Here is a 126868-nt window from a genome sequence, read left to right as displayed (position 1 = left end):
TACAAGATAGAAGAAAGCTAAGAGGAAATAACTGAAACAGGAAGGTGGCATGACTTGCCCAGGTCATAAAACTCCAATTTTCTCAGCTCCATCCAGAGGTCTTGTGGGCGTTACCTGCCATGGACTGCGCTGAGCTGCACTTTGAACCTTTAATGCATGTTCCAGGCATTTGATCTGATTTTTTTTTTTTGTTCCAAGCAACACCCACAGCCTGTGCTGACTGTTACCGTAACTGCATGTGAAAAATCTTTCTTGTGATGATGGTCATTATACACATAGTTTGCCATTTTTCTCTCCCAAAGTAATAATTTCACACACACTTCCATTTTAACGTTTGCCCCACTGTTTTATAGAATCACCCCCCCTGTTAGCAGCCCACGGGCCTGAAAACTCTGTATAGAAATTCAAAGAAACAGCCTTCACTTTGTAAATGTGCTTTTTTTTTTTTTTTAATCTCTGCGTTAGATGGATCACACTATTCATTCCCCATCCCCTTATTGCCTCCTGCTAATTTTATAATTCTCACAAATGGAACCCTCGTTTAGAAGAAAAGAAAAGAAAAGCACATCTGTTGCCAAGGACTGTCTGATCAAGCCACGCTGCAGGCTGATGAGGGGCAGGGGATCTCCCTCTGCAAGTCCCCTCTTCTAATTTCTTTTACTATGACAGCGGCAGCAGCGCACAGGCTGAACGATGCTCTCGGTTGGAGTTCCCCAGCGGCTCCACTGCAGCGAGCAGACGTCCCGCCGTGTGCTGCAAACACGCTGCCCCATTAAGAAAATCGCTTGGGTGGAAGCAGCCTGCAATGTTGGAACCAGCCTTCCCTTCCCTCTCCATCTGCACTTCCCAAGCTGCATTCTGCTTTCTTATGCCTGCAAGCAAAAATAATAAAAAAAATAAAAAGGAACAAGAAAAAAGAAATTATTGCTGGTACCTGCTGGTACCAAGATGTGCCCACTTACTACCCCCTGCAGAGTGGCACGCTCCACCTTTGGGCACCCCCCTGATTTTACTAGTCCCAAATGAAAGAAAGCAAATAAACCTTGGTTTGAGAATAAGGCAGAAATCCCCTGAAACTATCCGGAGCCATTTGGAGGCACACAAGTGGCCTACCTCCACTGCAGTCAGCAGCCTGCAGCTGCTGGGGAACATGGCTGGTGGTGGCAACCATTCAGTAGGACTGAATGACAAGGAGGACTGCTCCTCTGTAACCCAGCTGGCCAGCTTTGCCTCCATGGACATCCTTCCTGTTTCATACCGAGCTGGCAGCAAGCTCTTTCAAAGTTAGGTCCTCTTTGGGATACCAATCATATCTTCTTAAGTGGAGAAACGTGCTAGAGCTTTTCCAGGAAGACTCACAGTAAATTTATAGATTGTGAAAGAAACTCAGTGCCTGCATTGCTAAACAGAAATTCTTGCGGGCCAGTGGACATGCCATGACCTTATGGTGGGTAGTATAGTATGCACTTCATGAACGCCCCTGAAGTACAGGTAAGAGGTATCAATACCATTTTCTCCAGAGAGTGTCAAAATGAAATACTAAAACTCACACAGTAGTGACTTGCCTTGCAGTTGGTTTAGGAGAGAAGTAGGCAGCTGGGTCAGAAGTAGTGTCTGTGGTCAGACGCCTAGAGGTGCTGATGACACCAACCACAGCAAGCAACACGTTTGGGTTTGAAAACCTCTGAAGGCCACAGCTTGGTGGGGCAGGCAGCTACACTGATTTCTGAAGCCTTGGATCCTCTCCCCAATTTGAGGTCTGGATTATGTGGAAAGATTCACCCACGCACCTTCAGATGTGCCTGGTCACTTTGAAACTGAGCTAATGCAAGGGACAGCTCACCTTTGAGAAATAATTCCGTGGTTCTGTATGTTCAATGCGGTAAGCATAAATTGACCAAGCAAATAAGAAAGTACTTAGCAAGTACTTAGAAACTTCTCATGACAGATTTCCAGTGCTGCTCATGTTCTTTTTTTCCATGAGGAAAGATATGAAAAAGAAGAAAGACTGATGAGAAAAAGCCTTTTGAATTATTATAACTTACTCTAAAAGAACTGGTAATGGCATTTTAGTGTGTATTGTATAGACCAGGGCAATGGGGACAAAAAGCCCCACGTCTCCATTAGCTTTCTCACCAGCAGGCACACTGCAGAAAACTCCACGGAGATCCCTAGGACTCGTCCTGGTAAATTTCAAGTTGAACGTGGTGATACAATAAGTCTTAAAAAGGTGAATATTAAAGAAAATTTTTCAATTAATGTTTGCTTAAAGTGATGTCTTTCAGAAAATTGCAGGATAACTTACGTTGCAAGGCAAGATGAAGAAACAAAATGAGCTAAGCATTTTAATTTCATTCCAGTTTCAACCAACCAGTATTTTTTCTGATTTACTGGATTGCTTCTCTGTGAAGGGGAGAATCCTTAAAAGCATAGTCAGGCCAGCACTACTTTATTGGCCCCGTTACAAGGTTGAAAAGAGGCACGTGACCTATGCAAAGCCCACAGCAGCAGGAACAGATGTAGATTTTCAGCAGCCCTTTGGAGCCCAAGCCATGGATGAAAACTGTATTAGGTTGGTTGTCTTACAAACAGCTGGTTCCTAATCTAAAGTATGAGTGGAAACTCTGCTGGAGGAGAGTTTTGTACAAGACCGTCTTGTAACTTAAGGCTCGGAAGAAGAATCAAAGGAAACAAACAATGGTAAAGAGCTGTTGCAGGAAGAAATGCTTCAACTCCATAAAACAAGAGCAGACCGCTTTGGGTGATCACAGAATAATCTAAAGAGAGGTTGGATCTAATCTGCCTCCATGGGAGGTGGTAAATTAGAAACATCCATTTATCATATTTATCATAATGCAGCTTTACAACAGACATTAGAAAACAAAGGAAGGACTTTGCCCCAGAGCAACTTTCTCCTGGCATTGAGCTTACTGCTGGCTTCCTTCAGTTTAACATCTGAAACGGAGAGCAAGATTTTAGCCCAAACAGCCTGACCACCTTGCCAGGCGCTCTTAACACACTGAAACTCATGGGAATTACGATACGAAGATTCTTTGCTTTCAGCTCCAAGTATAAGATTCTGCTGGGTTTTTTTGTGTTGGTCTGTTTCTTTCTTTCAAGCAACAGCAGGACTGCAGCATTTCCATTCCTTTGCAGTGTCAGGTACATCCATGCATGGGGTGAGGAGGAGGCAGCAGGCTGTTGCATTCCCAGACCGAAGAAAGGCTGAGAGAAAGGTAAAACGAGGACTCTGGCTGAGGAAGCAAGCAAGGTAGGACACCTTCCGGGGTGGCCCTCGTAACAGCAGGCAATTGCTTTATGCCAGACCTGAAAAGTGCCAGACCCTGCAGAAAACACTATTTCCCTCTCAGCATGGTGCCTGAGAAAAAACGGGGCTGGATGGGAGGCCACCCCTCCCTGGGGGTCGCTGCGGAGGGGGCCAAGCGACCGTGACAGTGTGCTCCTCCAGCACTAAATTTATTACTTACACTTCGGTGAACGCCAGAGCCTCAAGAGCTGGTCCAGTGATTATACTAAACATAATTGCTGCAGTGTTTTTATCATGATTCGCCAGGAAATAAGACTCATGCCGTTTCTGTCTCCCCACTAACAACTTCTGAACTTTTATTATTTGAAACAAAAGCAAATGTTACCTGCGGTTAATGAGCTGAATTCGGTGTTTTTGATTAAAATGGCCTCCAGTACATCAGAACTAGTGGAGGTCCACCTCTCTCCTTGCATTTTGATTCATATATGGACAGAGGAAAAGCAGGCTTTCCTGCTGTTCTTCTTCAGCTGTGAATCAGCTAGTCACTGAACTGGATGAAACACAAAAAGGTATTATGCACAAAGGGCTGCGGCTGTCAAAACTGCTTTATTGTTTCACTAGGCCCTGTAGGAATAGTATTAACATGTGCACCCAAAACAGTGCTTCGGGTTAAGAACTGTTTCTTAGATACGCGTCTTAGTACAATAGGGCTTTCATTTTTGATTAATTTTCTTAATAGTCTTTCTGTTAAAAAGGAAGGGGAGTAAAATGGGTTCTGAGACTAGATCAACTGATTTTCCTTCCCTGGAATGTACATTAAAATCTATTGCGTTGCTATTTTTGGGCACACTGAAGCATTCACTTGTTCGGAAACTAGAACTGAAAATAAAGACGAACCAAGACTTGAATTGCTCCCCACGTAGTGATGGCCTCATGCCAGTGTGAAAAAGGTGTGAAACAATGTTTTGAATGTTTTTTACACTGTTTTCCTCATTTAAAGCACTTTAAGTCAGTGGTGAGTCTATCTTTGAGGGCACTGAATTGCAAGGAGGGAGGAAAAGGGCTTGATGTGACTGCTGGCAGCAATGCTGGTGTACCCTCATAAAAACCACCACGGCCACTTGGTACCCAATAAATCAATGGCCTTGCGGCAGGATATGATCTTTTTCGTTCCAGCTGTCACTTGACAGGTTCAGTCCCATGGATGAGCTTGGAGCCTGAGTCCTTTAAGGACGCATCCTGCACTGGACAGCCCGTGTCTGTGCTGGTTCCCTCTGCCTTGCTGCATGCAGCCTAGAGTTCAATTACTGGATATTTCTGCAGAGAGAAAAAAACAAAAAAAAGAAGAAGCGTGGCCCTGAGCATCTATCTCCTTGATCAGCCACAGCATCTGGATGTGGAAACATGAGTTGTCCGAGCAAAGCTGGCTGCTGCCTTCCTGAGAAGACCATGAATGCACAATACAGTCTCTGTATCTAGTCAATATTGACATTGTACAGACTTAGAAAACTGAATACTAGCCGTATTCAGTTACTTTAAACGACTTACACAGCACGTATTCTTACAAAGGCTATTATCTGCACATTCGCCAGAACTGGTTTGGAAACACCTCTGCAGACAGGAGAAAATCATACCCAAGCTAATCTGTTAGCCAGCTTTTGTTCTTCTCTGAAGTAACCTTTCAGTTTGAGATTTCGTGTCCCTTTTCTGTCCCACTTAGGATTCTCATAACCATATGTTTCGTACACTCCATATTGCTGCCATGCTTGACCCTCCCGTGGCTGCCACCCTATCATGCCCTCATATTTTAGGCAAACTCCTGAGTCTGTCATTGTCAGATCATTTTCCCTTGGGGCAGGCTCCTACACCCTCCAGTTCCCAGCTCATGCCAAGGTGTCAAAAGCATCACAGAAGCCTTCACCTGTAGGCCCTGGGTCAAGGTCTTGGCCAGGTCATAGCGCTGTTACAAAAATGTAAGTGGCTTCAGAGGAAACTGCATGCAGACAGCTCATGCAGAAATAACTGCAGAAAACACTGTTTCAGTACCAAAAAAATCATTGGAGTTCATGGTAATTAGGGCTGAAAGAAAATATCCCTCCTTTATTCCAGGAAAGTGGCCTTACATCAGAGGGAGGGCAGTGCAAAGAGCATTACTGGCCATCCACTGCCACCTCAGTGGAAGCATGGGTCTGGAGACTGAAGGTCAGCACCAAGCTCCCATCTCAGCAAAGCTTTGACGTGAATGTGGAGGTGCAAGTTACATGGACGCACATGGGCAGCTACCGCCAGAGAGTTCTCACCTTGACGATGTGATGGCCAGTGATGCAGTTCACTCACAGCGTTCCCTAAAAAGAAAAACACGTGAGCTGTGGGAACAACAAAACAGGGCACCTAAGCCCAGCAGGGCCTTATGTTTTGTTAATGGAGTCCCACAGCAGGCCATTGCCCCGTGCAAAGAAGTTCTCTGGCAGTACAGTGATACCTCAGGGCAGCACCGAGTTTGCTCCATCTCTGGGACCCAAAATGGCCCTTTCCAGGCAAAGAGTGACTTTCTCTGTACCATCAGAAGGGACCGTTTCGAGAGGAACGTGTACGGTGGCAGCCACACTTTCTGAGCAGCTCCACACTTGAAGGAGCTGGATTGGAGCCTGGATTTCGTTTTAAGTAGCTGAGGATTGCCTTTACTTCTACTGAGTCACTGCTTCAAAACGTGCTGGCTCCTGCGGTAGAAGCAGAGACCACTTAATTCCTGCCCTGCTGTGAATTTCATTCTCCTATTCAGCCTTTCTATCAAGCATGTTAAGTTTCAAAGTGACCCAGTGCAGTTAAATTTGGCCTTCCATTTAGGTTAACTACTGTGAATTTCCTTTTCTTTTTTTCTTTTTTTCTTTTTTTCTTTTTTTCTTTTTAAAATATATAGGAAATCTTTAAGATACAGTGCATACCTATATAGGTGGGATATACCTATATACTACACTCAAGTATAGCAGAGTCAAGTGAGTTTGTGAGAGCTGCTGAAAAGAAAGGCATAACCCATTACATGAAAACAAAGTTAAGGATATTGCTGAGGAGTTACCTATCAAGATGATGAAGGCCAAGTTCTTCAAATCAGATCAGTTTACCAGTCCCTGATGTTGGTCCTATTACTCCAAAGTGGCCATTGCAATAAGCTTTGACCTATGTCTAAAAGTAGGGAGTAAGTGAATTTTCTTAGCTATCACGTACGATGTCTTGGCCCAGAGCCACGCAGTCCAGAAGTCACTTCACATTTTAAAGCCGCGTTTTGAAAAGCCCTGCAGCAAGAAGCAGAAAGAAGAAAGGCAATGTGAGGAGATAAACTGGAGAGGAACAGGTTGACCAGAAGGAAAAAGAGCAGAGAAAGGGAGCTTTTTCACCTAGTGGAAAAGCAAGCTCACCTGAGAAAAAGGGTCTGCTACTGTCTTTTTCAGTAAATGGAGAGGGAGCAGGAGGCAAGAAGAGATGATCAAATATGAGCTTTAACCTACAGGAAAAGATGTGCCAGCCTACTCTGGTAGAGAGATTGGTCTGCAAGTTGCAGTTTGGAGGACAGGGAGTAAAATCAATAAGCTTTATAAGGCTGACTACACTTTGCTGGGTGATATGGTTGGGGGCAACGTTACAAGTGAAGGAATACTTGCCACCTGGATGTCTCCCTTCTTTATAAAAGGCTCTGAGAGCCAGTCACGGCTTTTGACTCCAATGGCAAATTGCTGCTAGCGCCAAGGGGCACTGCTGTTACCTTGGCTGTCCTCGGTCGGCACATAGCTGCTGGCGGATGGTGGTGCACGTGGCGGAGGGCTGCGCCGGGAAGAGCGCAAGGCTTTCCAAAGCCATTTCATAGCAAGGATTGGCCGCTGTCCTCTCAATGGGCTCAAGACCTTCTAATCCTGTTTTTGTGCTGCACGCGGGCTTGCCCTCATCACCTACGGAAACTCAGCCGCTCTACGTGCACCCTAGGCACAGCTGTCTACTGCAAAGAGCTGTTCAAACATAAAAGCCTCGCTGTCTGAACCCACAGCCTCTGGCTGGGAAAGTCAGGTGTGCTGGAGCAACATGCAGGTCCTCACAAATGCCCAGCTGATGGCACTGTGTCTTTGCAAGTCTGCTTCCCAGGAGGGGAGCGACGGGTTACCTGTTTGTGATGGCAGTTTAATAGGAATGCTGCAGCTCCAAAACACGGTGTATGACCTACCTGACCTTTTCAACTCAGCCAGAAGAGCTAGTTTCACTCAACTGTGCCATCTGAAGGCTTTGTGCAGGAGGATGCTCTTGCACAGGTGGAGACCGCAGCCCGGGCATGGTTTGAGCTGTCAGCTGTGTCCTGGAAGGCAACACTAGCCCCTCGGCTGGGGGCTGCAGATGGCCTGAAAGCCCAAGGGGACGCTGCTGCAGCCACCCTCTGCCCCATGACTTGTTTTCCCAGGAGTTGCAGCCACTCTCTGCCCAAGCGGCTGCTGTGGGGAAAGGGGCAGGACTGACACACTGGGACCCACTATTTTTTGCTCTAGGAAACAGGGTTAAGAAGGTGGGAAGAGGCATGCTCGAAGGATGCTGGTGCACGTACCAGGCTTCTGCAGCCGCTGCTGCCGTCAGGACCTGGTCCTTTTGTTGATTTTAAATCAGGACCTCTGTGCAGATCAGTGAAGCTCCACCGGTTTATCCTGAGCTGAATAAGCTCTTTTCTGACAAGTGCTCTTCTAGCAGAGCACAACGGTTGCCAGAGACCTGCAGCAGAAAGGAAGCTGTTGTGGTGCTTGAGAAAATGTTAGTGTGTTGTGCACTCCTTTGTCCAGGGAAACAGCTGCTTGCTGCTAATGCAATTTGGATGTGCCTGGCTGGAAGAGCCCGCCCCGTTCCCTGGCCAGCTGGCTAAAAGCTTCGCTCACTGATGACTGACAGAGGCATTTGTAATGGTGGCATCTACCTGATCTCCTTAAGGGCATGTCCCCCTGTAAAGTGTCTGCAATTTTGGTCAGGCCAACTGAGTTTACCAGAGTTACTGGGGATGTTTGGAGAACTTCGTAAGAAGTTTTAAGGGCGAAGAGAAGATTGAGAGTGATGCGGGGGGTGAAAACTTGTGGGCACTTTCAATGGCTTTGCAGCAACCTGCATAATCCCAGATTTTTTGCTGCATCCCCATGCTCCTCCCTGGACCTCCCTGTCCGCTCTTGCAGGGGGTTCCTGCTGCCTGCCCCTGCCCCAGCCTCCCTCCATCCCCACTCCTGCAGGTACTGCTCCAGCCCCGTGTCCCTGGGTCTGTGTGCCTGGGGTCCTGCCGCCCTTGACCATGGTCTTCCAGAGGACATGTCGGTAAAAATGAACACGCGAGCTCTAGGCACTCTGCAAGTGACACTGTGCTCTGCTAATGTCATTAACTAAACGAAGGCTTAATTACAGAATGCCAACTACTGAGGACACAAAGTCACATTTGGGCGCACTCGCATTTCAATCTAAAGGCGCAGTGAAATCCTACAGAAATCGATGTGAATCTCTCTGCATAAGCTGAACTGGAACCAGTGTGGAGTACACAACTTTCTAATATCTTCTCAAAGGGAGCCCTTTAAGTAAATTATTGTATTCAAGTTATAAGTGCACCTAAAGCAGAACACACACCAGAAACAAACCTTTGGGGTTGTTTAGATCTGAGTATGGGCTCTGTTGCTGAATGAAACGTAAACAGATTGCTGCCTGTATTTATGCTTATGTTATTGTGTGTATGCTGCTGTGCCAGCCATGGACCCTGCACCTGCCACTTTCATTTAAACGCTACTTGAAAAATGAAATTGACCATCTCCATGTGTGAGGCCTTGGGGTCCTTGTTCAAATTATTTAACGGTGAGATTTTCAGAAGCGCTTAAAAGTGCATTTCTATTCCCTGCTCCACTTGTAGCACAACCAAAGTGGGGGCAGAGCCAAGTGCATTTGAAATTCCACTGGTAATAGTCTGAATTGCTGTGCTGTGAGAGCCGTGCGTCCTCAAGAACATGCAGGGAAGCAGCAGCGTAGCCGTCTTCTCTCTTATTGGCTTTTAACTATGAAGCAAGGAGCTTATAGCATGATAGAGCACCAGAACTGCACGGTCATCAGCTGATCTTGTAAAAGGCACAGCACCGATTGGAAGCTGCCATCCACTTGCCTATCTTCACTTAAGTTATTGGGGTAAGGCAGAGTTACAGAGTGGAGACAGCTCTAATTTTTTTTGCCCAGGATACCTTTAAACTCTTAAGACGGACAAATTTGATATCCATACCGGCAAAGGACAGAGATAGGGGAAGAGGGGGAAGAGAAGAGGAGCATTGCTCCAGAAAGCGGGAGCAGAAGGAGATGTGGTGAGCAGCCGTGGCGGGGTCCGACCCCAGGAGCTGCGTTAGGTATTGGGAAGGCCATGGCTACGGGCAGAGAGGTGGGACCCGACGTGTTTACAAGGCTGGGGCCAAGGACTTAGTGTGGGAAAAGCACAGGAGACAGTGAAGAGTCAGAGAGGTGATTGGGAGGCACATCTGGGGCAACGCTTGGGCTAGCATGCAGAGGAGAGCTGGGGTAAAAAGCAGCTAGAAAGAAGGAGAATGTGGCTGACAATATGCAGATCAAAAGTACAGGCTGTTTTACCTGTGGCATGAAGATCGTGTGTCTGTTTAAAAAATAAATAAAAGGATTGCAGATGAGAAAAGGTGATTCTGGGGATATGAGCTTCAGCGACGAGAAGGATTTAGAAAGGGCTGAAAGTTGCACTTCTGCACCTCTCTGGAGGTTGTTGCATACATTTTGTGTGGCCTCATAGGAGAGCAGCAATGGATGGATCTAACCCCTTAATCTCCCACGTTTTGCGGGAACGTGTGACAGAACAGCAAAACAAGGCTGCCAGCAGGAGAAGCTGCAACACGGTTGGACCTGGTGAGCTATAGCTTTCCTTAAGCACAAGGAGCTGAGGAGCGTGAAATGGATTTTCTGACCGTGTCCTATATTTACTGTAACTGATACATAAAGGGAACGGATAACCTTTGCCCTGAAGGCTAATTTTATGCTACCTCTTGGAGCACAATAACCTCTGGTGCAATACCTTGGGCCACGCTGCGATAAGCTAGTTAGAGGACAGGAGCAAGGAGAGGTCAGGTACCCAGCGAAGGGACCCCTGTGCACCATCTCCTGATCTTAGGCTAAGCCAGTCAACAGGCAGACTTCTTATCTGTTCATGCTCCTCGTGGTGCTCATAGGCTGGCATGGAAATCACATCAGGCGTCTGGACCGCAGGCTGAAGGGGAACAAATATTGACAGAAGTCAGACCCCTTTGGAGTAGGATAGAGATGGCGGGGGGGAATCAGTTAACAGCGGTCGAGGACATTGAGTTGGCAGCCTTTCTTTTGCTAAGACAGCAGCAAAGTGCACGCTAATCCTGGCATCCAGCTGGTTCTGCTATGAGCCTTCCCTTACCGGGTCAGAGCAGGCTACGCAGAGAGGGCACCAAGATAACAGCCCCAGGAAGTCTGAAGCCCCACTGTCCAGCTGGGGCACCGAGCTCCTCTCAGCAACAGGGCTTTCCTGAACACGCACAGGAGCTGGTCGAGCAGGTGTGCGGGAACACTGGGGACTTCACTGCACCAGCACAGTTTTGGTGGTGAAGGATTTCATGCCATGGGCTTACAGGAGACAGCCTGCCCTTTGGCGTGAATTTTTTTTTTTTTACTGGCGTTGAACAGATACAAAAGGCAGCAAGCACTTTGTTTTTCAAAATACCTAGAGGAGAAGAAGAAATATCTTGCACATCTCCCTGCAGGGAGATGCATTGATTCTGGGACCAGTCCACGATCACAGCAGCAGAAGTCCCACTGCTGGCAGGTGCCAAGCCAGGCAGCACCATGCACACATATGTGCTGCATTGCCAGGGCATTGCCAGGGCATGAGATTAGATGCCCTTAACACCTCCCCAAGGCTGCCTGGAGGCTGCGAGCTCCTCGGAGAGCTGTGCTCGGAGGCCCCCGCTCAGCAAGGTCACCTTCGTTCCTGCAGCCAGGGCAGGGGGTTGTGACGCGGAGGGTGAGAGCTGCCATGTGGGCATTAGTGCCTCAGCATCACATTAAGCCCTCAGACTGTCCAAGCTTTGCTCCCAGCTGCATCTGGGCCAGGGAGGCATTTCTGGAAGCACCAGTTCACCTCTTGTCCTGGCCAGGGATGAACTCGGTGGTCCTCCTGTCTCTCCTGCCAAGCCACCGTGTAGCTTTTTGGCATGAAGGCAACCTGCAAGAAGCTGTGACCATCAGCAGGGTAGATGTGGGGTCTGTCCCCACCACGCACAAGGTGGGCAGCCAGCAGGATGGCCCCAAGCAATGCCAGTCCCCTGCTGAGAGGCATGGGGGGGGGAGCAGTGGGCAGCCTAAAGCCTTTGCAGCTAGCCCTTGTGAGGGTGCCTGGCTGTTGCAGGAGGTCCTGGCGGCGCTTGGAGGAAAGGTACAAAAGTGAGAAGACATGCTCATTGGCACAGCGTTCTGCACAGCAGTTCCTCCTGATGGCAGTCCCGGAGGAAAATGGCTTCCTGGCTTCTTTGAAGCATTGCTTTATTGAATGCACAGTGAGTTTTTAGGGAATACGAATTTCCTGGGATGCTATTTTGGTGTCAAATTTCCTGTATCAGCAGCCTTTTAAAAATGGGGTTATGATGAAGCACCAGTCTCACTAGCTAATTGCCCTTTCTTGTCAATGGCTATTTATTTCACAGCCAAATTACAAGGGGCGGCTGAGGAGCTCTGCAGTCAGAATACTTTTAATTCCCCCTGGATTTCAGTAGTATTGTGACTGCAAAGGAAGGAAAGCAGATGAAGCTATTACTGTTAAAACTCATAATGCTGCTTATGCTTTGTATTGAGCTGAGCCCTCAGGCTGCGCAAGTCAGTAGGGCTCATCTGGAAGGGCGAAGACAAGTAGTTTTCTGGGTTGATTTTAACAGAGAAAGTTAACTCTGGCTCAGGAGCAGGGAATGCTTTTTTTTTTTCTAAAGAACAGCCTACTTCAGTGTGAAGTACTTGTCACTTATAATAGTGTTTCTGCCACATAATCTGAACAAAGACCATGCAGAAACCTGCGTTTATGTGACACGTTTAGTACTGCTCACCTGCTATGTTACTGCTATTACAGCAAGGTGGTGTGTGACCTGGCCTGCAAAAGGGGGGGGAATTTCTCACCAGTCCTCCTGACGGTTCTTCCAGGACAGGCAGGAAGGACAGCTTTGCCCCTCCCACAAAAGTAAGACCGTAAGGGGGTGTGTCTCCAGAAGCTCCTTCTGCCTCAAATCCAGTGATCCTCAGACTTCAGGGGCTCATCTGTCTTCATGCAGTTCTGCCAGTCACCTCCATGTGAACGCTTAATTCAAGACAAAGATGACCTAATTCCTTTTAATTGCTGGCAGCAGTTGTGCTCTTCCAGGGTAGCTGTAACTGGCAGTGGTAAGTGCAAATACTCGCTCTGAAAGAAATACATTGCTGCCATCACTTCAAATAGCAGGGCCTGGGCATTGCTCTGGGATCCTCCCTGAGCTTTCCTGCAGCCCACTTCAAAGGAGGCTGTCTGTGTTCTGGCCATGTTCACATCTCATTTTACTTCTTATTGCCATTTCCATATCCCATACTTACTGCCCTCATAGTATCATGGCTGAGGCCCTCCGGACCCTGGGGAAAGCTTGGGGTCTTTGACTGCGCTTTGTGGTTCACTTACTTTGAACAACAGCTGCCTAGCCCACAGGGCTTGGAAACTTGATTTGTTCTTTTCACTTGTCTTGTTATGAGCTGTTCCTAAAATAAACCCACCTAATGATTACGGCAAGGTTGGGGACCCTGGCCCATGAACACAATGCTATGAACATAAACATCAGGTTTGTGTATAGTTCTCTTTCCATCCTCCACTCGCATTTTTGCTCTTTATTATTTCTGTCTGAAGCTTAGTAGTTTTTCAAGCTGTGTATCTTCTGGGAAACCCAGACTTATACTCTCCTGTGCTGTGTTTAGCTTTTTTTGAGAAAAAAGGTATTTTGACAAAGCTCTCAAGCTTTTTCTTCATCACAGAGTACATGAACCTCAGATCTGTTCTTCTGGCAGCCAGATCTTCTGTTGTGCTGTGGCACAGTCCCCTCTGAGGTTTCTTTCTTGTCCTCATGTTATATCACAAAGAATGAGTGCAACACCAGAGAGCTTATAAAAAAACAAGCTCCGGTGCTTCTTGTCCAGAGGCAGAAGGACGCCCGTGCTTGTAAGAGCACAGCAATCCTCCACAGTCCTCCTACCAGGCTTTGTAAAACATATGCAGCAAACTCCTGTCTTGCAGTCCCTTTAGTTGCGCTAGCAAGGTTCCTGCTCCAGGTTAGAGGAGAAGCAAGAAACTCCAAAGTGAAGTCAAGTTTTGCTACTGTCATTAGGGTTTGTGCTATGCTGAGAGGTTTAGAAGGGACACAGCATTGGGTTCTCACAAATGAATTTTTCCTTTTGCAGAAAATAGGCTCTTGCAGTGGAGCTGCTGGCCTAGGGGTTGGGGTCTTGCAGGCCTGTACTCACAGGAGAGCCCTCAGGAGCAGCAGGGAAGACAGGATTTGTTTGTCAGACAGGCTTGGAAAACCAGGAGCAAAGAAATACCATGGTATTTGGCCCAAGAGCTCTGGGGAACAGGAGAGCAGCAGCACAGAGCACACTATGGAAATCATCTGTAACAGGCTTCAGTGAGGAGCAGTGGGTAGGCCCAAAGCGGACACCAGGCTGCAATGACCAGGAGCTGTGATCAGCTGCAGTTTCTGGTTAATACAGAACTACTGCTGACAGCAGCCATTCACAGCAGGCAATGGCGCCACATAGGAAAGCAGCCTGCTCCTGCTGAAGGCATCAGTGAGGGAGCATGCAGAGCTAACTTATGTATCCTGAGAGCCCCAAACCCCTGCTGATTCCTCCTGCTGATGGAGGTTGTCCCAGAGAGCTAACCCCACAGCAGCAAAGCAAACACATACACAAGAGCAAACAGCAGCAATGATCTGAGTGTCTGGGCTTGAGCCCCACTGTGCAGCTGTGCACACTGTTTTTGACTCAAGATTTCCTCATCCTGGGATAAATGGGAGGTCTTGCTCTGTCCTGGCACCATGAACAGCAGGCTGAGGATGAGCTCTGTACCTGACCTTGACAAGGAGGAAGACCTGGTGCATCATGAGAAGTGCTCCATTTCCACACAATCTTCCATATCACATGACTAGGTACCAACCAAAAGGAAAACAGGAGCTTATATGGCAAAACAGATCTGCCCTCTCTGCCAAAAAAAACGGCAGGGCTCATGGTTTATCTAGGAATGAAGCAGCCAGGCACTATTGTTACATGCAAAGGAGAATGACAAACAGCTTCACGTACAGGGAAGCTTACAGGGGACAACTCAGCTGCAGATCTCTGCTACAGTGCAGCCTCACTCTGTGCCATCAACAACCAGTGTCAGGACAAGGGCTCTCATTTTTGATCCCTCAAAATTCCCTTTTCAGAAGCATGTCCAAGTTCTGCAGCCTCAGCCTAATTCAATGCCCTTTGCAGTTGCCAAGAGCCCTTTTTTCACCCCAGCTTAACACATAGCCTTCCCTGCCCCTGTTTAATTTATTTGTCCCTACTCCTGTCAGAGCCTATTAATCTTTGGTGTACTCACATTCACAGCATCCCTGTCAGCAGGGAAAGGGAGGCACAAAGACAGCAAGTGGCAAGCCCCAGGTTACAGAGGAGGTGGTGGAGCTGCAGCATGATGACCTCAGGAAAGCCCCCAAACCTTTGAGCCATCCTTCTTGAACCTGGAAGCCCCTGGGGCAAAGACATGGGGCATGGCAGGCCCTGCAATCTGGAGAGTGATGGCAAGATTACCCTGCTCCATCTGACATTGCAAATACCTAGCAGCTACTTTTTGCCCAGGGTTTGTATTCCTTCAGGACTTAGTATTTAAAACTGGAATGTAGCTGTCTAAGGGTTCTCGGAAAAATAATTTAGACCAAGGGACATTTCATCATTATTTCTGAGACTGTGGCAGAGTCCCAGGGTTGAGTTTGTTTTGGCAGGGGGCAGGGTTCACGTTTGTGATTTCTTCTCCAGAGCATTCTAGTGTGAAATACCTGCTCACCCATTTATTTGTCTCACGCCTGATTGCTGCCAGCTCAGGTGGCTGGGCAAAACAATTTGGTAGCTTCTATCATAGGCTTTTTTCCCAGCCTAGACTGCTCTCTAGCAAAGGTCTCAGAAAATCTGCCCTGGCATTGGACTTTCTTCCACTTTAAATTTAGTGTTTCTAAGGTAAACAAGGACTGAGAATTAGATGGAGAATATGACATTATGTGTCAGAAAAAGAGAAAACACCTTTTTTAGGTGCCCTGTTTATGGGAGTACAAGCTTCATCCATTTCACACATTCATAATTTAAATGGTAATTAGAAACTCTAAATATTAATCTCTCCCTAGGCACTAGCTAATCTTCATTAAACATCTCAATAGCAGTGACTAAAACTGGGTCAGCTCCTCAGTGGCCCCCAGTAGGAGGAAGGAGCTGTGCCAGAATTCAGCACCTGAGGATCTTGCTTTGTCAGCCCGGAAAAGGAGCTTGTTTGCTACACCCTGAGGACTGCATGCGGAGGGCCCCGTTCCCCAGGTGGGTGAGCTCCTTTGGCAGCTGAAGAGCTGTGCTGTCCTGTAAGCAGGAAGACTGCAATTACTAATGTCAGGGAGTTGGTCCTAAGGCTGTCTTTCAGATGCATGTGTTCATCGTGTGCAGAGTGTCCAGTCAGTGGGGACTGCTGTGTTGCAGAAGGAGAAGTCCTGCTTTCTCAGTCCTAGTCCTCTCTGTCACCTTCTGTCTCTACATCCTTGCTGTCCCTCCTGCTAGTAGCTTCCTGCTTTTTCTTGCTGACTCTGCTCCCCTGCTGATCTCAGGTTTTATTCCAGTCTCCCACTTGAAGTCCCATGTCCCATTTGGTTCTTACATGTGCTTCTCTCACCAGCTCTCCTCAGGCCCATCTTCAGCACCTTCATGTTCTTCTCTTTCACTGGAAGCCACAAAGCTCTTTTGTTTCAGAGCTGGAGAAATCAGTGTTTCAGGCTGTCTTTGCTGGAGAGGGTGAGGACAGCCAAAGAGCTCATGGCTCCTGACTCTGTCCTGCACTTCTGACACAAGCAAAACTCAGGGGGAACGAGCTAGAATTTGCATAACCCGTGTGGTTTGCCTCCTGCCTCCAGCACCTTTACTGTTGGAGAAGGGCATCCCTTGAGCCTCTCTTGTTTCAGGCAGGTAAACCAATCTAGCCAAGTAGCTTCATCCTTAATAAATCATGAAAAAGGCACTCTTGACTTTGCAGTGAGGAGTAATACCAGCAGGAAACACTACTCCACTTGTCTTAAGTCCGTTGAGAAACTGTCAATAAAGAAAGTGGAAATTCGTTGTGCTTTTGGAAGGACAGGAGAAAGGAAGAAATCTCTCTGATCACACATACCTCTGCTAGTAAGACTGTACAGATGCTATTAGTTGCTTCTATTTCTATTTCTATTGCTATCTTTAGCTTTCCAAGTTCTTTAGAACGCTCCGCAGAACTGGGCCCTGCATCAGGAGCAGGGGGCATGTACAGCACCCGGCAGAATTAGGGGCTGGTCTCTCAAGAGGTGCTGCGTTGAGAACCACATTTTGCACGTCTCTCATAATTGAGGAAAGAGTGCCTTCACCCTTCCCTCCTCTGCATTCCTACCAGACTGTCTCTCTACGAGGCAAAGCCTATGTTATTGGCTAGTCTGGTCCAGACAGCCCTAACAGTCCTGAATCCTGGGTACGAGCAGGGGAATGGATGCATGTGTGTGATGGCTAACTCCACTTCTATCGTAAGGGCTTAGCAACCTAGTCTGCGTGGGACTGACCTTCCAACACACCCTGTGTCCTGGAAGTGTATCCTCGAAGCGTACAGCAAGGAACCTGCCATGCTAGAGCCTATGGCATAGGTGGCACAAAGTTAGAGGGGCAGTTCATAACCCCATGAGAGGACTTGAAGAGCAGGATGTATGTTAGAAAGAGGAGAGACAGCAAAACACACCCTAGCCCTACAAAACCCTTGCCCCCCCAAACCCTCTAGCTTAGCAAAGTGTTAGCACCACAGTGCTTTTCTTGGCACCAGGACAGTGAAAGAGCCAAATGGTGATGCCCAGTGCTACTGTAGCCTCTCAGCTACAGGCAGGTTGGCACAGAGCAAAGCAAAGCTCAAGCAAAGATCTGGACTCTTGCTTTGCTCTCAGGGGAATGAGATACTATTCATAAGAGGAAGGGCAGGGCTTAGCAGTCCATACAGAAGAGACAAATATCTTTCTTACTAAAAAAACCCACAACTTTATTTTGATACATTAAAAAATTTATACATTTCTTAGACTAAAATACAGTTTTGCATCAGTATTCTGGCACAATGTCAGTTTACACAGAAAATCTAAGATTAGATCAGCACTGCTAACTTCCCTTCTCTTCCCGCATTCACAGCTTGCAGTATAAAACATTTCAAGTTCTCAGACAACAATAAACAGTGTCACATTCACTTTTCCCATTCCAAAAGGAGGTGGCATTCTACTGGAAAAAGGAGCGCTTGTTAATTGATCTTGATTCAGTGTAAATCACTAACCCAGTCCAGGGGGTAGACTGTAGGAGTGTATGAAAGAAGATGAAAAACTTGTTTCCACATGAAGCTTTGATGGACTACAACAATGCACGTATTATTTGAGGTACTGCCAAGCCTTTAAAATCTATTCAGAAGATTTTTCTTCCTCCCTAGGGTAGTTACTGTAATCAGCAACATAGTGTAAAAATAATTCCTTTCTACAGGTAGAGGATTATACCTTCTTCTTGCCTCGAAACTGCAGAGCAAAATAAAAGGAGGACACAGCAGATGTTGCTGTCAGATGTCAGTGAAATGGAACATGAATTTTCTTAACTGCTGTGAAGATTTTGTGTAATATTTTATACCTGTGAAACCATGTTCTGCATGGTTCCAGCCAGCCTCTAGCAGTTCCTTTCTGGCTTACATAAGAAACAAAACAACCTTTTTGCTTTCTCCTCCCTCTCTGCCCCAAGGTCCAGCCGCTTTCCTTGGGCAGAAGAGGGGACCAAGGCAGGCCTGCCGCACTGCTGAGAACATGCTGGCAACAGATGGCAGTGCAGCATAGCTTTATTAAATGCCTGGGAGCAGGAGAGAGACAGAGGGTCCCTTTCACACTGTGTGATACAAAAGGCAGCAGACTAGGGCAGTGGTTGGTGTTAGGAGCTACCATTCAACAGCTCCTCAAGTGTAGAATCAGGCAGTCTTGGGCCTTTTGCAAAGAATGCATACGGCTGCATGGCAGCTTCCTCTTTATCTTTCTACCTTTTGCCTTCCTGCCTGCTCTCTCAGGGCTATATCCCGAGCTGCTGCACACAGTTCTAGTTCTGAAACAGGTAAGAGACGCATTATTTTTCACCAGTGCATCATCCAAGTCCCTAGCCCTCAAATACAGCTACATCTCTGACTGCCAAGACTGCAGGGGGATTAAAATTAACTTTTCAGCCAGAAGTAGAGTAACGGCAAGTATCTTATAAAAACATATTTTGAAATGGTAGACAGGAATTTTTACAGTCACTTTAAACCAGCAGTCTTGGTTTTGTGAGACCCAAGTTGTAAAACAAACAATGTGGACTAGAATTGAAGACCTCTCCTCCTCTCCTTTCCCATGGTCTCACATCTCCGATGACATTAGTGAGTCTGCTCATGTCAAATTTCATACTACAGCTCCCACTGACCAGTAGGAACGCGCTTAACCTTTCTGAGCAGGAGGAATGTGGCGGAAGTGAGAACTGCCTGATCCCCAGAGAACAGTGCTAACCCCTGCTGTTTCTCTTTCAAGGGGTATTCAGGAAAACACTCTATGGCTTACATGAGTGCCTGGAGAAAAGTTGAGCTCTGCACGTGCCAGTGATGGGAAACAGTCTTTTGCACTCACCTGCTTTTACTGTTGCAAGTGGTAGTCTGAGCACGACAAGGGGGACTGCCGACTATCTTATTGTCTGCTGCACTTTTTCTCTAATGGAGGAACCTTTTTGACTCTGAGCAGGGACCTATGCAATACCAACACTGGAGCACATGCAGTTTTTATTTCACGGTTAAAAAGTAAGACTTTCATAGGAACTCAAATTCAGCTCCCAACTTCTGCTAGAGTTTAGGAGTATTCAGCATCCTAATTTCATAAAACCTTTCTGAAATACTTACCTGCCCACATTTTACTCAAGCCAGAGGGGAAAGGAGCAGCACTTGAGGAATGGCAGCCATTTACATTGCCAGTGTGCTCTATCCCATACGTGGAAAGGCTGAAGTCATCTTTAAACATACTGAAATTAGTCTAGTTCTGCTAAAGTTAATCGGTGGTTTTGCTCTGAAACCTGGCACCTTGGTTCTAAGTCCCATGTTTCCACAAAAAGATACCAAATATTTAAAATACCAAAGTCTGCTCAGCCCATTCACACATCACTCAACTGCTGCAGTAAGACAAGTGAGGAGGATCTGATGGTGTCTGCTAGTTTTCTCCTATTCTAAGTAATCTCTGCCAAATGAATGCCAGGTGTCTTTGTCTCTAAATAGATATTTTCAGAAGGATTCATGTGACTTATTGTTCCTAGAAATATTTTCATAATTCTAGTACCACTGAAGAGCTTTGGCTTGATTGCCTCAGCTTGCAAACACTGCAAGACGCATCACAGCTCTGTTCTAGAACAGAAATTCTGCTTCCCATACATGACATCCACATCACAAGAGACAAGTTTCATCTCTTCTCTCATCTCTCTAAACATAAAAGAAAAAAAATCTCAAGATCAGTACTTTCTACAGAGCATAAGAAATACAAATGTACTGGTCTCCATGATTTCTCTTGTTCTATTGTACGATGGAAATAACAGCAGAGGTGAAATAGTTGAAATAGCATTTAAAAATTAAATACTTAGAGTAAACTCCTGTCTCCCCCAAGAACCAAGCTGAGTGCAAGCAACGCTTCAAACAGGTCTTTTGGGTTTTGTTCTGGGGAACGGTTTTTTCTTTTTTTCCCCCCGCATAGACAAAGTAGGATTTCTGCAGTGATAACACAACACAAGCAAATTGTTCAGTAAGAAACAGACTTGAGATGTTTAGATTTTACTGTTTAGAAAACAGTATCTGCACAAGCAAAGCCATAATTTTAAAAACAAGGACGCTTACTGTTAGGTGCCTACTTTTAAACCTTAGTAAGAGTAATTCTTAAGTGACTGTACCACATTCTATACAACATGTAATATGTATTAAGAAACAAATGAACAGTGCTTCATGATTTTGAGTATATATGTCTGCTATATGCATTTTATTCTGACTTCATAACGTACATTCACAGAATACATTGTAACCATTCAGAGCAAACTAAAGTGCATGCCAATGAGGGCATATTAAATGCGTCTCAAACACTGGCTTATTCTAGCAGGGCTTGTATCTGCTTTGCATCCCCATTTTCTGCTGAAAAAAGAGTAAGAGTCAGCATACTCTGCTTGCTCCTTCAAAGGGAGCACTGGAGCAGGCTAATTGCTTGCTGTAGGAAAAGCCCTTTCAGAAAGGAGTAACCACCCTGAGAAGGTACTGTAAGGAAATGCGGGGAACGATTCTTGGATTAAGCTGCTGTGTAACTGGGCCTGTTACTGGGCTTTCCACTTTAAAGTTCTCCCTTCCGGGTCATGTTTCCTAATGCAAAAAGTCCTCGAGTTACCATGCCAAGTTAAGGCCACACGTAAAACTCAGTCCTGTTTTTGGCAGCTGGGCGTGCTTGGTCTAGCTGTGGAGCAGTGCTGAAATTGTAGAAAAGAGGCTCTGCACTCCTACGCGTAGCAAGCACAATGATGGGGTGGTGTCATAGCAAAAAAACCCAACAACCACCACCACCACAAGCCCTCAGAACCTGAGCTCAGCACCTTCTCCCCCTCCCATTCAGTCCAGGTAATATCCTGACTCATTGCCTTGGGAAGGTGATGAGGCATGTGCTAAGATCATCGTGAAAAAGGAGAGATGATACTCTGCCACTTGGCACTCCTTTGCTGAAAAAGCAATATAGAAATGAGAGCTATGAGAGGGACAAAGATTCTCTAGGGCTGGAAGAAGCAATAAAGTCCTCACACTCTTCAGCTTACAAAGAAAGTAGAGGACAAAACAGTGCAAAAAATAAGATCTGAGAATTTAAAAAATGGTAGATTTGTTTTCCTTTGAAGCTTAACTGACTGGAGGCTATAATCCAGACTCTCTACAGGAACTGGTAATCACCTGGGCTCATTTTTCTGAACCCAAATTATCCAGCCTGAACCATTAGCTCTCAAGCACTGCATGGGTCAGCAGACCTTGCAAGGAGCCGATTTCTCTACCGCAGCTGTCTCATCTACTCCTCTGCAGTGTTATTCCCAATGCAGAATCAGCGTTACTCTCCAGTCAGAACTTCCCACAAGGCAGTCCATATGTTTGCCTTTAAAAACTAGCTGGTATGTATGAATATTTAGTTCATCACCACAGCCCCCAGCACCCGTACTGCCAACCAGAGATTTACATTCAAAGATTTCTCCTCTTCCACTGTCCTCACTAGTGAAGGAAAAGGAAGCATTGTCTAAATTTGTTCTGAAAAGCTGTCTCTTTGGACTTCAGTTTTCTACTTATCTCCTTGCACAAGATAGGGCTGGAAGAGGGCAGCTTGTAGTTTTGTTGGAAATAAAGCTTTTGGATGCTCCTTAAAGCTTAAAGGGAAGCTTTAAAGGGCCATAAAAAGTCTTGCTTTGTGGATGGAATGCATTTTGGCGTGGCCACTTTGTAACTGACAAGCTCTACGTGCCAGGTGTATGCTCAAGAACAGTGCACAGGATTTTATTAAAAACTTCATAATGATATAGATATATTACTCCAACATTACAGCTACCCATACAAAAGTGTTGCCTGTATCTTTTAAACACCGTGTAAATAAAACAAAATTTATTTGTAAAACAGGATAAACTGTTATAAAACTGGTGCACAGTCAAGTCATACAAAAATACAAAATTTGTCTCCAATTTGTTACGAATTAAGAGAAAAGACACCACCCAGGACTTCCGGGGGCAGAGAGCACAAGCCTGTAGAACACGTCATGGCAGAAATATGTCAACAATGAGCAGAATCCAAAGCTTCAACCGAAGCACCTCCAATAACTTCCAAATAAGACGGAAACTACAGTTTCTCTGGAGCGACTGGGTATGTGATAAGTCTCTTAGCCTTGAAATCCTATTCCTAGGATTCCTCTGAGCCAGTTTTTAATTTCTGTTGCCAAACCCAACCAATCTACACAAATATCAGCGTTCAGTGCCGCTGCACAGCAGAAATGCCTTCTCTCCGCACACTAAAGGCTGCTCCAGCGCTTCTGCTAGGTAGCCTGACAGCTAATTTGCATTGAGAGGCCTCATCAGGACTCCAGGTTAAATCCTAGGTTGACGTTCTAGTCCAGTTAACGCTTAAAACAGATATCTAACTTAGATATAACTTGCATATGCTCCAGACAGCTCTCTCCATGTCAGCTGAACTACAGACATTGTTCAGCTAACAAGTGTCTTAAGTACTTCAAGGATTAGATAAGGTCTTAAGTCTTCTTGCCTCCCCCCTTAGCTACCATTTATACATGCATTTTTATTTTCATTACTTTTCATACAGTTTGGTTTTTGTGATATGAAAAGAGTAAATCCTTTTAGCTGACTTACTGAAAGAAACTTAAACAAGTTTAAGTATGAAATTACTTACAGAAGCAAAAGTGAAATATTTCACTATCCCCAAAAGTTAACAGCACTGATTAGTTACATAATAAAAAGCCTTTTGGCAGCACTTTAAAAGTCTGGTCCTCTGAAAGGAAGCACATAAAGAACCACATATTAAACCTTGATGACATGAGTGGTAAATTTCTCTACCTAGCCATACTTCTCCACTTCATTTGCAAAGCTTCTGTAAAAGGCTTCTCCCTTTAAAAAGATTTTCTTGAATGGTGCGATCAAACCATTGAGGCATTATGTATTTGTACAGAGCTTATATATAGTGCAATACGTTTAAAAATTCTGCTCTGAAATATTAACTTTACATTAACAAAAATAGTTTTCTTAAAAAAATTGTAACAAAAGGAGTATATAGGATAGACAGATCATGACCTCTTAGCAAATACACTTTTAAGCATTTACCATTACAATACACTGAACAATTGAATATTAGCATTCATATCTGGTGAGCTTCCAGAGTGAAAATAAAAGTAAATATTTAAAAATAAAAAGAGTATGTTCCCCTGTGGTTATCTGATAACTTTAGGTAAATATTCTGGCAGTGACACTTTCAAAGAAATGTTTCTCTGCCCTTTCCTGTTTTACCCAACTGCTACAGGATATACAAATATGGATGAAAAAACAGGCAAGGAATGGCCCCTTCCACCTCCCAAAGCTTTCCAGCATTAGATGAAATAAAGCACACAGTACTTTTTTGTACAGCAATAACAGTTCATTTCTCTTCCCATCCCCAGCATCCTTACATCTAGTCACAAATTAATCATGAGTGTGGCCAAGACTGAGCTTTAATATTCTGTTAGTTAAGCTGCTCATATGGAAAATCCATACCCTTCAAAGGAGCACTGCTGAGGTGAAAGGCTACTGAACTCAAGGTGGGAGGGAAAATGGGAAAGTAAGGTAAAACAGGAAATAATTGCATATAAAACTCATCCTTCCCCATTTTCTAGTTTCTGTTTAACAGGAGATCCAAGGGCTCCCACACACCTGAATACCTGAGGAGTTGGTTACTGTGATATCTGATAGTGAAACAAAACTACGTCTCCCACTGTGCCCGACCAGGGCTGTAAGTGAAAACGTTTGCTTACAAATCAGTTAGAACTGAATTAACTATCACTGAAATTACCATTTAAAAACCTGACTTTTTTTTTTTTTTTTTTGGTACTTTGGAGGTTTTACTCACAACTGTCCTGAATTTAATTTAAACAAATCAAACAAGTAAAATTCTCAGCACATTTGCAGTTTTATGGGAAATTTGAGATTTTGATTCCCTAAACTCAATCATCATTTCAGATCATCTTTACCATGATACCTCCTCCAGACTGTAAAATATCAAGCAGGTAAGAATCAACATTTCCATGACCACAATGAATAATTAAAAAAAAACGGAACAATGATAAAGCTGCTTGTAAAAGCCACCCGTATGAAAAGAGTACATGTTTCACAAAAATAATTGTTAAAAAAAGTATTAAATCCCTGGTCCTTTTCTCTGATTTTGGCTGTTTATATTTCTATATATATTTATATATATATATATATATATGTGTGTGTGTGTGTGTGTGTGTGTGTGTGTGTGTGTATATGTATATATATACTGTTTTGGAATGTCAATGGTTCCATAATGGCTGGCTAGTTTCAAGATGAACTTGCTCCAGAGGCCTAGAAAACAAAGTCATACAGTACAGTCTTAGACAAATGCCAAAGGATAAGGAGAAATTGAGTCAAAAGGGGTCACTGGAAATTGTAAAGAAAGAAGTGTGAAAAGATTTTTTTCTTGGGCCTTGATAGTCTCTTTGGAGCCAGAAGATCCTAAATTTCCTCACCTCTGCTATTAATACCTATTTAAAAACAGAACTGTATTTAGGGCTTTTCACTTTTAGAACAAATTGTCATACCTAAGAAATATACATGCTTAGAGAAACTGAGGCAAAACAGTACAGACTGTTTTAAAAAGTTTCGTTTAATCTGCAACACCAAATTATGAGATCATAGGTACTACTATTACAGAATATCCTTATCAATGATCCTGTTTTGGAGGTAATAGAGGCCTTTATCAATGCTTCAGGAAAAGGTATCAGAAGTTCCACAGAGGGAATTACTGCTACCTATGTTGCATTCAGTCCTTGTCGGGAAGTGAGGTTTCAAAATTTCAGACCCTATGTAGTGGAAGCTGAACAGCCCAAAACTGAAGACCACTTGAGAAAATAAGGCCCATCGGTTCCAAACAGGACTATCAAACGAGCAGCAGAACTGGGAGTATGTCAGCATATGAACATTCAGGCCGAGAGTCCCAAGGACTCAGCATCCCCCAACAGCCCTAGGAGAACTTTCAGTCATTGCCAGGCTTGAGTGCCTAAAGTCAAGTTTCTAAAAGAACAAAAAGAACCCTGACTTGCAATTGTTTGGTTTGTCTTCTTGCAAGTAGGGTGGATAAATGTTTTAATATACAAGCTCCAGGCAGTCAAGTACAAAAGTTTGTGTAGCAGTCTGTACTAGCTCTGAGAAGAGCATGAGTGGGAAAGCACTTAAGGTAAACCAACAAAATTAGAGGTTTGGGTAACAAAATTTTGGGATGAGATTTTCTGAACCTATGACTGGAGGGTGGGCAAACCCAATTCTCAAAAGTCTAATGGCGGCTTTAACATCTATAGCGCTTAAACCGCTTTGAAAATCCCAACATTAGTGTCTCTGTTTAACTAGAATTACTCCCTGAAGGAAACAGTAAATGAGCACAGAACTAGTTTTTTAAATTTAAAATCACGGCAACATTTAGACATAAGCAAATCTACAGACTGGTATGTTATAATGAATAGCAAAACACGCAAAGCTACACATCTATTGAGTCTAGAGCAGAAACTCATTCCAGCTAGGTCAAAAAGTGCTCATGCAACATGGCTTCACATACATCATTTAAAAAAATAAAATAAAATCTACTACTAGTATACATTTGGATTCCATGAGTTAAAAAAATTGTCCACTTGGTAAGGAACTGAGTCAAGTCCCAAATATTCTCAGAAATTAATGATGGAATACTATCTTATTTTACAAAGTCATATTGCACAATGACAAATCGTACCTTGCCCAGCCTGGCTTCTCATCATATGCTCTCAGTTCTCCACCTTCCAAACTCATTCTCCTATACTGATAACTGTATTATCTGTACAGCTGTTCCTTATTCCAGGCTACTCAGACATGCAATGCCTTCCTAATAGGCACACCATAAGTAAAACAGGCTGCAGAAGCATAAATGATGCATTGCTCACTGTCTCTGCATCTGACAGTGTGAGATGGAAAGAGCACACAAGAGACAAGCAACAGAAGTAGTTGGCAATAAAAACAAACAACTGGGAGAAATGTCATTTAAGCAGGTTGAAAGGAATCACTGTATCCAGTCCCTTGGCACTGTATAAAATAATTTGGTGAGAGCTTAAATGCCTGGCCCTACTTTGCAACAATGGATGCGCTCAGTAGTGTTCTGCAGGCTCTTACACTGAATGTAAGATCAGCAAGAATTGTTTAGTTCAGCACTGTAAAGACGATTAAAGTCAGAACAGATTAATAAATTCCAGAGTCATCTTATTTTGAGAGTGCTCAGCAGTGGGGGCTGTCTGTGTATATCACCTAGCGCACACACTACTAATCCTAATGAAATGATACTGCATTTGTTTCATATGACACAGTTCCTTTCATCTTACTTTTACAGGAGATGGTCTCAGCTGTGACAAAAACTCTGCCATCCAGGTGATAGGCAAGCTCACAAACAGAAAAAGCAGAACATCTTGAGTGATACAGAGAACAAAAACTTCTCCTGAAGAAGTGCAGTCAGTAAAGACAAAGAGGGAGAGGAAGTAAAAGTGAAACTCTTGGAGGACCTCCACCTCCTCATCTGCACCTACCATTGGTTTTAGCTCTCTGCTCTCAGCTCCACCTCCACGGCCAGCTTCTTTCATAGACTTTCTACTATTCTCCACGAACTCCTGAAAAAACAATTATAAAGTGACATGCACACATCTGCTCTAGATACAATACTTCACCAAGATACAACCTGTGAACACAAACGTCAACATAACATGTTTCTCATGCTTCTTTTGGTCAGACTTCTCCACAAAATATCAAGAGCCAGCCACAAGGGTCTTCCTCACCCAGTTCCGAAGAGCTGGAAGCCTGACAGATTTTTGTGTTAAATGCTGTTAGTACTTTCACATTTACCACATAATGCTCTCCTTTATGGAAAAGGGAGGTAGGAGCGTGACTGTCACAAAAACATGAAGATCCCAGTTACTACACCCATCCCGTGAACAGCGTGGAATGCTAAACTCCATTAAACAGAAGAACTTGGAGTTAACCACTTGCAAAACTTTGTTGATTCTGTAACATGAGGGGGTACATTTTACAGGGGTATCTTCTGTGGCTGCCATTCAAAATAGAAGGAAAAAAAAAGATCAAGAAAATGACCTACTTGGCTACAAATCGTCAGCCTAATTATAGCTTTAGGAGCAGAATTTGACATCTTGGTCTTTAACTAGAGTGAACAGGGGATAAAATGGAAGCAAGAAATAAGAAATGAATTCTGCAAAGGGCTTTTACCTAACTCTAGGATGAAAAATAAAAGTCTCTTGTTTCAAAGTATGATAGACTGAGAAGCATGTTTGGGTTTCTGTCTGTTTAAAAGAAGAAAAATTCTAATGTGATTGCTATTTACATGTATTTGTGTGGGGGGAGAATAAACTGCTGTTTGCTCTACTCCTCTTCCCGAGAGGAGATCCTTTTTAGGAAAGTGGAAAAAAACCCAAACCCTTTCCTCTTGCTTTGATTCTTTCTTTTTTGCAAAAAATCATTTACAATAAATGATATGTACGGTAATGATTCTGTAAGAAGACACTTTATCTCACAGCCAGCGAACAGAAGCCAATAATAGTGATGACAAAAGGGGGAGGCATTACTGCTTACCTGATACTCAGGCTACTCCATTTGCTTATATCAAGTCATTAACAGACAGAAAGGTAACCCAGCTAAGGCAAATGACAGTCTTCTAGAAAGCTCATCCTGCTGCTCTCAAAACATGCAGCTTAAGGAACCATATCCTTAGATTTCAGGGAGTGCTGGGAAACTTACCATGAGAACTTTATCCATGTAGAATTCCCTCCCAGGGCTTCCATCATTGTATTTTGTATCAATAGCAAAACATAAGAAGAGGACATCAACAACCATTTCATAGATGGAAAGGAAGCAGTGAGCAACCAGGAATGCAAAGAGGCAGACAATGATGAGTGGCAGCACCCAGATAGTGTAATCTCGTTGGTAATTCAGCAACATAATCCCTGCCAAACCTGTACTGCACACAATCAGGACCTAAAGGAGAAAACAGCAAACAATCCTAATGAAGAATTCTAATGTTAGAAGCCCTTTGATTATTTTTTCTAACCTACGCACTTCTTGCTCAGCCAGGGTTAGACTCGGGGTTGCAGATGCTGTGGCAACAACATCTTTATTTCCTCAACCCCCTGCATCTTTTTGTGTAAATGGCGCTTTCTTGATAGTCCAGCACTTGAGTAGCAGGTTGCTTTCAAATACATCTTCAATGTAAGAGGCGTCTTTCAGAGCTCCTGAAAACTAGTTATGTTTCTAGCATGCTGTCATCCTTCCTGTGTTATAGTGCCTGCTATAAAACCCCTAGAACGAGATGCCACTAACCAACTACTGTGTGGTTGTTTGTGTTCTTGGTTTTTTTTGTAGGAGGGAGAGGGTATTTTTTTATTTGCTGGAGGAAATAACTTAGCCAAAACAGCTTCTTTTGCTCTATAAAGCAAAAATGGATCAAAATTAACATAAGGAACTTACATTACACATTGGTGTGTTTCCCTAGAAACCTACAGGATGTCTGTCGCCCTGGCAGATGTTTCATTAGGTACCATTTTGGTCTTCGAGAATGACAAAGAAATTAAAACAATTGCCATGACCTCTCAACATTCTGAACATTTTCTGATCCTTTTACTACAAACAGAAACTAAACCCAAAGTGTAAAATGTGCCAGTTTTACTATATAATGAAAATGCTGGATTGGACTAGTAGAAGAACCTGGCTGGCAGCCTACTACTGTTTTGCTGATACTATTTTTGGTATGCTACACTCCTCATTTCAACAAGTCTGTCCCCCTTGCATTTCTCTAATAATTTGAAAGCCATCTTTTCAGGGATATGTTTCTGCGCGATGCGTTTCATGATCTCCTAGGCACCTTTATCTTCATTATGTGTTTCTTTCTCCTCACGCTTTCTAATTACTTTTAATTACTAGATTAGAAGTTCAGCCCCTAGTAGCCTAACTTAACAGAAATACACCAATATAGGAAGGAAGATTGTTCAGTCCGAGTAGCGTCGAAATACTGGAAGATAGGTGAATCAGTAGATTGGTATTCTGTATTTCAGTAAATCTTCCTTCAGGACAAAATCATTCACGGGGTAAGAATAATTCATTGGGTTCGTTTTCTTAAAACATATCTCCATCACTTCTGGAGACAGAAAAAACTGACCAGCCACAACAATTACGCTAGTCACTTTTTGATTCTCAAAGTAAAGGTAACTTTGTTAGCTGAGCTGACAGTTCCTCGGAGCAGGATCCTGTACTATCTTCGAGTCCAATTTTGTCATAAGTAGTGATCAATAATGTTCCAATTCTCTTTGAAACTCTGGAGGTTCCTTACTAACTAGAATTTTGAGGAAATGCCTCCTTTCTGTAAAATTTTAGGTTTTTAACCACAGATCCAATCAAAAAGTCAAACTTCTGGACACTTTTCTCTTGACTCTCTAAAAATAAATACATGCAAAAAATAATTTTGCTTTTTTCTAAAAAATGCCAGCATCTAAAGCTCTTCTTTTCTGATCAGTCTTACTTAACCTAGGCAGATCACCTCTTTATCCTCCCTTTTCCTGGATGGCCCCTTCCTGATAGAACGCAACTAGATGTGACAAGAATGCATGCTAGGAGACAAGAATTTGAAGGCATTTTTTTATCTGAGATGCAAGCCATTACTGAGGAAAGTTTGCTGCTTGCAAAAAAACAACAGCAATAACAACAACAAAAAACTTTGACATACCGAGGTCCCTAGCAGAATATAGTAGACATACCTTTCCTAGGAAAAGCATGAAATCTCCCACTGTGTTTATGGCAGCCACTCGCAAAGCATTCTCCACTAGAATAATGAAGGCATCCTTTGCTGAGGTGCAGAAGTTGGTACTGTTGATAGCTGTGGCTGTATATGCATTCTGGAACAAGCAAAATGAAGACTTAATTACAGAGTTGATCGGATATTTCAGACTTCACACCCTAGAATTCTGTTCAGTATCCATCAGGAGGGGACTTAGGAGAGCTACTTACCCCTTCCTCAACAGGAAGGGCTGTGTTCTAGAGCACTAGATTTAATAACAGACTTGGCTACTTGAGAAAGATCAGCATGACCAGATGATGCCATTAATTTCTACATTATATACTCTTCCTCAGAGATAAAAAAAGGTGATCAATGTGAGGGGGGGAAGGCAGAAGAGGAGGGGCGGAGATGTGGGAGTGGAGGTAGGAGGGTGGGGGGGATAGAGGAATAGATATGGTCTTTGGAATAAGTCAGAGTAAGTCATATGACTTGCATATGACACAGGAAGCCATGCTACTTAGGGCAGATTCCCTTGAAAGCTGCTAAATCAAGGAGTATGAGCCAGCTGACAGAATACTATATGTGGCAGAGTTACCATTCTTCTTGCTTGCTCTTCATTTACATATTAACATGTTCATTTCAAAAACTAATTAAAACAGAATTTGCAACTTCTCTGCAGGAGTAGGAGGTGAGCAGTGGCATTATTACAACAATAAGTAGTTAGAAAAAATAATCCAGATATATAAAGCACTTTGATAGTCATACAAGTCAGCAAAGATAATCTCCAGATACTTCCACAGACTACATTTCTAATTCTATCTGCAATCATTGAACAGGAATGTCAAGGTAAGCCAGGACAATATTCAAGGATTACAAACTTTTTTTCAGTGCTTTCTCTCGATTTCTAGCTGAGATACCAAGCCCCAGTCCCGTCTCCAACAGAACACCAATATTTCTGTCTTTGCTTCCACTCAGTAAACTGGAGCGTTGATAAGATTCAGTGAGGTTTACAAGGGAGTTTAAATGCAGAAACCCGTCATATACAATCAACAGCAAGATTTACAACTCTTCACCTTCTTTGGGCAAAGTCACTTCCAAAAAACTTAGGGTTTTATAAACAGTGGCTGTCACCTGACCAGAAGAAAAGTGTTCTCGTTAACAAAGGTAGCTGGACAAACAAACATTTATGTTTATAACATTATATATTAGAGAACAAAATATTTATTTCTAGTCTCAAAAGCAAAAAAAGGAGCAACAGAAAAAGGAGTTACAGGAAATATATTGTGGAAACACAGGCCAGGGAGCCTGACCAGTCACTGTGTCAATTAATATTGTAACTATTAAATCTACAAAAGGCTCCCTCTCCTGTCCCAGTAAATGTGTTTTCAGAAGCAGATATACCCTGCAGACTGCCCACAAGGGAGAACATCTCTGACCACTTAACAAATCTGTTATAACACTGAGATGCACTGTGCACAGAAATGAACACTGGCAATTTTTCCACCTTTGTACTGTAAACGAGCACTACTGTAGTGACTTGCAGTGTAATTTCAGGAATGGAGACAAGACCAAAGTATCTTGATTCAGATCAGTCAAGTTCCAAAGTACAATATATTATGTGTCAGCCTCAGACTGCATTCTGGGAATCACACGTATCAGCCTTTTACATAAAGCTTACAATATTGAAAGTCTTACCTGATTTAAGTAGGTCAGGCACTTTTCTAGACACCAAAGGCAGCAGATGCAGGCTTTCAGCATACAGCGAGCACAAGCATTTTCCTAGGGCAGCCACAAAATGCAGGAGAATAAAGATACACAGTCAAAATAGAAGATTTTAAGGAAACAGTACTCCTTTCTGTTTTTGTAACTGATAACTCAACTTGACAACCCATGCAGTCCCTGTCTGTCCTACGGTCCTTTAAGGACCAAGTATTCCAAAATGAGACTTCAAGTCTCCCACACAAATGAAATAAGGTAAAACTGTAAACATGTCAAGTTTACAGTTGAAGATGAGTAAGAAGATGAGATCTATTTCTCTTACTTTTCCTTTGAGTTGAGTATGAATATACATAAGAATCATTCGTGGTATCTTCACTAGTGTGATAATGAAAGACCCCTTTGCCACTGTTCCTAGATGGTAACAAATAAGGCGATTAACAGATGCCAGAATGGGAGTAAATGGCAGATTCCTTTTCTCCCTGTGGAAAAGAGAAAAAGACTAAAAGTAGAACGATCAATACAGATTTAATGTCATCAGATGAAACTGATACAAATCCTCACTGAACTAACCGGCAAAAGAAATTTCCTATTCTCATTCTAGCTTTTGGTGAATATTATTAATGCTATACAAAACATCAACCACCTGTGCAAGTCATAGTTTTAGTTCTAATGCAATCACAGGAAAAGGATAAGGAATTAGTAGATCTTAAGAGTACTCCTACTAGAAATTACTGCATTACAGCTATAGTCAACCACTGGTTCCTTTAAAACTACCAACTTCAGTTGGTATGTAATTCAAACACTTAAAAAAAAAAAAAAAAGTGAGAAACAATGCAAACACTTTTCAGCCAGCCTTCTGATAAACTTGCCCTCCTCCTCCTCCTCCCTCACATTCTGCTTGAGGTCTTAGTGAAGACTGTCTTGGAGAAGATACAAAAAAAACACCCTTTTATTACGCGAATTCTTCTCCCTCCAATGATTTGTATTTCTGATTTAGCTATTATATCCTCAAGGAACCAAGAATTAAGTCTTAAAACAAGCTATTATGTTGTGACACAGCTAGATCATTTTTAAGCATGTCATATAAATACTCAATTCCACACAGTTTTGAAGCAAGTCCCTCTTACAGTTCATATAAAGCAAGCTACCTCTATTTCTCTCACAAAAATCAGTTCATTTCAACATTTAAAGGATGGCTGTTCCTTATAATAAATATAAACATCACAATAACCATACGAAAGAAAAAAGTGCTAACATTCTGACATTCTGAGCATAAAATATCTCCTCAGCTTGGGAAAAAAATATTTTCATGCAAGTTTCATTCGAAAAAGATCAAAGGCAGGGTCTTAATTCCATGAAACTAACCTCTGCACAACCTAATCATGAGTCATTAATGATTAAAATGTTTTTTTTTTTAATAGGCTTTCTTTCCATTAGAAGTTAGAGCCCAAGTGGAGGAAGCCAAATTCTATTCCTTCTTGGGTACAATCACATAAAAGTCTAAGTTTTGAGCTTTCCACCTGGACAACCCAACAACTTCCTCCTTTTCAAGTGAATGTAGCTGAGGGCAAACTTTATACTGCAGAACCCTGAGATCTGTTACTGCCTGAGCGGCTGGGAGCCTATCCTGCTGAGGTGAATAGATAGTGAGTGTATATAAAACATCCTGCCATAGATAACCTGATCATATCTGATGTGAAAAGCTGCTGATGGGCAAAACAATGGGAAGCTCCAAATTAATGCCCTCTTCCTCTCTTATCGAGTCAATTTTCAAAGTAGAATTGTTCTTTAAAACACAAGAAAGAATAGCAATGGAGAAAAATGGATATTTACTAACTTAAAATACAATTCTCATTAACGAACGATAGACAGGGAAGAGTTAAAAGCAAAATCATTTACCTTCAGGTAGTGGAAAACACATAAATTTACAGAAGAAGTATAAGATAAAAAACTTGCTAAGCCACGTATTTCAGTGCAAGATTATCCTTTCTACTCCATATTTGTCTAGTTCTTCGCTCAGTCTGGTTTTACTATTTAGAAGATGACATCCCTGTAATGTCTTCTAATAGCTTCACTAATGCATTTAGTTGTTATTCTGGAGGACTTCATCATTAATGTAATAGAATTTGCCTGTGCAGTAAATTATTTCTGTGCTGCTGAGATATATATATGTGTGTGTGTATAAATATTCTTAGTTTATATACATACATATATTTTATAGATATACATTTTTTTTTCTAAAGAGATTAGGGCAGATAAGCAATCAGATATAATCCGCATAGCCTCAGCTACAAAGACAAAACAATTAAACATTTGTGATGTGAATAAATCATCTGAAAAAAATACATGCACACAATATTTAAAAAATCAGTATTTTTAAACAGACTAAAAAGCACATGAGAAGAATTAAGTATGGTTGCTGAATATCTTCATTTAAAAAAAGACTTGTATCTTGTCAACATCCTCTACTCATGTGGCTCTTTATCCAGAGGAGTTGTATCTACATTGTTTTTAAAATACCTTGACAACACTGGAAATAAAATTGTAATTAATTTTCTTGCTGAATAATGACTTTTTTTTTTTTTTTTAAAGGAAACGTATCATGAACGACTAACATCTAGAACTATAGCTAGAAAAGCTTCATTAAAAATATACTTTTACAAAAAGGTAAGAGGACAACAGTGTATTTGATTCTTTTTCTCACCAAACATATTGCCAATTATTCTAGTACACATACCAGAATGTTGTACTACAGATCACTGAGGTATTTTATTCTCAGGAAATATTAACAAAGCATATGACACCATTTTTTTCCTCCAAACCCCAGGTCCTAAAGCACTAACACAAGAATTCAGTTTTCACTTGAAGATAAATTTTGAGCTATATTAATGAAAAACCAGAAAATACAATATTTGTGCATTCTAGAGTTTAAAAACCAAAAGCTGCTATTCATTCATTTTCAAAAGCTTATGATTCTGAAATTAGCCTCATGCCTCTGTGAAGCCAGAATCCTTGTACCCGAACATTGGTAAAACCATTGTTTAATTACATTAGCATTATTAGCATAGCCTTCTCAAATAGCTAACAGATACATGTAGAATGACCAGGGAACTGTATACCATGATAACTCAACTTGGGACACAAATCGAGCGATAAAATATGGAGCTTTAATGCATACATATTTTGTATCACTTGCATATCTGTATATGATCCTGTCAGAATCTATATGAAAATAATGAATCTAATTAGATCTTAAGCAATCTTGTGTAAGAAAGATTAATGAAGCACTGTGAATAATTTAAATGACACGATTTTCACAGAATCACAGAAACACAGAATCGTTTAGGTTGGAAGGGACCTCTGGAGATCATCCAACCCCCCTGCTCAAGCAGGGTCACCTAGAGCACATTGCCCAGGATCACGTCCAGGCGGGTTTTGAATATCTCCAGGGAAGGAGACTCCACCACCTCTCTGGGCAACCTCTTCCAATGCTCAGTCACCCTCACAGTGAAGAAGTTTTTTCTCAGGTTTAGGTGGAACTGCCTGTGCTTCAGTTCAATTTTGCAATTAAAATCATCATACTCAATTGCTGTCAATTACTTTTTAATCTCTACAGAGCTTATCAGAAAGATGAGCTTATTAGAAAAGATGACCCTCCAGGTGCTTTCCACTTCCATAAACAATCATCCATGTCTTTATGGTGTGCACCGCTTACAAGGCAAACAAGACTGCAAGTCCATAATACCAGTAATACAGTCTACAACCAGTAAAACAGATTTTAGGACTCAATATGATTTTAAAAGGGTTAATATAATTCCGTTACTTTCTAGCTTCCAGGGAAAAGCTATGAATTTTCCCCAAAAGCTCCGTCCCTCATTATTTCTTCTGATTCCATTTCCAGGCTGCTCACTATAGAGCTAAGTCCTTACCTTGTAAAATAGTATGTCACAACAGCCCCTGCTACCGTCATCTGCTGACAGGCTAGGATAAACTCGCTGATCCAGATCAGCCCCACCACATGGTACCACCACATGTATTTCAAAGGGCCTACCATCCGAAATTCAATAAATCCTTCTTCATTTGAGACAGGATTACCTAAGAATAAATTAGGGTAAAAAAGGAAATAGTCCTTATTCAGCACTTACTCCTTCATCAGTTCAGAAAGAAGGTCACGTATGGAGTTAGTAGTATACAATCATTTACAGAGGAATGACCCCAGCTTCTACTAACACGCACGCTCTTCTTACAAAGATTATTCATAGGTAAGATACTGCTTTTGGAACAAACAGTAATGGCATCTGAAATAAAATATTAAAAATCTTTGAGGATACTCAAAATTCGGCAATTTTTCTTTTAATTTTTAGCCTTATGGTTAAAATTTCCAAGAATAACCAACAGCAACAAATAGCAAGAATTCTTACAACTAAACATAATAAATTACTCTGTTGACAATACTTACATAGTGTGAATAAACATTAAATTCAGATTTAGACATCAACATTAGCAATCCCTTTTGTTTCCCAGTGTTGTAAGTACCCATGCATATATTTCAACGTTTGTGGCTTAAGAGCTATTTACAGACATAAGAAGTTGCTATAGAGATTATAAAAGTAGGTTTTCATACATTCATTAGTCCAGTGACTCTTTGTATAATCTGAATAGCATTATCACGTATGACGACTGACAGTACATGTCAGAACCCTCCTAGGCAAAGCTCTATTTCAATACATTAACACACCTCGAAAAATTTCATCTTACCTAATATAGTGATGCAAACAGCTGACGAGATTCAGAAAAATACAGGGAGTGAGAATGTATTAGATGCATACAATAGGTTTAACTTGAAAACCATTGTTTTGACTTAGCATTGCAGTACGTACCTCTTCTACCTACTTAGATATACTTTCACACTTAAAATAACGTAATAACATACATACAAATTGAACTGTCAGAATAATTTTGTTTTAGTCAACAAGCTGATTTTCTCTTCAGAAAGTACAGGCTTCTTTTCATTATATTTTTAGATAATGCATACATTTTTGATTCTCCTGGTTTGCACTGAAAAAGATCTGGCCCTATTTGTTCAAAGTTTATGTCTAAATGACATCAGTAAAGCCACTAGGTGCATATAAAGTTAAAAGTAAAAGTTAGTCTTAGCAGAATCAAGGCCAGTTTAAGAGTTCTGTTATTAAAATATACTTGTCAGTCTAAATTCTGTAAATAACTTCATCTCTGTGCAGCTGTCTTAACTCAAATTGACGTGTGGGACTGGGACCTCAGTCACTTGCAAAGGCAAACATTCTTTTGTAACTTGCTGTTCCTTAGATAACTCATACAGTATATCATGCAATGAAAACTAAAATTTCAACATTAGAGTAATGAGAACAAGAACATATGAATTCTATTACCTCTGCCCCTAGCTAAAAATTCAGATCAGGAATTCCAGAAGATTTATCTTGTACTACCATGAAATAGCTCTGTGATCCAAAATACTGCTACTTTTGGACTAATAGTTAACAATGAATTTCAAATTTCTAAGGTTTTAGTAATGAATGATGATGTCCACCAACCACAGCTTGCTGCAAAATAACACACATTTCCTATTTTAGAAAGCAGTTGCTAGATTTCCCTGCTGAAATAACAAAGATTTCAACCAACAGGACTGACTAATTCTAGAAGCTCTTGTCAGGCCCCTAGCCCAAGCAGAGCCCTCTCAACTTTTAGGCTCTCTGTAGTGGAGACAAACTCAGAGAATGGTGGCTTTTCTCACAATACAGTGTACAAACTAATGGGGGGGGGGGGGGGAAATCAAAGAACATCTCGATAATAAACCTGAAAAATACTGGAATAATATTGGACATGCAAATTATGAAGAACTGAAAATTGCTTCCAATATACTTACATTTTGAGAGATAATCAATGCATGCAACTGTCCTTTTATTGCTATGTCTTTATCTATGTGAGAAATTGCTAAAATACACTACCTTCTATCTTTAGCCGATACTAGCTGTTTTTAACCTGTTTATCTAAAAACCAGAGAGAATTATTCGCAAAACTTACAGAAGTCTTAATATTAATGGAACTCCTGTTTTGCAGCATGTCAGCTTGTACCAAATCAAAAAGTTGGCATAAGACACAAAGTAACATACAAGGGATGCAGACTTACAAATGCACAATAACTTTCCAGATAAACATTTTAAAGCCACTGAGGCAGACAAGAATAAGAGCACAGAAGTTTTTTTGCGTTTGCAGAGGTTCCCTCATGCTTTTTAACTAAATCTATCTGAAACTGTACAAAAATGAAGTGAAATTTAAAATAAATCTGGTAGCTGCTTACCTGTAGTACCAAGAAAAAGCAGGACGGTGATCCAGTATGTCCAGAACAGGATAAGCACAAAGAACGTCCAAAACGGCTGGAAGACTAGCAGCGGCAGGTGAATGAAGACCTTGCCGGCCACATGGAACAAGGCAATGGTGAGAGCTACTCGTTTGCGCATAATTAACATTATCAAGAACAAGATAACCTAGAGGGAGAAGTTTCCAAATGACATTTTAGAAAAGTGAAAAATAAGTAAGATATTTCGTGCATCTAGGATCTTCAAATACAGCAAATTAAAACATGTTAGCCTCACCTCCATCCCTGGAAAGGTGATGCAATAGCTCATCCTGAACGTCATCTCTAAGCACGTGGAGGACAAGAAGGTGATCGGGAGTAGTCAGCATGGATTCACCAAAGGGGAAATCAAGCTTAACCAACCCGATAGCCTTCTCTGATGGGACAACTGGCAGGATAGATGAGGGGAGAGCAGTGGATGTTGTCTCCCTTGACTTCAGCAACGCTTTGGACACTGTCTCCCATAACATCCTCACAGGCCAGCTCAGGAAGTATGCGCTGGATGAGTGGAAAGTGAGGGGCACTGAGAACTGGCTGACTGGCAGAGCTCAGAGGGCTGTGATCAGTGGCACAGAGTCTAGTCGGAGGCCTGTAGCTAGCGGTGTCCACCAGGAGTCAATACTCTACAATTGTTTAACTTACTCATCCATGACTTGGATGAAGAGTCTCCTCAGCAAGCTTACTGGTGATACAAAACCAGGAGGAGTGGCTGATATACCAGAGGGCTGTGCTGCCATTCAGAAGGAACTCGACAGGCTGGAGAGATGGCCAGAAAGGAACCTCATGAAGTTCAACAAAGGCAAGCGCAGGCTCCTGCACGTGGGGAGGAATAACCCCATGCATGAGGACAGGTTGGGGGCTGAGCTGCTGGGGAGTAGCTCTGCAGAGAAAGACCTGGGGGTCCCGGTGGACAACTAGTTGACCATGAGCCAGCAATGTGCCCTTGGGGCCAAGAAGGCCAATGGTATCCTGGGGTGCATGAGGCAGAGCGTTGCCAGCAGGTCGAGGGAGGTGATCCTCCGCCTCTACTCAGCCCTGGGGAGGCCTCACCTGGAGTGCTGGGTCCAGTTGTGGGCTCCCCAGGACAAGAGAGACATGGAGCTCCTGGACCGAGTCCAGCAAAGGCCACTAAGATGATTAGGGGACTGGAGCATCTTTCCTATGAGGAAAGGCTGAGAGTCCTGGGACTCTTCAGTCTGGAGAAGGGAAGGCTGAGGGGGGATGTGATCAATGTGTATACGTTATCTGAAGGGAGGGTGTCAAGAGAATGGGGCCAGACTCTTCTCTGTGGTGCCCAGTGACAGGACAAGAGGCAACGGGCACAAACTGAAACACAAGAAGATCCATCTGAGCATGAGAAAAAGCTTCCTTACTGCGAGGGTGACTGAGCACTGGAACAGGCTGCCCAGAGAGGCTGCGGAGTCTCCTTCCCTTGGAGATATTCAAAAGCCATCTGGACACAATTCTGGGTAACGTGCTCTAGGTGACCCTGCTTGAACAGGGGGGTTGGACTAGCTGATCTCCAGAGGTCCCTTCCAACCTCTGGAGAGGCTGGACATTCTGCGATTCTGTGATATGTTCCCGGTGGGTGATATAGCTCTGAGCTTAGATCATCAAAATTGAAATTTTCTATCAGCTTCTTTAACAAGAAATTATTCTCTAAATTCTACTTCGGGGAATTGCAGTCTCATATTTATTTGGAAGTGATCTCAGATCGAAGAGACTAGGACAGATTCCACCCTTATGTTGTACAGACCACTGAAATCAAGAGGACTGCAAAGATTTAATGAAGAATATAGTTTAACATTTAATCTTGGACAAGGTATAGTGGACTTGTCCGGTAAATCAGTTAAATATTGTCAGTATTTAATGAGGTCAGTGATTCTGAAACAAAGAACAGCAAGGCCAAAAGAAGTTGAATTGTTTTGGTATTGTTAGTATTTAAGTTCACAGTGATCCCTATGTTGTTAGGTGGAACAAGTCTGGGAATAACTGCTTTCAGATGTATGAAAGGTCTAAGGACTGTTAAATAAATTGAAATGATGAAGCACCTCTGAACTGCAAGTCTAACAAAACTCTTGTGAGTGAAAGTGGATTAGGGGTCCAATACTGCACCTATTCATGGATGTCCCTGTGGACGCTTTAGAGTACAACAGAGCAGCTGCAGGATCAGGAATTCTCTCCTGACACTAGAAGAATGTTCTAAGGTGTTTCAGAACAATGCCTGGAAGTAAAACAATCAAAGCAACTCAGCTCATAACAAAAACAGAAACTCTTCAAAACCACGCATGTGCAATACAAACCTTTCACCTGAATTAAAACAAACAAAAAAAACCGGAGAGCATCAGAAAGAGAACAAGAAAACGATACACTCACTAGCAAAACATACCGTGAAGACTGTAGCTGAAATGGCATAGATCAGAAGAGCCTGAAGATTGTCTTTGGCTATTTGAGTCTCAACAGCATGGGCAGATACTCGTTGCTTAGCATAGAGCCACCACAGAACTCCTGTACCACCTTTGTTTTAGAGTAAAAAAGAAAAAAAAAAAAAGATTTTTTCCTCTATGAGAGGCATCATACTACGTAGCACCAAAAAAAAGCAAACAAAAAAACCCACACACCAGACAATTTTTTTTCTTTTAAGTCTAGTCTGGTATAGAATACTCAAGGATACTGACGGCTAACCCAAAAGGAACTTCTGAGGATGGAGAAGCGCTTAGGTCTTCTCTCTTGCTCTCTTCCCAGGTGGACACTTTTCACAGCCTCACCCCCCTATGTCCACTTAAAAGACCTGTAGCTCTTTGCCTCTATGTTTTTGGGTGAAGCGCATGAAAGGATTAGTCCGCAGGAAGTCCTAGAAAAGGTTACAACTCCCACGAGACAGGCAACTGATGATCTAAAAAAGGAAAGAAAGGGTGAGGGAGAGAAGAATGAAGAATGTTCTGGACTGTGCTACAAGAGCTGTAAGAATACCCTGTATTGCACACAAGGAACTCCAGCGATTAGGCTGACAGGAAGTTGCCTGCCCAGCAGGAGGCTCAGCAAGTCTCTAAGGGAGCAACACAATCTGTCAGAGGACTGCAATTACAAAGGTGTTATTTTCAACAAATGTCTTGAAATGGTTCAAAGGAAAGTAAAAGGGAAGGCACGGTCCTTAGATTTGTGCAGGATGTAGCTGACCTGTGGACTTAAAAGACAAAGATTAGAACTGGGTTCTCAAAAACTGGGAGAACAAGACTTACCGAGTGATCCCAGAATGACAAGAATTGTTAAAATCCAGACAAGTACTCTTGAAATGTACCTGATTATAACCATCAAAATCATAGACAGCACTGCAGAAAAAAAGATAAATAAAATAAGCAGAGCAATTATTTCAAGGAGAAACAAACTCCCCAGTTCTCTCACTACAGTAGATAATTGTCTTTCAATGGTATTTTAGGCAGAGAGGTATTTATTTTCCATGATTTATGAACTCACTGCTCAGATAGTCAAGGAAATTAGGCATTTTTACAACTCCTGCTTTGCTACTGCCAATTAAAACAAAAAGCATAAACACATTCACACGGCACATTACATACAAGACACAATGCATCCATACAGACCGAGATGTATTTAGACAATGACAGAACAAACAGCAAGACATGACAGAACTGCAAGTCTAGTAACACGAGGGCACCTGAGGAACAGAGTGGAATTCACACTCAAATACGTCTGCCAAACGCGTGCAGACACAATGTGAGGTCTACGTATTCCAAAATGACACGTTGGTGAAAAGTAAAAAATCAAAACTTTGCTCTTTATTTTCAGTATCCACAGTGGGTTCTTTAATAAGCTTTGTTGATCTAGTTCTACTGTCCTTCAGGAATAGCATATTAAAAAGCCCTCTTCAAAGTTAGCCAACTAGTAAGTAGTATGTCTGTGCAATGTGTGTGTGTGCGTGCATGCGCGCGTGCACATTTTTCACACATTTGTGTACAGCAGTTACACTTCCAAATGAAGGCAAGTGGACCAGGCTCTGTGAATCACATTATCTAACAGTTAGTTTAAAAACAAAGATATCCTGCTTAACTATGGGAGTATACACAAAAAAAAGGCGAAAACTATCATACTTTTTCCTCCTCCAAATTAAAATTTATGGCATGTAGCTTCTACCACTAACCCAACAGTAGCACTGCTAATTCAGCCACTAGCTTTCACATTCTTAATATTTTAACCATCATATCAAATAACTAGAGCTGTCAGTACAGAAGATTAAACAACTCGCTAGTTACAGTTGAAAAGATAAATGGTCTGATCTTTTTTCAAACTGGTATCTACCATCCTCTTTTTTACCACAAAGGCAGACTGAAAACAAGCGGACTTCTTTTCCTGGAGTAGCTTTGTAGTGTGTTCCCCCCCAAACTGCAGATTGTTCGTATACATGGTTAGTATCTGAACATCTACATTTTAAGATTAAAGATTTTATACTTAGAAAGAGTAAAAACTTTCCTTATTAGGAAAGTAATTAAAGTAGTTGAATGGCATTTCACCTTAATTTATAAGACTTTATTAAAATAGCACTTCCGCCTGGTGCAATGTGAGTGATATGAGTTATCACTCTATAGGCCAGAAATAGGCATTGCCCAACTGTAATCATCGTGCAGCACCTCTGTGCTGCTGGAAATTTCCTGCTTCAGACAAAGCCAAGATTTTCAGAAGTCTGCATTTTTGGTCTTCCACTTTGTGGAGATGGGACAAACATGACAAACGGGGACCTAACTTTCTCTGTTTTCCTTTTAAAGTTCTGAAATCCCTGTAACAAACAGTTCAGTCAAAAAACCAAGCAGCCCACATTTTAGAAAAGTGTGTTACTGCGCGCTCTTGCTCAGTCTTTTCTATTTGGAAAGGGGTTAGTTAGGACAGGCAGAAGATGAATGAATACTGTAAAAGGGCCAGGCGAGTATCATAACAACATGAGGAGAATAGGGATGCTTTTGTTAACTATGCCAAAAGTAATAATGGCTGTTCATCTGGCCCACAACCTCTATCTCAGATCAGGGAAGAGGAGGAAAAGCAGGAAGGCACATGTATACTACTGAAAAAGTTATCCAGCTGTCAATAAAAAAGCATTCTGAACAGGTTTCTAAGGGCTTATTGCTATTATACATGTTGTCTGCTCATATTGTGCTTAGATAGTGTTAACAGCCTCCTACTGCAGTACTACGAAATTGCTAGTAATGAGAAAAACAATTACCTAGTGATAACAAGCAAAGTCCCATTATAATCTCTTTGCTGGTCATAACTCCACTAATCAGCCTGTGTAAGACACTACTGTCACTGACAAAGGTGATCAGGGCCTCTGCAAACTTGGCATAGCAGGAAATGTTCACAGGAGCACAGCGATGGAAGAATGGAATAGGTGCACTGGTGACACAAGAAAAAAAAAATCAGAAAAAAAATTACTCCTACTTAATATAAATGCCACATCAACACACAAATGAAAGGTGAATAGATGCAACCACTCCACCCTCATAACATCATAACAAGGAACTGTGTGTTGAATGCACAGGTGCTGCTGAAATGAGGATGACCATAATGGGATGTGATGCAGTTCTTACAAGTAACTCGGTGAGGGTGGAGTGCACATTCCAGTATATCACCCTCCCACCTTTAAGAAAACACCAAGGCTTATAAAATAAATGTTCCTGTTTCAGCTTAAGCATCTCTCATTCAAGTGATGAAACAGTAGCTGAAACAATGCCTCTCGCTCATGTTGGAATACTGGTCCACATCTGTAGTGACAGAAATCCAAGAAGGGCAGCTCACTACTTGGAGGGATACATTTTACGCTAAAAGAAATCAGCCATTGTCAAACAAAAACAATGCATTTCTTCTTAGTCGTCCCCCATACTAAGCTTGCTCTGTAACCAGAATATTACAGCAACAGTGATTACTTCCATTACTTTTGCTAAAATTATGCACCACATTCTTTGCAAAATATGCAAAGATGCCTGTAACTGCTTCACTGTTCTTAAACTGTCTTGGAAGCATCCTCTCAAAAATACTGACGTTACGCATTAAACTTCTCATAATGCTCAGCAGAACTTGCTATGAAGCCCAACAGAAGACGACACAGGAAAGTACAAATTTCACTTTCTTTTCCAAATGTTTCCCAGTAAGAAGCTGCCTTTCTTGCTCATAAACTGTGTAAGATCTCAAAGTGACCCATTTCAACTTTTGATCAATCTTCTCAGCTGCACTTAAGACTTGTTCCATGAATATGTTCTTTGCTGCAATCGGATCCAATGAATAGCATCTTTTGTATTAAGTTAAATAATCTTTCAAAAAATTTTTTCTTTCAACCTGCATGTTTGTTTTCTCCACCTCAAGCTTATTTAAAAGATTCCAGTGGACTGCAGCAGCAATGCATATAATCTTCTGCAGTTTCCTCCTTTCAGCAATGACCTCCAAAACCAATGATTTCCTACACCAGTAGCTCTTTGTTAATCCAAAATCCTTCCAAAATTCTAACCCTTGTTTAAAACATGTAATGAGGAAATCAGCTGCAATAGGCACGTCCTTTTTACATGTTACTTTTCGGGGGGGGGGGGGGGGGGGGGAGATGCCATGCTGAAAATAATGAGTGTATAGTTATTCTGCACAGAAACGGGGAGACATTATGATCACCTGCCATACACAGATAACTAATAGGTCCTAGGTTTTTGTGTAAAATGACAGACAACTCAATTACATATGGTTTTAAACTCACTGTGCTAAGCAGGTAAATGCAGTGGCAGATGCCCATATTGATGCACTGCTTTTGGTTAACGATGAAGACAGCAGTTAAACACAGCAAGTAATTGTGCATTTGTCAATGTTGTTAAAAACCAAATTAAACCCGTAACGACTGCGTATTTAAAGAGCAGCCCACATACCCTCTCAGCTATTTACAACATACCCAATTTTGGCATATGCAGCATACTGCAGTTACTTCTATGAAGTGAGATTGAGAAATTTTTTAACTATTTCAAATTTGTAGAAAGCCTAGAACATTTAACAAGTTTTCACCATCAGTGACAACGCTAAAATTTTGAGTTTCAGGTAAGCAAAGAACTCTCATTCCTGTGTCTGGATAAGCAAATAGCCATTTTGAAAATGGAAACTAATGGAATTAAAAGCATGCTGTTACTAAATAAATGCTAAAAGAGGAACAAATGCTTTTTGTGCAGACTTCTGTATTATCACTCTGAACTCCCTTATTCTGTTGTAATTTCACTACATATTTTAAGCTACCTACTCTTTTGTAATTAACAAAAAATAATGGTAGTGGTTACTATGAACTTGCTTGAATAAATAGGAGTCCTGAGAATCTACCATTTGGGATCTGCTATTTCAGTGGTTCTGACTCAATGAGTAGATCAGATAAGATGCCTTGATTAAAAAAAAAAAAAAAGAAATAGATCCATTCCCAGTGACTTCTGCTATTTTATATGGCCTATTCATTATACTTTGGGATACTAGATACCGAAGTGGAACGATAAGTTTTTGAAAATCATCTGACACTTAATCACGACTAAGAGCAGCAAATTTCAAGCCAGAAGATGGTGACAAAAACTGCATTTTTAAAGCAATGTTCAAATGAATACGAGTCCCATCTAGTTGTTCAAGCACTAGCATTCACAGAAGAGCTGTTTTCTCTCAGAATCACATCCAGGCACACAAAGAAACGTGAGTGTGGGGAACCTGGATGGAATGCCACTGTTGTCTGATCTCTATAAGCTGTGTAAAACAGCTCCTTGGCATAGCTCTGCGGAGTTGGTTGATAGACAAATGCTGCACGGAAAAGCTGGACAGGTTTTCTCCTAGAGTTCTCTAAACCAAAACTAGATTAGATCTCTAATCCAAAACTGGACAGTGAAATCACGCTCTACTGACGGTGAGAGTTTCTAGGTAAAGTTACTGGAAGAAATACAAACTACAGGCTCATTGCTAGGGAGTCACAGTTGGACACAGTGCTTTGAAGCTGAAGGATTAGAGTCTCTTGAGATGTGGAGCCTCAACTGTAGGGCGTGAAGAAGCCTTGTTATCAAATAAAAACATCAAGGGACAGTCCTCATGACATAAGGCATCGCCATTCCATTGCCTTAACGGGAGTCAGGTCATAGTTCGCATCTCTGGCAGATCAAATCTGAGAAAGGAAGTGTTAAGAGTTCTCTCAGAATGCACCAGCCCTAATAATTTAATTAGAAAAAGCTCAAAACCAGAGTGGTTTACAGATAAAATATTGGCCTTTTTTTCCTTTCCTTTCAGCATTAAAGTAAGACTTTTCAGTCTTAGAAAATTTTCAAATGCCTTGTACATTTTATTCAGACTAAATAAAAAAGGGGAAACACTCCACTGACATAAGTTTTTGCAGAAATAACTCATGAGGTAGTTTTTATGCAGAATTTACACAGTATGATTAAAGCTATGACACAGTGCTCTATCTGCCTGCTTTCTTATTAAGCTACATTTATTCAGACAGAATGACATGAGAACACACAAGAAGAAAAATTAATATAATTCTGGCAAAAATTAAGACTGACAAGCCTTTTCAGTATGCAAGCCGACAATGAAGTTTTCGTTTGTTTTGGTATTACAGCTGTAACTGCTAACTTTAGCTGCATGCAACATTGACCTGCTGTGGGGCACTGTTAATATTCCAGCTGCTATTTATTGTTAGTACAATTGAAAAAAAAAGAAAAAGTCACTGGATAGGCTACCACACAAACAAGATACACTTAAAATCAGAATTTCTACAACTGATAGGATTATAAGACTTAATACAGCTGTAACAGAAAATGGTGCAATTGTGCAAACAGAAAAAAGGGGCAATAATCTATAATTCAGCCTATCACTGAATGTCTGAGAAGCCAAAATATGAAAAAACGCAATGTGATTCTTACTGAGTGAGCGGTATTATTGAGTGGCATTTTTTTTGAGCTACACTTCTTTCTGTCTATTCAAAAAGAAAAACAGTCTAGGCTAGTATTTGAAATAATAAAATTTGGCCAATATATTTATAAAATATAGCTCTTTTTTTATGAGGCTGGTATTTGAACAGGCACATATTGGTCATTCGGCAACTGAAAGAATCAAAAAAACGAAATAATTTGCTAAATCTTACTGTTTGAGACAAGGTGCAAGGGACGAACATGGCAGAGAATGTTGTTTGAATATGCCATTTTTCACTCCCAGAGAGCCAAAAGGCTTCAAAAATTGTCCCTAAACTGCAGCCCTGATGGGCAGCTGGTGGTAGGGTGAAAGGCAGCAAACCAGCTGATACTCAGCACAATTTCAGTTATACGAGATAAAATGACTTGAAGATGACAGAAGTAAGCTTAATACTCTTAGTAAACAAGTGTGGATAGTTTGGGTTTTTCATTGAGTTGCTTTGATGATGTCTATATACACTTTTGGCAATAAAACACTAAAACATCCAACTATGAGAGAGAACATATCTGTGCTTCATATTTTCTAAAGAACTGTCACGAACAAAAATCTTTGCTCCTTCCACTCCCACCTCCAATTAGATGAGAAGTTAGAATTACCTTTCTGGAACAGGGTGCTTAGGACACAGCTTGGCAGCCCTTGGGTCTGTAGTGTATTCTGAAGGCTGAAGTTCATAGCTGCACAGATTGGATCCTGTTGAGAGGAAAAAAAAAATGGAAAAATTAAATATTTCTACTCTTTGTAAATAATATTAAAAATAATATTGGTCCTGATTCTCTAGTTCCTCATGTTACTACTGTTCTTTTGATTTTGCAGATGTATACTATAGTTAGTTCTGTAATGGAAAACTGAATCAAGTCCAATACAGGTTCTACTGTAACAGAATGACACTTTGCATCTAGCTTTGGGTCTTTATCCTCCAACATTTGACTATTCAGGTGGAAAAGGCTAATTCTCAATCCAGTTTGAAAAAGGAGGACAGTTCTGGGCACTACACACTTTGAAGTCGCCCTTCCCTCCTACTCTGCCAAGTTTTTTCTTGACTATTTTTAGCACTTCAGAATTTAATAAGACAATATTCTTCATTTTAAAAAATCCACTTTTTTAATACTATATAACCACAGCTTATTCAATTCAGAAAGAGAATGAAACTGCTGCTCTGAAGAATAATAAACACATTTATGTATATTCTCAATGTCCAGCTTTTTTGACAAAACAATTTATGCTACTGCAAAATTATGTAATGCGGACATCTTACTGTAGACACCCAAACTTCTGGATGAAATGTGGATATAAACAACTGCAGAATTTTATGGAGGGGCAGCAGTAGAAGAAAAAAGTTATGTATTTATCATCACTTACAAATATAAGGAGAAAGAAAGATTGTAAGTATTTACTTTATTTTGCTTTCAATATTAGCAAAAAACATAAGTTTTAAAGATGATTAGAATAAGAATTTCTACAGTAATGAGTGCAGAGGGGAGACTGTGCATGGACAACTGTATACAGATTCACGACACGGAATTTTTTGTGCAAGCTTTGTCATTTTGTCATTCAACATTATAAGGGTTTAACTGCACTATCGTATGCAGAGGCCCATTCAACCAACAAGCCAAAGAGAAAGGGCTGATCTGCAAAAGGCTGTGCTTTTCTGTGACTTCTAGGAGTTCTGGCAGGAGAGAAAAAAGGAGTGAGGCTTGTTATGCTCCGCACTCTTCGCGCAGATGTTTATCTGAAGGGCTTCTGTTTGTATCTCAGCCCACAAAGGTAAGTCACGCTGAGCTGAATGTCAGATCTGGGTCTGCCCAGAGCTCAAGAGCCATTCAAGTAGGATTTACAGATTAGTGCAGCCCAACAAACCCCGGGCTGTGGAGCGAATCTGAAGACTTGCCAGGTCACTTCGGAACCCAGCTACATACTCCCTCCCGCCACACAACAGAGCAACGCAAACCTCTAACTGCCACTATCATCTTTTGCCTATGAACAGCTCTTGAGATACCTCTGGATCTCTTCCCTTCAGCCGTCCAAATGACAGAGCATGCTTCTTTTGACTCCCAAGAATTACAAAAACATTTTTAAGAAGCTTCTTGCACAAGGGACATTAACCACCGTGCATCAGAAAGAACGACCAGTCCAGTAACCGAAATAAAGCCATAAGCTTTGTATGCCCTTTTGTCCTCCATAGTTAGGCTAAAGACATTTCTACCTGTTCCATAAATACTTAACTCTTTATATTTTGAAAAACTTCTGATTCCAGTGGCAGAGAGTTTTACAACCTAACTCAAACCTAACAACATGTTTGAGTAATGAATATATCATTTTACATCAACCTTAAACTAAGTTTCTTAACAAAACAGCCCCTATGTGTTAACAAACAAAAGAGTGAGTTTTTTTTAAGGTGAGAGTCAGGCATTGCTCTGCCAAACCTTCCATCCCGTACTAGTTATACTCTGGGTTAGTAGATACTTTCTTAGCACAGCCAGTCTTATTTTGGCTGCTTGAGTTTACAAGCCAGCAAGAGCTTGAAAAAGAACTCCAATTACCTACTTTGCTGAGATAATTAATTTACCAGAGACACTACTATTATTCCTAAATTATCATCATTCCCAAATGTTTCAAAAATATTATGGGTAGAATCCAGAGAACCGACTGAAAAGTCATTAAACTCATACATTCATTGCCTTCTACACATGTGCACATATTTCTTCCAGTGAAATCATTAGGCAACGACAAACTGTCCTCGAGAGAAGGGATCCGAGATCCCAACATGTTATAGCCTTGAGGAAAAATACTTCTAACTATGTGGAGCAACAGTTGGCAGGCCAGTAATGGGCACAGAGAGTTTAACTGGTCGGTCACACGGTGCTATACTTGGTGCCTTCAGCTGCTAAACTGTAGTCTGGACATACAACCTAGCTTCTGTCCTACAGTTACTTTTCCATGGATACAGTTGCTTCAGTTAGAAGAGTATTTTGGAGGCATGACTGGGGCAAAGCATCTCAAAGGATACTCCTTCCTTTCAGTCATAAGCTAGACAACCACCATTTTCCCTTAAAAGTCTTCTTTCTATTTTGGTTAAGTTTTGATTGGCAGAGAGCTGAACAGTTATTATTTCTAGCTTTCTTAAAAATACAGCTACAATTAATATAAATTACATAAAGCTGCTAGAGAAATATCAGGACAAAGTGAAGGGAAGAACTCTTACGTGAGAGCTTCAAGTGGTTATGTCTTGTCTTTCTGTATGCTGTGGTCTCTGACTGCACAAGATCTCCAGTAACTTGCTTTTTAATTTAAGCAGCAGCTCCGTAACAGTAAACAGAATATTCCACGCTAAGCTGAGGTAAATTAACTTCAAGTATTCTGAGCATGTTAAGCTCCAGTACAGCACTCCTTCTTGTATTTACTTTGTTACAAACACACACACATCCTACTACATCATGATCACTACCAATATCACAGTTTACAGATTCAGAAATGATAGACCTCATTAAGTTATCTGCTCAGAAGACCAGCCCACAGAGGAAAACAGAAGCATAATACTGCCTGAGTCATAGTGGTAAAAAGCACACCTGGAGACTCGGATTCCATTCTGAGCTGCACAGCCATGCGCATCCACCTCTCTACGTTCTTAGCATGAACTGCAAAAGGGACCTCTGATCTAAAAACATGGACTTTCATAATTTGAGTTAAGGATTTAAGCTGAAAAAAACAAAACCATATAGAGATATATGGGCTAGCTGAGGTACTAGAAACAGAACACTTATTTTTAGCAGTGCGCTCTGCTTAAATTAGGCATGGTTCCAAGCAGCTCAGCATATCGTTTCTCAGAGGCACACAGCACAGCGCACCCTGAGACACTTAGAAGCCACGGCTTTATTAAAGTCATGTGACCTTCTGTGTGTGGTCTCACCTTTAGGAATCTGATCTCAAATAAGCGTGTATTGTGAAAATATGTGATACAGCCAATTTCCTTTAAAAGACAGTAAAATAAAGTAGAGATTATAGCTGGGAAAAAAACAGTATCTTATTCCACCTTAAGCAATCTCTCTTTCACAAGCAACATCCTATTAGTCCATTGATAAATTAAAACCTCTATCATAGTTTTCAAACTCTAGGTAACAAGGGATACGCAGTGCGCAGAAGTACTAGCGTTAAGTGAAACTGTTTCAAGTGCAACTACTGCCCTCTGTATTTGCAGACCAGGGCTGATTCCCCCTGCATTCTGGGTATTTTATTAGCAAGTTTCACCAATTAAAATATAGCTAACATTGTGAATGCATGACTCACATAATTAAATATAGCTAACACTGTGAATGCATGACTCAGATAATTGTGCTTAGTTGTGCTTAATTAGCCTACATAATACAGCTAGAAGTACTGATAGCTGGATATTGACAGAGTTAGAGTTCACTGATATTCAGGAAGGACAGAGCTCTCAACTCTTTCTAAGTTTGAAATTCTTCTCACCTGTGACTTTCCTCACTCCAGTACTTGTCTCGTACCTATTTGTGGAACTACGTCTGCTCTAAACTGCTAACACAACCTACATTTCAAGTCCAGAGCCCCAAACTATGAGACAACTTGGCATACTACTGTTAGCATATCATACAGTTTATCAGTATATTATAGATGAGCAACATGCATAGGAAAAAGAAAGCTTAAGACACTGGCTCACATTATTTGCAGGGAATATTCTGTTGCAAATTCCACAGCCAAAAAACCAGAGAACAGGTAGAATGCCAGTAGTGCTTCCACAGGAGAAGAATCGACTACCATTCTTTGCTGACTTCTGCCAGTAATAAAAAGCAGAGGAGAACAGTGTTGCATGACCTTAGCAAAAGCGTGTCTCTCGGAACTAATAGGATCTTTCCTTCACGCACTCATGAAAGTGCAAAATGGCTCAGATCATCGTAAAAGGAAATGTACTGGTGTTGACCAGACTTTATTCATTCCTTGTCTGCTAGATCTGACAATTGTAACAATATACTGTCAACAACTATGGGAAATAATTCTACTCAGAACACAAGCACTAAGAATACATAAAATTTAAGCTTATCTTATCACACGTTCCTATTTGCCTATGGGTTTTTAGAACAATGAAAATCCTACAGAAACAGACAATTGATGTTTGATGCTTTGTTTAGAAACAAAGTAGCATTTAGGTGTGCAGAAATTAGAGAACAATAAATGAGTAAGAAAACAAGAATTCCACTTCTCTGCCACAGATACGAATACACTCTGCAGCTAACGTGGAAGCACCAGAGGACTGTACAAACATATATACGTATCACAGCTACTCCTTTTACAAGTCATGCGTTTACTGATAAACAGGAACAGAGGCAGAAGGTCAAACAAGGATGGAACTGTAATCTAACACACGGCCCCTACCGGAAATCGGGAAAACAGTGATGTCTTGAGACAAGCAAGATGGCATAGGAGAGACCAACTTGTGGTCAGGACTTCTCAGGTTAGCATGACAGATTTGCTCCCTCAGTAAATAAAGCAACCATCATTCTCCATGGCTATCACTGGTGCCTTTCAGAAACAGTGTGTTTGAAAGGGAGGAACGTGGGGATTTCCTAAACTCCTAGCTGTTGCAGAAGGACATACTATCACTACTTTAAAAGCGTGAGAAGCAGACTCTAAAAGAAATTAAAACTTGTTTTCCTGTACAAACATGGGACTAATACTAAAGGAGGTATCCTCCAGAGCCTGCACAAATGTTCCAAGGGAGGAAAAAAAAAAAAAAAAAAAAAAGGATCAAGACAGCTCCCTCCCAAAAACTATTTATGGACCTGAAGATATTTAAGACCACAAAAGAAAACTACTAAGATAGCGGTGGAGATGATAACTACGGTAGGGTAACTGGATTAAAAAAGATCTTAAAGGCAGAGTTCATGTAGTTGTACCATCAGTTGTAACTTAAAAATGAGGGAGAGAGAGGAGGATACTTTGAACTTTTTTTAATCAACAGCACAGAAACTTGAAAATAAACATTAATTTACTCAGTATTCCTCCAACCATATTTCTCACTGTGCTAAATAAAATCAGCTATTCTGGAATCAAATTAAGAGTCTTCTAGCCCAGTAGCACATGTTTCCTCTTCTAGCTCTTCATCTTTCTGCTACCCATAGCTCAAGGATATCTTGAACTAAAAAGTATTACCATCATATTAAAAATCCAAATGCTTTTATTTTAGGATTTTATCTTTAGGAATCTTATCTCCTTATCTAAAATATATCCTCATGGCAATGAGTTTTGCAAGTTAACTGTTAAACTTGTGTGGAAAAAATCTGCCCCTTTGGTGCCCAATAGTTTCATTTTTGCCCTCTAGTTAAGAGATGAGGGAACAGTACTTTTTTTCCTTTTTCTTTTAAACCTTGTCTAGACTATTCCTGATTTCAGACTGTACTATCCCTGGTAGTTTTCTGTTCTTCCAGGCAAAAGAATCATTAGTCTCTTCTTGTGAACAACCTTGTCTGCCTTCTCAGTATACGTATTTTTAAACACTGTGATGCAGGAACCAGGGTGTAGTCTTGATGTTGTCAGCATAACATGAGTTCACACAAAAATAATACAGTGCCTGTTTTGTCCTCTGTTCTTCACAATTATACCCATTAAACTTTGGACAATGCTGAGCATTGACTTGATCCTTCCACTACTGTCAGCAGCTTCATGATCTTTTTCCCAAGTGGGAGTAACCAGTTTACAGCCAAAGTACTGTATTCATAACAGGTTGTTTTCCTTCCCTTCATTCTGCAGGCATCTTTGCATTTGACATTTTAATTATACCATCACCGAAATCAGATTTTTTTTTTCCCCAGCAGCAGCAGCAAGATTTATTTTCTAACTATTCCTCCCCTTTTCCAAATAGTTTATTAATGTATTCAGTAACACAATATTAGTATAGACTACTGAAGGGACTCCAAGGGCAGTCACTCTCTGTTGTGAAAACTGAATATTTATTTCATTCTGACTAAAGGGTCTTTTTTTAACGCAATACAACACTGAAAGGCAGTTCTAGTAACAAGGCAAAGTGACAATGGATCCCCCATGACTCAAAACTAGGTATAATAAATATACCCTTATTCAAGACATTCAAAAATTGACACTCTAAAATACTATACCCAGATTCCCAAAGATCCAGTGCTGCAGAATCACCTGCTCCATAATACGCCTCTCACTAATCTGGAACAGCTAGCTTCAGGAAAATCATAGGCAAAGATTTAACTTTTAACTGGCACACTTCCACAAAAAATGGTAAGAGTAGAACCAAAAAAGAAGTCAGAAATGGGCAGCAACTGGTCCAACTATTATTTCTAAGAATAGTATCAACAGTACACAAAGGCAGACTTTGATTACGACACCTCGAGATTACACTGTTCTTCATACAAAACAATCCTTTGTCTTCCCACAGCACAGAGACTTAGCCAGCTTGATTTCCTTTATTGATTTCTTTCAGGTCAGCCTCAGCAGCAGACTTAAGGTAAATTTAACCGCAGGCTTAAGTCCACCTGGACCTCTGCTAACTCTCTGGTACAGAACTCTGACAGCTGAGGTGCCGGCCAACACATTTTAAAACAGGAAATGGATTTTAGGTTCCTAAAGCAGCAGCTAGTCATCTACAGAACAGATAGATAGGAATGTTAGTTCTTGTAAAGAGCTGTCTAGCATAGGTGCTATGGAGTTCAACATATCTCAGAAGGTATGGCCATCTGTTTAGTGTTTCTTTTTAATAATGACACTTTATTATTTATTTGGCACTGTCATATATGAATTCTTTCTTTAAATGATGTTTAAAAATGCTTTGGCAAGGCTCTGAAATGGGCATGGCAATGTTTCCTGGCCATTAAGTTTTGAAGCATTAATTAGCTCTCTGGCAAAAACAGCTTTCAATCACATGATTCAATATGCACCATTCTTTAACTGCCAAGACAAACAAAAACATCGAATCCTAAGTCCTGCTTGTTTTAAGCATCCTACTGGGTGACAGCACCCTGGGGAGAACAGCAGCAGCCAGTTCACAGTATACAACATTCTCAGTTGGGTCCAATCCATAGCTCTACAAAATCAAATAATAATACGGTATAGTTGTGTGCAAATAGCATTAGAAAATGGTCTCAGTCAGTGCCGCACATGCCTGCATCAGCTCCAGGAGTTGCTCCAGAGCATGCTTATGCTTTTCAACTTGTACCTTTGTATATGCTGAAGATCTCAGGCCTAAATCTTTCCTTTCCATTTCTATTCCTCTGCAAGAAGTTCAAGCCAGTTCCCAGTCTTCTGCGTGTCAATCATTCTGAACATATTCAAGTTACACACGTCCTTTTCTTCAGAACAGCCAGGCTTTATGAGGGACAGAGCTCTCTTACTTTTAGGGGGAACAGTACTGCAAACGAAGGACCTGACTGTGAGGGAGTGACAGGGAAGTGAGGTTACTGTTCTGAAATGCTGCAGCATTAATCACCAAATCAGCTCCCTTTCCCAAAAGGTAACAGAATAGGAAGTATCATCTCTTCACTGATCCAGAAAGCTAAAAGGCTGCTTTGCCATGAGATATTCTTCATGCCTCAAGCAGTCATTTTCTCTGCCCTGACTGCTTATTTATGAGCAGACAACTTGCAGACAAACACTAGCTGGACTCCAAAACAAGTAAGAGCTCTGCCACAATTGCTCTGAACCCTAGGGCTTAGTAGCTCTGCCATGTTGTGCATAGGCAATCAAGTGTCTATCTCACTTTGGGAAAGATACCATAAATGCTAAGCTGGCTGAAAGACTGTACTTGGCATTAATTGAATCATTGATCAAAATAGTGATGTTGCATTATGTTTTAATCTTTTGACAAAGACATTTGCATAAAATGCTTTATTTGAACTCTCATGATTCCACACCCTGACAGGCTGAAGCAGCACAGATTTCTTTGGGATGGAAGGCTTCTTAAATAGTAATTTAGGAAGGAACTCCAAGGTGTATAAAGTAGTAAGGTGATTTCACGGATGGGATCTGAGCCTGATGAACATAGCTAACTATTCAAGCACGCAGGCAACAACCTGAGCAGATTCATCTCCAGCACAATTGCTGTTTTCAGGCATAAGAAGGGCTAAAAATTTTCAGAAAAAGCTCAGCAGGGCAAAATTTAAGTTGCCTGAATATAAACCTATGCTTTAAAAAAAAAAAAAAAATTAGAAGTTGTAAATCTGGAAAATCCAGCATTGATTATATAAAAATAGTTACCACAAAAAACTAAACACACATCCATTGTCTTCCCTTAAACAATTCTAAAATTCTAATTAGATAACGTCATAGAAATGGGCTTGTAACTGTTTTGCGTACAGTTGTGTTCAAAGTTCTCAGATTTCCTTATTATTATTCTTACAGTAGGGTTTTAGCATTCTAAGATCACTTGAAATAGACTGTCCAACAGAAAAATACTATATATTAACATGTAATTTTAATTAATTTAAACTTAAAACCATTAAGTTACCTTGTAACTCTCAGAATAGCCATTCTGTTTACTGAGTACTACAGTTTTGATATGACTTTACTGTTCTTGCTCTACACTAAGATTGAATCACGCTTTAATTTTTAGTATATGCCTGCAACCTGTGATGCCATAACATTCAGAGTGCTTCATATATAAGCTGTTCATTTACTACAAGCTATCACTTTCTGGAACCTATACAGGTTGGTGAGCATTTAAACAGAAGCATAACCAAAAGGATGACAGCGTGGTTCAGAATTGTGTGGTTCCAGTACTGCACAGTGTTCATCCGCAATAGGAAGGCTTAGTTTAGTACAGATTTTGATGAGCCTAAGGTAATATAATGAAAATGAGGCCTACAACTCATGCATGATTCTACTCAATGATTCTACTCATACCTACTATAACAACAGGCTTCATACCTTAGACCATGCTGTAAGCTAACAACTATTAGCCTTAACAGTAATTACAAAAAAGATTTATTGTAAAACGTTATGGGAGATATAGTTAGAATGGAGGATCATGACAAGATGTACCACGTTTTAGGAAAAGCCCAGCTTTTGGTGTACTTTATAAGACAGTTACGCTGAACATATTTCAGGCCCAGCTAATAAGAGACTTCATTTATAAATACAGAAATTATATTTGTGGAAAAACAAGGCTTATACGGTTGCATTTCATTATTTCAAGAGGTGCTCAAGAAACTCCACTACTGACTACCCTAATTTTGCAGCTACACGTAATTGGACTGCATTAGATAAGAAAAGTACAGCAAATATGGTTGGAGGATAAAGTACAACACCATATTCCACTACTGACTAGTTTCATTTGTAGGCTTGTATTTGATAAGTGCCTAATCACATGAGGGAGCTACTATCCCCAGTAAACCCACTGTAGTGTGTTGGCACAACTGTTTGAGCAGCTACAATTCACAAGCAAATAATTTGCTTTAATTCCTCATTATGTTGCAGCCGGTTCAGTTCCCTGACTCAGTCTGTCACACATCCAGATGCGCTACCACATTATAAGGGCAGAAACACTTCAATGAGTTTTGCTATCATGAGAAGCGCTCACACATTCAGTACCTGAACAGAAATCAACATCTCACTGGCTTCTACAAAAAGCAGTTCACTGCTTGGAACTTGGTCACTCAAACCGACACTCCATTAGCCGGCATGTTGCAAAGAAATCTTACCACAGCATTCAAAGAAATTAGGTAGGAGAGCTTCAGAGAAATCCCCTCCCATTTGAATAGCTGAATGACATAAAAATTTAAAAAGATTTGAAGAAATTTGTATTTACCTTCTTTTGCAAGGACCAAAAATTCATCATCTCTCACGCATTTTATTCCATATAGTATTCAAATATGGATTGAGATTATAATACCAGTATCATTACTAGAGAGAAACAATAGACCTCATCACCAGGAGCAAAAGTGTTTCATTTGGTACTGCAGTTTCCTTTACATTTCTAAAGAAAAGTGCAAGAACACATACACACAAAAAGAGACTGCACTGCAGCACTGAATGAAAACAGAACCATTTCTTATACTCATGAATAGGCTCCATAGAAGCTCAATAGCAGCACTGCTCTCACTAGACGAGCATGTGTGAGGATGTTTCAGAAGCATTACTGTTGAGCAGCAAACCTCAGAATATTTCCATAAGAGTTGGGAACAGATGCTATAACTGCACATTCCGGTAGTGAAATTCTCCTTACACTTTGCTCCCCTGTTTTAAGGATAAGCTTTCAAAACTGGCCAAGATGTAACAGAATACAAACACATTAATACTATAACAGTCTTGCGAAAATTTTTGTTTAATAAAAACATCAGTTTCACTTATATTTCTTTATATTTCTTTTTTTGTTCAGCTAAATGACAAGTTTTCTTTAATCCTACAAAAATATTTGCTACTGGAGCAAAAAAACCCATGTTTTTTCCATACCATTAGTTTCTGCAAATTTCTGAACATCAGCCAAAGTTTTCAGTTCTTTCGTTGGGCAAGCTGACACACACAGAGCAAGAGATTTGATCCTCTGATGTACTAAATCAACATTACATGGATCCAAGAAGAACACATACCTAGAGAATAAAAATAGGTGAGTTTTTATTTTAATGAACAGTCAAAAGAATTCACATATTCAACATATGCACTACAAAGGTACTGATATTTACAGACATCTGGATCACAGTACGGATACTTAACTTTACCAGTCTCCTGGTAACTTTTCAAGTCTACTCAAATGGTATTGTTTACGAAACAGCAGCACTTCTTCATAGATGCAGGTCATAACATTCACAAATAAAGCTTCACTCCAACCTTAAACTTAACTTCGAGATCTCCAGCTTTTTCCAAAAAAGATACAACAAAACACCCTGCAAGGTTACATTTATGTTATAAAAAGGAATAAGTCTGTGGATATTTCAAATCTATATAAATTCAAGCAACTCAGAAAAGCCTTTAAGATTGATTTTTCCATCTCACTGGCCCATATTATTGAATAGATCATTCTGGTATTTATTCTGAAATGAAAGTTGGCTATTTCAGGTAGGCCCATCTACTCTGATGGTGTAGTGCGTTAAAGAGATTCTATTTGATACATATCCACGATGTTCACTGTCATTTAAAAATACAAGTTATGAAGAATGCATTATAACCTCTTAGGAAACGACTCCTAAGTATAAACATCTCACCGCAAACGCTAACTACAGTATTGTCCATTCACGGTATAATACAGATGGGGAACCTTTTCTTTCCTGAAAGTTAAATAAGTCTTTCATAGTCCTTTTTTGGTGATAGGCTGTGCATTAAAATATTCTTTTCATATTATCTGACATCATGATAGGAAAACAAAACAAAATAGTTGTTTACTCATGGATCATACAAAATGGTATTTTATGTTTATTTTAGTAATCCTTATGGTGGAAATTTATTCTGTAATCAATAAATATCCCTTTAGATACCAGAAAAAATTATTTACTTGTTACAATGTGTTTATTGGTGTTCTAACAAAGAAAAACATAGCATCCAAAGAGATTAATGCTTTATTTAGTTGCTTGGAACATTTAAGAACAATCTTCTGCTACGACAGAAAGTGTTACAAGGAAAAAAGACAAAATCATAAATCTATTTTTAAACAACAATAACAACAAACCTCGTTCAAAAATCACAGCACAGACACTAGGAAAAGACTGCACATATTACATAACTTGGCCATGTGCGTAATTGGTTAGTATTTGCTTCCTGTCTGTACATTTTCAGCTTACATGGTAATTACAGTCTAACCTTCCCCTGTAGAAAGACTGCTGTATTATCCAATCTCTGTGTACAAGAATTATGAACATTTAACAGGGTTACTCAGTTCTTAGCCTCCAAGCTGTCTTACTTTGTGAAATTCCAAACCCCATGCCATCTACATTAACTACAATAGAGTAACAGACTTAAATAGCATTCGTAGAATATTTGCTACGAATTTTGCTAGAATATTTGCTAGAATATTGTCAAGATCTCTGTGAAGATTATCCTGTACTTTCTTTTTTTTTTTTTTTTTTTTTTTTTTAAATAACTTGATAAATAATACTGAACACCTGAGAACTCTGAAGGCAATAAAAGTCCCGGAAGTAAGCACAAAAATAAAGATTACCACCCTTTGTGTCCATAGTCAAAATAACTATGTTAGTAATTATAATTCCACACTTTACTTCAAAGAAAATACCTTTGGGCTGATCCTATTATATACAACACCAGGGACAACCAGGCACTCTTGCTACAGCTTTCTCTCCATGAAAGCAAATTCATACAGATGCTACTTCATACTACTGATGGAAGTCTACGGAAATCAATATTGGAATTTGACATTAACAAGCTAGATTCCAAAACATCTTTGACAACCAAACAAGCTAGAAGAAACATGGCATGATGAAAGTTACTTGAGGTAAAAACAACTGCATGCAATTTTGAATATGTCAGTTTTCTCTAGCCATAATAAATACCTGAAATGCTAATCTTCTGTTTAATTTCAAGCTGATTCTTATGTGCTTAGGGAGAGGGAAGAAGAGTTTAACTTTTCACAAGTCAGGGCATCAGAGTATAACGGTAGCACTGCTAGCAAGTTATCCCTCCTGAGGTATGTAATTCAAAATAGACTTTGGGATAACTTTTCAAAACGCATCACAGGAAAATTCTCTTTTACAGATGCATAGGATAACCTTGCTTACACTTATTGTTTCAAGTTTGCATTTCAAAATGTTACTTATTTTTAAACTTCCAAAAGAAAAATTCACATTGCTAGGGAAGTAATTCAGAATAAAATTTCAATACAACTAGTGATCAAAAAAGAACAACAGTTACCGCTCTTGACTAATAGCTTATTGAATAAGTGTCCAATTACTTATTCATGCCCATGAGAAACACAGCGACTTCCTCTACCCCTGCAAGAACAGGAAGACATAGTACTGTTTCGTACTCCACATACCTTTGATTCTAGAAGCACGAACAGTAAGTTTAAGCAACTGTGGCAACTTATTATATGTACAAGTCTATCTTGCCTTTAATTATTTTGTATATTCTTCTATTTGCCAAAGTCATTGATTTTCTGACAGCCCTCAAGGCATCTCTTCACAGTGAAATGAGCACTCTGCAGAACACTGATCTATAGCCATCTTATTGCAATAATGGAGAAGTGAATTTAATGATTATCCAGTCTATATCAATTGTGTGTAGGGCATACACAGCTTGACTTAGCTATCTAACTTCTCCGCATGCATGCTGTAAACTCCTTCCGAGTTTTCCTACTGCCTGGAATCAAACCTTCTCTTGAGTGATCAAAAGCATTTATTAGGGTTGAATGCCGCACTAACTCTTCTTTGTAGTGGCACGTGCACATCTTTTTGTACTTGAAGGAAGGACTAATCCAGACTGAATTCTGTCCAAGTAACAAAATATTGCTGATAAAAAACCAGACTGAACCGGCATTCATGAACTTGTGTTTGGCTGCTGCGGTCATCATTTTATTTGTAAAGTACTCCATCATGTCAAAGGCCATTTTTAACCCCCTTGTGGCATCAAAATTTGACAAACAGATTAAAGTGGATAGGTTCAAGAAGAATGTGTTACTAGGGCTAGACTACATTTCTGATTCATATTCCAGATCACAGCCTATTAGAGCTATACAGTGTTTTCTTAGCATCATAAAGACACAGCTGATTCACTTTTTGTTGATGAGATCAAGTTGTAAAAAAATCTCCTCCACAACATTTAGCCTCACTAGCGTCAGCATAGCTGATGTACACTTACTAAATCATGTCACTGTGAGAACTCTGGCTCTTCAACCCTTACCCACCCAGATTTTCCACAGCCACAAAGATCACGTCAATTTCACTGTCTCGTGACAGTCCCTATGGCTTGCTGTCTTGTAAAAGAAAGAAAATTTTATAGATCATTTAGCTTTTCTGCCTTGGGAAATTAATCACCCTAAAAGCAGAACCAAATTAACATAAATTCAGGTTTCTAGAACTGTATTTGTAGAGCTTCAAGGCATCCTTTTCTCTATAAGACCTCAAATAATGGCAATAAGAACACTTTATTTTTTCGGGCTGTTTATAAAAGCATTCCTATAAAATAGCATGAACTAGTCCCATGAACAGCACCTCAGACCGCAGGAACTTCACCTGCTAGAGACAGAAGCTAGCTGTTAGAATTTCTTCTGAAAAAAGTAAAAAAAAAAAAAAAATCCAAACAAATTTAAAATCACAGGGTGGGTAAGAGTGGGGAGGATCACTTGCTTACATAAGAAGCGTGCTCTATCAAAGCTGGTTACCCTGGACTGTACCAGACACTTCACTATGAACGCTTACAGAATAAACTGCCTTGGCCGAACGCTTCCTCTTGCCCTCAGCCAAATAGACGAGCATATCCATTTATTTACTCAAGTCATATCTCAAAGCAAGATGTCTTTATCAGAAAAATATAATCCTCTGAAACCTTTTAAGATTTTGTCTAAACAGCATCTTCTGGCAACAAGTTCTACATTAACTGTGGAAAACATTCTCAACTTTCATTTGCTATTTTTCAATCGCACCTTTACCAAGTGAAAATACTTAGCAATGCTAAGTGCATCCTCACGATAGCCTGATTTTGGTCACATGGGTATTGTGGAGTTTACGGGACCAACTGTTACACTATTATTTGGTATGTCTGAATGAGGTGCCTTGAGTTTCTCAGTCACTTTTAGAATCCTTAGCCTCCACACACAAAATCAGGCAACATTTATTTCTAAAGGCAAGGTGGTTTAAAATGATAACTTTAAAACTTGCATTTCCTCTCATAACACAAGAACAACAACATTGTACTGAATATAGTTGATTTTTAAAGGAATTAAAATATTAGTGTAGAAAAATAGGCATGTTATCCTGCATAAGCCTTCAAGCCTTTTGATCCTCATGGAAGCTATGATCAGATAAAGAATTCTTTTCACGTAAGAAATCTGTAACAGTTTCTGGCTATTTTATTGAATTCAAATTCTTCTGATACACCAGTAACCTAGTCACATTAAATCTTAGATCAGATTCTTAGGAAAACTCTACAATGGCAGCTCAAACTAAACAGATTTTAGACAAAAAATCTGCACATATTAAGAATGTCCTGCTGGTATGAAAAGTAAAGTGTGAAGTAAAAGAACATCACTCTCAGGAGCTAAAGACTTAATTGCTTTACAGTTAAAATAACAGAGAGGTGAAAGAAATATCCTTTCTTGTGTAAATTAATACCTCTATGCTTTTCTAAGGTTACAGATTAAATAGTTCACTTTCCAAAGCCATTCAAATTGAACAGATGTATTTTGAGCATTGACGGGCAGGTAGAACTTCAGATCGTCACTAGGTTTTCAATCTTGCAATCCACAATTCTCGTTATTCAGCTCCAACGCTAACTACTAGGCCTAGGTGAGTATGTCATTTTTTCCACATCACAGACGGGGAATAACTGTGCTGGTTTCGATCTATAAGGGTTAGTCTTACAGGACACTGCTTAAAGTTGTATCCATTTTCTCCAGAAGCCACTTTTTTATATAGCCACCAACACATTTATAGTTCATGTTTTAAAAGTCTCATCTTAATGCGTTGGATATATCCCAGAAGAAAAATTTCTTCCACTCAGTGGAAGAAAATAAGCATACAACTTCAGAAATCAAACCATTTCTACGCAGATAGAGGCCTACAAAGGTCAGCTCCCAAGTTTGAGAATATTTGTCATACCCCAAATCCTAATTAACAAAGTTCTTTAGTGTAAGAAACTATATCAGACCATGAAAGTAGATACGGTATCAAGAAAGGGAAAAATTCCTCAATGACCTAGCTGTCCTTGGATCACACGTTTATTAACACACCTTCTACAAGTACCCCTGCTGTTACCTAGGTGAGAAGAGGGGACAAGGACAAACAGGGAAGGTTAACATATTCCTTTTCTCATTTTATTGTAAACCTCTCCCAAAGGAGGAAAGACTTTGCCTCTCTCAGCCTACAGAATGATGCACTAGAAGCACATACTCACTTCTTCTGTGTGAGATCCAAACCACTGTTGACTATTCCCTCCACCTTGACATTTTTCTGTCCACAGATATTTCCATAGCTGTCATATCCTGAAAGCAGCCTCGCAGCTGCTCCTGTAGCTATTGAAAAGCCACAGATAAATCCCTGGGGGAGAAAAAACACAGTTTAGTAATTTTTTGTTTGCTATTAAGGAAAAGCCAGCTTAATTCATTTGTTCCTAAGCATAGCTTCTTCAAAAAAAATCTTTCAGGTTAGGAAGGAAAGACGAGGACAATCCACCGAGAACTACTGTACAATTATGAATTTAAATACAAGGCAAACCAAGGATTCAGATCTCTAGTCTTACATATTATCCAAGCAGAGCTAAGAATCTTCTAGGTGCTTTTTTGAGAGTCATCATATCCTAACAAAGTGGTGCATTAAGCAGCAGAAAGGCCAAGGACAGGCAGTGAAGGAGAACTACAGGCAGAGCTTGAGTTGTCAGGGATCAGTACGCATCTCAAAAGATTCCAGACAGTCTGGATGTTCTTGCTTTAGGATTTTTCTTCATTCAAAATACGTGCTTTCAATGTTGAGCTGGAATGAAGATGTAAATCTATCTGAGGTAAATGCCTTTTAAGGAAATCCGCTAAAGCGAAAGAAGGAAGTGGCCAGGTCCAGGCCACCGAAGGTCCAACTGCTGGAGTTTAAATGCAAGAAAGGAAAGAAATAAGGAGCAGGAGAATGGAAAAGGCCTTAGACAGAGCAATGTGGGAAACGCCCCATGTCTGGTACATCTCACTGTGAACTTTCAAAGATCTTACACTAGCCAAACCAGGTTCAAGGCAGAGACGAGATGACCAGAGATGAACGCGCCCCCCCAAAAATCATTAGCTCTCTAGCAATCCCACTGACAGGGAGAAGTGAATTGTAGGCTTGCTCCAGTGCCCTCAGTGAACTGCTTCTACAGATGAGCTGCAAGCTAAGACTTGAGAACGGGAAGCAGAGTAAATGGTTGAGACAAATGTGTGGAGCAACAGATGGCAGCAACAGCATTGTGCAAGGTGATGACATGAGGCAATGAGATCAGCATGGAACAGGTAAAATGTGGGTGGTTTTAAAGGTCTGAAAATACAAGAGGGTGATCTTCTAGGATGGAAGCACCCAAGATTAGGTCATTCTAGAGACATTCCAAATACTAAGCTGGTTATTACCTTTTTCTTGACAACGTTCTAATGTACTTACAGACTTAATACTCAAAGTTAAAGCAAGGGCAGAGGGAGCAACATGTACCAGTAATAATTAAAGCTGATTTACAGCACTCACTTTCAATTTCTTGGTTCCCTGTAAATGACATACAAGTATGCATTTTTACATACAGTGGTATTCAGGTTCTCAGCTTGTTCGTGAATTTTTTTCCTTATAAACAGGGTAGAAAGAAATCACATGATTCTGTCTTCACCCTTCTAATCTATTCTGCAGTGCTACCACGGCCTCCTGACCCATGGTGCTATCTGACCCTTCAAGTGAAATAATTCAGGACATTGTATTTGGCTGAGCAGTATGATTGCTCTGCATATTATATTGCTTAAAGACAGGGAAAACCTGGGACACTAACTCACAGTAGACAAATTTATCATTGTGGGCAGCAGATAGGTATTGACTGAGTTACCAGAGAACATCAGCAACAGTGGCAGGAAAAAGTAATCACAAAGACTGCATGTTTCAGGAAATACTGTGCATTTTATGACTTTAAGATATTCACATGTTATAGTGAGAGCATAAGTTGTAAGATTTAAACACAACATTAGCATCTCTACACTGAAAGCATAGCCAGTGACAAACACTTTGGGGAAATGCAAAAGGAAAACCAATTGATCAATAGAATAAGAATTTCAAAAAACAGAGGCAAAGGGACTAGAAAAAGAAAGCTGATATCATACAAATTCCAAATTCTTTAGGCCTACTACTTGCAACATAGCAGTACAAGACAGTGACAAAGCAGTACAAGACAGTGACAGACATTCTACATTTAGGAAGAACAGCACACATAGGTCAATTAAACAATACAAGACAAAAAAAAACTATGACTGTCTATTGCTAGTTTCCATTAAGCTGCAGGTTTTGGGGCTTGCTTGTTTTTTTACTATAAAGGGCATAGTGCTGTGAAATTATACTGAGAAAGGTGAGAGTTTCAATATACAAGGCAAAGCAGCAATATCTCAGATGGAATAGGAAGAACCTTACCGTTGGGAATAAGGTTGATTATAGTAGGTGCTTCTACTGAGCATCCAAGCAGAACACGGTCAACAGTTTGATGTTTAAAATCTTTGCTTCTGTGCTACAAGTCTATTGCTGTTAATACAACTGTTTACCAGGCTCAAAGCTATCATTTTCAGGACATCTGCAGTCCCATAAGGAGCATAAGCCAAGTGGTACCTTATATCACTAGAGATCACTTCAAGATTAAACTCATGTTTCAGAAGAAAGGGAACTGGAGGCAGACGTGGTGCAAACGACAAATTCTGAATCCCTACCAAAGGTCTTTGATCTGTACACACTACTAAAATAAAATCCATTGCTGCTTCACAGCAGACGGTTCCTAGGCTATTATACCCGGACCTTGTCTGAGTTACCAAATGCACAATGTTAAAACCTTTTTCTAACGAACGCAAACTCTCCGACTACGTAACGTTCACAGGATTTTTCGCATTTTACTCACCATTCCTATGCAGAAGAGGATGAATAGGAGCAGCCACGGCACATCTGTGCAGCTGTGATCCTCCAGTGGTTTCCACTCTCGCTTGGAGCTCTTAGATGAGAAGAGACAGAGATGGGGTTAACAACGTTTATTCCAATTCACTGTCTTCTACTTACAAAAGAAAAAAAATGCAGAAAATAGTTCTCCAGGGCATTAACATACAACTGGTGTTATCTTTAAACTCAGATATACCTGAAAAAAGTTCATCTAAAACATGTCATGAAAGACATTAAGCGCATCCACTGGAAGCTAATCAACAAAATTATTTATCCAGAAAACAGACAGGAACAGTGAAGGTTCATTTCCCTTATTTTTCTAGTTTTAGCAGAAAAGGGAAGCTAAAGACATTGAATCAACAACAGCTGTTGCTGCCCTCTTCTATAGCTACCTTCCAGTAATCTGCTTTCCAAGAAGGATAAAAGTTTAAGCTTTGCAAAAGCTCTTAAGTTTCAAGACATTATTAGCAATATTACCAAGTATAGTGCATGTAGAAAGAATGAAAAAAAATTGCTGTTGAAGTAACAGTTCTCTATCTGCCAAGAAGAGGCAGTTGAGTTCAACACTTAAGCAATACTGAGTCAGGACTTCTTTGCCGAGGTGCCAGAAAGGAAAGCCTTGTACTTGTAAGGTTAAAACATTGTAAGCCTTGTAAAGTTAAAACATTGAAGGAGGGAGACTCTATTGCTAAGTATAAAGAGGTGGATATACTTTGTCTCATGAATTAAAACTGTAGTCGCAGACTGAAGTTTCACTACATTGGCTATTTCTTTTTTTTTTTTCTTCAAGTTTTTCCTATATTAGTCCAACTTGCACATATACGTACTCTGACCAGTGAAGTATGACAGAAAAAAGAAAAGCTCTCTGGGAACCAGAGCTTTTGTGAAAGGTGTTGACCGGCTGACCCTATTCCGCTACAATCTGAGCAACAAAAGAATTTAAATTGCAGACAAGCTATGGCACTCCCAAGCTACGAAAAAAAACTATAGCATCTTAAAAGATACACAGGAAGAATGTTCACATACATACTGATCTTATTAGGCAGAGACTACCCACACCAGTTCCAGCCACTGAAAGGCATCCTTACATGCAGGAGGAAATAGGAGGAATAGATAACGTTCTGAAGTCAAGGTGCAAACAGCATCTCTTCAGTTTGAAAGGCTTCTAGTGCAAGAAGTTGTTCTGGTTGCAGCTGTGACAATGTAAAAATCAAAAAGCACAGTTTTCTAAGCACTAGGACTTTGCATTAGGGAATTCCATGTCATTTTTGCAGCCTTATATTAAGGATGTTCCATTTAATACTTTTAATTCCGGTTGCACAAATTCATTCTGGGCTCTGAACAGTCAAGCTTCTTTTTATTTTACTCGTTAATCACCGGGGAGAGGTGTTAAAAGGTCACATTATGCACTCTGCTACACTCATTCAACAAAACTGGCTTCTGATCCTGAAAGTCTGCACCTAGAACTAACACACTGTTTAAACTTAACATTTACACCTAGATTGTGGCATTTATACTGTTACAATTAGCATAATCAGAACTGCACAAAGTGTGTAAAGCTTCATGCTCAGGATTCCTCAATTCACTCCAAGGATCCTGGATTCATTTCAGATTTGCTTTTATTTACACACAGCATAGAGAAATTTCAGCTCTAAATGCACCTTAAGAGTAAGCTGCCCTTGACAGAAGACACAGTAATAAGACGCATAGGGTGGGGGAAGTGGGTGAGGGGAGGGGGTGGGTATGCGGAGTTATCCTCTTTGTACCATTTTGCAAATAAAATCTTTTAATTGGATTTTTAAAAGCCACTGGACATCCTCTGGAACAGCTCTCACAAGGACTTATTAGGATGTCTGACTACTCACAGTTACCGTAAGTAACCCATTTCATTCACCAAGTTGACTGCAATTTATATTCCAAAAAGAAACTTGAAAAGACATGGTGTAACAAGCAGTTAGAAGGTTACACAGAGAAATTCAGTCTGTGTCCATAGCCTTTACTTGGCGCCAAAACATAGTTTTTTATTTCCAGAAAAACAAAAGCACTAAGGAAGATATTCTAAACAATGAGTTCTCTTTGAGGCAACTCAAAAGTAGCTTCACTGGATACTTACCAGCCCATATTTTAACTACCCAGCATAACAACACCATAGAAAGCGAAAGATCTTTATTGCCATGTCCCGTTCATTCCAGTAGGCTCACCACTTCTCTCCAGACCTTGCTACAACCTGAGCTAGCTGGCAGTAACTATTTGATGTTTTCTTCTCACTAGTTTCCTTGTACTCTGGATTCCCAATGAAGCTTCTTCCCCGAGCTTCTAACCTCTTTACCATCACTGGATCTTTGATGCTGGTGCCTGTCTCTCTCCAGTGGCCTAGTGCTACTCCCAGCCTGCTCTATCCCCCGAGATCTTTACTCAGACCTTAATATTCATGCTCAGGCATCACAAATCATTAAGCCGTGGTCAATATAAGGTCTAAAAAAATGACGTTTGTTCTGCAGTTTGGAAACTATGCTTTATCTCCTTTGTAAACTGAAGTAGTATCAAAATTTTAGCTGACGTGTTTGGCCTACAATCCTCAATCAGCAGCTCTACGGATTTTGGCCCTTCCTCTAGACAGATTAAGACCCTTTCAATATTTGCTGGCGAAAGCAGCTTATGGTTAAAATAGAGAATTTTTTTTTTTTTAATTTTTAGATTCCATGTAAGTTATCTCTTAAAATAGAGCTTTTGTAGTATATTCTATGCTACTTGTGGATACTGCTGCAACTAACAAAACACAGGGTCTATGTGTGCACAGTCATGGCAGCACAGAGGATCAAGAGCACTATCAGTCAAAATGGAGAGTAGGCAACAGAACACTTTTCAAGGACTTAGAGTCTGGACACTTTTGCTGTTCATAATAGCTCCAGGGTGCTGTTTTTAAGGGTTAGGAATTATTTACTCAAGAATCTAAATGAATGTGTTCAGAAATACACTCCACATGTTCAGTTGGCTACCTATATAACCCAGTTTTCAGAATAGTCTGCAGATTCAGTGCTTCTCAAAGACAAATCAGAATTGCTAGGCGCCACGTAATTTTACAATTCCACCTTAGTTCATTATCTAGAAAGTTTGGTGTCTAAACTTAAGCTTTAGAATTGAAATCTAAGGTATGAGTTTAAGAGGACACAGGTCCTTAAAGAAAGTTAATTTTTTGCAGAAGATAAAAGTGTGAAGAATGCCAGTAGATTAGCTGTTAGCTTTTTTAGCTTCATTCAGAGGTAAACGATCTCAAGTGAGAGCGTCCCTATATCGAAACATAAAATAAAAAGGGACTTTGTTCTTGGTATTCATTGCATCCAATCACTTAAAAATCTAGAAAAATCCTCAGATTTTTGTCTCTTCCCCCTTTCAAAAAATATCTTAGCAGCACCACGTAGCGGGCCTGAATTTAGATCTCTCCCACATACTTTAAAATACCATGCTTTAATCACTTCTTTACACAGTTATTAGCATAGCACAAAACCAATAGCTTTTTTAGGTACTCAGCTATTGTCAGCTATAATAATAGCACAGAAGACAATCATACAAGCACTCACCTACCCCAGCTAGAGTAAAACCCAGAAGTGAGTTCACAAAAAAAGTACAAAGATATGCCAAGGAAACAAAAGACTACAGATGCCGATCACATTTCTGAGCCAAAAATAAGTCTCAGAAAAGACCAAGGATGGAAGGGTTCCACAGAAATCCTGCAGGAAGATTCAGTAGTCATGAGGAAGAGCAGTCTTCCAAACTACTAATCTAATTCCAGGACCACCAAACACAGTGTGAAGAAAACCATGGGAAGGCAAAATGTAAAAGCACTATCCACTTTCAGCAAAGTTAAGCTGAGTTAAACTTAATGAGATATCAAATATTCGAGCTACACCACTCCAGTTCAAGAGAAGGCTTTCAAATGAAAACGTTCAGAATTCCTGGAAGGTCCAAAACCAGGACAAACTGCTCACTGCTTCAAGTTAATAATGCTATATAAGACATTATATGCAGATGAAACAGTGACCCAATATTCTACTTCACCGTTTACTTTAATACTATGTCAAGCCAAAAATATCAGAAAAGACAGAAAAGTTGAAAGACAGATACACATAAACCATTTTGATATTCCCTCTTAAAAAGCAATCAATCCTTTTATTTGCAATAGCTTCCTTTTTCTTTCAACCTGACTCTAGTACAGCAGGAAGATGTTGCAAAACATCCAGTTTGCCCATTCTCAATGGCTGCAAATGGGTATCATTTTATACACTTCGAAATGACCACTTTTTTGTATTCAATGTTAAATACAGAAAAGGTATTTTGTCTCATCTCTCTAAAAAGACTCAGGTCCAGATTTCAATTTTTTTTTTTTTTAGAACCTAGCATAATAAGACATTTAAGCACTTGCTCCATTCCCCCGTAGCAGCTGATTCCAGGCTGTAATGATGCAAGTTTTCAGACCACTCCTCTTCTGAACTGTCTCATGGACAATTCTTGGGTTTCAATAGTCAGGCACATTATCTGGTGTATGGGAACTTCACCAACTGCTTTTACCGTGTCTTTAGTTCAAATTCAGTAATTGCTCGACCTTTTCTTAAAGACTGCATAAGTTCACAAAATAAACTCTCCCACTAGTCTGCCCTCATCAACACATGGCGCATGCCTCATCTTCTAGCTCGTATACTCCCTTCTATATTAAATCCACCTTGCAAGCTTCAAGTATCTCCATCACTGCAGCAAAGGTAAGCCCTTACAAGGATCTGTCCTAAAAGCATTAAGTCAATTAGAAAATTTAAGAAAGCTTAAGATTCAGCTTCCTTCCACAGAAGCCTTGCTTCTCTCCTGTTATGACGTCAGTTACAAACACTGGGACAACATGAATAGCCGAATTCCAGTTTACACAGAAACCATTTTGTTGAACAAGATCTATAAACCTTTATATGAGAAGTCACCTTGAATTCCCTGGATGACAGAGATTTGTTTCAGGTATTCTAAATCACATTTACACAAGAGCTCTGATAGTCTTTAATGAAGTCGGTCACTTTGGCAATAGCTTCTGGATCTACTCCTTTCAGTAGCTATAAATTCATTTTGTTTTTCTAAGCACAAAATCTAGCAAGAACTAGCTCTGGAAGCCAAGGAACTACCAAAGTTCAGTTTTCTTTGGAATTCCTACACGCCGCACTTAGATTCTCACTTCTAACAAAGTGAAAGTTACGATCATGAGTTCTTGATGCAGTGGATCAATTCCTGGTGGTTTTTGTTCCTTAGGTTCTGTGATGTCTAAGAATAATTCAGCTTTTGCTACAGCCCCTTTCTGGAGCTAAATCTGACCATTTACTTCATTAAACTCATAGGAATGTAATAGCTTTGAATTAACTATCACTGTCAAATTGGCTGAAGTTAGCTAAATCAGTTTAAAAGTTATTTGGAGAAGGACAAATAGTTTCCTAAAGAAAAGAAGTGTGTGTATTCTGTTATCCGTTCTAACCAGTTTTGGTAATGCTAAGAATAATGAAAATTTTGGGTAGCAAGTATTTTTTTTCTTTTCTTTTCTTTTTTTTTTTTTAAATTGAAGGATAGTTTTTATTGTGCTTTTAAAGTCCTCAAGGACCATGTTACTGATGTGGCAGTTTCGGATCACATAAAACACATTCCAGAGAACCACATTCATCTAAATATGTCCCCTTTAAATTCCCTGTTGTTATATGACCTTGATCTAGCGCTTGGATTCAGAGTGTGTGCGATCATAGCTGAAAGTAGGAGAGTAAATAGGAATGACTCCCGTTGGAAGCTACACTTGTATTTGGAACTCAAGGAATTCAGGAACGACTGTGTAGCTATTTATCTATGTAGGAGACAATGCAAACAACCACAGTGTACACATGGCATCAATTTACAATGCTTGGAGGCAGAAAAGGATACTCATTCTGACTATGATCTTTTGCAGGAAACAGCCGTACCCTTCCTTGGAAGGAGGCTGTTTCTGATGACTTTCCAAAGCACTAGTTATTCAACTGATAGCATTCAGTTTATTCTAGAAGAACAACTAGTACACAGACTCATTCTGCATCTACAAGGTAGGTCTGAGGCTTTCCAGAATTGCTGGTTTTGTTCCTATATTGCTCGTTGCACAAGTGACATCTAAGAGACATGGTCCATTTCTGAGTTTTCCTCAGGAAACAAAGCAGCCGGGTTAAAGAGGTTGCTGCCAAAAAATCATGCAGTCCACCATCAGTCCTAGATACTCAGTTTAAAAACTACAGCTTTACATGCAATTGAAACATCTCCTTCCTGCCAAAAAAAGTTTTTGAAACATTTGTCAGCATTTCCTAATGACTCCATAAGGCGCTGATTCCTCAGTCATTTTACGTATCTCATGAAAGGATACGTTGCTGAAGAACAACTCCATTCATGTGCTGACCTTTACCATGAAGCAAGCACACCACCTTTGAAAAAAAGGGTGTGACTAGTTTATGACTAGTTCATGACTAGTCTACCAAGAAGGGTTTCCTCAAGTGGAATTTTGCGCTGCGGATTCCCACAGAAGTTGCTCAGAGCAGAATTCTCCCTTTTACCAGAGAGCATGGCATTTCACTGTTTGAGATACCGCACATCTTTCTACACTATTCTGCGGCTTAAAAAAAGAACTAGTAGCAATTGTATATTGTCCTTATAAAACTCCTTTGACTTCTCTGAAACAGATTCGAACTGAAGGACGTGAACAAAAAGAAGAGATGAGTCCGGACTCTAGGCATTAATAGTTCTTGGTCAGAATAAACTAGAAAAAGCCTAAAATCATGGAAGTCCCCTACTCCACAAGCAACTGCATCCATTTTGACGTCATCATATGAAGTAACCAGGGAATTCTCTCCTTGCACTATGAACATTAAACTGCAGGGAACAACATAACCAGTCTGCTACATCTGGAATTACGTTCACACCACAAAACAGTTTAAAAAAAAAAAAAAAAGAAAGAAAGAAAGAAAGAAAAAAGGCAGTATCACTTGCAAGTTTAGAATAAATGTGTCATTCTATAAATACCACGACCCAGTAATTACTTCATGAAAAACAGAGTATTTGTCTATATGCACAGATGATTTACTAGGTAATGACTGATCAAGCGTATAAAACACCAGAATATAAAATCAAGATCTAGCCAATTCTTTCGTGTTTGCAAATAAACACATTATGTAACTTTTAGCCTGTTAGAGAAACAGCACAGAAAAATTCATGCTGAGGGGGAGAGAAGAGACATGGGCATTTAAAGCCTTCATTAATAATAAACAGGGTGGAATCCCTGACAGTGCCAATATCATGCTTGTTACTTCTAAGGAGAATAAAATCTATAATTATTCTAGTATCTTCTACGACTGACAAATGGATGACTCAGTTCCAAAAAAAAAAAAAAGAAAAAAAAAAAAGAAACCTCATCTCCCCATACACCCTGTGTGAGAAAAAAGAAACATCTCAAGTAAACCAGCTCCACATATAAAATTCATGCTGTGAATGCAGTGTGTGTAAGCGTCCAAAACAAAGTCCCACAGCTTTGAGACTATCTGCAGTACGTGAATTCAAACCTCAATGATCTTATCACTTGTTAGGGAAACCCTTCAGTTTACTGCATCACGAATTCTAGGAACACTGTGCAAACCTGCCCCAGTTAAAACACAGTATTAACTACAGACTTCCTATCCATTACTCATTGTTAGTTTTTTTTTTTTTTTCCTGTCTAAACAAACAGCATCTTGCTACAGTCCACATAACATGGATTCCAATTCTCACATTCACATTACAGCTGATTTATTATAAAACAATTTATTGGCATTCCTCCATTATTAGGGCAGGAACATGCATCAGCAAGCCCAGACTTCTACTGTACTATACCTATTCACTTATTTCATCTACACTGAATCTTCTGTTTGTACATCAAGCTGCTTAACAGCTACTCAGATTCTGTTCTTACTATGATATATTGCAAGTCCCAAATTATACAGTATTTTCAAACCTTATACTAGTAAAACATTGTCCGATTATAACATGCACTTAACTTCCAAATATACATTAGCTTTGTCACAACATGACATTAGCAGAGGAAAAATAGCACAATAGAACCCTCAAATTAGAGGTTTCCACAGAAGATGAAGGACATTCCACAGAAAATGCTGCCCCTGCTTCTGTGAACTCCCTTCATGTGTGATGAGTAATTTTCTCCAGACAAAGAATTTTTTCATCCTTTTAAAGTTTCTAAAGTTAGAATTGAAAAATAACATCACAGTTCTTGTAAGACCTTGTGGCCACCACAATACTGCTGTGAAAAATAATGATCTTCCCATTTACTGTAGACATCTATAGTATTTTGCTAGGTAGTCTTTCAAAGAGCATCCTTCAAACAGGTTTGTCAATGGAAGTGAGCATTAATGAAAAGAAATAAGTAAAAAGAAAAAAGAAATCCCATCTAGACTCATAAGTTTCCTATAAAAACATCCTGAGAATTTTTTGAGAACTGTCAGTTGTGTTTCCATTTTAAAACTGTCAGTTTTATTGTTTCCACTGTAGGTTTCCGTAATTTCTTTATTCTCTCTCTTGCTTAGCTGATGTTGGTTCAAGAGTCACAGAATGACTAATATCCAGTATCAGAAACAAACACACATCCCTCAAGGATGGTGCACTAATCAGTGCTAAAGACTAAGAAGAAAAATCTACCAAAAAAAACACACAAAAACAATAGAAAAATATGAAATCATGCACTCATCTGGCATTTACAGTCTTTGCAGAAGGGCCTTCCACCTTTCAAAGGCAAAAGTCTTCTACTTGGCTGAGAGTTCTGTGAAGTTAGAAGCTCCTACTAGCATGTGTCAACACAAACATGGTCCTGGAGAAAACCTGTATATGCAGGACACCGGGAAGCAACTCTCGCATGCATTGGCCATATGCGTTCTTCCATATCACTGCATGTGGAAGCTGAAAGCCAGAGTTATGCTGAAACTGAGAAACCAATAACCATATTTAACCATGTTTAAGGGATATCAACAGCACTATTAAAACTACCCAGAACCTCTTCTGTTTCCTCCAGTGAAGATAAAGACAACTTTGGTCTTACCTTTAAAAAAAAAAAAAATTAAAAAAAAACTTTAGATGCCTTTTTAAATAAAAAATTCTGACTTACAGGTCTAAATTTCTGGTGTGACAAGAATAAAACCTGCTCAGAATTATTATAAGAGCGCAGTGCCTGAGGATAGTGAAAGAGTATTAAATCAGTAAGAACCCACTCTAGGAAGGCCATCTCCTTTATGGGAGAAACAGTGGGAGGAGAATAGAAAGGGAAATAATGTTAACAAACCCTTAGCTTATTACGTAAACATAATTCTTTAGAAGCAGGCAATCATTTTACACTTCTTCCTAATAAAATAAGGGGGGTCTGGCAGAGGACCTTGAACAAAATATTTGACAAGATTATCATGACCTTGAACAAAATATTTTAGTAGGTCTCTTGATTTGCTTCTACAGATCTGAAAGTGATATTCAGAGTTCTCTTCCTCAGTAAAACAATGTTATCTGGAAAGCAGTAAGAGCAATAATTTCAATTGAAAAAGTAAACTCAGGGCCTAAATTCTTACTTGTGGTAAACATAGGCCTGCTCAAGTACAACACATTTATGAAGACAAGTCATCAGACATCACTAACTTCATTCTATCTGCCTTGACATCCCTAGCAATATGATCTTTAAAGCTGAACTTCAAAATGAAAGATTTTGATTTTTTTCTCTTTTTTTTTTCCTTCTTCAGCATGTATACAAGCGCTCTTAAGGCTGTCTCCATACTTCTGTACACTTCTACTCTACATTAAAAACTTGGAAGATGCAGAAGGGTGGAAGACTGAAGATAAGCCATCAGATGTAATGATTATTGTTTACTCCTTAAATCTATGAAAGTTTAAAGTCACTGTAAGACCTAGAAGAACTCTCATATATTCACCAACACAACTGTTCCATAAACGTACACACGAAAGAGCTCTGTGTACTGTTTCATCAAACAGAGGTATCAACTAGCAATCAGTTTAGCCAGTGGGTAGAGTTCACTTTGCAACACTCTGCATAACTTGACTTTAGCCCTAAAGCATAAGAAGTACAAAGGATTTCCTACCAGCTTCTTCAAGTGAGAAAGATTCAAACACAAAATAACAAAGATACAGTTTCTATTGAGTTGGTTTGCAAGTTCTAAGGGTCACAAAAGAGACAACTGAAGCAACTCCGAGGGGAAAAAAAAAAATCACAATTAGTCTAAAGGAGAAAAACACATGTACAGCAGCAGTTTGTATAAAGCTCACCTTTAGAATAAACAACAACATGAAGAGCTTCACTACATCACAAAAAAGTATCATTTCTTCATCATGAAAAAGTGGTCAGTTTCATGATACTTGCTCTATGACTGACAACATTTTAGATACCAGTTAGATTACAATAGCATAAACTTTTAATCCAACATGCACTCTTAATGATGTAAGATGATTTAGATTTTTTTTTTTTAATATTCTCACTTTACAAAAAAATCTTCTGGTAAGAAAAAGCATGGAGTACTATATCCTTAACCCACACTTTTGTTTCTGAAGTGCTAAAAAAGTCACTTTTTGAATTATCTAAGAAAGAAAAGAAAATACTGTTACTTCGAGCTTTTAAGACCCGATACATAACTGAAAGATAGTCTACACTTCAGAAGTAGCTAGAGCTCAATGGGGAAAATTGCAATGAATTTGAAAAAAAAAAAAAAGGAAAAAAAATACAAGTAAAAGTTAAAATACAAGTTAAAATACCTCTTAAAAAGTTTAAAATACCTCTTAAAAATACCTCTTAAAAAGTTTAATACAAGTTAAAATACCTCTTCTGCCCTAAGATCAAAAGGAATTATTTGCACAGGTTGTGCAGTTGCTTGTAACAGCATTTTTAAAAAGCATACTTGGCACTTAGCAGGAAGAGAATGGAGCTCACAGACCACAAGCACCAAAAAAAATTGTAGAGTAACTCAGTGAGACGCTTGACTCATTAATACTGTTCTTGGAGCCTGCTTGTATGCTTCATCCTTTATACTAGGATTACTTGCCAGAGACTAGAATGGAAGCTTCATCTACTGTTAAAGCACTGAAAGGGAAATTAAGCTTTCTAGCTCTTGCAAGCAGAGTTCACAACTAATTCTGTTTCTGCTTATCAACACTACTAGTCAACCAGCCATCTGCCTTGAACATACCATGCCCACAGTGAAATGGGTATGGTTTGAGACCTTGTATTCAGACATTTGACTGCAAGAACATGTGACAATTGAAGCTAAAGCTGAAGTTAGTAATGAGATATACTGTCACAAGAGACTTGAATTTCATCAGAAGCATGAACATTTTTAGAAGGTTAGGAAAGGCAGATTTATTGCCCTTCTTTAACAGCAGGTGTTTGCGGTAAAGTTTTTGCACAGTTTGTTTTCATCTCCTTTTATAATAGGAGATTCTTTTAGTGTTGTAAACCACTAAAACCGTCAAGAATAAGATTTGTGGCATCTCATTCATAGATCAAATTTCGAAGAAGATTTCTAGCTCCTATCATAAATATTTTAGATAACAAGGTATATCACAAGCTTTCTCATTTCCAGCACAAACAATAAGAACTCAATAATTTGCTTTGCTTTCTATAACATCAACAGCTCTGAGAGTTCTGTCACAGGATTCAACTATGGAAGAGCAGGAAGGGAGGGAGGAAGGAATCCACACTAACCTACTACAAGAGAAAGTATTTTAAGGTCTACTTCTCAACAGGTAAAATGACAGTAGAAAAATAGCAAAGAATGAGTACACTTGAAAGTAAGACAGCCTGGTATGGTTGTACTGAGTTTAAATTAACATAACTAATACAGTCCAAGAAGAATTTGGCAGAATAGGAAAAAAATTACAAAGTTAATGAAAGAAAAAACACCCTAAAAGTACAAGCACAGACAGCAGTAGAGAAGAAACAATAATCAGAAAACAGAAGGCAATGAAGAATAACGAGAGGACAGCATTACAGAAACCCAGTGAGAATAAGATATCAAGATGCAGAGGATTACTGACAGCACCAAAAGCAACAGAGGTCAAGAAGGGTAAGAAAGGAGTGGAAACCTTGCAAGTTGGCCAAAAAAAGCCTGTAGAGAGCTTAACACAGGCCATTTCAGCAAAGTACAGGAAGAGAACGGGAGGGAATACGGAAAAAGAAGAGAAAATGTATGACAACAGAGGTAAATTTCCTGTTGCACAAGCCTGGAAAAGGAGGAAAGCAGACTAGGGCTGACTGTCAGTTTTAAGGATTTAAGTCAGAATAAAACTGGGAAAGGAAAAAGATGGCAGCAAGAAGCTAAAAAGGCATACAGGGAGTAAAAAATATATATATAACGAATGGGACTTTAGGCACAGGCCGAGCAGTTAAAGGCAGCAAACAGCAAAATCTCCCACTGTAAATAGTAGGCAAGAGTGCTGAGAAAAGGTAAATATGCTGACTTTAGTCAGTTCTGTCCCTGAAAACCTTCAGATTCTGCAGGGAAAGAAATAGCGAGAGAGCTTAAGACAAAACCGTAGACAGCCTGCAAAACAAAGGAACCGAGAAATGCCTTGGGGGGCAGGGAGAAAAAGAAAAGGACAACTGAGTATGAAATAAGAGTTTGGAGGCAGACATGAGAGAAATTTACCTGATTCAATAACTAGTCACAGGTAGGTCCATTATCATAAATAAGATGAGGTGGCAGTAATGAGAAATGGACTTGGAAATGCAGTGAACACATATGGAGATGGCTAGCAAAGTCAACGCAGAAGCAACCACAGCTCTCAGAAACAGAAATGGGGTTTAGCAGATGAGTAGCAAGCAGGCAAGAGAGTTGAATAATAAACTAAATGAGAAATCACCTTGGAAAACAGAATTATAAGGAATGAGTGTGAGGAGTCATGATACGAGGAGAGACTGTGTGTCAAAGCCTGGCATTCATCAAGCTTTTTGTGCTTGCGCTCTCTTAACTCCTCCATCTTGAAGTTTGAACTTGTCAGCCAAATTAGGATAAATAAGCAGCAGCAAGTGAGGCAACATAGAAGGTCTGATGAAACACTGCTCAAGTAAAGCTTAAGAGGGAATGATGCAGGGTGATAGTATAAGGCAAAGGTAATGAGTGAGCCAACATCTACTGTTCATGATAAAGTGAGGAGAAGAGAAACATTAGGCTCTAACGTAATGCTGTACTGTTTGGTCACAAGGTTCTTCCAGTCAATACACTAGACAAAATTGTTGCTGACAAAATATTTGGCAGCTAGTCTTTGATTTGAATTTTCTCAAGAGATACACAATTGCTTGTGGTTAAGGAATTAGGTAACAAACCATTCTTTATACTTCACTTATATATAGGGGATACTAAGCTCAATTACTATCCCATATCCTGCCACACATAAGGAAGCCAGATCAAAGATTCAGCAGTATGCTATTAACATCACAAGCAATGACAGGGGAACGTAAGTAACACTGAAAAACAGAATCAGTTAGTTGAAACCTGTGAACAAGTCAAATATTGAAAATATCTAATCCTCTATTTCTTCTGCTGTCGGTCTAACACTATCCAGAGATGAGGCTGTTTTTTATTTAAAAAAAAAAACAGGGAACAGTAATGCAAGTTTATAAAAAACAGCTACAAAGTGGCTATTACAAAAAGCAATTTGCACAGTTACAGAAAATAAGGCTGAAAAAGACCTAAAAATACCACCAACTTAACTCTCAGTGCTGCAAGTCTGTATCAGTTCTATTTAAGCCATTCTTGACAGATGTTAGTCCAACATGTGCCTTAGCAAATCTCAAGCAATACAGACTCCACAGTCTCTCCCCGGCAGTCTACTGCAGTGCTTCACCAACCTAAGAATTTTGTAATTCTTCCCTAACATTTGGCACAGATCTCTTTCTGAAATTCAAAACCATTTCTGCATATCATATACAGATCATTCCCTTCCCCTTTGCAGCAAAATTTGCCATATGCAAAGGATATTCCCTGTTGTGACTGGACAGCTCTCTGCAGTGTTTTGCACTGGAAGGACAGAACCCTTTTAATAATAAGGGGAAAAAAAAAAAATCCTGCCAGAACGATAAGCTACACAAACTCATCTCTGTGATGAGTCATCTGGGACAGCAGAGATGGACTTTCCTGCATAAGCACTCTGCTGGAAACCGGATTCAGCCACCATACAGCCAAAGGAAACTAACATTTACAAGCAAGCAAGGAACAGCCATAGCGTTAGTCATGACCGTTCCACCGAGTGCTTCCAGAAAGGAGCTAAGCAAAGAACAATACCATCCTAGTTGTGTTGTTCAAAAGGAAAGTTAAAATGGGAAGCAGAGCTGCAAACTGGAGCACTGGGTGGAGCTCCTGATTGTGCCTTTTCGGCAGCACCACTCTAGGAGAAACAAACAAACAAAAAAAAGAGTTGGTAAGGGCAAAGGAGAGCAAAGGGGGGAAGAGGAAGAAACAAAAACTAAGCTACGAAATAAGAAAGCAGAGATGTGCATGAGGGCAACAACACTCAGTGAAAAGGGTGCAAGGAAGCATCTGGGCTCTTGGCCATGGAGGGTAGGTGGGGGAAGGGGACCAGTATTAGGACCACGTCCTTTTTCCAGAGGCAGCGGACCTGGGAGAGGACCCGCATATGGCAAGTTTTCTCCCAACAGACGGCTATTCTTCCCGGGGAGGGAGCAGGGAGATGTTGCAGAAGGCGCCCCGGAGGAGAAACTACAAGGAAGCGCATGGAAGTGGGGGTACAGAGCTAAAACGGGGTGCAGTGAGGCAGGGTTGGGGGCGGGAAGAGGGAGAACAGAGCCATGGGAGAGGTGTGCAAGGCACAGCAGATACGGTAAGGGAGAGCCAGAGTTGCGCAGCCATGGCGGGGGAGCAGGGCATGGCATGGCAGAGGGTGTAAAGCTACGGCACGGGGAGGGAGGAAGAAAGGGGCAGCTGGTGCAGAGCCATAGGGAAAACAAGAGCCCAGTAACGGGTGAACAGCGACGAAAGGGCACAGCGGGAGGGAAAGCAGGGCACGGCAAGGAGGAAGCGTGGGGTAGGGGTGCAGAGCCGCACAGAACAGGGCTATGGAGGGGGGAGTAGAGCTATATAGGATAGTAAGGGGATGGACAGTTACAGGAGAGTAGGGCTATGGGGGGCAGGGGGAGTGTGGGGAGCACAACGCCGACAGAGCAGGGCTAAGGGGGGGGGGGCCGGCTCCGGCCGAGCGGGGCTACGGAAGTGGGGGGGGGGGGGGGGCAGGGCCACAGCGGAGAGCCATCCCGGGGAGGCGGCGGGGAAGAGCCGGGCCGTGGCGAGGAAGAGGCCAGGCATCGTGCCCCGGGGTCCCAGGCGTTTGGGGGGGGGGGGGACGGGCCGCTCACCTGCGCGGCGGAGCTGCAGCAGCCCATGGCGTCGGCGGGTCCCTGCCCCGGCCGTGCCCGCTAGGCGCCCGGCATCCACTCGCCGCGACGGCCCGCCCCGAGGCGGCGGCGGCGGAGGAGAAGGAGGAGAAGGAGGAGAAGAAGGAGGAGGAGGAGAAGGAGGAGGAGGCGGCGGGCGGAACCGTTAGGGAACCGTTGGGGAACCGTCGGGCCTGTCAGGCGCGCGCGGCCGCAGCGCCCACCCGGCCGCGCCGCCCCCTCATCTTCTCCCCGCGGCGGCGGCGGCGGCGGCGGCGGCGGCGGAGGGGGCGGGGCCGGCGGCGGAGGGGGCGGGGCCGGCGGCACTGCAGCGCTGGGGTGGCCGCGTCCCTCCACTTCCGCTCTGCCCCCCGCGAGCCGCTTCCGGTTTTGCCGCGTTGCCAAGGCAACGGCAGAGCCGCCGGCGAGGGAGAGGCCCGGTCCTGGGGGTGGCCGCGGGCCGGGGCCGGGGTCGGCGGCCTTGCTGGGGCCGGTGGCGGTCGGCCGTCGCCTTTCTCCCCATGCCGCGGGGGTGGCTCCCCTGGCATCGCCTCGCGGGAGAGCGGCGCGGCGGCCGCCGCAGGGGCAGGGCCGAGGGGCCCGTGGAGACCTGCTGGGCCTCCGCGGCGCCCCGGGCCGCCCGTTCACACCGCTTTTACTGCGGCGCGTCCCGGCCGCCGCAGGCGTGCGGAGCACCCAGGCCTCTGAAACGGTGGTCAGCTGCCCCACGCCTTTGTTCGGGCAGGTTGGGGGAAGGCCGGGGCCGGTCGCCGGAGGTGCGCGGCCCGGTGGTTGCTTGTCACGAGCTACCTAAGGAAGAGGCGTGCGGAGCGGGTGACTGGTTGAAGTTCAGTCTCGAAGCGTAGGCCGGATGGACCGTGTTCCCAAGTCCTGGCCGTTAGCAAGGAGCGCTTCCAAGCTTCTGAGTCAGTGGGGTAGCTGTATGGCTGAGCCTTTCCGGCTGTATTTGTGAATGGCAGCAAAGGCAAAAGCCCTTCCCGGCGTGACGAAGGATGCTTTTTTTGGAAACTGTTAGCCCCTGTTAAGGTAGGTTTATCGTTGCAGTAGTTTTGTCTGAACGCAGCCCAAACATATTAGGTGGCACTTTAATGAAAAAAAAAAAAAAAAGGTGTTAGTTTTACCAGTTCTTAATACCAAGGCAGGTTTAATTCGGTCACCGTAATAAGAATATCTCTGATTAGAAATAACACCACAGTGACTGAAGTCTAAAGTGATCCTTTGGCAGGCAGAATGAGGCAAAGGAGGTCTTGTGACTAGAGAAGTTTAACAGACTTCCTAAGCAGAAATAAAACTGGCATGTGTATGAATCACGAATCATATATTTTTTCGCTATCCTCAGTGTAATGACAAATGACAACTCACAAATCGCAGTTCATATTTTCTGGTGCCTGGTTAAAATATCTTTTTACCACTTGTATATACATAGTCATTATTTCCAATTTTCCACTTCATTCAGTTGAAATATTTCAAATGGTCATAATCAAAAATGTGACCATCAAAGCACTGGTTTTTGCCAGCAGATCTCTCAAAGAGGCATGCATCTTTTGTGGTTGACAAAGGAGCGGATAACAAGAAATTAACTCAGTTCTTGTGTAACTTTGAATGTGTCACTTACCTTCCTCTGTGCCTCAGTTTTGCAATTCATAAAATAAGACTGACCATATTTGTCCTAGCATTTGTCTCTTTTATTTGCTTCGGTAGTAACATGGTGATTTTTCTGCCATAAATGTGATTCAGTCTGACTGTTAAATATATCAAATTGAATTTTTTGAAGTAGTCCTCATGTTTCTTTTAGTACATCTTAACTGTTGTCATAATAATTAAATACTGCCTCCTGCTTTCCGTACGCTTGTAGACAACACGTGCTCAGCATGATAATCAGAAAACAGTAATTGAGTAAAAGACAAAGTCCCTGCCTTCAGGATTTGTGAATGCTTAAAAAACCATTTTAGCCAATAATCAAAAGCCTGTGCAGCTATGTAAGGGGAATGGTGGATTTAAAGTATCCTAGTTCTTCAGTGGCTAGAGGAACCTTTATGGAAAAGCTTGTATAGGCATACCAACTGTAGCACTGGGGTACAGTGTAAACTGGAGTTTAGTGCAAGTTTTTCACAACTGGGTAAAGTATTCAAACAAATCCCAGCATCAGAAATAATCACCAGAATAATTGCCTATTTTGTGCTTCTGCCTGAGAAGATTAGTTGGCTTTTGGCAGGGATGCAGTGCTAGCAGCAGCAGTAGATATCTGGCTTTCATTAATATAATTGTGCTTTGTTTGGACAATCACGCAAAGGTAGAATAAAAGTTAAAAGGTTCTCTCATACTCATTTTTTCACTTGCTCTTGTATTCATTCAGGTTAGTATTTCTGGAAGAAAATGGAAAGGATTGAAACGGGAAGTGCCGAATCCTAATTCAGTAATAAATAAGTTGAATTTAAAGCATATGCTTAAGCACGTTTTTTTGAATTGTGCTTTAGGATTGCATTGTGAACCTGATTATAGTCTGCTCTAAAGCTCCTTTGCAGCACAAGCTGTTATACGGTGAATCTGACTGTCCTGATGTAGTGTTAGTAAGAAGCTCGCTTTTTCCTGTAACAGATTTCAGTCTGCTCTTCTCCCCTCAGCCAGGAAGGATGAGTTTTATCTATTTTTTCATATCATTGCTACGCTCAAAACGACAGGTTAAAATTTTTCAAGCACCATCTGGTACTGAGAAAGGGAGGTAGCAACAGAGAGAAGACCCTAAAATGAAAAAATGCCTTTAGTGCTCAAGTTAAATAAAGAGTAAGCTTAGATCAAGACTGTATCCACTCCAGTAAGTGTAGGAGGACAAGAAATAAGATAAGGAAACATGTCCAGAAAGCATGACTGACATGACAATATTTACCTTTCCTCACAGATACAGGATCCTGACCTTAGGCACCAGTATTTAAACACCTACAAATTTTCCAAAGGTGCAGAACAATATGTAGCTTCTGTTTCAAACTGATGGGAGAAGTGCCTTTAAAATAGCAGTAAACTGAATTCAGACCTTTTCGATATGTTCCTAAGTGTGTATTTTCGGGTAGGATTTTCAAGCAAGCTCAGCACTGGGCTAACTGCTCACTCAAAAGCAGGTCCAGGTCCATCCTTGCTGTTCCTGGAAGGGAGGAGTTGGGTCATGCAGACTGAAAATTCGCACCAGCAAGGTAGGTTAAGTGTTGCAATCCGTGTGTTCTCCTCCCTCTTCTCATAGAGGAGTTCAGCTTATTAAGAGTCTGCTGACTTCTTCCGCCTGCCTATAAAGTTGCACCCAGGAATGGCTGGCAGCGCGGCGTGTTTTTAAAGATCTCATCCTATGTGCCTAGCCTCGGTGTTTCTGATTTTTCTTTATGTGTTTAAATATACAATCACACATTTTTTCTTTACAACTCTAGAGTGCAAATTTTTGTCAGCCTAAGCCAGAATCACACCATCAATTTGCAGCTGAAAGATTCCGTATCCCATATCCAACCCCCTACAAAATCCAGTCCTCAGAAAACAGTCTGGGAAACTCCTGATGCATGATCGGGGATTCCAGTTGATATCATGGTCCCAACCAGGAAAATGTAATTTGTTTCAGTAAGAAATAAATTGTTTTGCTCAAGTGCAAATCCTTCCTGCAGAGACAGTATCATCATAATACATGATTAGCCATTATGATCTCCTGTCATTTCACTCTGAGAGAATTATGGCTCTGACACTGGGGATGTAAGACTACAGACGGAGCACTGCTTGCTACAAATCTCTTGTAAAGCTGCTGCAGTACATCTCTCAGGGAAGAGTCATTGCATAAAAAAAACTATGCTAAAGGGACCTGTTGTTTGTTTTCTTCGGGAAGATGGGAAGAGGAACTGTGAGAGGACATGCTGTTCCACTCTTCACTCCTTAACATCATGCAAGGAAGCATTCATCAGAGAAGATTCCGCTTATTCTCAGAGTAAGGTGAAAAAGGAAACGTGGCAATATTCAATGTGTTGTATGACTAACTTTCTGTATAGCACTTTATATGTGAGGGAAAGAGTAGAGACATCATTCTACAGAGGGTGACTCAAGCTGTGATGGATTTTACAGATTAGTAGTAGTAATGGCCAAAAAGAGATTGGTAGACTGGCACAGGTCCAGGCTGTTAGTTGATGAGAACATCTCCAGTGGATGCAAAATTGGCATTCGGCTCAGGTGCAGGCTTAAGATGGAACATAGTGCTTTATCAATACAAATCCTCATTCACATACTGTAGGTGAATAGTAAATGGTGAGGCTCAAAACAGTGATGGGCATCTTATACGTGACCCCTTTAAAATACTGGTTTGGGACTTTGAGGGTGAGTTATGTCGGCAAGGTAGATAGAAAGATGAGACTTGTCAAAGAGCTCAACGTAATTCATTTCATACTTCAGTTAGCAATACATATATATAGCCAGTGCACTTGACAGTGACAGCTGATGGGAATAGGTAGGAGGGCTTTTGCACGGGATTTCACTGGACTTTTTTCCTATATGATGGATTTTAAAGGTCCCAGTCTCACTGTTGGTTACAACTGGTTATCTGAAAAAACTTGCGTGTGGTCGTTCTCTGTGTCACTCATATTCACCTTTAAAGTGAGGATATAAACATTTGAAACGCAGTTTATTTTTACACAATGCCTGCCATCCCATATCTGAAAAAATTAAGCACCAATACATATAAACAGACATCAAGTTTTATTTGAAATTGAGGATCCCAGTTTGCATGTTTCCTACACATGTAGCCATAGACTATTAAATAGAGACTTACAGAAGTGCCATGCATCCATCAACTCCTGTTAATTTTGATTTCCTTTTTGAAAGAAGTCACATTGCTTACTTAAGAAAAGAGTAGTATCTTGGGAAGAGACAGAACGTATATGGCCTAGCTAGTCCAGTTGGAGGACTTGCATCCTAGCTGGTCCTTTACAGCTGTGTGTTAACAGTGGACAATGTATATGTCTCTGGCAGATGTAGGTTGCGTCAGCTCAGCAGCATCAGATACCAGGCTGCCCATGTCGCTAAAAAAAACCTTGTGCCTGCCGATTTCAGAGAGAAAGTGCTCATTTCATTATTTAATCCACTTCCACTGCAGCTCTATAGAAGACAGTGATAATGTTATGAATCTCATGGGTGAGAATCTTTTTTTCAGAAGAGAATTTAGCTGTATGTCCCTGTGCCTAAGGGAACAATGGATTTAATGTGTTCTGGCACAGCACATATCAAAGAAACAGCGTATATAGTTTCCTCTAGGATTCCTGGAGTAATGAGGAGTGATATTTCAGTGATTACTCTAGCAAAATAGCACTTGTTTTTCTAGAACATACTTGCTAACAGGAAGTCATTCCATGCAGAACTGAGGCCTCAGTTTAGCAAGACACGTTTCACTGTAGTGGCTCCACAAAAGTCCATGATATTCTCTCCATGCTTACTTTTAAGCTCATGTCTAAGTGCTTTGCTTAATGCAGGCCTAAAAATGATCATACGAATTGTTTGAAAATCTGATCTGGTGTTGCATTTATTTTTCTGCCTACCATCATTTTCAAGTTGATTAGCAAAATCTTAAATTTTGCCTAGATAAAGCTCTTCTAAAGTTCAGGATCCAAATACTCCCATTGCTCTGTTCCAGCGGGATCAGATTTCTCCTTAAGACCTATTGGTTTTGAACTGGAGAGTGGCTTGCAAAAGGCTATGATCAGGGCAGTAACCTGCTACAGTGACACAAACAAAATACTTCTCCCAACATCTACTGCACACTGCATTGGGATAGACATCTATTCCATTGAGTAATTCCTGTAATAACTCCTACAACAACTTTTCTCAACGGAATAACATGGAAAAGCTTGTAGCTGTTGTAGGCTGCATACAAATCATGCCAGAACCATGGACTGCAGTGGCAATTCTGGCCCCTTTTCACTATGTGCTGGATAAACTGAGATGAGCTGAGCTTTGACAAAAGGCAAGATGACCACAACTGCATTATAGGTTGTGTACCACCAACTCCCTGCAAAAAAATCTGCTGTGAAAAAGAGTGAAGGGGATGATAAGTAATGGTACCAAACCACGTAAAGTCCAACAGTGTGGTCATATTGATTCCCTCAATGTGAGCTAGGAAAAGAATAGCACTGTGTGTGATGTCGTAGATCTTTGTCTAGTGGTCAGGGGAGCTCAGTCTGTTTCCAGATCTGCTGATGGCTTACGTTGCTAGCTTGTATCACCTCTGCAAGTGCCTCTGTTATGCCTTTAGCAAAATGAAATAGGATAGCAACGTTACTAAATGCTTTTAGGCAGTGCTTTGGGATCTTCGGGAGAAGAGAGTTGTAAATCTGTGAACTGGTAGGACCAGATTCTCAGCTGGCCCACTTATCATCCCTTGTTCTAGCTGAGGCAGCCTTATACTAACAGCTATAGAGTCTAGGGCCACAAAGAACTTTGACAAAAAATAAATCCGTGCTCATCTGTAATATTCACTGAGGTATAAACGCCAAAAAAACCCCCCGTTGACTAATGGCAGAAAGGTGATCTTGAGAAGAGCGGGTCCCATTGCTTTGAACATTTCTCTTGTCAGCATTTTGTCAGTCTTTTTACGTGGAGGCTATGGCAGGCCTGCAGAATTTACAGGGATACAATTGCTTCTAACTGTTTATTCAAACTCAGCAATATTTCACAGGAACACGATCAGTCAAACATTTTTGTTTGGTTTTGTTTTATTTTGTTCTGGCTGCATCTGTTTCATTTGGCAAAGTATTCCACAAAATGCTGGAATAACATCCATGTTTTATAATTGATAATCGTCTGTGGGGGCTTTTTTTCCTTTGCCCTTTCCGTAATCATTAACTTGACAGTATTGCGGAATGTTTTGGTTTCTCTTTCTTTGTTCTTGACCCAGTTCAAACTCCAGCTTCCAGTTGCCTGCACCAACTTTACCTGGTATTAGTGTCCATAGGCACTAAATTTAAGTTTCCAGGTGGGAGAGTACTCCCTGGATAAAAGCAAAAACTGTGTGGCTGTAGATAACTGGCTGATACACCCAGCCTGGTGTAGCGTCACTTGCAGACACTACACTGAAAAATAGCTCTCTTGCTGTGACATCATCACAGTCGTGACAGACACGGGCAGAAGTGTTTAGCTGCTGTTGCAGAATTAAGGAACATGCAATTAGTGATACAGAACTGAGACAGATGGGGTGGGGAGACCCAGACAGCGAAAACCGTGGAGGAAGATGGGATGAGAGCTGGTAATTGACTGAAGAGAGTCTGTTTATTCCTTGTGTCACTGTGCTGGTGAAATTTGATATGTGATAAGTGAAATAGCCCACTGGTTAGATTTCAGAAACCTGGCAGAGGCAGCTAGAAAGCCATTGTCCATACAGATTCCAGCAGCCCCTGTAGTGCAGCTTTACTAGTTTTCAAGGCACACAGGAAAATCGCTAGGGTAGGGGGCAGTGACCGGTGTGGATGTTCTTGTAGCTGTCTCTGGTAGGAGGAGTTGGGGAAGAGTGAAAACAAATGTCTCCATTTGTAATTCAGGAGATCTGCTGAGATAGTTTTTGAGCTGAAAGATGGAAAATATTTACAGATGGAAGAAGTGGCCTTTTTTTTTTTTTAAGACTGCTGAAGAAGTGTTGTATATTTTAGATAGGTGGAGTCTGTATTATGCTTGTAATATCTGATTACCAGAAAGCGTCTTACCAGTTTTACAAGTAAATGAGGAGACCTCTCTTGTCTTTCTCCGGATCCTCCGCAACATCAACACCAGTCCAGCCTCACCGGCAGGACTGCCTGGCCAGAACTCAGACCTGCCTTGTTGCCACAGTCTGGCTGGCCGCATCTGACCCTACCATTGCCTCGGCCTGGCCTGGCCCAGCCGCGCTGCTCCGCACCCAGCTCCTTGCTGGGGCAGTGTCACTGCCCACACCGGCCTTGTAACCATGCTCTACTCCCTGCTCACCATCCTTGCAGAGCAGCTGACCTTTGCTGTGCCGCTGACACATGGTGCATTCTAGACAGGTTTAGGGTATGGCATGTCTATCTGTGGAAACAGGAGCAACGAAAGAATGAATACATTCAGAGGCAGAAAGATTTGTGAGTAGATCAAAGAAATACTGGTTCGCAGACACTCAGATGGCTTATAATGGACTTTGGACTTAACACAATAAAACCTGCTTACAAGAGGGAAACTGGCCATCCCACAGGGATAGAGTTCAGTAACTGTATGTACTACAGTAGGACAAAATGGAATTGATTCCAAGTTTTTTCTTTTTGAAAAGTAAAAAAGCTGCTTTATGAGTTGATCAGCTAATTGCTAAGGTTTTAGAACTCTTTCTGGGCTCTTCACTCATTTCCCCACTGGATCCCTTGCCCATTGCACAGTTAGTAATGTCCAAGGGCGTATTCTAGTATAGATCAGACATTGTACTTTAGATATGGAAATTCTTTTCTGAGAGATTTATGTCAAAGTATGTGCATTCCCACAAGAAATTTCAGTTTCACAGAACTTAGTTTTCACTGAAAAACTGCTTAGTTGAAAGATTCCTTACAATAAGAGAATTGCAGTAAAGGTGATGGTAAAGTAGAAGTCTCAAAGTGCTGCAGTTATAATCAAGGGACTTGTGTTCCTTTCAGCTTTTATTCCATCAGACATTTGCTAAACAGCTCAAAATCAGAGACTGTCTTAGAGTAAAAGTCATCTTACTGTGAAGCTTCTCCGATCAGAGTCCTCAGTTCAATAATATGTCTCCAAAGCAGGGGAACTGCCCAAGTTGTGCTGCTTAGCGCCAGCAGTTGCACTTTCAGGGGAGAGTGGACTGCATCCTCTGATGGGTGGATCTGGCTTTTTGGGATGGGGGAGGATAAACTGTGAAAGATTAAGCTAAGCTGCCCACATTTGGTTCTTCTTTAGAGAACAACTCTATTGCTATACTGGACTGCCTACGGAGTTTTTTCTTGAGACAGTTCTGTAGCTACTTCTTATGCTCAGAGATAAAATAACCACCTCCTCAGCGTACTGAGTTTTGCATGAGGGAATACACTGGCTTTACTGTACAATTTGATGCTGCTGCGAGGAGGTTGAGCTTTACCAGTCATCATGGAATCCATTAAACAGGTGTTACATACTGTATGTGATAAAATGGTAAAGGAGAAGCAGAAAAGCTACCTCCATTCTAAGTAGAGAGGATTTTGGCTCCTGCCCTTCTTGTGTTTCCTTTCACTTGGATGTGAATGAATACCTCCTCCAAAAGTCATTCCTCCCTATGAGATTCTGGGTGGACATGAGATAGTAGTTGGTACTAGTTGTTAGGGTGTATGTTAGGGTTAGAACACGTACACTGTTCCGTATGGTTGCCACTTCAGTAATACATTATCCAGAGCTATCTGATTGTGACAATTGCAGAAGAGTGAGTTTTTTTCCCCCTTTCTACCAGAAAAAAAGGAATTTTGGGTGAAAATAAGCATACAGTTCCCATGCGCTGTGAATGTCAAGCTGACTTTTCACCACATGCTTTCTGGAGGCCTCAGTGCTTTGGTTCTCATTTCTTTTATTGAAAACAAACACCTCCCCCCCCCCCACACCACTCATTATTAGCTCTGAAAATTAAGTAAGTCTCTTTAGGGCATCTCAATTTGGAAAACCAACATTGTGAGTCACTCAGAGGCCGTTGAACATCGACAATGTAGATCCAGGAATCCAGAATGGCCAACTCTCGACTTCTTAAACCTGGGGTTGGACACATAGGACAGTATGGTTCAAAAGACCTGAGAGGCCTGCACAGTGTACCCAAAATAATAGGGACAGTTCACCTGAGTTGAACCTTTTAGGTTTACCACTTGAGAGATCTCCACTGGGCCGCAAAGAAATAGCTGCTGTCTTTACAAAGTGTGCCTACTCAATTCCTTAGCAAAGATAATAACTGCAATGTTTTTTGGCTCTCCTCTGGTAAGCCTTTAACTTCCTGTTTCTTCTGTACCATTACTTTCTGAAGTCAATTTGTTACTGAAACAAATCAGAATCACAGAATGGTTGAGGTTGGAAGGGACCTCTGGAGATCATCTAGTCCAACCCCCCTGCTCAAGCAGGGTCACCTAGAGCACATTGCCCAGACAGGTTTTGAATATCTCCAGGGAAGGAGACTCCACAACCTCCCTGGGCAACCTGCTCCAGTGCTCCGTCACCCTCACAGTGAAGAAGTTTTTCCTCATGCTCAGACAGATTTTCCTGTGTTTCCACGTGTGCCCGTTGCCTCTCGTTCTATCGCTGGACACCACGGAGAAGAGTCTGGCCCCATCCTCTTGACACCTTCCCCTCAGATATTTATATACGTTGATCAGATCCCCCCTCAGTCTTCTCTTCTCCATACTGAAGAGTTCCAGCTCCCTCAACCTTTCCTCCTATGAGAAATGCTCCAGTCCCCTCATCCTCTTTGTAGCCCTCCGCTGGACTCTCTCCAGGAGCACCACGTCTCTCTTGTACTGGGGAGCCCAGAACTGGGCACAGGACTCCAGGTGAGGCCTCCCCAGGGCTGAGGAGAAGGGCAGGATCACCTCCCTCGATGCTGCCTTAATTGTTCAGCTTTCAAATTGTAGCAATAATTTCCTATTGTCTGAACAGAACAGGGGATGCTGAGAAGCCAGAATGCAGGAAAAAAATCTACTATGGAACAAGAATCTGGCATCTTTCTCTCTCCTAGCAGCATCTTGATGTATTTAGTTGTTCTAATACATGGTTTAATCAGCAAGAATGTAAAATTTCAATTTTGAATGACAGTGTGGAGAAGAAAAAAACAAAGTGTTTGGGTTTCTGTTGATTTACAAACATTTCATAGCATCCTTGTGATAATCACAGGTACCTGGGATTCCACGTTGTAAATGCATGCTCTGCAGAAGGAGGGAATGCCTTCCAAAGATGTTAGGAATAACTGCATGACAGAAAATGTCAGTCAGCAGAGAGAGTAAATACTTTTTGTGTTACTTCCTCATTTTTCCAGTTCAGAGTTGAAAAGATTCTTCACTCAAAAGCTATTTCTTCAGACAGGGAACCAGCCAAAGCTAAGTGTTTGCTGAAGTACAATTGAAATGCTTTCCTGAACAGAGCTGTTTTCCTGAAACAAGACTGAATGGCGACAAGACATGGAGTTTCGAAGACATTGAACCAGATCCTCCTCTCACCTTGTTGTAGTGCCACTTATTCTGATGAAATGTACTGAGTTACAGCTGTATACAAAGGAACAAACCAGCTGACTAAAACCAGAGCCCTGTAAGCTATTTCTATAGCATTGGTACTAAGGATGTAAAACAGATGCACAACTGCCCAGTTGTTTCCAGTAGTTAGAGCAAGGAAGGAGAAAATAGCAAGCCTGGATTCTGTTTCCAGCTCTGGCCCTGCCAAGTTTTCAATGATAAATTGCAGACTTCATTAATTAGCAATGCAGGCCTGTAGGCAGCTCATCTTTTTGCAGCTTTAGTTTAACAATGTATAGAAATTGTGTAGAAATGTATAGAAATGTATAGAGTGTATATGTATACAATGTATAGAAACCTCTCTTTTCAACTGTAGTTTTGTACCAATTTGCTATTCCCTTTACAAAAGCTTGAAGAGTGTTTTGCTATAGGTAGGCATTGAGAAGTGCAGCAGGTAGCAATGATTTTATAGCTATTTGCCCTCTGCTAGGCATGCTTCAAAGACAGATTTGTGGAAGCTAGTTGTTTCAACACAGGCAGTTTTGTTCTCAAAACTTCTATCTAAACGCCGTGCTCTTTGCCATCTACCTTTGTAACAGCAGGCACAGCTGCTGTTTCCACGTGAATGTCTTATATCCTCCTGAAACTATTAGCAGATAGCACAGGCCAATGAAAATAAAGTCACAAAATCCTGGGCAGAGAGGAGTACATACATTTTCACTGGATGCAGATCATGTCCTGTTCCTGTATTGCTCAGATATTGCTCATCTGCCACTGAGTAAATTGCATTGAACCACTCAAGTGGCCTGTGTGTTTCGGAGACAGGGAGTGCTGGTTGCTGGCAGTTCACCAAGAGAGCAGTTTTGCAGAGCTGGACTTTGCATGGGTTTCTTAAGGGTGCACTGTATGAATTCCACACACGGGAAAAGCCCTCTGAACTACCACCTATATACTCCAGATTTGGGGCCCAAATCACACTCATTGCTCAGTAGGCCAAAGGACTGCAAAAGTATATCGTCTATTTTCACTAGCCACTGCTGAGCTTCTGTGCGGGTAGTAGCTGAATTTACATGCTGAACTCCCAGAAGACGAGGTCTAGGCCTGTCAGCAGCTATAGTGTGTACTGGTGAATGAACCTTGAGACTGGGCATCTACATGATGGCTCGTTCATCCTCCTCATGCTTTGCTGACCAGCATGCACTCCTTCCCTTTTATACTTTGAGCATGCGTGCAGACTGCCTGGGTGAACCACAGGGACAGGTGGTGTTCGAGCATCACCTATCCACCCAGCCATGGCACGGTCGTAGCTGTTTCAGCCAATCCTCCCTCAACACATTCATAAACTGAAGGTTAATATTCTTGTGTCACTAGGTGGCAGAATTGGCACTATTAAACCGTGCTGGATTTTTTAAGGCTTCCAAACTGCTACAGCTCTGTCACTGAAACTGAATTGTTGATTCGTGACTGGGGGAGCAATGTAAAAGCAACAAGCAGGACTCCCTCCAAAGGATGCGGTCTGTCCTGCAGCTGATGCGTCACCTGCTGGACTCAAAAAACAGGCAAATTTGACAGGTATTAATGCAATCTTTTGAGCTTTGATTTCATCAAAAAGCTAAGCCCTGATTCCAAGGGACTTCTCTATTTGTTAGACAATGTTTGCAATTTCAATTAAGAGGAGTCTGTCCCTTACTGTGATGCCTCATAAGGGGACGTAAGAGATATGTTTTGAGCTAGAATAAAGCACTTGAAAAATTCAGGTTTGGAGAGCTTTTTGATTTGAACCTCTTTCTACCAAAGTGCATTAGGCTAGTTTGAATCCCTAGACCATTGAATATTGCTATCAATATAGCAAATGCATACTTCAGACGTGGTTCTTCGTTCCAAGCACCTTTCTGATAAATGGAGAAAGACGAGGAAACAAGTGTAATGGCAATGCAATTTTTAGAGAGTTTTTATCATACAAAGCCGAGATACCTTACCAAAAAGTAAACATAATGATACATGAGGCATCTCCAGATCAAATCAACTTCTAGTCTGAGAAGTTAATCTTCAAGTTAATCTGTCTTCTGCGCTGGGCCATAACAAGAGCAGGTCAAAAGGAGCACCAAATGGGTAGAACAGGATCTCCCAGTCTGCAGTAAGACTGCTGTTTCCTGTTCTGGTAAATCTAGAAATACTGCTGGCTGAAGGATAGGATTAGGGACTGCTCTCGCAACAGAGAAAGAAACATTCTTGCCTTCTTCAATAATCCTGGAATTGTAATGTTTTGTAGTCCTGTGGACTCTTACACAGTTCTGCCATTATAATGATGGAGAGGGAAGTACAAGTCGCCCTATTCACTAAAATGTCTGGGTGTCCAAGAGGAGGCATAATCTTTCAAGTTTTCAAGTTTATGTAGATTGATGGAAGGATGTCTGTCTCCCCTATGCAAGTCATTTCAAATAAGCAGCCAAAATATTAGGAGAAGTGTTCAAGAGGAGCTTGCTTATATGAGAACGATGGGTTGCCTCCTTTCAAATGTTCCCAGAGGCTGACTGAGATTCAAGATTTTCAATCAAAAACTTTGGGCTTCTCGGAGAATTCAGCTCCCATAGAAAGTTATGGTATTATGAGGTCCAGTTTTGCATTTCACAGGCTTCATAATCTTGTGAGATATTGGACCATATTCAGAGATCCCAGTGTCTTCAAATTTGAAACGTGATCCAACTCTGTTGTTTGAGCCCGTTGAGAATTATTCTGTGTGGACAATTCAACGCTTGTAACCTTCATCCGCTGTATTTCCCCTAGCTAGAAGTATTGAAGGCTTTTTAGGAAATTGGTTTGCTAGGGTGATTCCAGTAATTTTATTATTTTTTTCCTGATTCCCTTGGGTCTTTAAATGTTTTGTTACCATTCTTCTGTAGTCTTCTACCTGTTCTGCTCAAGGAGCCAAATGCAGAGCTGCTGTATTTATATACCTTGCCATCCTTACTGGTTATTAGTTGTAGGCAGGGAGGGAGTCATACAGAAAGAAAACCTGAGAGTAAGTAAAACAGCTTTACAGTGAGTTTGCTCTTCTCTCCACTGAGATAGGCAAGAACCTGTATAGTTCAAGTTATACTGTGATCAGTAGTTAGGAATGAGGAATAGCTTCTCCCCACATGTTTTAAGCGGAAGGAAGGTTTATCTTCGACTCTGCTATATATGGCAGTTGCTGAAGACAAGTAATTTGTCCGAAATACTAGAGAATCCAGTTGTTCCATTTTTGTTTTCTAGGGGAATAAGTGTCTTTTATAAGCATTGTTGTGTAAGATGAGAAAATATTTTCAGTTTCATTTCAATATTCAGATATTGTGATAATTTATTGTCAAGGAAGGATGTGGAAGAGTCCCTTACAACATTGTGGACAGTATACTTTACATTTTGTAAAAATATTTCCCTCATTTGGAATTTGCAGTGAGATAGCCATCTTGGCATTTGTGCATTCAAAGACCTGATTTTCCACACAGCTGCAGTAACTGCATGTCTAATTTAGAATAAAACAGTAAGCTCACAGCCCTGGGATTCAGGGTTTTTTTTTTCAGTATCTAGCCTTAGAAGTCAGACCTGCTCTGTGTTCAAAGAAGACAGCAGCTATTTCTTTGTGCATACCAAAATTCTGCAGTAGAACGAAGAGTGAAAGTATTTTTAGCATCCATCATTTGGATGTCAGCAGAAATGCTGTTAACTACTGTAGTAAAAATAGGTTTGGAATGACCCAGTCCTGCATTTTTTCTATTCCAATATTTTGCAAGAAAGGAGCTTTTTTAATGTAGGGTATACAAGACTTGGTTGGTTTGATTGCTGATCCTTTAAAAACAATAATATGCTTCAGAACATTCCATGACAACAGAAAAGGTTAACTATTGGTGAGTTTTCAGAGATGATGATTGCAAAAATGTACAGAGTTAATTTCAACCATATACTTAAATGCTTGGCTGAAGGATGGTCATCTTTAAGCACAGGCACAATGTTAACTATCTGCTTGGTGCTCTGCTGAACGGATGCCCTAACCACCAGTTTTGAGAGTTCAGACCTCTGGGCCAAAGAGTTAATTCTGGGTTGGAGCATCTTGTCATATCATCTCAGAAAGCATGAGCAGAGCTGATGCCCCTGAGGATAAAGAGGCAACTCAAGCTACCTTCCCAGAGGAAGGAGTTTGTCTCTAGAAAGGTCCCTATTGCAAATTAGTCACTGAGCTGTCTGCTAGGTCTCCTGCTTGCTACTAGCTGCCATCAGCTTCTCTGAAAGTAACAGTGCTTAACAGGACTATACTTGAAGATCAGCGGTTCGGTAAAAGTGGCTTTACTGCATTGTGAGCGTCCTGTTGCCAGGCACGTTGCGGCAGACCTTCCTGACTGGTATGACTGATGGCTCTGCCTTCTCTGTCTAGTCAGCAACATAACATTGCCTTTCCCTTCCTTCCTGTATTTTGTAGTGCTTTTGCAGATCAGCACATAGGAGCCATTTGCACGTGTTTATTTAAGCAGAGCAATACTGGACTGGAGCTGGCATGCAGTCAGTGAAACCTGAGCCATGAAGAGAATCTCCTCCTCCTCTCCAGGCAGCCTCTTATCTTGCACTGGTGGCATTGCTGAGCTACTGACCAAAGCAGGTGCAAAGACTACCGTCTGCTAAAGAAAGGTTTTCTTCTGTACAGCAGAAGAAAACAGTATTCCTCAAACCTGTATAAATACACGAATGTGAGCAGAGGGTTAGAAATGGGTCTTGAATACTGATGATGAGTCAGCCTTCCCCAAAGAGGGGCCGCAGCATTTCTCTCCTCCTTGTCCTGTTCTACGAGAACATGAGAAGAGACATGCTTGGTTAGACTACAGGTCTCCAGCAGTAGCCAAAACACAGCACTTAGGGAAAATTATCAGGACAGGGCAAGGATGCAGTAACATTTCCTCCTAATACTCTTCCACGCTCCACTGAGAGGACTTGATGTGACCCTTTGGATTTTTCCCTCACAGATCTGTCTCTGCTCTGTTTTCTGCGTGGCCTGCGTTACTTCCCCTTGTTGGGTAGAGTTTTCCCCTCATCCCAGAAGAGAGGGGACAAAGTAGCAGGCCATCTCCCTGCGTGTGTTCAGGTGTGTTTCAGGGAAGGTAAAAGGGAGCTGCTGCTGCTGTGACTCACTGAACTGGGATGTCGTCCCTGTAGCTGCTGAGAAAGGTCCATTCTGGAACGAGCTTATGTTTTAAATGTAAAAGTACTTGTGGCCCTGATGGGAACAAAGGAAAAAAAAAAACTTAAAAATGGAAATCCAAAAAAGCTTAAAACTGCAAGACAGATGAATAGAGCCAGCATTTTTGAAATGTCATGATATTTGCATCTAGTCTATTTTTTAATATTTGGAATTGAAAATACTGAGGATTTATGAAGGCCTCCCATACTATGATAAAGGTCATAAAAGCACTTAGATAGAAAACAATGGAGTGACAGTAACTTCTCCACCTTTAACCTTGCAACAAGTTTCCATTAATAAGCTCTATTTTAGTTCTGACGTTACCTTGAAAAATAATTTGGATTGGAACTTGTTACATTTGAAAGCAAATGTGAGTATGTAAAAAAGCTTTAAGAGTATTCTAGCAGTAGAAGCCTGACAGATGCAAAGGAAAGTCCATATTCCAAAAGCAAAACAATCTTTCAGAGATGAAAGGGCTGCTAAAAGTTACCACTTATAAAACCATAACTTGAATTATTTTAAGATATCAGTTTATATAGTACCCATACAAAATGAACCAAATTATTGGCCACAGACAACACGCTGCTACAGAGAAATGGTTTGTCAGTACACAGCAAACTCTCCTCATTTTTGTTTCTGAAATGAAGAGAAAGTCACTGTGGCAGTAAACTACCTCCACTGATGTCAGTAGATAGGCCTGCAGAGAATCTGCAGAAATACATTAGGTTCGATTCTCCCCTCTTTTGCAGTACATGCAAGGATTTACCTCTACAAGAAGTGGCCATAGGTCTTGAGGGCAGATGATTGTGTGAAAACCGGGACAGTGTTAAAGGCATGTTGTCTTTCCATTATCCCCTTCTACAGGGGCTGCTATGGACAAGATCTGCTCTTCCGAGAGCGCCTCTGCTGCTCTGCGGAGCAGGAAGGTGACTATGTGGTGCTCTTGTAGGTTATGACTGCAGGATGCTGAGGGGCTGGAGTAGGCTTCGTGCTGAGGAGGATGCTTGGGGAAACTCCTTTCCTCTCTCCTTGTACTTGCCCTGGCAACAGTCTGATGTACAGGCCTTTCCATAGCGCGTTCACCTGTTTTACCACCAGTGAGGACACTTGTGACAAGTCCTAGATCAGACGGGATGTCAGAGCGGTTCCAAAAGAGGGAAAGTATTCTCCATCTCTTTGGTTAGTGGCTGGCTGCAAGGGAGAAGTCTTGTAACTAGTCAGAGTGCTACTCACAACCCCCAAAATTTCTCTCTTTCTCAGCTCTTAGGTGCTCTCTCAGCACTGAGGAACCTAGCTAGCACAACACTGCATTAGGCCTCTGATTTGGGGAGTTAGTTTTGGGGATAAGGATGTAGAGCTCATTTATATAGAACGATCAAACTGAAATTGCCAAAGTTGACCCTATTATAACAGATTCCATTGTGTTTTCATTCAGCTTATTAGATGCAGTTATTTCTGGCAGGCTTTGTCAGAGATTATTTCATCAGTGGAAGCTGAAAGGTGGTTTTTTTTCAAGAAATACTCTGGCTTTTATGTGTAGTGTTATCTAGAGTGGAGATCTGATGCTGGATTTTCTGTCTTCTGAAAAAAACCGATTCTAACCAAACAGCATTCTCCAAAGAGGACAGTACTACACAGTGGCTGAGGAGAAGGTTGGGAATTCAGAAATGTGCATCTCCTCTCTCCATTCCAAGTCTGTTATCTTCCTTGTTTTTGATGGCTAACTCTGTGGGAAGGAAAATGTTCTCTTCACCTAATGCTTGGCACTAAGGAGTTCAAACAAGGTCTCCAGATGCAGTTGTAGCAGAAAGATATATTTCAGCAACCCTGACTTTGAGATTTTTGCAATTTTTTAATCTATTGTACCACTGTTCAAAGCTGACTACTGCAGTTAACATCAGTGGGCCAGGCTTGACTTTGTTGTTAACTACACTGATAACAAAAAGTTAGTTTGACTCAATGACGAGGTGACTGTGTGGAGTTTGTTAGGAGAGATCTTCACCTGTAATAGTTTTTCCGACAGTGATATAGGTGGTACTACACTACATGGAAGATGTTTTCTCTTTCTCTAAACGACTTTTCCTGAGAGCTTATTTCAATATTTTGCAATATTTGCTTCAAATGAAATGGAAAATTGCTTTGTTCTAACCTGGAACACTTAAAGCATCATCTCCCAAAAGACTGAATTCCTTGGCCCTGGGATTCTACTTTGTTCACTCAAACTGGAGGGAAGGCAGGAAGAGTATTACCTAAGTCAGCACTATTATTTCCCCTGTTTTCTTAGCCACTTTTTCTTCTTCCTTCTACATCCTTCTAAACTAGTCTGTACAGTAAGGACAAAATTCTTAAGACACCTGCCTGTCACTGGAATGCTTCTTGTGTATTATCCACCAGAGATTAAATCTGTGTCAGCTCAGAAAGATGTGTCCACTACAAAACAATCACTTTAGCTATATAAATATATCCCTGATCAAATCAAGAACTTTCCTAACAGATGGCTTAGTTGTTTGCTGGTAGACTAAGAGGCCTATATTACACTAAGGCAGAAGCAGAAGTGATTTCGCAATAGTTGACAGAGAACTGCAGTGACAGCATAATAGAAATGTCTGTGTTATATTTTTATGATGGCTCTCCCATGACCCACTCTTTAATTTTATGTAATACTATGCATTTTTATAGCTACGCTATTCTAGCTAGTTATGGACTTATTATCACAATGCAAAAGTGCTCTGTTACCCGTAACAGATGACTGAAGAGGATTGAACGGGCCCATTGTATACAGTGCCTTACCTTGAAATATTATGAGAAAGTCTTTTACATTGTGGATGAATTCTGCAGTCATTAAAATGTTGTCAATATATTTATTGAGCTTTTGCAAACTGCTTTGCAGTCAGGCTTTGGAAGAATAAAAGTGCCAGTAGCTTTTTTATTAGCGTGAGCATGAGCATGAGAAAAAATGAAGCAGGATCTGGAATGTCAGATATTAGTGCTGCTCGCTACCTAGATAGACCAGTATGGGAGCTACACCGCTGTTGGCAGGCCTTTGTAATCTGAACAGTACAAGTCACTGCCCCTCCTTCTTTAAAGCGGCATTAAACTTCAAAGAGCATCAAGCTACAGAGGGATCCACTGGCAAGCATCATAGTATTTACTTTCTCCTGTCTTCAGTTAATACATATATATATATATCATGAGTCACGAATCTTAAGCAGGACCAGGGACATGTCTAGCATCATTTTCATGGCACAAAGTTCTTAGTGAAGTTAAAAATGCAATAATTTGAATGTGACAACATAGCCGCTGCTGCTTTTGATTTTATTGTCTCTGTGTGTTTTGGTATATTGTTCTTTCCCTCGTCCACTTCGCTGGCGCTTAGACCAAGACCGAACGTTTACTTTACTGAAACAGAAGCATCTCCTGGTGGCAGCACAGCGTCAAAAACAATGAGACAGGAAGGCAAGTAAAGCATTTATAACCTTGCACTGAAAAGTCTGACATGCTGTTAGCAGTAGACAGCTGAAGGAGCAGAAGAATAGAAAGATATAAACAGCCAGTTGTAGCACTGCAAAGGATGAGCTGCAAACCATCCCCTGGGGGAGAAAGCAAAGAGATATTTGCCTCACTTTGGGACGGCAATGTTAAAACTGAAGTCAGGCTTGCTTTTGAATGTATAATTCTGGCTTTTCATCTAGGCATTTCATTTTTGAAAGCATACACCTCCAGCTGCTCTCCCAATCTTTTACAAAGCAATATAGATCTGTAAATGACCAGTTATTTGCTGGAGATATTTACTGTCTGGGTAGTTAGGAGGAGAGCTGCATTTCTCCCAGATGACCAAAGGAGACATATTCATGTGTGGGATGGCTTTTTCTACCTACAGTCTTTGACTGAAGCAAGTATTGTCATTATGAATTCAGCAGAAATATGTAAAAGGTGTATCCTTAAAAACAGTGAATCCAATTGTACCTTATGAAGCTTAAATATCTGGGTTTGTATGTAACAGCAGCAGCCTTAGCAGCTTCTTCTATAACCTGAAAATGCTAGTTATTACATCTTTTCCGTTATGCCCCATCTTGCCTGTAGATATAAAACTCTGTTTAGGACTGACTTTGAAGAGGACTTGTGAGCTTCCACTAGTGGCAAATATGCCCACTTGCCCACTGAGTTAGTATGCTCTTGCAAACATACAGCTTCTGTCTTTTGCACTCTTCAGAGGTGCCCTTGAATCTGCTGCTCTAAATCTCACTTTCTCTGCATTGCCTTGTAATAGTAGTGTTCAGAAAGGAAGCCCTGGCTTTCCAAATATGGCCTCAAATGGAGCGTAAGCAAAGCAGCAGATCATTCTCAACAGGCAGCCCTGCTCAGATGTATGACGCAACATACACTTTTTTAGTTGCACATGTCAGTTTATCATGCCAATGCATGTCTGCCAGTGAGTTCCTCACAATCTGTTCAGTACTGTTTGTCCCAATTTGGGCAGTGTGAGTGCTTACCTGAGCTGTGCATCCTCCTCACACGTGCATGTCTATGGGCTTCTTCCAAGGCTACTGGCTGAGTGGGGAACCCAGCAGTACCATGCTATATTTGAAGTGTTCCCTCATAGATATATATCGAGAGTCAGTCAAAGGGTCACATGTTGTTTCTCAAACATAGAGTTTGCAACTGTTAGTATGTGCCTAGTATCTGTTAGTATTTTTCTCCTGTCACTCCACATTAGAGATGGATGTGAACTCTTTTTATTCATCTCCAAAGCTTTGAGATTTCACTAAATATATGACTGGAGCGGAGGTCTTTGAAGTATTTTGAAGCTTTGGAAGAAAGAGTGCTTGAGAAGCACCCTGGCAGAATAGGAATTAGCCCTATGTTCAGGACCGTGGTGCCAGATGACAGCAGTGAGAGCACAGCAACAGCAACAGGAGAAATCTATTATCTCTTGCCAAAGCAAACATCTAGCTAGCTCCAGCTGGGAAGTAGGCAGGGGTACTGTCCCCTCCTTGAAGACCAGAATTGAAAGGCAGACAGGCACTGTATCTCACTACTTTACTGCTGAGGTCAGTGATCTAAGAGAACAATCTCCCCATAAGGAGAGAAAGAATCTCTCCATTCTGAGAGATTCAAATTATAGTCTTGTCCCTGCCTTTCTCCTAGGAGCGTGAAGTTTCCTGTATCACTGTGTTAAGAGTCTTCCACTCATCTCCCAAAGAACATTTCATTCAAAACAATATATGTTATCCCAAAGAGCCAGCAGAGGAAAGCGTTTCAAGACCCTATTTGCAAAAGAGCATCCTGGACTTACTTTAATTTTTAAGAAAGAGCAAATTCCTGAAGCTGGAAGTTGTTTAATGTGGTCCCTATCAAAAAGAGAAGTAGCTTGTTCTCTTGAGCTGCAAGCTACATGACAAACTACAATGTCATGAATCCAAGTCACTCAAAGAGAGATCAATGACAGTGACAGTAGTTAGAGTGGTTGCTGCTACTAGAGCAACATCTAGGCAATCAAGTTTTTGTCATGTTATTAAATATCACACTGGGGAATGCTAAATCTCATTTATCCTTCTCCATGTTCTCAGGACACTGTTATGATGATAACTTCTTTAGAGAGGAGAATTTCATGGGAGTTTCGTAGATTATATGCATCTGCAAGTTTGAATGTCTGACTACATCTGTGAGCAGGCAACAACTGTACCGTGTTACCTGAAAGGCTAAAATTGAAGTATATAATATTTATTTTTGTTTTCGTTGTGCTAGCTCTTCTTCTGGTCACTGTTCTATTTGTCTAGACATTGCCCTCAATTATATGGGGTAAATCCAGGCAAGTTCCATAGCAAAAGAGTAAGCAAGTTTAGACAGTCTCAGGAAATATAACCTCTCTCTGTTTTGACTCATAACCACAAGTTGAATTTTGTTGCCTTTGCTTGTTTCACATTCCAGTCGTTCTTCTAGGAAAGTTTAGATGCAGAATGAAGTGACACCAATAGGTATGCTACGTGCAGAATGAGTGATGAGACCTTTTTTGGCCTTTAGAGAAATAAATTACTTTCTAGTCCCTCTCATTGCATCAGACTTGTGGTGACCCCATGGCTTGAGAGTGGAGGGACTCACAGTAGCTCCTCACAAACAGACAAGGAAATGAGGAACCGGATCAGCTAAATAAAGCATGAGTACAGACAGGTGCTGAGAGTGACCAAAGCGCTTCAATGCACCTGTGTTGCAGGGCAATTCTTAATATCCAAAATCATGCTCACCTCCCAAGGAGAGGTATGGACACAGGTGTTAAAGAATGAGAAGTGCTGAGCTGCTGCAGTAATGAAAAGAAATAGATACCATCTAGACTAGGTTGAGGGTTTAGTCAATCATGTCTGAGTCAAAGAGCCTCTGGCCATTGCTGAGTGAAAGGCAGTGGGCGGTGCCATTTTTAGTTTTTACAAGTGGACTCCCTATGCCTTAGAAAAAAGTACACAGGCAATGATGTTCTCTCTGCGTATGCTTTGCAAGATGGTTGCTTCTGATTTCAGTCATGTGCAGTTTTGCCATGATCCTGTGGCTTTAAATTGAGACTTGAGTTTGGTTTGCTACAGCCGAGAACATAAAAAGGGATGAGGAGAACAAACATAAGAGAGAGGAAGGAGAGGAGAATGAGGAAGGAATGTAAAAGAAATGGAAATGAATAGACCAGAAGTGAAGAATATGGATGTAGAAGCTGAAAGTGGTCTGGGGAAGATCCACGGAGAGCAAGCTGAGGGACATTGTGAAGGTGTGCAGAACCTCAAGAAGTCTGAGAGTAAACAGTCCAGACCCCACATTCACCTGAACTGAACAGGAGGGAATATTCTCATGGCCAGTACTGGCAAACTAAATTTGTAGCTCATAACCTCATGCTGGGGTTCAGGAAACCCTTGTCAGATAGTGAATTCCAAATTTTCTCAGTTCTACCTTGTGGCAGCATTTTGAAGAATCAGATAAAGTCATTTATCTCAGAAAAGCTATGTTTCTCTTCCCAGTTATTGTTATTTCAACAATGAAACACAGTGAAGTCACTTACTAATACAGGCAATGGGGATCGTGTGAAGATGAGTGGCAATCTCAGAACTGCTTCCATTTGCAACATCAATTGAGAGCGTGGTTCTTTGCTGTGTCCTTCCCCTTCCCTTGAAATTCCTATTTATGGAGTTTTACCACTGTGCGTCTATAGCTCACTGAACTCGTTAAGACCAAGGCTTAAAATGGGCGCTGGGTTTTTAAAAGAGCATCATTTTCCTGACACTGCTTGGATTTCAGATCTTCACAGGATCTCAGTAGGGCTCCTATGTTAATAGCAAGATCATCAACAAACTGGACAAGTTTAGCATTAAGTCTGTAACCATCTCGCAGCAGCACTGAGGTTATTTTAGAATGAGAACGCTAAAGATTTAGCACTTATGTCACTATTTTTTCTTGTATTTTGTATTTCTTGTATTCTCTATTTTGTGTATTTCCATCTTCTGCATCACTCTCAGCTTCTGCCTTTTTGTAAAGTTAAAATTCACATGTTGCCTGATGCTTCCAGGAAGATTCTATGCATGCGTACTACTTTTACCTGTAGAAATTGGCCTGACTATTTTAATCCCTATTCAGCAAGGCATTTAAACATGTCCCTCACATTAAGCACACGGATAATCCTTTTGACATCGCCTGGATTATCCATGTACTTGAAACCAGATTTCAAGCTTGCTCAGAGAGTTTTCTGAACGGGAGCTTCAGAATATAAAGCAGTGTAACATCCAAGCTGAGTTAAAGGTTAGACTACGGATTTTGGACTAGCCCTTATTCTCTGTGAGCCCTAGCTTTTTGATTAGATCTACAGCTTGCTTGCTTGTTTTTTTTATTTTTTTTTTCTTTTCTTAGGCACAGCGATGATGTGTGTGTCTCACCGTTTTGTGAAGCGTGATCATAAAAAGATTTCTTTCTCCTTATATCTCAGGACCTGAGGGTCCCCAGAAGCTCTTTGTTTCTCTATATGTGCACGTGCATAGAGGAGTGATGTGCTGTATGGTCATCTTCATCCTCCCGGGGAGAAAGTCCTAAGTGGCTGGTGCAAGCCCTGGGAGCATTTGGTTTCCTGCAGCTGCTCTGTCTGTCTGTTCCCCCTGTTGACTGTGACATTGTCCTACTTGTTGCAGAAACCCTGCTCAGTCACAGAGAGGTCATCTCTCTGATAATTTGAAGATCAAAACTCTCATCTTTAGTTTGACCTGGAGCCAGGGAAGAGAGCAAAGCCCAGAGCTGGTGTGTTCTTAGCCATCTGTGTTACATGAGCAGATGGCCTGTTGCATACTGAAGCAGCTGTGACTGTTTTAAGGGACAGCTGTTCTGTACTTAGGCACAACAGTTGATGCTATTTAAACTTGGCAGTCACAAGTGCTGGATGAACGTAGCTCAGCCTGACTCTGACGGGGCATCAGGGAACGGCCATCTGAGTAAGAAAGCAAGAAAAACAACAGGACTGTCAGCCTTTTATCATAAGGGGGGAATGTCTCAAAGAAACACCTTGCAATAGTTAGGAATGGTAGGGATTCATCCACTGAAGTACCAGCTTCGCTGTGCGGCTTCGGCAAATCATTTGTTTCTCGCTGTTTCCGTTTTCTCATAGACAAACTGAGCACAACAGCAGTCCCCTGCTTCACTGGAGTGGAGTGGCCAGGCTGCGTGGCGAAAAATACAGACAGTCTAACTCCTAGATGTTGAATATTTTAATAGATGGTGAATTATTTGCAGCACTTCCTTATGTGGATTGCCTCACTCTTCCCCAAGAGCTGCCATCTGCTCTTTCTTGCCAAAGGAGATTTCAGCTGAACTTTGAATGAGCTGAGTGGTAAAGTTATTTGCATAGGACGCAACACTGATGGGGCTGGCTATTGCCAGTGTTTTGACTTGAATAACTCTTTCATAATCTCCCTCTGTAGTTTCACGCACTCTTATGTCAGGAACAGGATGAAGGGAGTTGCAGAACTAGGGCCTTTCCACTGGAGTGGAAGATGCCCCACCCTTTATAAAATAGCTACTGTGTAATTCATATTGCTTGTTTATTGGCTATTATTTTTTAAAGTTATCTTAAAAGAACTCAGTATTTCTAGGAAAACTAAGATAAATGGTTCAGCAGCTACTGTGGATGAGAATTAGTTGAGTGAGGTATTTGCTTCTGAAAGAAAGGCAGCTGCTAGTAGATGTAGATAGTTAGGATGATGTGATTGATGACTGCTCTGAGGGATTAAGTAGGGAATTTCCTCTCAGTCTCTACAGCCTGCTGCACTGCATGGCCAGTCTCCATGCTACAAGGCTGTAAAAGACTCATATCCTCACCGGATCAGTGAGTTACACTGGGGAACTCTGTTGCTTTATCTCAGCTGAGTAGCTGCTAAGTTGATTTACTCTGCTGTCCTCAGCAGAACTCCTAGCCCATTAAAGCAGCAGTCCCAGCCTTGTCTGTTTCAATTTCCGCTGTGCAGGTAGGACTCCAAGCACAGAACTGATAACTGCCAAGCACAGGATGCACTATGAACTCACTCCCTGGCATGCCCCCGGGTATTCTGTCTGCAGTTACATGTCTTCAGAAATGGAAAAAAAACCTCACTGAGAATTTAGGCAAAGTCAACTTGTGACTGCATGTGTTTTCTTTTCAGCTCTGGGGACCTGCTTTCTGACCCTGATATGGTCCGTCTTGGTATGGTCATAGACGAAGTAACAGAATTACTTGAGATGAGCTAAGGCACAAAACAATATTAGTGGTGATTCTTACTTATTCCCAGTGCTTTTAATACAGCCATACCTACAGACTTTAGAGGAGATCACAGTTCTGCTATGCTGGGCATTGCAGAGACTAATAGTAAAGGAAGGTTGCCCTCACAAAGATCCTGCAATAGACAAGACAAGCATTATTAATTTGTCTTACAGGATGAGAAACAGAGAGGTTCAGTGACTTGCAAGATAACAGAGGGGTCAGAGTGTGGGGCTGAAACCTTTCAGCTTATGGGGACACCCAAATACCTACTCAGAGCCTGACCACCAAGGAGCAGCACTGCTAATGAATTAGACTCAGGTTCTGAGACTGGAAGGAGCGATACGAGTGGAGCAGCTGGGATAACATTTGTCTCTCCTGATCCTGTGCTATGTATTGTTACTGATCTCTTGGAGACTTAGACATTAAAATTTATCACCTCCAAAAAGCTGAAAAGTAAAGGGAAAAAAAAAAGACTGCTTGATTTGTGTCTTGTACTCAATGCAGTCACCTCAGAAGCAGATATTGCAAGATAAGGTGGAAATATGTAGGTCAGTAAAAAATGTGTTCTACCCTGATATGGAGGTTGGTTCTCTTTTTCCCTGAAGCTAGGAGATACAGTAAAGACTGACACTGAGAGAGAGTGGAAGTGACAGGTGATGAAATACAAGGAGAATGAAAGTGACGATTATAACAGAGCCTTTGAATTAACAGCAGATGAAAAGAAAACAGAGCTAATTCAAGACTAAAATATACAGGCGATATTTGTCTGTTGGAAGGCAAAAGATACAGTGCTACACAATTAAAGCCAAACATCAGCTCTGCAAGCGACATACTCATTCTCGAAAACAATACAGTAATGAAAGGCATACAAAAAGTATCTCAGATCAACCCCCTGCATAAGCAGTTTGACTTTGCTGGTGTGGCAAGCTTCATCTGTGACAAAGTAAATTCACATCTTTTCACAAGGTCAGTCCACATTATAGACAGTGCTTTTTGGAGAATAGGCCAAAGTGTGCCCTCCGCTATCAAAGTCTAACAAGTATTAGTATAAGCTAAAAAGTGAGCCGAAAGGAAACACAGCAGCAGAGATGAACTAGCTACATTTTTTTCAACAACATAATCGCACCTATCTAGATATAATAAAAACACCGAACTTTTATTAAATCACATTTGCCAACAGGTGAACCACAGGAAGGTCCATCTAAACCTGAGAAAAAACTTCTTCACTGTGAGGGTGACAGAGCATTGGAACAGGTTGCCCAGAGAGGTGGTGGAGTCTCCTTCGCTGGAGATATTCAAAACCCGTCTGGATGTGATCCTGGGCAATGTGCTCTAGGTGACCCTGCTTGAGCAGGGGGGTTGGACTAGGTGGTCTCCAGAGGTCCCTTCCAACCTAAACGATTCTGTGATTCTGTGATTCTGGGATCAAAGGACCAGGATCTCAGCATATTTCTAATTTGCTTTTTGTTCAGCTGTGTCATCTCAGTTTTCAGCAGACATAATAGCTGTTCCAACGGAGGCAGACTGCAACCATGCACTACTGCCTTCTGGTCACTTCCAAGACTGGCTCACCATTTTTTGTGCTTGTACCTTGTATTGTGATTCATACCTGGGTGAACAGGATTTAAAATGCTTCCATTCCAGTTTCAGAGCGTATAAAACCAGTTTGTCATCTCTTTACACATTTGGGAATGATTAAGAAAAGAAACAAGCAAAGCAGAATACAAATTTCTTAGAAGAATTCTTATGGCATTTTTTTCACAGAAAATATCCAGTTCATCAACTCCTTGTTGTAGTCCAGCTTCTTTCTGGGGAGGTCACTGCTCGCTGTCGTGCTCCACTCCTAAGCTCACCTTCCTTGTGGAGCAGTCAGCCTTTGCTGTGCCCTGAAAAAATTTAGGACAAAATGATATAAAGGACACATATACTTACATATATTTCAATAGATCATTAACTATTTGCGTGCTGAGTTACAAAAACCATGCAAAAGAGAATCTGTCTTACTTTGCCTTTTCCTGTAAATAAATTCAAGTCAGATTTCCAGAGGGCATAAAACTTGATTGAGGCAATCTTAGCTACAGCAGTCATCACATCTGAAGTGGAAAGAAAGCTAATGTGAACTGAAGAACTGCATCAATTTAGCATTTTGTGAGTAATAGCTTCGTCAATACTTCTTGCTCTGTAGGACACAGTAGGTTTTCTAAATAGGGGGGAAGAGAATTGGTAAAGCTGTAATTTTTCGTTTAATTTATCCTTCACATGTTTAGGTGCTGTGTAGCGTTTTGTGAGAGCTGTCAGTTATTTCCATTATTTGTTGCCCCAGGACTTTAGGGACCAGGTGTAGGTCGTTGTGCTTAGAGTTATGCAAACAGAGGACAGAATGATCATTAGTGCCCTAAGGAGTTCCATGTGTTTCTGCTAAAATTGGGATTAATCCTCATTTGATATAAAGTTGCACCAATCCATTGAAATTATTGAAGCTATGCAGATTTACACAACTTGAGGATTTGCCTTCTGTGTCTGTAGGTACAGCAAGATGTCCAAAAAAGATTGAACCCAGCCTGTTCTCTTGCTAAGCTCTGTTTCAAGCTCCTACTGTCACCTCGAGTCCTTGCTGGGAAGCTCATCCTGTGGGGGCTGCAGCTTCCCAATGTGCTGCTGTTAGCACATGGAACAGGAGACAAAAATATTGGCTTTTTTCCTGCTGCCATGCTATGGGCACATCAGCACTGCAGTGGCACAGCTTTCCAGCTGCTCCTCCTTGGGCTGTTAGGGCTGTCTCCCCCAGGCGAGTGGTGTTGCATGCTGTGGCTGCTGAAAATCACAGTGAGGTGTGTGTAAATGTAGGGAAGGTGGGAAACGCATGAGACTGGGATGTGCCAACTCTGCCTCCTGCCCGCACTTGGGTGGTGGGCTCTCTTCAGACTTATCTTATCTTCATCTCAAGCTTTCATGCACGGGTGCTGCCACCAGCACAGCAAGTTGCATGGTGGGAGTTAGGTGGGGGGAGAAAGGGGGCAGCTGAGGGTGCAGAGCTGAGGCAAATCATGAAGAGTGAATTTGAAGAGTGGTTTGAAGGGCCGTCACCTGTCCTTGCCGGGTGCCATTTGGAAACAAACCATCATTTCAGGACAGGGAAAGAACCCCAGCTGTGGGTTAGGCTTGCAGACTTTTTGACTTTTGCTTAATGATGAAGGAGATTACAAAAGCGCTTCTGGGTTTAGACCAGCAGATATTATGACCAGCTACAAATTTGTGAGAACCTCCCAAAACTCTATAAAGGAACTAAAATATTTTAAGAATACTGAAATATTTTAAGAAAATGGAAATATTTTAAGAATTTTAAGAATTAGAAATGTTCCAGACAATGCATGCCTGGAGAAGGTTTTTATGATATATTTATCTACTAGTAGAAAAAAGAATATTTTTTGCTGATCAGTAGATCTTATGTGGGCTACCATACTGGAGGATCCTGTGCTTCTAGATTAACTTAGCTAGTTTAGTGAGTTACTTGGCGAATTATAGAGATAAGACTTTTGGTGATGGTATAAATGACTGTCAGATGGGAGAGGACTGGACTATATCAGCCTGCATGCTCAGTTCACCAAATTGTGGCATTGGCACAGGGGTGGTCCTGATGCAGGTCACGCGAGGAACAGCCTGTATAAACACAAAACCAACGACAAGGGATAAAATGTAATTTAATAAAGAATGACCAACCCCGCTCTATCTTACTCCATCAGTAATAACTGAATTTATAAATCATCCACTTCTTTGGAGACCACCTGCCAGGAAAATCATATGAAAGATCTGAATTATTGGTAAGGCCTGAAAAACCAGCTGGCAACAGGGGGAGCAAAGTCTTTGAACTCTGACCAGTGTCTTGTTTCAGGTAATGAATTGCCTCACCAGGTGTGGAAGGAGGAGAAGACTGGACTATGTCTTCCACCATTGTTGCAGAGAAGAGACATGCCCCTTCCTTATTTTGTGTGTAACTGTGTGCATTTGCACGTTACAAAATATGACCACTGTGTTCAATTTAGTTTTCTATTCAGTGTTAAACCTGGGAAGGATCCTGTGTTCCTGCGGTGTGAGGGAAGGAAGAGGGAAGAAAGAAGAACCACACGTAACAGCAGTGGGGATGAGCAGGAAATATAAAACAGTGCTACTGTTAGCTTTTCTTCCTTAAAGTGACCCAGGACTTTTCTCTAGCTCTCTTGGGCAACTCGCTTGTTAATGGCCAAAGGTGAGAATGGAGGTAGAGGTCCATATCCACAACAGTAGTCAGGAGCTTGCCTCCTTTTTCAGAGTGCAACTCCTGTTGATTATAACTTTTAATTTTAAATCTTTGCAGGTTTGTTATCCATGTTGATGTCTGGTTACTTGGGGGATTTTGTTAAGTCCTTATTATGGTACATGTTTCGTCAATGTGAGCTCCAAGAATTAGCTATGCCAAGAATGTATTTTAATCTGTTCTAGACTTTATACCTCTTACAGTCACTGGTGATTATTTTTACTGCTGTTGAGACAAGAACTGGGTATTGAAAAATGTAATATCTGTGTACCTGTCATGACTTGCTGAGTCTTTAGAATGAATTTTCCTGTTCCCTTTTTTTCCTGAAGATAAACTGATACATTCATTTGTATTTCTCAACAGATAACAATTTCGGATATATCTGAAGCCTCTATAATTGTTTTGTACTCTTTTAGTGCTGGAGAGACAGTATAATAAGTGAAGGTACGCGCTTGTCACATATAACAGCATTATACTTTTTTTCTCTAAGTGATTTCTCCAAGCATTTCTTTTTCAGTTCAGTATTGGCTTTATCAGAGAAACAATTCACATCCCACATCTAATCATAATGGAATTAGAGTACTTGAGATAAAGCCAATACTCTAATCATGAGATTAATTTATGATTTATCTTTATTGATTGCACAGTAATTATGTATTCTTGTGATTAATTGTAAAATAATGGGAAAACAATTATTAATGCTCTGTCAAATGTTTTGTAACATTCCTGAAGTTCTTTAAGATTTACAGTGCATTACAGAGCATTACAAATGGTTATAGCTGAAGCCTGAAGTGAGTTAAAATTAAGCCTAATTGTTTCTGATCTAAAGGCCTTTTTCAAAAATTGATGACTTCATTTTTTCAGAGCTGAGGTTGCCTGAACCTGCACTGTGTTTCAAAGAGTTATTTTAGGAAGTTTGAGCAGAAACACTTTGGTGTAACGCATGGATTTTTCTTTCTAGCTTTTACATTTGTAAAGAAAAGTGTGTTTTCACAGTACACTCAAGTAACCCAACAGCAGACAATGCCAACCTAAAATTTAGAGTGGAGATAATCCATTACGCTCAATGATCTGGAAAAAATTCAGTTTGGTTTAGCTAGATAATAATGGTTTTTAAATGCACACCTCCACACTTGCTTGATAGTATGCACATATAATTTTAATTAAGGTATCTTAGGGAAAACTCAGGCTCATCTGGTGTCCATAGGATGGATAGGATGCTAAACTGATGAATGAAGAAGAGCTGAACCAGGAGCACTAAGGTAAAAATAAATACAGTTCATCAGCTTCTTTTGCTAGGCCGAGCACGTATGAATTGTTATTAAAGATTGTATTGCAGCTGCGACGCATCGGCACGAGGGGGCACAGTTAAATCTTAAAGCGCAGCCCTGGGCACTGGCCCCTCTGAACTCTTACGCAGTCCCCCTGCTCTGCTAGTAAATCTCGGCTATTGCATATCGGCACTGTTTTGTGAACTTCCATGCTGTGATACTGATTTACAACAGCGAAAGGTCTGCTTAATAGCCTCATTAAAAATCAGTACTGTGTGAATTGTGTTGTGTCATGCTTCTGTTTAACTCTTGTGCCTCATCTGCCCCAGCACTGGGTATTGAACATGGTTTGAGGGCCTGATCTAATTTACCTTTAATCTGGAGCAATCTTTACTTAGTTTGACTTAGAACTGGATCAAACTCAACTGTGATTAAGCAAGACGCTTAAGTATGGGTCTTAACTTCGAAGCAAGTAAGTGATCCTGCTCAAGTGGAAGTTTAGCATATGCCTAGACAGGGGACATAATTAAAGACAGCGAGTGATACTGTGGAATGACTTTTGACTCAATGACTGATACCAGGATTGCATCAGATTGCAAATTCAGCTTCAGTTAGAACATAAATGTGCCCCTTGCCCCTAGGTTAACTTTTATTTTAAACCTGAGCAAGATCCTTCTACTTTTTCCTTCCATTCTGCAGACAAGGGAGAGAGTTTGATGTAGCCCTCATTTAATCTGACTAAATAGATGCACAACTAGACTGCCCTTGCTCCTATTAGCATCCTACAAACTTTCTGTCAGAACTCTTTGTCTTTGTAAAGACTTTTCCACCTTTGACTTGTGCTGAAGAAAGAAAAATGAATAATGATTGTTTGTCCAAACCAGTTCAGCAGGAGTGTGGCAAAAGGAGTTTGAGCTGGGCCATAAAAACTGTGGATTTGCCACTGGATCTAAATGAATGCTGAATATAAACAATAAAAATTAATTTTCAGAGTTCACCCTCTTTTGGAGCAGCAGAGGCACCTCATTAAAAAAAATTTCTGACACGTCAGTGAACAACTCGTTATCATGCAGTGCAGCACTGTAAAGACATTACAAGCAACCCTCTGCTGCTGTATAATGTGCCAGCATATGGAAGGTGATACACATAATGAGAAATGGAATGATTCCTTAGGGAATAAGGTATTTCAGGTCTAATCCTGAGGCAGTGCAAATAGACACACATCTCCTTGAATGTACTGGGGCTCAACTGATTTACAGCAGTATGGCTCCAGCTCTTTCTCATTAGTTACCTGAGGTGATGTTCTCTTCTGGATAATTTTTTTCTCTCCAGCTTAGAAAAATTACTCCGGCTGCTGCATTAAGGTTTCTCCATTGCCATCCACCTGCTGTGGAGGATCACCCTTCTGCTTAGAGCGGTGCTCTCACTTCCTGCCCCTAGCCATCCATGGTTGAACTTGGCAAGCCATTCTCTCCTTTGGCTGGGAACATACTCTGCTAGTAATATCCATCTGATAGTCCTCAACAGCTTGTAAGGGGACCAAAGAAGTCCTGGGCAGGCAGCGTCCTGGGCAGTGTGAACGGCCAGAGCATGGCCCAGAGGGCCCAGACGCTGCCGCTGGGGTGGGACCCAGCACAGGAGAGATGTTTACAACGCAGAACGGGTGCAGGGAAGTCCTCGAGGCATCGGTGCTGGAGCCCTTGCCCTGTAAAGAGAGGCTGTGAGGCTGGGCCAAGTCAGTCTGGAGCAAGGACGGCTTCCTGGGTGCCTTCTACCTATGGAGAAGAGATTGAGGAGTCAGCGATATATGGTGGGAAAATGAAAGACGGCAGGCATAGGTTGAAATGAGAGGTCCAGACTACATGTATGGAGAACCTTTTCCCCTGTCAGGGCAGTCAGGCAGTGGGGCAGATGTTGCACAGTCTCCATCCTTGGAGGTTTTCAAGATGCAACTGGACAAAGCCTTGATCACCTGGGTCTGACCCCATGGCTGACCCTGCCTGGAGCAGGCAGTCAAACTAGAGACCTCCCGGCATCCCTTCCAGTCTTGAATTATTCTGTGATCCCGTGAGCTTCAAGCACAGTTTGACAACTGGAACTCTTTCTGAGCATATTCAGAACTGGCAGTCATGAGTCCTGATGGCCTTAACGGATCTTTCTTGCTCCTGTGGCTATTTGATCAACATCCAGGAACACAACTAAGCCAGTAGATCAGAAAATGAGCAGGACATTTTGTGTCTTGTGACTCTGTGGTCATAACAACTCTGTTTTCTAGTGCTTTCCATTGGTAGTGGTAAAGACATAGCTAAGGAATACCTTCTAAGTTTTCTTTAATATTTTGGTGATATATCTCTGCTTAAAAGCATAGTTAAATATGCATATATATACGTATATTTTATATATATGTACACACACACACACACACACACACACACACTCACATATTTGTAATATTAGGGTCACACTAGCACAAGCCTCTCTCAGCTGATCAGTATATCGGCTACTATAACCTCAACAGTAGATCTAGTTGAACCTTCCTGTAAGCATGTTGCTGGTGTACTATCTGACTGCTAGACGCATTGGAGCTGAATCTGAGTTACTTGGGTAGTGCTTGTTGCCTCTTACTGTGCCCAGTTTGCACGCTTGACCAAAAGGGATATAGATGGCATCTCATGTAGATTGTATTTGAATAATTACAATTAAAAAGCATGAAGTGAAAACAGTGATTTAACATGTACTAACACACCCTGGAAGACATGGTAATTAGCTGCCAGCAAGCACTAATTAAGTTAGTAGGTAGAATTTTCAACAGATGTTCTTTCTTTGACAGGACTCCTTCATGCTCTTGCATGTAGAATTATTGCTTAGCTGATGTGTTTACTACTAATGCCTGTTTGTAAAATCACAATTAAATGCAAAACATATGCCATTATTATGTATATGGCCTCTCTTGGAGAGTATTTGTCAATGGATGTTTTTGTCTCAGTTCTGGGGTTATTCTAGTGCAAGGGAGGACGCTCACATCAACAACTGTTTGCAAAATTGTGGCTCTCAGAAGTGCCAACCCACGAGGGAATTTCTAAACCTGCCTATACACTCCACAACCAGTAGCGGCAGACAGAAGGGTTACTAGAGTTCACCGAGGAGCTGCAGAAAGCATGGATTACTCAATTCTCGCAGAGCTTTTGCTGCCAAAAGAATAGGAGAACATTGCAGGATAAATAGCTGTCATCTGCGTTTAAAGGATGCCTTCCAAGTGAGATGGAAGGTGTTCTGCCATACTGGATTTTCTGGCTTAGCCTCCTGTCATGTGAAACAGCCATCCATCCGCTGCTTGTTATCAAACATGGGCTGTCAACCTAGGGACCACAGGATGGTTTAATAGGGTGACAGGCATCATTGGCATGGCTCTATAGGAGCAGGCAGAGTTCTCACCCAAAAACTTTCTTTTAATCTAGGTTTATTGATACAGCAGTTGTTTAGAAGGAAACCGAAGGCTTCTGCCTTTCAGTTCAAACTAAATCAAGTCTGCAAGACTGTACACAAGACATCTTTTGGTCTCTACTATGAAACTTTCTTTTTTATTTTACCATAATAGCAGTTACAGAAGCTGAGATTCTGATATAGTTTTTCTCCTTCTCCTGGGTCTACCCTAATGCAAACAGTGAATGCGGGATGCTTCTGGGGACAATTAAACATTAAATCCAAGCTGAGAAGAAGTAATAGCATCTAACAAAGTTGATGTCAAATATTTGACCTTTGGCTCAAATCTTGAATTAGAGTAAACTTGCATAGATCCTTAGGGTTCTGGTCCTTCATGGTTTCTCTGCTAATTTTCTGGGTAGTGCATGACAGCCGGGGCAGAGAAGGTAATGATGAAACTGTAGCATCCAAAAAATAGTCATCGTGGCTCACTCACCTGTCTTTATTGGTACTTATGGTATCAGTTTGTTGTTTTAGAACGTGTTCTTTTGGCCTTTCATTCTCCTGGTCGCCCTCTCCCATTCCTACCTTCTTTATTTTTTCTAAGTCTGGAAAGAATTCAGAGGAAAATAAAATTTAGAGCTTGCCTTAGGTTTAGCTTCTTCTCAGCTGGGTGACAAAAGATGTATCCCATAGGTGAGAATTTGAGCTGGGATAACTCATTATAGCATGACTTGCTTCAGTGAACTCTTCTTAGTGACTTAGCCTGAAGCAGCAATGGCACAAAACTTCCTCGCCCCTTTCCTCCCTTTCCCACCTCAGAAATCGAAGCTCAGCAGATTTCACTGCTTCCTGTTTTACGCAGCCACATGTTCTTTCATAGACCACATCACCCAGCCCAGCAGACCTCCATTGCTTTCCACCAAAGGAAGGAGAATACTTTCTTATCCTTTCACTTCCCCTTCCTAATACCTTGCAAATGTAACCCCCTAACACAAGACTGGTATAAGTCTTCTTTACTGTTTCATGTAGAGAAAAGCCCTCCGCCTAATTACCGCTTACTACTCCAGCATAATGTCGGTGTTGCTCTATTGGTTTCAAAAGGCAGATTAGCTCAAGAATGATTTGGGCCAGTGGTTTCTCTTTTTCTCAGATATTGTCATGTATTTTATCTTGCTTCCTTTCCCCACAGCATGGCAATGCCACAAGCTGTGGGTTTTCTCAGAAGCATGGCTCAGACTCACAGCTGTGTAAAATGGCATAGCTCTGTTGAAGTCCTAGCTCTGGGGAGTGGAGAAATTTTTGTCCACAAAAGCCAGAAAAGCAAAGGAGTCATCTGTAAGAAATCTACAGAGGCAAAGGAAGATCATCCAGGTGATGATCTGAGCTGAAGACTCTTATCCTGGTGTACCAGGAATGGTAAGAAAGGAAATGGTGGCATACTTCTAATCAGCCTGTGTTGCTCATTCCTTATCTCAGGGAAGCAGAGTATTGAACTAACAGGTAACAGGTACATCTTTCCCTGTGAATCTGGTTGCTCCTCCTCTGTTCTGGGACTCATTAGTTCAGACTGTAACTTTGGGTCTTTAGGAACTATCATTCATTGTTTGTTCCTAAAACAGTAGGAGTCATATATGAACTGTAGTCTTTATTGTTAAACAGGTAATAGATGTTAAATTATAACAATAATTATTAATTGTAATTACCTATTATAGAATATATAATGTTGAGTTCACTTCTCTTACGTGGCCACTTTTACTGGGTACAATTTTTCATTGTCCTTTATTGACCTTCTCAAACCACAGATGTCTGAATTTACTGCATTAATATGCAGCTCCAAAAAAGGCCAAAAGGGTGATCCAGGGACCTACAGGCCAATCATCATCACTTTGGTCCCTTCAAAAATCATGAAGCAAGTTGTCTTGAAACACATTTCTGTGCATGTGATGGAGAAGAAGGTGATTAGGAACAGTCAGCATGGATCTTCCGAGGGTAGATCATGCCAGACCAACCTGACCGCTTCCTATAATAAAGTGATTGAATTTTTGGATGGGGAGAAAGCCATGGATATCATTTACTTTAGCAAGGTGTTTGGCGCTGTCTCCCACAATACTCATCTATACAAGTTAGGATATTATTAGTCTGGATGGATGGGCAACTAGACAGGTAAAAAAGCACTGCACAGTCAGGCTCAGAAGGTGGTGGTTAAGCAGTTGTACTCTATCCAGAGACTGGTAACAAGCGGAATACATCCAGGTCTGTCCTGCGAGCTATGCTGTTTAATATCTTTTTCAATGACCTTCAGCAGACTATGAGGTGCACTCTCATCAGGCTTGCAGATGGCACCACACTGGGACTAGTCAATGTGCTTACAGTTAGAGACGCTATCCAGAGGGTCCTAGACACATTGGAGGAAGGGAATGGCAGGGCCCCCACAACATCCACCATGGACAAGTGCCCACCCTGCCTCAGGATGGCGGAGCGTGACTCTGCAGTGTCACGGCAGAGCGGTGACACTGGTCGGGGCCGGGAGCAGCTCTGCCGAGAAGCCCCAGCTCTGGCGGCAGTGAGCGGAGCAGGCATAGTGTGCACTGAGCAGCCCTGAAGGCAGCAGTGTCCTGGGCATGCAAGCAGGGGCACAGCCGAGGGCAGGCAGGGCAGGGATGGTCCCTCTGCTCGACCTCGTCACATCCTGGCTGAACACTGCCTCCGGTTTGGGACCCAGTGCAAAAGAGACGTCCACAACCCCAAGAAGGTCCGGGGAGGCCAGTGGTGTCTGGCGGGAGGGATTTGGTGGGTGCAGCTGAGGTAAGGAAACACTTTTTCCCTCTGAGGACAGACAAGCATTGGGAGCAGGTTGCCCAGAGAGGTTGCACAGTCTCCATCCTTGGAGGTTTTCAGGATGCAACTAGAGAAAGTCTTGGTCAACTGGTTTGACCCCCATGGCGGACCCTGCTTGCAGCGGGCCATTGGACTAGAGACCTCCCAGCGTCTTTCCCAACCTTGAATTATTCTGTGATTCTATGAATAAATGGTGCTAACTGAAAGATCTCATCACTCATTCACAAATAGTCTTCCTTTTGTGTTCATCCTGCTGTTGTGTAGTTGAACGTAATCACTAACAGAAGTAAAGGAGGAGGGAGAGGGCAAGCATGGAATTCAGTTTGCATTGTACTGAGTAATAGCGCTGTGGGATTTTAAAGAGGAATATTCTATATTTCCAATGTTCTTATGTTTACTGTGCAAAAACACTTCTTGTGGAAGTATTTAGCGCTTCCTGACAGTCCCCGTTCTGGTACCACTGGAGATTAGCACGTTGACAGTTTCTCACTGCCTTTGAAGTTTGCATTTGCTTTGGGAGAATATGTCTTTTTTTCCTCCACCCTTTGCTGGTGGTGTAATCGCAGGGAGATGAAGTGTATTTTATCTCATGGAGCTGCTAGTTGTTATTTTTAGATACTAAAATCATTTCTTCTCACTCATTTTCCCCTCTTGATTATAGACATTTATGACACAGCTAACTTTTGTTAAAAGACAGCGTAAGATCTAACGACTAATTAAGGTGGGGAGACCAGGCTTTTAGGGGAAGTGACTGATGTCGTGTACAAGTGTCTGGAGGACCAGGACTCATGTCACTTACTGAGCAAAAAGAAATTAAGGACCGATTTTATGCAAATAATTAACTACAAAATCAAGGAAACCTTTCCCCAAAGCTATACTGCTTTCAATAATACTGCATTAAGAATAAAGTAATCCAGCCACCAAAACAAACTCCTGTCAGCAAGTTAACACCAGTACTGGATGGAATAAAAATCCTCTCCCATGTTAAGCTGTTCTATGAACACAATGTGTCAGTCTATATAAATCCCTGGAAGGAATTCAGAGAGTCCAGTGTCTCTAAAATCTTGACTACAGGATTTTAGCAAAGGCAGTCAGTTCAGAGAGTTAAATAAGGAAACCAAAATAATTTTTTAGTGTCTGAACTGCAGCATTAGAGTAGGTGCAAAGCCTCCTTGTAAGCTGTCTGTCTCGTACAGCGGTTAACATTTCAGAGAGTAGAGGACATGCTTTATTGAGTACCTGCATGAGGCTGTTTAGGGCTGTTTCAAGCTTGTAGAGCTTTTTTGCCTAATGGATATTTTTACGACCATTCACACATACATATCACTAGTCATATTTTTATACCCCTGACTTGGGAAATATAAAACCTAAACAGTTTGTGGAGATCATGCTGGAGATCCTCCATGGCAGCAGCTTGGCCCCATTACTATGAGCTGTTTTCAATTTAGCAGCGTCAGTGTCAGTCCACGCTCGCCTCTCCCTGCTCACTCTGGATGTAAGAAGTATGAAACAAAAGCCTCTCCCTCTCCTCCAGCTTCCCCATGACTGCATCTTGCCTGACATATTACAGCCTTGTGGAAAGCTCACCCACAAGCTGGCAAAAGAGAGAGAGAAAGAGAGGCAAAAGAGACTGAAAACATCCAGCTGCTTGGCACCCAACTTCCAAAACGCAAAAGCAATGTGAACATCTTACGGGCAGATAACTCAACTTTCTTACGGAAGAGGAGCTGGAGCTCCTCTTGCTTGTTTGCAGGCTCCCTTTTGGCTTTCTTCAGGTGCAGCAAGAGGCAAATTTGTTTGCTGGTGTTACAGTTTCCTGTCTCTGAGTTAATTAGTTTGAGGGCCTGGAAATGCCTTCTGGCCTTTGCTATTGAATCTTCACTGCCTCTCCCTCACATAGCTGCTCCATGACCTCTAGCCATGCCCCAGATCTCCCCTGCAGCAGGCTGGCCCGTCACGAGCTATTCTGGCTTGGCAGAGTCAGCATCTGCACACAGGATAAACCCACACCCTCCTCTCCCTGCTCACTATGGGTATATAACTACTAAACAAAAGTCTGCTTTTGGGGGAAGCAGTATGAGCATCTCATGGGCAGATGGCACTGCTCTCTTTGCCAGCTAGACCATCCTGCAGTCTTTATCCTTAGGGATGTAGACCAGAAGTCAATCGGCTCATCTTTAAAGTTTCATCTCCATAGAAATGAGCTACTTTAAAAGTTTTTCAATTACATTTAGAAATAATTAGCTGCTCCATGACATGCACTCAGTGAATACAGCGAGTGAAACTTTTAAGTCCTCTCTCCTGGCCTTCTCCTCACCACCACCACACTAGCCCAGCTTCTCCTCACCCCCTTCTGGGTCCCAGACACTTCCTAGGAAAGAAACCGAAAGTTGCCCTGAGCTATGTGCATGGTGATGGGCTGGTCAGTGCTGGTGACCAGTGCTTGTCAGACAGACGAAAAGTAAGGGCTGGGTTCTGCCTGCCATTTCCACTGGGAAATACAGAAATCTATCCTTCTCTTCTGCCGTGTTTCTGCTTTTTACATTAACACTGTAACTTGCAGGTGTAGTTGAAAGAAACAGTGGATTAAAAAGTTATTAGATGGGGAGTGCCAGAAAAGCAGATTAGATAAACAGTGCTACAACATAGCTGGATTTTCTTGGGAGCTCAGGCTTAAATAGGGAAGCTTATCTAAGCCTACACTTTCATGCATAGTTTTTCTTTTGTTTCATGCTGCAGAGCTGTAGGATGGTGAAAGCACCACAGAAAGAGCCAGATTAAAATGCTCGGCAAGTGTCAACTCCCATATCCCAAACTAACTACTTTTTCTCATGAATCATTTCATGAAAATGAGAAAAGTGGATTGTATCATTTCTCCCCAGCACTGTTGGCAGGGAGTAGGGTCAGGGTAATGCTTGCCTGAAGGGGAGAATAATCCTCCACTTGTGGTACAGTCAGCTCCCTTGGCATTGGGTCGCATCTCTGGATCATGGTAAGGGTGCAGATAAGTAGGTTTCTTTTTTCCTGGCTATCTCAGATGGTGTGCATGGAGATAGGGAATGCAATGCTGTGGAAATGCAAGTCTGCAGCGCTCTATTTTATTCTGTGCAGAGAACTACAATTTTCTTGGACAGTTCTGCCATGGTAGCCTTTGGCATTTGAGGTTCCTTTTTGGCCACAAAAGGTTTGAAACATTTTTGCTGAAAGCGTTTGAATTTATACTTACAATTTCAATATTGCATTGGAAAGAGAATGTTTTTACAAATCTGGCTCAATAGACATTGACTTATGAGGCTCAGAATTCAAAGATACTCTTTCTGTTTTTCTCTCCAATTCGGGATTCAAATAGGAAAAAGTGGATCAAAAATAGACCAGATGATACTTCCTGAGTATCCCTGCCAAATGTAGAAGGAAATCCAGATCATAATGATACGGAGAATGGAAGATGATGTGGCTTTCTGCATTTGTTAGGTATTAAAGTGCAAATAAATCAGAGAATTCGCAGCAAAGGTTGCATGCTGACTACCTGGATGTAGAAACCATGCTCTAGATCAGGTCAGGTTTTCTAAAGCTTTTGTAAATAACTGGGAGTCAGCACAGTTCTACCACGACCTAAAGATCAGTATTACACTGAGAAATTCTGTTAGATGTGAACGTGAATAGCCTCCAATGGCAAGGTTGGATGCTGCTGTCTTGTTTACCATCCTCTGAAATGTCTCTGAGAGGCTCTGGAGATCACCTACATTGTCTAGGTAACGTTTTACCTTAGCCCTTTCATTTCCGAGACCCATTCAAGGGGGGGCACAACACAACCCGTGTTACGTTCATGTGACTCTCAAACACTTGAAAAAAATGTCTGTAGGTGGACTCAGGAAACAGAAGACTGAAAAGTGCTGAAATTCAGGGACATTCCAGTGACTTGTGCTCCTGAGACACAGAGGCCTTTTTCAAGGTTTAATTCTTGTGAATAGAAAGAAGAACAAGGATAGGTTAACTGCTTGTGTGAGTATATATTGAAGTGAGGTTGTTTTCGAAAAGAATAAATTGATATAAAAAAATGAACCTGCCATGCAGCCCCTTTTAGATGCTATTTCTTGCATCAAAAGAAGTAGTTCCAGAAGCTGCAGAGTTAACAAATCCTAATTTCCTTTGGATATCTGTCTTACGCTTGCTTGACTTAACCGATGCATCAAAGCTGTTTTGTGAACTTACTCCTCCTTATTAGACATCAGTAAATTGACTAGAGAGTGATTTCCCCTGTTCAGTAAAGTGTGGCTCTGACTGGAGCTTTCCAGCAGTTGGGAAACTGATGGCATTTCCGTCCCATGTAGGTTCTTGGCTGTTAACCAGTGTTTAGTGCCTGCTGCAGCCTTTCCGTTAGTGTGCATGGTTTCTCTGCCACCCATACACCTATTTCCGTAAAACTTGAAGGAATTCCGTATCTCTGTGATCACTATCTGTCGAATTTGACTATTTGGCCTGTGGGCTCAGGAGTTAATAAGGAGAACACACACACCTGCAGCATGTGCTGCTGAAACTATTTCCGATAGGACGTCTCCAGGATAGACAGATCGACAGATGGGCAAACAGGGTTTTCTACTCTAAAGTCTCACGTTTTGCATTTGGGCACATTTCCAACACCAGCCCAGGATGTCAGTGTTTTTCTGGGGCTCTGTATTCACACCGTGACCGGTCCTGGCAAACTCAGCAGCATGCTGCAGACTTAGGAGTGCTGTTAAAAACTCATCTGCCCTTTCCCCACCAGTTTTCTCACCTGCTTGTCTGCAGTCCCTTTGGTCACAGGCTTGCTGCCACTTTCAGCAGGAAAACTCTTGCGAGTCCTTGGGATGTGCAGGTACACAAGAGGTCTCTAAGTGGCACAGGCACGTCAGGCTTAGGTTGAAGGCATCCTCCTCATAAAGCAGCAAAAATGCCTGTACAGCAAGTACACTGTCAAAGATGCCAAGGAAGTTCATAAGGAAAGGGAAGGGCATCTTGAACTGTTTTGGTTGTAATGGAATTGCAGTTCACTTTTTAACTGGAAGGCCATCACACCTCTAACTCAAATCTGAATGACTATCTACACCCCCAAAACGTGGTTACAGTCAGTTCCTAGCTCAAGTGGAATGGGTGATGCAGCTGTGGGGAGGCCAGTATAGAAAGAAGATCTAACGCAGTCTTGTACAGGTATACGCCAGGAGCTCTCGCAGTTTCATCCCACAGTCTAACTTCTCTTCCCATGGGTGGTTTTACAATTCACTCACCATTCCTGTCTCCTGGCCCTCATCAACAGGGTTGATAATAATAGGTATAACATGTATCTCACTAGGATTCCTATGAAGAGTAATTAAACTTTGAAGACGTAAATGGTTAATGCTATTTATAGTCCAGCTAGAAACAGGAAATGCCAGAAATTACCTAAGCTCTCTAGGTATGAATAAGCTCCATGTAAGCATCTGCCTCTCTTCTTGGTTAATTGTGGCTGTGCCTTGCATAAGGAAGGTCTGATTCGGAGTGCTGCTGGCTGATTATAAATGACATTAAATCATAATCTGAACTCTTGGAATTTGTTGTGTGTCCATAGTCAGGACTGTTGTGCCACCCCTCCTCGATACTTTCCCTGTAGTATTGAAATAGGGACAAGGGCTTTTTCTGTGGACATTACATTCGGTTCTTTCCTTATTGTATTACCTTACCTCTAAGGTAAAATGAATATAATCCAGACAAAGTACACATTTTCTGTACAGAAAAAGAACATTAAAAGGCAGGAGAAAAATGAACATTGTGTTCTGGTCCCCACAACAAAGGAAAAGGCATGCTAATGTTTATCTGCTGATGGAACATTGTCAGTTAACAAAAAAAAGGGATACAAAAACTGGAGGAATTAGTGAGTGTTTGCCAGGACTGGATGACATGTGCCTGGGAGTTCTTAAGGAACCAGGGAATAAAATAGCTCGACTGGTGACAAAAATTATGCTCTTTATCTTTCAAAATAGCTGCTTGGTGGGAGTGCGGCCTGTATTGTACCCTTCTTCTGAGAAAAAGTGTTAGAAGAAAATACTCTGAAGAAAATCATTAGAGAAGGAATTATATAGCATTGTGATGTGAATAATATAATAGGGGATGAAATAGTCCTCCCTTTATAAGTCATGCTTCTGAAGTAAATTTCTTGGAAATAGAGTGGAGCAGATTCTTGGCTGCTAGGTTCCCAACCCATCTTAAACAGCAGAGTGCCCTTACTTTGGTGCTGTAAGGCTGAGCTGCACAGGCCAAGGGTAGATAAAACAATCC

At 41.3% G+C, this 126868-nt stretch overlaps 1 protein-coding gene and 1 long non-coding RNA gene across 10 annotated transcripts; one reads left to right on the top strand and one right to left on the bottom strand.

Annotated features, from left to right (window-relative positions):
• Positions 1 to 17620: 17620 nt before the first annotated feature.
• On the bottom strand, positions 17621 to 82846 carry SLC44A1 (solute carrier family 44 member 1). 9 transcript variants are annotated; one of them, XM_068927178.1, is made up of 17 exons: positions 82546 to 82663; positions 81458 to 81560; positions 67072 to 67161; positions 64372 to 64514; positions 58768 to 58904; positions 47943 to 48036; positions 43607 to 43776; positions 41616 to 41705; positions 40763 to 40890; positions 38317 to 38503; positions 35909 to 36074; positions 32302 to 32458; positions 31956 to 32039; positions 30241 to 30378; positions 28232 to 28468; positions 27013 to 27093; positions 17621 to 20114 (listed from the first exon to the last, which is right to left on the bottom strand). In XM_068927178.1, exons 2-17 carry the CDS (start codon positions 81458 to 81460, stop codon positions 20079 to 20081), a joined length of 1941 nt encoding a protein of 646 aa, XP_068783279.1. In that variant the 5' UTR covers positions 81461 to 81560; positions 82546 to 82663; the 3' UTR covers positions 17621 to 20078. The 9 variants fall into 9 exon arrangements, with proteins under 9 accessions (XP_068783279.1, XP_068783277.1, XP_068783278.1 ...); XM_068927176.1 differs by lacking the exon at positions 81458 to 81560 and having other exon boundaries at positions 82546 to 82846; XM_068927177.1 differs by lacking the exons at positions 17621 to 20114; positions 81458 to 81560 and adding an exon at positions 24620 to 24775 and having other exon boundaries at positions 82546 to 82846.
• On the top strand, positions 22314 to 27739 carry LOC138064456 (uncharacterized). The gene is made up of 4 exons (XR_011137712.1): positions 22314 to 22553; positions 24067 to 24182; positions 24410 to 24456; positions 26820 to 27739. It is a non-coding gene; the product is annotated as an uncharacterized lncRNA (long non-coding RNA).
• Positions 82847 to 126868: the final 44022 nt, after the last annotated feature.

This window comes from Struthio camelus, chromosome Z (genome assembly GCF_040807025.1).
Source record: "Struthio camelus isolate bStrCam1 chromosome Z, bStrCam1.hap1, whole genome shotgun sequence".
Lineage (NCBI taxonomy): Eukaryota > Metazoa > Chordata > Aves > Struthioniformes > Struthionidae > Struthio > Struthio camelus.
Note: the sequence above shows the minus strand (reverse complement) of the source record. Positions and strands in the feature narration are given on the sequence as shown.

What these genes read in the sequence shown, in the direction of transcription:
- SLC44A1 (XM_068927173.1), bottom strand. Translation starts at nt 82,572, where the DNA reads ATGGGCTGCTGCAGCTCCGCCGCGCAG. An exon ending in TTTCAGCTACAGTCTTCACG is followed by an intron (nt 38,504 to 40,762) that starts GTATGTTTTGCT and finishes TTCTCCCTCTAG; the next exon opens with GTTATCTTGTTCTTGATAAT. An exon ending in TCATGCTTTTCCTAGGAAAG is followed by an intron (nt 28,469 to 30,240) that starts GTATGTCTACTA and finishes TTTCTCCTTTAG; the next exon opens with GTCCTGATTGTGTGCAGTAC.